The 144,179-nt window shown below is 38.5% G+C and overlaps 1 long non-coding RNA gene across 1 annotated transcript; it reads left to right on the forward strand.

Annotated features, from left to right (window-relative positions):
* The first annotated feature begins 881 nt into the window (after positions 1 to 881).
* Positions 882 to 60,866, forward strand: LOC112966837. The gene is made up of 3 exons (XR_003253759.1): positions 882 to 995; positions 1,505 to 1,703; positions 60,812 to 60,866. It is a non-coding gene; the product is annotated as an uncharacterized LOC112966837 (long non-coding RNA).
* Positions 60,867 to 144,179: the final 83,313 nt, after the last annotated feature.

Genomic DNA, 144,179 nt, shown 5'->3' on the forward strand with positions numbered 1-144,179 from the left:
ATTTAAGCGCTCATAGAGGAGGTGCTGCAGCGACGCCCGCCCCCGCTGCCCGCGCCCTCGGCAGCCATTTTGCGTTTGGGCTCGTGCCGCATCCAGGCAGCGAGGAAAATCATCGCCATTTTAACACCCATCAGACACTGGGTGGAAGCCCCCAGACCACCTTCACACGAAAATGGCTCCCAGCCATTAAAAAGATTAGCAGTGGCTCAGAGTTGCTTATTTTGGGACGAAAACCAACCTCCTCTCCTCTCGAGGTCCTTTTCGAGGCTACTGAAACCACTCCCGCTCCTGTGGCCCCTTCGCTCCCCCGAACTCTCTCCCCCCCCTTTTCCTTTACGCTGTCCCCGCTCTCTCCTGGGTTTTCCTGCCGGCCCCCCGGCCCAGGCTCTTCCTGCGCTGCACTTCCCTTCCCCTGCACTTCCCTCTTGCGTTGTTTTGTCTGGGCGGTTTTGTTGGCAGAGGCTGAGCTTACCCGAGCGGCGCGGCGGGGAGCGGGCGCCTTTGAAGCCGGGCTGCGCTCGCTGCTCGGCTGCTCCCCTGCGAGGGCGGGAGGCGGCGTGGCGGATCTCTCTCACAGCCAGCCTTTCCACGGAGATAAAGAGCGAGGAGCTTACCAAGCACAACAGCAGGGGAAAAAATAACTGAAAACACTCTTATCTTGGTTAAAAACAAAACAAAAAAGCATGCCATAATGAAGAGATGAAGTTTAAAATGCCCGACCGGTCCTGAAGTAAGACAAAGCAGCAGGAATCGTGGGGTTTGGTCTATGTGACCCTGCGCCACGGAGCGCCCGGGCTGTCGCTGGGAAGGGCCGCTGCGGGCGGGCAGTTCCCGCGCTTCCCCGCCGAGCGGCGCGAGCCGCCTCGCCCGGCGGAGGGAGCCGCGCAGCCGTTGGCGCTGGCGCGGGCCCCAGCCCGTAACCGGCGTTTGAAGCTCTTGGAGGAGTTAAAACAACCGCTTAGAAAGCGTGAAATGCCGCTATGGCGTCAATGAATGTAAGCTTAATGGGTGTTAAGCCTGAAACTTAAAGGTGATAATTTACATGCAGTAACTAGGCTTGTAGGTAGTCATTTTTTTTGGGGGGGGGTGGGTGGGTGGGAAGTATTTAAATACTTATATTTCCTACTGATTCTTTTACTTGAAGCATCAAACCATCCACCTTCAAATAGATAGTGCCTTTAAAGCGTGGTGAGGAAGGAGAGATTAAAGGATGGGTGTGCCCTTACCAAAAAAGCAAAACCTGATTTCCTTGCTGCGGGCCCTGGCTCCAGCCCAGCTTCAGGTGTTCAGGTTCCTCAGGTGGCAGTAATGTGAGTGTCCCCTCCCTCCCCCTTAAAATCTCCAGCTCCTCTTGGTGATTTCTTTATATTCTCAGTAAAAAACAACATATGGGAAGCTTCTGGGCAATATGAAAGCAACTAAAAAATATTCCAGGCAATAGCTCACTGCAGGTCTTGGATTGTTTATTAAATGATTTTTATTGAAATCTTGATTTTGTGTTTAGCTGAAGCAGCACCAACTTTGCAGCTGGCTGCATGAGGACTTGGCTGAGGACCTTGCCTGACAGAACCTCCCAGCGTGCTGCACTGAAAGTGTACCTCAGCCCCAGAGGTCTGCAGCAAAGGCTGCCCGGAGTGAGGAGAGAGCTTGGAGAGAGCAAAGAAGCGTATTCCTGACCTTCAGGGTGCTGAGCGTAGAAAATGGTATGTTCTTAAGGTAGTAAGGGGGAGAAAGTCTGCAGGGCTGAGGCCTAGACCTGGAAAGTTGGGTGAAGCAGGGCAGCCTCTTTTGGGTGTTGTATCAAAGAAGAAAGAGGACCTTGGGTCTAGTTTGACTTTTCTTGTCACACAGCATGGTGGACTGTGGTGTTTGTAGAGGAACATGTAGACCTACAATAGTCGCTGTGTGTGTTTGTGTAAGTATGTGTTGCTGTAAGATGGCTCCCTTGTCGAAGTATGTTGGGAGAGCATGATGTTATGCACCCTCAAAGTCTGAGCTAACAAGGTCTTGGTAGATGGATTTTAATTTAGTCACAAAGTCCATTGTGGAAGTGCACAAATTGTCACACAGATCGTACACAAAGTGCTTATTTCAGTCTTGCATTTACTGTAATCCTCTAAATGTATTTGAGTTATTGTCTGTTACCCGTCTCTGTGTGGCCTTCTGAAACAGGTTATTAAGAAAACAAGCCCGGAGCAGGCCAGCATCCTGCCAACTTGACACATTGGTAATTATAATATGAATCAGTGCATAGGAAAGGAGAAGCTCCAGTTTTCTCACACAGATTACTAAGCAGCCTTCGGGCCACCATCTCCAGTGATCTCCTATGTATTTGTATAGGCAATTTATTGATAAAATAATCAGGGTTTTGGTCTTTCTTCCTGAAGAAGTTTCTTTGTGATTTGCTCAATTCATCAAAGCATTCATCTGCAGAGATGGAAGGGACTGCAAGCAATCAAATACGGTCAGGTACACTGAAGAAAGTGTAAGAATTCCTAGAGATAAAGCTTTTCATCCTGTTTCACTGGGTCCTTCCACAGAATGAGATTAGTATGACTCTGAACCACACTTGTTTTCAGAGCAAAGTGGAACAAACAACAAACAGTTTTTTTTTKKTTTTTTTTTTTGCTGTGTTTAAGGCATTTTAATCTATGCCACTTGCAGCCTTAGCATTGTGTGTGGCCTCTACTCTCTTACTGTTATGGGAAATCAACCTAATAAAACTTCTTCCCTTCTAAATGAATGTCATTGTTTTAATACAGTGAGTCAGAAAAGAAACAATATTAACCACAAAATAATGGCAATCTAACCACCAGCATGAGTTCTACCCCCCACCCCCATTCATCAATCAGCTGCAATGCCATTGAGCGTGTTTCCTCATTGTAATCATAATCTGGCAATGTTTAATGAAACTGAAAGTGGAGGAGTTCCCACAAATCAGAAATAGGATTTTCATTGATATAGTTGCAAGCATGAGACCTTGTTTTCCAAGCCAGAGAACTGGAGAGAAAAAAAAAATTGTTACTTATGAGTATTGCTTACATATGTTGAGCAGCTTAATGTCTGCCTGGGTTTTTTAGATAGTATAATCTTGGCTTTAACATGTTCAGAGTTTGATAACTTAATGAATGAAACTGATGGCATTCTGTAAACCCCTTGTATGGAGGCAGAAACAAATATTTCTGCTTTCTTCTGCCCCAAGTTAACTTTTTGCTGTACTGGCTTTGTTCTATGACTTCCAGCCTCTTTGGCATGTGATGTTTGGCTTAACCTTATCAAGTTATCTGTTATCTGAAATTATCTTCTAGAGTTCAGGCTAGAAAACTGCTTTGCTGTATGGATAAATAATTTGTTGGCCTGGGAATATTCTATTTAAATTGAGAATCCTTAAAGTTTAATAGTACTCTGCTGTTAGCCCTACTAACAGCCTKTTATCGACCTGCTAGCTGTGGAATTTTGGACCAAGGTGCAGGTAATAGAGAACTAAGGTGAGCCTTACAATTAAAATAGAATATTGGTCTAGGAGAGATGGGCACAAACACAATTAGTATGTTTATATGAAGTTCATAGATGGATTTCCCACATTGCCAGAATGATATTTAGAGTTTCAGTCATGCTCATGCAGGTTGTATGTTATTGCCCTGTGTACCAAAAAATAAAAATAAAAAATAAAAAAATCTGGCCTGTATGACTAGTTGCTGTTAAGGTACATCCTTTCTGTCACTGATGAGAAGAGAATGTAAACACCATCAGTCCTTTGCCTTTAATTCCTCCTTCTGAATGGCTATGTACATGTTTGCATTTGAGTTAACTGAGGGCAGCCTGTAGAATGATTTAGGAAGGAGACTTGAACTTGTTTCTTCCTTGATCCTAACAATCTTTAAAACTCTGCCGCAGTACCCTGTGAATTTATTAGTGTTCACAAAGGTAAACCTTGTAAAAATAAATGAGATGAAAAGCAAAAGAGGACCAGAAGAACAGGCTGCCCTTCTTATTTCCATTTGTAATTTCATGTGTTTCTGGGTTGTGGTTGTGGTGTGTGTTTTTGTTTTTTGGKTTTTTTTTTAATTTAGCTTTCTCACAGAAGGTATATGTCAAGTGCAGACACAGCTCCTCTGTCTGTACTTTAACCTGGTCATCTGTGAGCCTGAAAGCTGTGTAACTGTGTAATCACAGGGCAGCCAAAGCTAGTGTACTGTATTTGTTGTGGCTTACTGGTTTCAGCAGTGCTAACATGGCTAGCTGGCTTCTGGACCTGATCTGTCTTGCATCCTGCCAGCCCTAGATACTCTCATTTATCTGCCCCCAGGCATGTAGATGTACCCAGAGCTGTTATGATTGCAGATATATTACTACAGTTCCGTTTGTGGTTGCTGTGTGAATTTCAAAAGAGTGCTTTTATATGTAAAGTGTTGGGGAAGCTGAAATTACACTGTTTACTTGTCTTCTCTGGAAGAGGATGATAAATTCAGAAGACTTCTCTTCTTGCTTTTTTTTAGGGGTGTGTGGCTTCCTCCCTCCCTTAAAAACAGGTCAGGCATCATTCTAAAGATTCCCATTACTCCTTGTTAAATGTTTTGTCACAAGATTCTGCTGGCTGGTCTCTAAAATGCACCCTGGCTTAGTCTTTGTTATAATATGACAATTAATTAGCAATGGGACTATGAATGGAAAACAACTTAAAGCAGACTGCAAGACTGTGATACTCATTTAATATACATCCTATGCTGGGATAAATTTGTTCCTGGTGAAAGATGGTGGAAATTCCATCAAAGTTGTTAAGAGTTCAGCGCACTTACGCTAGTTCTGCATCTGACCCTCTCAGTGGTCACAGCTTTATGTATTGCTGCTAGCTCTGGGTCAGACCTTGAACTCTTGCTGTCAATGGAAGAGTTACCATCAGCTTCCATGGGAGTGGTATTAGAATTGTAGTGAAAAATGAGTGAACGAAGCACTACTTAATTTTTTCCTGTGCTGCTGCTTGCATGCTGGCTCAGTCATTGCTCCCAGCGTGAAAGGGAAATCCTGCAAAGTTGATCACGCCTGTGAGTTTCAGAATGACAATATAAGATGTTTTAAAAAAACAAACTTCAGCCCCACCCTGCCAGGCTACAGTTGGATGTTTATTTAACCAAACCAGAAAGTCTGCTTCAGCAGAAAATGAACTATTTTGTTCACTCATTGTTGAGAATCCAGAATAGTGCAAAATGAGTGAATGAAAGCTGTGTGTTTCTTTTACTCCATGAAATGGAATTCATGTCAGAGTTATAGAAGTATTTTGAAGTAAGAATTGCCAAAATTTATGGTATGGAACACGCACTCAAAATAATGTGATTCTTTCTCTGAAAATATTAGTACCTAAAAATAGTCCATAGCAAACCAGGGCTCTGCTGACTCAGTTAACTTGCACAAAATCATAACCAGAAGAAAGGGGAAATCAGTGTGTGGGGGGGTTGGTGCAAGGAGGCAGCTGGGCAGCTGAAAGTTTTGGGGGATCAAAACAGAGCTGCTTGGTCAGAATAGACCCTTATATGGGTAAGCTTCTCATATAATCCACACAACTATAACCTACTTTGCTGCAGAATTACAGGTTTTTTTTAAGTAGACAAATTCTTTCATTTTTGCACATGAAACCATGGTTTCTAATAACGTCTGGGCAATTAATGTTGTGATGTGTTGTTCCTTCCATGTACCTTGAAAAAATAAAAAAGGTGAGTCCAGAGTGCTTGCAGCTCATGTTTTATAGGAGATTGAATGTTTAGCCTAATGGCAGTTTTAGAGGTGGAGAAGTTGAAGGCTTTCCTGTTGGTCATGGGCATCTACACCCTCTTTCTGTGCTAGATAGAATGTTTTCTCTTGAGTCTTCACATGTGTGACTGATGGGACTATTCAGTTATATTTAATACAGTAAAAACCAGTAGAAGTCTCAGTATACTAGATGAATTAAGCTAATCAATATGGATAATATTTTGATGAGTGAGTACTAGTGTGGTGAAAATATCATCTTTTATACCTGGCTGGATAGACTCTACTGAGCCTGATTTTTCACAAGGTATGTTTCCATGCTTTTCTGCAGATGTAACTAGGCATGTCTGTACTAAAGCATCCAGAATCGATGGTTACCCTTATGGTGGTCGTGTGGATTGTAGCACTTCTCAGATGAGCATATTTTCCATAATCCATTTTATTTTTCTTAATCTCACAAAGAATGTGCTAGAGTCTGGATAAAACTACGATATTGGAGAAGATAAACCACTTCTTGAGTCTGTTGAACTTTTGCTCATTCTAAGATGTAGGTAATTTCTAGAACTTGATTATGTCTTTTTTGTTGTTGTTGTTTGTTTCTTGCAGCCTGCCTCTGCATTTCTTGATTCTGCCAGGAATGGAAAGAGAAATGGCAAAAGCTGATGAGAAATGAGGGTTCCCACGGTGTTGTAGCTTGACTAGAAATATGGAATGCTGGGTGTTCTATTAGGCACCAGTCAACATAAGTTACAAACTTACATTTTGTGAAACTTTCAGTATCTCAAAATCTTAGTGTTACATAAAATCACAGGCCTGGAAAGACCAAAGAAAGTCGTCTAATCTACTGCTATACTTTCAATCATAATGAACTATACAAGGTCATCCTGGAGAAATGTTTGACTTGTTTGTGATGACCTCTGTTGGTAAGGACTTAAAAATTCTCCACGCAGTCCATCGTAGTACTTTGCTATCCTTACCACTAAAATGCCTAAAATTCTCTTTTTGCAATTTAAGCCCATTACTACTTATTCCATTTATTCTGCCTGCAGAAGTTAGTCTTCCATTTCAAAACCGTCAGGCTGGCCACCTTGTTCTTCTGTTCTTCAGACTAACCAGTCCCAGTTCATGTAATCTTTTCTCAAAGAAAAATTTTTCTAGGCCTCTGGTGACTTTTTACTTTTTTCTTCTGGATTCTATTTAATTGTGTAGTTCCTTCCATGTTCACCACCTGCCTGCCACTCACCCATATGCTTCTTCTAGGCTGTTCTGTTTGTAATTTTCCATTAAAAAGTGCTTTGTTTTTATGGTAGAAGAGAGCTGCCAGAAAGGGAGGCTGATAGCGTTGTTTTTGGGGGGGAAAATAAAAAGGAGCGCATTACTACCCTGGAGTAAGGGGAATGATCCTACCCCAAAAGTTCATTTTCCTCTGGGCCTAAAGCAGTTCTGGCTAAGTGAGAATAGTATATACAGTATTTAATTTGGACTTATTTTGAAACTGACTGGCCAATTTACACACCCAGCCAAAAAGAACACTTAATTATTGAGTCCAACCTGCAATCTTTCTCTTAGTTGGGGCATTGTTTTGGGTCTTCCTCCCATGCTCTTCCATTATGAAACCTGCAGAGAACTTAATACCTCTGGAATGTCTACCTTTTTTTCATATTTTATTGAAATAGAACACAGGATCAAAAGATTGGGAGCAGTGGTAAAGGGTGTCAAGCTACAGGTAGCCTGGCAACATCCACCTAGGAATACTGATGCTTCTAGACTTTTTCTCTGAGAACAGCATGAGTCAGCAGAATACCTGCAATAGTAATTGTAAAAGTATCCTGCTCAACATGTGTTGACTCTGAATCTTAATGATTGCCTTTGAAGTGATTGCCTGATTAGTTCACTTACAAATTAGGATCACTTACAAAGGTATATAGGTGCTCTACTCATAACACCTCAAATTTGTGCTGTGATAGCCATGGCTATCATGAGCAGTGCCACAGACATAGGAGAAAGACTAAGTTTAATAAGCAGATTAGAATGACCATACAAAGCCAGACCAGAGGTCCAGCTAGTCCAGTATTCTCTGTGTGACGGGTCAACAACTGGTGTCTAGGAAACCATGTTAAGAGCAGAAGTATTTAAGGATACTTTCCTGTATACCTTTCCAGCCTCTAGCTATATATGTGAGAAAAAACAGTGATATCTTTGTCTTTAAACAGTCTTCCAGACTTGTTACAAAGTAATAAAAGTTTAGACATTATTGCAAACTTAAGGGTACTTTCTAGTCAGGTTTACAGAATAAGGAAATTCCCTGTTAATGACACAAGATGGCCATCTAGCGGCTGCTCCCTTGATTCTTGTTCAAAGAAAGCAACACAAAAAGCAATCTTTGTTTTGGATTATTTGACTTTCATGAATGGGTACTAGCTAAGCTAACTGTTTGACATGGGAGTTTTAAACTGTTCCTGCCCCTAATTTGGATAATCGATAATTATTAATGCCATAGACAAGGAATTCTGTAGTGCTGTAACTTGGTCCCCTGTGGTATTTTGGTAAAGAGATCAGTATGATACAATATCAGATGTATGCACTAAATGGATTTAAAATAGCTGACAAGTCCTAAAATGTAGTTGTTTATAGGGGGAGCTTTCAGGTCTCTGTATTTAGACTAACAATATTTATTTATTTTTTGTTATGACCTGGCAGAAAACCTATGGTTATTGCTGATAAAACTTCAGTTATGCCAAAATGGAGAGAATAGGTAGATAATGAATTAGATACACAATGAATAGTGAACACAGGGTTCACTTAGTAACCTGAGTAAGAAAATCAGATTATAAGGCTGTAAAGGATTATTATAGTTGTCTGGTGTAAGTCTGTGAAGGCCTCTAGATCACTCTGTGTCATCCGGTATGCAGTGCAGACAGATAAATATTCCACTTCCTTTCTCTAAGACTATACCAAGGACAGGTCTACACCTTCATGTAAAAGGAGATCTGCGCTCATCTCCACATGTCCTGAATTATCTGGTCAGCRCGGTGGCTATGGCAGCTTCTCTAGCTAGTAAGTTATCTACACRTTTCCATGAACGTCATACTAAGGTGTAACAGCATCACCTTTTGACATCTGCCATAATTATGTTGCAGCATGTATGTATATATAGTGTGTGTATATATATAAAAAAAATCAACTGCCTGCCTCTACTGATGATATTTCTCAGTATTGCTATGGGCCACTGTCTTTCTTGAAAACAAGTAATGTATCTTACTGTTTCCCCACTGGGAATAGTCAGAGATAGTGGTCATTTTGAAAAAGGCAATTTGTAGTGAAATTGTTTGAAATTAAATTGGTCAACTCATCTGCAGGGGAAAAAACAACCTATGTAGAAGATTGACTCTGTATAAACATTAATAGTAAAAAGTTGCTTTTAAATATTACTCACATATACAATTTCAATTGGGTTTAATTATAGAAGGATTATTCTGCTTTTATTAAAATCACTTATGGCAAAAATAGACATTGAATTTCATAAGAGATTAACTTCAGTTAACTAACTCCAAATTAGTAAGTATGTAGGAGGCTGATTAAGTGAAAAACCCCTCATTGGTAACCTAAATACAGAGTAGCAGTCTTTTACATTGGTGCACAGCCTATGCATAGAAAAAGATGTTAAAGGTTAAAAAAAAAAGAAAAAGACATTAAAGATATCAAATTTTAATCAGTTTTGGGGAGAGAAGAAAGTAGTCGATGCAGATATACAACAGTACAAAATCCTATACATAGTATCCTTCTTTCCCTGTTCCACATTTAAGGAAGGTAGACATGTAACAATAGGAAACAAAAACGGTATGCTAAAATGCTAGTCTACAAATTTCATACAGACTAGCAATCATGTAGGTTATTGTGTGATTCAGACCCTATCTGAATGTCAGGTAGAAAGCATGACTCTGTGTCAGTGTTAGTCTGCACTAAGTCAGAGTAGGCTGATGGCTCATAGACCTGGGAGAATTCCTTTCAGCTCTCTGCTTCTGCAGCATCTCCTGCTCCATCCTCCATGAACAGAGAAGGGACTGGAGATATTGCCTTCTGTGCCTGTGCAGAACTTCATGCCTAGAAGTTGCTGCTCCTGCTTTCATATGGACCAAAAAAAAAGGGGCAGGGGAAGATATCCCAAAACTAGTATCTGGCCCATGCTACTAGAAGTTGTGGACAATCCTAAAATGGTTATTTATAGTCAACACCTCACAAATATAAGACTTTCCTGTCCTACATCCCCTGTGAGGAGAGGCAATACTGTTTTCTCTGTGTTACTGAGCTGAGACCCTCTGTCTGTATGCACTGTTTACTCATTTAAAACCTATATACATAACAGGGCTTGATGTGTATAACTTCTGTTCCCTGTGTGCAGAGCAGTTGAAACACAGAAATTTGCATGTGCACAAATAGAGGACAATAGAGTTCATAGCATGAAATTAAAAGGGGGAAGTTTAAGCTGAACAGCAGGAAAAATACCTTGCCAGTGAAGTGTATTCTGTAGTGAGCCCAACCTCCCAAGGGGAATGGTGAAAGCTTCATCCCCTGGAGTATTTAAAGCTAATGTAAAAACTGAAGAGGAACTGTTTTGCCTTGGCAATGAAATAGAACAGATGACTTAGTAGGTGTCATCCATTTCTAACACCTATGATTTTGTCTAAAAAACTTTAAGTCCCTAGAATATCCTGGACAGGGCTTGTGTTAACTGAAACTGTATATGCCACTAAAAAATCCACATGCCTCTGGGGTTTATTTAATTTTCCTCTTGGAACAGCAATAACTGTTAAAGTACAGGGCATACACTGGACCTAAGTAACTGGCTGGAATTAATGATGCTCAGCTGTATGTTGAGCTATCAGGTTTTGTCAGTTGACTGTGAATCGCAAGGGTATGCCCTCAGCCTCAGTCACTATCACTTGGAAGAAAATTCTCCTTCCTTCCCTTCCTGGATGCAGGCAGCCTGTAAGTAGCACATGTTCACTTTGGTCCAAAATTGTCAAGTCGTAGGTTGGATCCCTGTTGTGATTTTATTGTATAATTTGATTGGCCCTTGTATCCTTGGCTATTGCTTAAAAATGTACTGCTATAATAAATGGTCTTGTCAAGTATGTCGCAGCATTGTCCTAATGGAATAAATCTCTACTAAGACCCCAAATTTTTGCTTTGGATTATGTTGTAGGATTTGTAAGCAAAGTGATGTTGTATAGTGTAGTAGAAGTAACACAATTGTACATTTCAAGTAGGTTCTTCTTCTGATACATAATGTATTATCTAACTTGTGCATATTTTTTAGGCTGATGTTCCATTTGTGTGGAATTTATCTGTGTCTGTATGTAGTGTTCTTGGTAGAGAAGTCAATCTGTGTATCATATAGTCTGCGGCATCTAAAGGTTCAGTAGAAGGGTTTTGCTGTTCTAAAACAGTTGTTAACCTGAAATGTTTAATTTTTCTAGTGTTAATTTTGCTGGCTAGACTTTAAAAGCTTTACATTGGTAGTTGACCTTGCAGTGAAACTGACATAATTACTCATAACTACAGAATTAATTTAAAAAATATATATGCATGTTGGTTTTTATGCATTTTTATACTGCTATCATGTATTATGCAATTACATAATAAAGGCTACCTTGAAATAATGTTAAGATTGTAAAGCCAAACACTCAAATTCAGAAAGCCTAGAATACCCCTTGCACCACAGAGGGCCCCTGGCTTTTGAGAAGTGGCTCCTGGAAGATTCCACCCAGATGTTGTAGCTCTATCTGTAGGCTGGTGTTTTCATGGTTCAGTTGTTTGTTTTGGTGTGCCATGAAGTGCTGGAATGTGCTCAGTGCGATGGACTCCTCAGATAATTCAGCTCCCAAAGTCCATTAACTCTTTACCAAGCTGGCTTTGGTTAAGGTTCTTGGAAGATTTGGCTAGACTTTGGTGGTGACAAAGCATGACAGAAGCATAGCTCTTAACTGGACCTACTTTAAAGGTAGACATGGTAGAACATCCTAGTGAAAGTGGTAAATTTGCAGTTCTGAGAAATGGATAATTTTGGTTAGATCTTTTTCCAAAAAAAGTTAGCATGAGGCAGACAGCCTCATGTTAACTGAAGGCAAAATGCTTAAAGTTTGGCAACTGAGAAACAGTTGAAGAGTTTACAATGAAAAGGCAATTGCAAAGCAATGTTGGTTGTATAATATATGGCTATTTTTTACTTATGAGTTACAAATCGGGGATCTCATCCTCTCCATATTGTAACAGAAAGTTTCAGTCATATAGAACAGGATGGAACTTTATAGCAATGTAGCTAGCTGTTGGTTTTTTTTTTTTTAAATAATTGTATGTTAAAAAAAAAAAAAAGAAAAAAAAGTTAGGGCAAACTTTCTAAAATACATGAAGGAGATGTATTCCTAACTGCTCTTTGCAGCTTTGAAAACTTCCTGTGTGATACAGAAATCCCTTTCAGTAAGCCCAGAAGGCAAAAATGGATTGTAATCCAAAACACAGCTCAAACATGCRCCTATAAGCCTGTAAAAAGTAAGAATGTCCTGCCTGCAAGCTGGTACGAGAGATAAATGGGAATAGAAGCACTTCTAAGCAGCAGCTTTGGCAGTGTGTTTAAATTGCTCTTTCAGAAATGCTTTTAACAGTACATGATAAGTGTGTGTTTGAGAGGAATGTGTCTGGGTTAGGAACTGATTAAAAATTAATTTACARTAACAGCATGAAAGGTGGAAGGACAGGCTGTTGTTTTATTTTAAATAGCTTTACCATCTTGTATTTCTATATTAAAGTTTTGTTATGAAAGTGAAACCTGTAGGACACAATTCAGTCAGAACCTTCATGGGGATAAAATGTTTCGTTGAAGAAAGCACTTTTTAAATAGAATTTCTTTTATAGATGTAAGACTGGCAGGATCAAAGTATCACATAATAAAGCAATAAAATTAGACAACTGTGTTAGTTTGAATACAATACTATTTTCCAGCAGTGAGGAAAAGAACACAAAGGGTGGGACTAGGTGAAGCCAAGCCCCAAAAAAGTGTACTGGCATGATGACCAGTGCAGTACTTTTGATTATGATCATATACACTCTCAAAATACTGAAGGTCTGCTACTACACAGTGACTAGCCAAATTAATGTAAAATGCATATAGCGTGAAGCACAAAGAGCAGTGCTGCAGGTATTCTTTATAAACCTAAAGGTCACCTTCAGAAAAGCATCAGGGTTCTTCGAAGTTTTTCTAGTCTGAATCAGCTTGTACTAGGCAAAGAGCTGAAGGCAGAACAGGTAAAAGAATCAGTGTTTTTTTTTTTTTTTTTTAATAGTCTGCATGCTAATTAGTGGATTGTTTCTGTTAGCTTTAATTATGCTTGTTCCTGTGCGCTGGCTAGATTTTTGAGGTTAGGATGAAAGTCCAACAGATATCAGGTCTAGAGGTGGGTTTAAAAAAAAAAAGACTCAGAAGTAGCATTGCAAGAAATCAGTCTTGTCACTACCCTGTCACCAATAAGTAATTGCAGAACTGCTGGAAAAGCATATGCTTACTCAGGTGCTTGAATCCCCATATGACCCCCACCCCCAAAAAATGCTAAAGCGACTGATAGAAGTCAACAAAATAAAAGCAAATACTTAAGCAAATATAACATCTTCTGGTAACACTGATTGTGAGGTGGAATGATTTCAGAAGAATAGAACAATATGGTAGTAGGGCTGGGCATAGATAATGTTTTTGACAAGTACTTTTTTTCCCTCACTGTCTTAGGGATAGCTGGGATAGCATAGGCCCATCTTCCTCTGATTTTGATTAATAGCAACAGTTTCTTTCTGAATGTAGATTTGCTAAGTCCTCTTTCTTCCCATGGTCTCACTTCATCTTTAAATCCACTAGTCATTTTTAATGGTCCTCTAACATGTATGCACAAGCGTTTGTGAACAAGCTGGTTGGGCTCAGACAAACACAGTGTCTGCATAAAGTGTGTGGGGGGTTGTTTGTTTTTAAATTCTAGTGAATAATAATCAGATTTTTTGGTATCTTAATTTTTTTTCTTTTTAATTTCTGGTGTCTTAGGAATTCATCCACTTGGATCAATACTTTCTTTTCACAGACATGGACATAGTCTGTGTAAAATTCCTGTAACTTGGGACATAGCAATCCATATTTTACCAGATTCATTTCTAACAGTACAATTCTGCTCTCATTTAGTAAGTTTTGTAATAGTATAATTCCACTGACTTTCATGGAGGTACTTATTTACTGTGGTTTAAGTGGATTAGGTTGGGTCCACATGAAATATTGAAATAATCAGTATTTATATAGCAGGGTGAAACTGATACTGGACAAACTAAGCAAAGTTTATGTTGACTAGATATATAAATCAAAATCCACCATTCATGTAACTGCTGAATCAATGATGAAGTTGGTGTACTGAATTTGTAAAGGAAAGACACCATTTCTGTTTTGCATGCATAAAACCGTGCTGACAATGCTGTATCTTTACTATGCTTTGCCAACAGAGGGCAGATAAATACACCTTTTTCAGCTTCTGTAATATTTGCCAAGGAAAGTTCCACTGTAAAAACATAAGCAGCAAGTTTTATATATTGCAACAATAAATTATGAATCTATAAAAAGAAGAAATAAAATCAAAACAAAGCAAGCTTTTCATGTAAAAGGAAAGCCAAACAGAAGCCAAAACTTGCAATATCAGCTTTTTACTTGATGCTTTAATATCATCCTTCAGTACCTTTCTCTCTTGATGTATTAATCCATGATATCTGCTGTTTTCTTTCCAGGTTTTTCTTTTTGGTTAATTTTGTAATGTTCTAGCATTATATAAATGGTAGATAAAGAGAAATTATGTCTACTGTCAGTGTTCTCTGTTGTGCAAGGTCTACTGTTTATTTTTCCTTAGCAGCAGTTTCTGGTTATCCATAAGATTCTTGCCAGACTTCTTCCAGCTGGTACTGCAGCACTCATCATATGGCCCAGACACTGTATTCTGCCCACTCGAACACCCATTCTTTTGTGAAGCAAAATCTGAGAAGTCTCTGGGTATGAGAATTTCAGTTTGGCTAGTTATACATAATTTATCTGATCTGTCCTTTCAAGGTCTCGCCAGACTGGTCGTGTAATAAGCCCTGTCATCTTCCAGTCTACAGATCTGTGGTCTCAGGAAGAGTGGGAGGACACCACTCTTGCCATGTAATTCATTTCTTTCCTGCAGAAAACTGATTTCTCCAACTGGCAAAATCCCTTCTTCAGGATCAAATTGGAGAAGTAAAATCTGTAGCTACTGATGTTTTAGAAGCCTGCAGTAGAAATTGCCACATGGAGAAATTTCAGACTTGCCAGTACGATTTAAGAGTTCTTTTAAGCCCAGTGATACCTGATGCTTATGTCTCAGTCAGTTTTATTGTCTCTTGCATGCAGACCATTTTCATTTTGCTGTCATCTAGTGGGAAGACCATGCAAGCTTTAATTTGGCTTTAGCTTTGAGGGGGAAAAAAAAATTTTGAAGAAGCATTTGTCTGAACACATTTGCCCATTTCTCATGCTCAGGTGTGGCATGAATGCATACAATGTGAGCATTAGGAAATTTGCAAGGCTGTTGCAGTTTGCTTCATATGTCCTGAAATATGACACAAGTCTTATTGTTTATCAGAGCCATGATAGTACAGCAATGCCCATATGGTTATTTTCTGTGTTCGAAGTAGATCTGAATTCTCTGTTAGTATTTAGCTAATAATAATATCACAGTAAGAAGGAAGATATTTGACATACAGCCCTTTAAATGCCTAGGTACAGTATAGTTGTATTTGCATTACATTTCACATCTCCCAGGTAGTGTGCAGGGACTCCAGATCAGATTATATTTTATCACATGGGAATAATTCTCTGACTTTCTGTCAAGTAAAAGCATGTCACATCAAGTAATAGCTGTTGTTATAATATTGATAAATGAGAAATTTCTAAATCCAACTGGACTTTGCCATGTTTGCCTGCATGGTGATGTCAGTTTATAACATCATAATAAGCTTCAGTGACAGACGTCTCTGTCTAGGTGCAGRACAAAGAACTACAGTCTTGAAGTCAATGAAGAACTACAGATACAGCAGCATATCCATGGCTACTGAGATAATCAGAGGCTTTGACAACAAATTGATTATCTTACTGATCAAATATTTTGTCCAGACTGATGGGCRCTCTGAAAGTTATGAATTTCCCCTCTTGGAAAAAAAAAAAAAAAGGCATATCTAATCAAACTTCTTTTGTCTTTATAAAAAGTATTTATACAACATAGAGAAGGAAATACAAAAGGCCTGGGCTGGATTTTCCACAGCTAGTGGTCACACAGGATTGCTTTTGAGGAGGAGCATAGGCTGTAAATCACTGTGTGATTCTAATCTATTATTAGGTCAGAAATAGTGTCACCATGGGCTTCTCACCTGCCTTCTTTTGTTGAGCTCCATTATGTAGCTTCAGTCTGAATAGTCAATGAAGTACTGAATCTGGAAAATGGCAGGGTTTTTTTCTCTTTTCCATTTGCCCTGTTGTTCTGTTTCATGTAATTATACTCATAATGCAAAAACAATTACAGTGTAAATTACTAGGCCTTTACTGACAATTTTGTCTTTTCACATGCTATTCTTTTCCTAATGACTTATTCCCTCCTGCATTGCATTTCAGATTGTTCCTGGAGCTAGCCATTAATGCAGGGTCCAAACCCTCAAATGAAGGCTGAAATAGAGGATGCATGCTGGAACTGGCATAGGAGGAGGTCATTTGACTTGCTATATTCCTAGGCTGCTGTCCAAGGAGAAATTAAGCACTAAATATAAGAAGAGTACTCCCACCTGAATCAGTCCTCCAGCAGTTTTACTTTCCTTTCCTCATGGCTCTGTTTAGTGTCGCATCCGGTTTCATGGCTTAAGATAGCTGAAAATTGAATACTTGCATGTTTTCAATTTTTGAGGCATTCTGACTGTTTCTGTGAAGATAAAAGAAGAGTAAAATCTCTTCTGTAGTAGAAGCAGATTGCTTTGGTAGAAGTGAAGAGTATTTTTATAGGGTGATTGAACGGTTAGACATTAACTCTTAGATGTATTCCAGTTGCCTGTGTGACAGAGACAGGCTGTTTGCAAGCCACAGGGCTTTTTTTTTCTTTGCTTAGGACAAATGGGGCCATTTGGATCATTTTGTCTGGCTTCCAGCAGGGGAGTGGTGATTTCTTTGCTAAATGGGATGGTGTTTTGAACTATTTGGAACAGATGGAGAGAAAATTAGATGTTGCGATAAGAATGGAGAGTTTCAATGCAGATGGATTAACAGGTCAGCTTTATACTCTAGGCTGCTTTTTTCCCCACCTATGGCCAGCATGCAGTTAAACTTCTGCATAATCTATTCAAGTCATACTCATTTGTTTGACAAAGCAAATGGTTAAAAGATCTCACTCTTCTCTGAACTAATACATCTTCAGAATTATCTTCCTCTCTGTTGTAACCAAGAAATATTGCTCTGAAAGTGGAGGAGGAAGATATTTAAGGAATTATGGAAAAAATAGATGTTCCTGTAAAATATATATATATATATATATATATATATATATATTTAATCCGAAGCAAATGAGACCATCTAAAACACTTCCAATTGCCTTGTACATCTGGGACTTATTAACTGTCAGCTGTAAATCTGGCTTCCCCTGGTTGCCATTAAGGGAACACACGTAGATGGATTGTTAGAAAGTTTGGTCGCTATTACACATTCTGTATAATGATTTGCTGGTACCATTATTCTAGAGTCATAAAGACCATAAAGTAAAGGAAAAGTCATAAACACGTTACTTTCTTCTCAGTTAGTGGTGTTCTTTGGCAGCTGCTATGCCCTTAGGGTATCTTCTTTTATGGTACTTACCTTAATTCCCTAGTTTGGCTCTTAAAATATTAGCCCCAGCTAAGTGGTGGGAACTGAAGACAATTGGCTGACTTTTTAAGTTGCTTCTTCAAAACTGAATATAGACTTCTGGACAAATTTCCTGTAGCCTTACAAGATCTCAATTGCTACTTTGTTTTTTGGGGCCAAGAATATATATATTTATTTTTTTCAGCAGTTTCTCCCCATATCTAGGGCTTTTCAAATTGATCCACAACAATTAGTRAATATTTGAAAGTGTTTGTAGAAATTGTAGATTTGGTTGCTTGGCAAAATTTCAGGGGCTTTTTAAATGCTTTTTAGAATTTCTCAATCTGGATGCCTGGAAAAAGACAAACAATAATATCCTTGCATATCAGCTTACACAGTAGCACAAAGTTTTATTGTTTCTATTACAACAAATAGCATTTTCATTTCCCAGTTCCTCATTTTCTGTGAGGTACAATGGTCTATACAACAGATGAGTGGGAAGATGGCAAACCTTCTGGATTTGAAGACGTGTAGGTGCCTGTAAAAGTTCGTATTTCTCAGACTTTGGCTATGCTACTGCTGTAGTAACAAACAGACTGCAGTGCAGCATGGAGGTGCCTGAATGAGCTTCAAGTTAGGTATCTGAGGTACTGGCAGCAGTCTAAACAGTGCATAAGCAGTTATCCATGAGCTTGTTTGCCCTGTTGTCAAGTGCCTTAGGTGTGTTGATTTATTTTGTTCAAATGCTTCCCAGTGAATTGTGAAGAAGCTATAGTACAGAATGGAGTTTGTCTTAAACAACTGTCTGGTTGTCTCCTTTCCCATCAGCATTCAACAGGCTCAAATATCACACTAAAAGAAATGACTTTGGATTAGGAACAAATTTCACGTATTTCTCATTTCTTCTCATGCTTTTGATTCTGCATTTTTTGAGAAACCTTTATACAGCCTGTTCCTCAGCTGTTCCTGAATCTCCACTGAACATGTCTTTTGCAGTTTCACTTCACCAAACTTTCACTTCACTGCATTAACAATTACTTCTTTAATGGTCAATTTCCAGGTTGTCTTACCCTTTCAGTGACTTCTCTGCTACCCTTGATCCTCAATATTTCTTCCTCATCTTTCAAGGCTCAACGTTTTTGGTTATCCTTTGAACCTGTCTTTCAGCATCTTCTCCGTCTGTGTCTGCTCTGAATACCAAAGCTGTGATAGCAGCTTGTGTAGAATTCCTCGCTGTCCTTTACACTTGTTGGCATGGGGATAGGTGGCATACTACTGTGTGGTGATAGTGTGGGCTTTTTGTCCTTCAAATGCCTCCTCTAAATCTAGTTCATGGAGCTGCTAGAGTAGTAGCCTTTTGTGGGCTCCCTCGTGCCAGACTCCTCCTGTTTCGAGGGGAACAGACTTGCCTTCTTTGTTAGCAACAGCAGCAGTCAGTGGTCATGGCTACATTTACTTCCATTTCTTTTTTATCCTCCATTGAGGACAAATGCCCTTCTCACCCACCTGTTGTCACAGCTTTTTGAAAAATCCTTCTCCACTGCCTGCCAGGGCCATAATACTAACAGTTGGCAGCAGGAGAGAATCTTGTTTTGTGTTTTCTGTTGTTATTTTAAGTTCCAAAGGGAAGGAATTGTCTAAGGTGATGCTGAACAGGCTGTTATTCTTACTCAGTTGTTAGTACTGTGTCCTATGGACACACATCTGTGAGTGCCTGTGTTTTATGGAGAGAAGTCTCTCTCTTCACCTATTTTACTTTAGCAGTTGGTTGTATTTACTGAAGCCCTTCCAAATTGTAAATTAAATCAACAAAACAGCTTTCCTTCAATGTCTTTTAAACAAGCACTCTCTTTTATTAAAACTTGATTACTTTACTGCCATAAGTCATTGGAGGGCCAAACTGAACCAACAGCATAATGCTATTGAAGGCTTTTCATGGAAGAAGCACTGTTAAAATTCCAGCAGAGGGTGTGTTTGACTCCAGTATAGATGCTATTTTCTGAAGTGCAAATTTGCCAAATGTACTCTTCATTATGTTCTGGACTTTGCGCCTCATAATGGCAGATTGCCATCAGCAAATGGACTGGAATGAACAAAGCGAAAACCATTGGTATTCCAGAAGTAGTGATGGTTTGGGGTTGAAATACTCCTTGTTCTTGAGGGAGCCCCAAAATCATGCTAGCATCTAACTGAAATTCAGGTCAGGTATTTAGAGCCTGAATGTGAAATGAAGACACAACAGGAAGGTGAAAGATAGGAATTTTGGTGTTAATCAAAGTCTCTCCTACATGAAGCTGGCTGCACAATTGTTTAGGAAGAAAAATAGTCTTACGGTCTGCTGTAATAGACTTATCTTCTTTATATTTGAAAAATTTTGCCCAACCGTAGTTGAACTGCAGGGAAATGAGAAGGGAAACTTCCTCCAAAACCTCCATCCAACACTATTGTGCTGTTTTTCTGCCCAAAGGGCTCAGGAGGAGTATGTGGTCACAGCCTGGGCATGGGGAAGGCAGGTGAGGTAGAAGTGTGACACAAACAAACATAAGGTGCAGTGAGTAAAGCACCAGCCTGTGAGATTGGAGTTTGCTTCTCATCTCTGCCTCTGACCTAATTTTCAGAGAAGATTCCTATTTGCATGTAATATTAATATGCTAAGAGAAAATAATGAAACATAACTAGATAATTGAATGTAGCCAGCAATTTATTAAGTGTGGTTGGAATATCTGTAAAATAGCAATTATGCTGGTCTTTAACATATGTATTTTTAAACAGCTGGAGACTGTTGCTGATAGAGCAACAGGAGTAGTGCTGAACCATAGGAGTAGTGTTTTCCTGTTTGCTTTGTTTTTTGTTTTGGAGGTGTTTTTTGAGATCCCTTGGTTATGTAATTAAATAAGCAACAGATATCTGTATTACTCAGAGAGCAGAATTACTGGGAACAAACAGCGTTTACCCATGCTGGGGATGCTAGTGGTTGTTTGCAGTCTTGAGGACCGCTGCAGATCCGTTCTTAGCACTAGAATTATTTCCGTTGACTTCAGTACYGCTCAAATTCCAGGAGCAAACCACCAATGTTACAGACCTTATGTACTATTCTCTAATTGCTCTGGCAGGCCACAGGGATGGACACTTGGAGGTATTCCATAGCCATCTGATTGCCCTAAATACTGAGCTATTAGACATGGTRATAAAATGCCACTTTCTTCTATGTTTTTGTGGAGATTGACCTGTTAGGCACGCTCCATGAAGCCCTACTGTTCAAGCTAGCATTGATTTAAGTGGAGGAAAGTGTTGTTTGTGAATAGCAATGTGTTTGACCAGCTCCCCCCCACTATGTGACTGTGTGAAATGATAGCTGGGCTCAGTATTTGGACTTTAAGGTTAAGTTAGAAATAAGTCTGCCCATTGTGTTTCAAAATGCTGATGTATTGAAGATGAAGACCAATTATTCACATCATTTGTCTCTCTCTGACCCAAGAATGAAAAATCTAATTGTTTTTAGCTACAAGAGAAGAAACAAATGTTCTTTAGTAGAATTAACTTCAAATGATGTCAACCAGATGATGTCTTTTGCTGTCATGTCAGCAAATTTCAGGGAGATATTCTAAGACGGAGGAGGATTGATGGAAAAGGAATTGTCAGGGGAAATGTAGCTGGAGTTTAAAGAACAGGGTATGGAAGTAAGCATATTACACTTTATTTGCCTTTTGTTCAGAGACTTACAAAAAAAATCAAAGCAATTTTCCTGGCTGAAACCTAGAACTGTAAACCTTATGAATACAGAATATGCAGATAATCCAAGCACATTTACAGTCATGGTTTGTACAAGCAGATAGCCTATTTCTGTGAGCCTCTTGAGGAAATTTGCAAGTGCTGGGGTAGGATTTGACCTTGTCCATATATCATACCAAAACAAGGAAAGTTGTAATTAGGAGTTGCAGACTCGAGAAGGAAAGGTCAGATAATTCACTAAAAACACTATTTAATGTACAGTTCTTTGAGCACAAATGCTGATGTATGAGAAGTACCATTGATTAAATCTGGTGTGTCAAATCCCTGCTAATACCATAACATTTAATGGAGTACAGCAGAAAATCATAAGCAAGAACCACCCTAGGAAGAACAGTGATTCTTTAATGCAAGCAATAAAATGGTAGACTGTATTTTTCCTAATCAAAATTACTACAAACTAGAGAAAACACGAGTTATTGTTTTATATGAAAGTAATTCAGTGTTTCTTAAAACAAAAAAACCCTCACTTCTTGCTTATGACCAGTGCATGACACTGAAACATGCAGCAGGCCAGTGTGAATGGAAATAGGGCAAACACTACTACCCTACCCAGCCCTAAGACTTGGCTAGTGGATCTTGTTTCAGTTTTCCTCTGCTACAAATAGTGTTAATAAGTAATAGTATGATATAAACGCCTGCTTCAGTACCCACTAACACATTTGACATAGTATTTACTACTTACTAAATTAATAATGAACCAGTCAGATCTGGACTGACAGTTTAGGATTTGAGCCAAAGTCTATTAAAGTCTCAGTATCACTCTGCTCAGAGGGACAGGAAAGGGCACAGAGAAGTCTGTAGCCCACTCATTCAGTCTGGTTGTGCTTGAATGGTGCATAGGCCTGTGGAGCCTCTGTGCTATGACACAGATTAAAGCAAGTTTTAGCTGCAACCTAAGCCTGATAGAGAGTGTTTGAGCTGTACATCCTCGGTGTATGCTCTATGGTATATTCAGTCTTGTGCTTACCACTAAATTTGAGACAAAAGCTATGCTTGAAATGTAAGGCTGCCCCTCAGGGGCCTCCACTGTATCGCCAGTGCTAAAGGAGATGTTGCAACTTTCCTCAGTGTGGGTTTTGTGGCGTTTGCCTAAACGTGACCCAGATCAAAAGCACATTTTTTATAAGGAACAGTATCTATTACCTCTTCTGCATTAGCCCCATGCAGAGGTCGGCCATCAGTCTGCAGGTAGTTCAGAGTCAACTTAAGCATCCGTTCCCCCAAGCACTTGCCCAGGAAAAGAGCTGTGGTTTCATTATGATAGGGTTCTCAATTAGCCTCTGTCTTGCAGTGATTTTTACTCCTCTAATATTGCTCCCAAACTCTGCAAAAAAATTGTTGGATGAATTTTGAAACTCTTCCATCTTGCCTTATTATAGTATTAGTATTATTTTGTAATTGAAACATATTAACTTTGTTATTCTTTTGCAGTATGTGGCAGGTGGGTTTTGCAGTGTGGGGGCTTCCTGTACTCAGAGCTCATCATGGCTTAGCAGATCTTGTCATTTGGTGCACAGCTCATCATTCAGATAGCAAGGTCTTCTATATAACAAACTCTTTTCTTGGTTGCATGAGTCTTTTGGGATAGAATTGCATCAACAGTGTGAATAGGTGATGGAGGTCTTATGTCCATTGTAAAGGCCTACAAAGTGTGCAGTGATACAGATATGCAGACCACTGACTCTTTAGAAATAAGGATGAAGAATACTCAACAAAATCCTGAAATTTCCAGTAGCTAGGTAAACCACTGCTTTTCCTTTTGCGTGATGGATTATTCTGTCTCTGATCATACTGCAGAGTGAATCTGAGTTATTCCTAGGAATTAGAATCACTTTGGATTTGGTGCTGGCCGAGTAAAGAACAAAAGGCTCATATATAGTTTTAAGTGCTATTTTACTGTCTGGAGCTTAGGAGGAAAGCTTTTTTTCTCCCTGCCTTGGCTTTAAGTTTTGATGAGAATAGAAAGACACATGGCACAGAGTCTTCACCAAGCACTTCTAGAGGTACTGTTTGGGACGGAGGTAAACTTAAGGGGTTCTGAAAGCAAGCTGAACTTTAAGTAAAATTGAATTTTAAGCTTCTCGCCATGAAATTGCCTCTTGTCAAAAATCTAATTTGTTCTGCTTAGATTCCAGCATAGCAATACTTTCTACAAGGAGGAAAAGGTCATGAAGACAAATGAACCAAAGCTGCTGTTCTCTTCCACACTGCCAGCCCTCTTTTTTTAAGACATTGGCAGCAGCCAATTCACAATTCACAAATAAGTGAAGGAATGCCCAGGTTATAAGGGCACCTCTTTAAAAGGTAAAGGGTGTATGTAGTTCATTTTATAGGACTGAAATAGTTCATTGAAATGGAACTTGAGTCTCTTAAAGTTTGAACTTCTCCAGATTTGGGATTTGTAGGAAAACTTAAAACCAGATAAATTACATGTTGTTCATGTTTCTTGCATGGCTATGTCTACTAGCATATCTTTTCCTCGTTACTTTTCTTCACCAGGTCTGTTATATTAGTCTGTAGATATAAGCCTAAGGGGCAAAGGCTCTGATTTACATCCATGGCCCTAAAACTTGCRTTGTGTCATTTAACTCTGCTGTTTGGGTTGGTTGGGTTGGTTTGTTTTTTAGCTTTTGCATTATGTCCTGATTTCTGCATTGTTGTATGTGAGTGCAGACAGACATGGAAGACCCTGTGTAGAGTTCTACCTTCTATCTTGCATTCTAGAAAGTCGCACAAAGATCTCTGATCTTGGTGCAAGTGCAAATTAAGTGTTCCCTCTTCTTAGGGAATGGAGTGGCGATATGACCACAACTCCATTCTGCAGCTTGTTTCAGTTAGTAATTTAAGGCTAGGCAGCACACACCAAGCATCTTAAACCCCCCTACCTCCCAAACATTGCAACCACATTTTTCAGCATCTTAGGCTCTCTTGATGTTACACAGCATTTGACAGCCAAATGTTGTGTAACACTGCTGCAAGTTATTCTAATTTCTACAACAGATATGGCTGTTTAAGTCACAGTACAGTTTTGCATCGTTGAACCTATTTGTAGCAGAGGCAGAACATTTCTTGCTCTATTGTTGTTAAATGGGACCCTACTTTGCAGGAAATGCTCTAGAAGATGCAGGATCAGTCTTTGCTGGCTATTTGTCCTTGTAAAGAAACRCTGTTGAACATATTCATAAACTCCAGAAGTGAGAATTTGAGTATAAAGATGTCTTGAACATAAGCTGAAAAGTTGATTCTAGCATGGGTTTGGAGAAATACCTATTGTTGTCTCAATACTTCTAATTTTGACATTGACAAAAAAGTTATGGTAATTATCCGATTTTAACTTTAAAAGCAAATTATAGTGGAACAGGGAAGTAATGGCTTTATTCATGCACTAGCAATTATCTTCTGTTTACCACTGCTCAGAATATACTTGAGTCGTTTGTTACATCTGTCTTCCAACTGTGTTAAAACTAGGACAACATTGCACTGAATTTTGCATGCAGACAATKTGGTTGCTTTGTGCTAAGTCAAGATATGAGTACAGTCAAGCTAAAATACAAGTGGTTAATAATATGTGTGAAATTAAAGAAGACTAATTTCAGTCAGAAAGGTACTGGTAATAAAAACTGTATTAAAAATGGCAATACAGAATGAAAAATGTGTTCACCCAATGCTGTAAGTATGTGGAAAACAAACTGATTTGAGCATCCAAACAAAATTAACTTTCTTCCATTTGTGACACATATTACTTTTGGACATAACATATGATATGGCTAAATAAAAATCTGCCTTCAGTTGTAAGTCAAAAGCACTAGAGAAAGAAAACTGTTGGAAATGTTTATAATTTTTAGGTTTACTACTGGTTTCCTAATTGGGAATTAAATCTTTTCAATGAAGTCAAATGATGAAATCATCATTTGAAAATCATGTATGAATTAGATCATAATTGATCTTAAATTACAAGCACTTGTTTATAAAATGTTCTAAAACTGATGAGCTGTGAAAGTGTCTGCACACTCTGTCATTTCCAAAACACTGAAGTAAACTGTTACTCCAAGTTAATTGCTCCAAACTCTATAGATTTAAGATGCTGAGTGCTGCTAATGTTCTTACTGATTGGGCTACTACCTCCTAATGTTCAAAAAGCTTGTTTGCTGTGGAGGTAAAGAGGTAGAAAACAGGAAGAAAATTAATTAAAAAATGCACTTGAAAAGCCAGACTACATTAGACTCCAATCAAATCAAATTATGCAAGGGATTAAAGTTAGGCTTTTTGTGCTAAGAGAGGTTTGGTCTAGGTTTTGAGTTTTCCTCCTTTCTTTCTTTGCTGTGGTAATTCACTGTTTAGTCTCTCAGAACGGTTCCAGCAGTGGGGTTCTGCAAACACATAGGACTGCTAATAAGGAGGTGACCTTTATTCTTTGACCGCAGTCAGATAGCTTGGATTGCTGTTACAAGTGTGTGTTTTGCTAGAACCGTGTATTGAATAGTGGCCATGTTACATTTGCTGTCTTTTTCCTTTTTTCTTAAACCATTTGAAAATAAACTCTGCTGTCAACTAAGCCAAGCAATTGCAAGGAAAAAGATAGTAATGGATATATTGCTGGGATAGAAGGTAGTATAAACAACCTGAGTCATCTAAACATGAGACGTGTGTTTCTTAGAGATATCTGCCAGTAAGAACTTTCTCTGAGTTCTATTGCTTTTCTGGTTGGTGCAAAGCAATTTCCTTCTGCAGAGACTTAATTGATTCAGGAAGAGATTGATTCTCCTTGGGTTGAGGTGACTTGCAGGTTTTTTCTATTCATACATGAGCATGGTCTTAGCTGCATTCTGGATGTCTTCTAGGTACAGAAAATCACTGCTYGCTTAGGACCTTCTTTATCTCCTCTAAGAGAAGTTTGGAGTACTGGTTACTTTGTCAGGTTACATGTGAAGTGAAACATCCTTTCCCACCTGTTGTGGAGATAACAGCTGGACTATATTTTGTTCTAATTCCCTGGCTTGTGGTTCTTTCATTAACAATTTCAATGAAGATTGATTTGGATTACTAAGGTGTTTGTCCTTCCTCTTTTTTCCCCTCAACCCATCCATCTTTGTTGTGAAAGGCCTGAGTTCTGTTGGCATGATCTAGTTGAGTCAAGCCTGTAACCCTCTTAACCTTGTAAGGTTTTGTTGTATAAATTTATTTATAATTTGTATGGATGTTTCTCCTGGCCTAGTGCGTTGAACATAACAATTTCACTGCCTTTTACAGCTGAATATGCATATGAAGAAAAGTTGCAGAATTAAGCCATTTGATCCTTGGTTTATCAACTGTTATTGGTATATCTGGAATCTCCTAGAGGGCAATYTGGAACATATCTTTGCCTAATTACATCACTACTCCATGTGTTGTACAACAACAAATCTAATGGAAATGTCACTGGTTAGAAAGAGCCATTTTTTTCCACTTAATTCAAACAGAACTATGTTGTTCTTTGAGCAAAATTCTTTCTTGCAAATACTGAAAAAAAGGTATCTTCAATATTAGCATAGCTACTAAATTGGCATGGATGAAAGGTTTTAGGCAGATTGAGAGGTACAGGCAACTTCACTTGCCCCACTTTCGCAAAAGATTAATTTCCTGATTTTCTTTAATGATCTCATGATGAATGGGAGATATCAGATTAAGACTTCTTCCTTAATGTGTATATTTCTTCAGGATGAATGATGTGCTTCTTGAGACAGTGAGATTCAATGAGGCAGCATCCCACTGATTTCAGGCAACCTTCTGTCAGGCCCTGAGTGTACTAATAGGCCTTAATGGTCCTGACCAGTCTCACCTGGGGCCTCCACCCACGCCTCTGCCAATGGCCCAGGAGCCCTGTTTMAGCTCAGCCCAGGGCCTTCAGTCCCTGCCTGAGCTATGTTGTAGGAGCACTGGTCTCCAGCTCAGCTACAGCCGTGTCTGTGCCTGGCCGCAGACTGCACTGATCTGGACCCAGACTTCTTGGCTTGGGTTTGGGTCTGTCTTGTCACTCTGGACCTGCTCAGCAATCACTGAACTGTGTCTGGCCCTCTCACCAGACCTGATCCTAATCCTGGCCTGCAGATTGACTTCCCAACTTGTTCTCAGACCTGCCTCATCACCATGAACTTGCCTGAAGATCTGGACTCTTGGCTGAAGCTGGCTATCATCTCCAGACCTGACTGGTTTGCCTTCCTTGGGTACTGTGGGATGGGCCCTGGTTGGTGAGGCATCTGCCCTGCTGTCCAGCACTCAGCTCCCTGGCCCTTAGGGAGCAGCTGGCCCTTGCTGCTCCCTGACACCTTCACTGGCTTCTGATTTGTGAGAAACTGCTGGGGGTTTTTTTTGTTTTTTTTAAGATGCACCTTTATGTCTGTAGACCTAGTATCCCCTATTATTTAGCTAGTTCATATGTACATAAAAACACATTTACTGGAAATCAAGACCTCAGGAAAATAATTCTTAATTTCTTCTTAATTTAGGAGCACAAGTAGGCAGTATAGCATGCACAAATTGCAAGAGACAACTACTGGATTTCAGTGAGAATTAAAGAAAATTCCCTGGCATACCTGCATTATAAAACAGTAAAAGTTCTAGCAGTGGAAAAGTTCTACAATTCCAAGTGTTTTGAAGCTTATGCCATTCTGGCAGCTATGTTAGATTTTTCATATTGGAGCAAAAAATTTCCTCTGCACAGGAAAATCTAGCCTCTGTTTCTGATTTGATTTTTCAGAAAATTTTAACCTGTGACACTGTCTAGCTGAAAACAATAAGGTATCCAAATATAAACTGAATCGCTAGAGGCTGAAATATGTCTTTATCCCTCTAGTCTCCATGGTTTAATCCCTAGAGAAACATGAGAAAAAAAATACTACAACACAACTTCATAATTGTATTGCAAACTGAATTTAAGGCAACTTTACCTGAGCAAAACATTCACAACAAATATGATTTAGCTATAAAATCAGATGTTTGAGTGCTGGGCTTTAATTTGATTTGGTATTAAGATGCTGAATGATGTATTAATTCAGTCAGTAAAGACATTAATTGTGACTGAAGAGTGAGAGTAGTGTGTGTGTGTGTATATATATACACACACACATATATATGTATGTATATATGCACATTTTTTAATAAGTGCATGTTTATTCATGTGATAACCTGCCAGATTTCAGAGTAGTACTGGACAGGACTGGAACTAGAAAACCAACTGGAACTGGAATGGTGGCTATGAGAACATATGCTCCAGAAAATGCCAATGGTGTTTGAGGAACAATGAAAAAGTTTGTGWTTTATTTTTGTAACTTCTGCTAGCCTGGTGAGGTTTAGTGATCCTAGACTTGAGGCTAAGATCAAAGGGAACCTTTAAAATGCTGGCATAGGGTGGAGAAGGACTGAGCAAATTGCCAGGGGCTGCCCCATGAGTGTCTTTGAGGGCTTGCTGGAATGCAAAGAGAAATGAGAATGACTTCAAGTGAAGCAAGCAACCTGTCTTTGCCCATGACTGAGGTGGAGATAACTGGACTGAATAGAACTTAGTAGTACTTCCAAGAAAAGTCTGAAGTTCAGGAAAGGATTAGTGTGCAGAATATGAATAAATATACAGGAGCAAGTGCAAGTATACTTTGGGTTCAAGGCTTGATTGAATGGACTACTAAAGCATCTCTGCATATCAGGATAATTCCCCCTGTGAMAGGTTTTTCTGTGATCAGTCTTGTTCGATTATAATATTGCTTCTCTATTTGCAGTGAAAATTTGCATGTGTTCAACGTCCTTTCTATTTTGTCACTGTTAATTGCTTCATGGCTCTGACTTTTGTCCAGAGAAGCATTTCTCTCCCAGCAGAGAGGAAACTCATCATCCATGAAAAGGTTGTGGAGCTCTTTTCCTGGATCTTTTTTTAGAATAGATTAGACAGGCATTTGTCAGGAAAGATGTATGTATAGTTGATGATTTCTTGAGGTCCCTTTCCAACCCTGTGTTTCTAGATACATTTGTAGTTAGAGCTATGCATAGATGTTTTTTAATGAAACTTTAAATTAAAATCCTTGTTTTGTTGGCTCTAATTTGATAAATCATTTCAGCCAGAACTGCCCTCCTCATTCACTAAGCACACTGAAATGTCATTTATGAGTGCAGCTCTATACCTGGCCCATGCACAAGGAAAGAGAAGTGTAGACTTTCAAAGCTGCTGAAACTTGAGAGCCTGTTTCACACTGAATTTTTCTGGGTTGTGCAGGTATATGAATAGACAGGGCTAGCCAGAAAACCCTACTACAGTCCTAATGTTTGTTATCAAATGTAGGGCTTTCTTCGTATTGATTTCTTGGTATTTTTAACTGGCATCCTATGGTTTCTTATCCTTCTGATCTTTTGTGTGTTACATGATTTCCCCTATACGTAACAGAAGCTAGCTGCAAGGAACTGTATTTCCATGTGTTGGAATCTTATAAATTCCTATGATTTCTCCTTTGTCATCTCATGAGCACTAGCTCTGTCTTTCTGATTGACTCACTGGCTCTRTCTCTGGCATGACTGAAACAGTGCAAAACAAGACTGGTTGAGACAAATACAGAGATTTGTAGATGTGTATTTGAAATTCCACTTACAGTTAGTTATTGCTTTGCAAGGCAATTGCAGCACTAAACAACMATTTTTGCAGCAGCCCTGTCAGTTGTCCTGCCACAATAATAACAGGAGGTTGGGAGAGGGGAGGGAGCATGTTTTCCAGCTCTCCCCCTCATTGCAGCTGACTTGCTGAGTCGGCTTCGGCCAGTGAGGTCCTGCTGAGCCACTTCACTGCCTTCTTGCTTCTCAGATCCAAGAACTCTGCCTCGCTGAGCTGTCTGGCCCCAAGACTTCGGGGCTATCATCAATCTAGTTTCTCCCTTCCTACCTTCCCCCTGCAGATCCCTGTGCAATTTTTGAAGCACTAGAAGGCAGAGCATTGTGTCGGTTCAATACAGGGTCTACAAGAGATGCAAAAGGAACAGATGATTATTCTTTTAAATTTCCATCAGTTTTTTTTTTTTTAAGTAATTTTTTAACTACCATCTTCATGGACTTTTCCCAGGGTTGAGGTATTCTAGAGACTTTTTGTTTTTCACCTTTCTTCTCTTGACACTTAGATTTGAAGTTAAATTTACCCTTTGTGTCTTTGTATGGTGTTTGAATAATATGCAGTGTGTGCTGTTCAGGGGAGTCTGGCAGTGAGATGGGTAGCTGGGCTTTGAGGGACTTGTGAAGAGGGAGGCAAGGATGTGAAAGACTCAGTATTTTGCGTTAACAGGATTAATAATAGTATATTATTGATTTTTGTGCCCAGGAAGCTGGAAGGATATTTGTTTAGATGTCAAAAAGGAGTACAAAAAGATACAGAATGAAGTAATTCACCAGAATAGTTCCCATAAGGTACAGAAAAGCATAGCTGTCTATTCTAGAATAAATGACAGGGCAATTCTGCCTTCTAATGTTACTGCCAATATAAAACACTAAATTCCATTTTACATCTTCTGCAAATGCTGTAAAATGGAGTTTTGCAATAAATGTTTTGAACATGAGGCGTTAACAGTGTTCTCAGCCTCCTGCCACACTGATACCTCTCCACTTTTGTGAATTCTCATGTGAATGCAAATCAGTGTTGTATAATGTCCTCCCAATGGAATCTCTCCTACCTGTTAGTATGCTGTGCCACCTGGAATGCCTTGTTAAAATACTATGAAATACACTTGTTAAAATGCTGGGATGAAATGCAGTGGCCTGTGCTCCCTACTGTGGAAGGGTGCAGTTCTATGAAATGTCCCCCACAACATGCAGTGGAACCTGTAGTCTCAACAAAACATGCTCAGCAAAATGCTAGGTTTCACAGAATGCTTCTGGCTCTTGTTTTCAGTAGAGAATGGGAGTAGAAGTTAATATATTTATTTTTCTGTCAGTTTTGGAGTCTTTATGTYCTCAATGACCTATGTACTACGCAGCTCAACTTGGACAGGATTCTATCTGTCTCCCCGAAATATTGACAAGTAGCCTCATCACTGCCAGAAGACTGTTTTGATTTGCTCTTGGCTGTCTTGCAAGTGTCCTTTAGTTCTTTGATCTCCAGGGCCTCCTGTCCGTGACTTTTGCCACCATCCCTTTAGTAGTAGCTTGGTATGTGCTCTTGTACTAATACTTTTCTGAAAGGCTGCTTTTTAACCCCACAGGGTTAGGAAGTCCATATTTCAGCCTGACTCCAGTTGAATACAGTGTTGCAGTGTCATCATGATGTCTGTGGGTATGAGCAATTGCAAATGGATTTATCCTGCCTGTGTCAATGTGACTATGAAGAAGCAGCCAGCATAGAGGTAAACTCTGAAATTAGTTGTAAGAGGATGTAGAGTACTATGTAGTGGCAGATGTGGGTTTATACCACCGTAAGTGATCATCTGTAGTAATCTTATAAGCAGCGAACTTAAACTCTCTAAGGGGAGTTTGGAAGACAGAATATTGTGGCAGTGAATCTGCCTGATTATGTTATTCAGACATAGTTCTTTTCAGTGCAAGTAAATTGAGACTTGGGCAAGCAGAACCTTCCTTTGACTTCAATAAATTCTTTGTATCACAACTAAGGCTGTGATGCCAGAAAATGGCCCTTGTTTTTATGTGTTTCTACAGTCAGGTGCAGCATGTAGAAAGCGTTATGCAATTCTTAGAACAGATATGCTTGTCTTTTTRATGTGGCTTGCATGTATACTGGTGTCATTGAAGTAGTCTCAAGAGGAATCGCATTGGTGCTTGCGTATGTTGTGAAGGAAGAAAGGCATACAGGTTTCTTTTGTTCTTTCTCAGTGAGGATATTGTGTTTATTTGGATCACTTACAAGGAGAAGGAGGCATTTTTTTAGGAAGATGTTGCTTGTGAAATGGTTAAAAATCTGTTCTGTGGAACCTTTATATAGGAGACTGATTTCCGTGGAGAAAAAACTCCCTCCTATAGCAAGTTCTCCTTTTTTTAACTGACAAAACTAGCAGTGCCTCACACCATTTCAGACAAGAACCAATGACAAGTAGCTTATCCATTTTTTTATTGCAGGGTCAGTGGGTAGTCTCTCTCAGCTGTGTGTTGGCTGTTTCCAAGACCATAATAATACCCTAAGCCAGAGGATTTGTGCTGCTTTGATGGCTATTGACTTCTTAGCTGTTCGTTTTCATCAACAGAGATTTTGTCACTGCGATAGCTTTGTGAAATGTATTTCATGTTTCCAGCACCCATTACATATTGTTCTCAATGTTCATTCAGCAATTCCTGTTGACATTGCTAGAAAAGTCACTTCTGTGACCCTAAAGCTAAATTTTTCTCGCAGTGCTAAGCTATACTATTTAATTAAAGGATACAGGAAACTGAACGAGACAGAACAATGGAGAATAGAATTCCAAAACCTTGACCACTTTGGGAACCCTTACTGAACCTCTTAGGGCCTTTTCATAAACACTGACTAGGTCAGACAGCAATGGGAAGCAAAGAGTGTGGCTGTATTCTCAGTTACTGATGTCAAGAGGTCTCTAGATGGGTTATGTCACCTAACAATCTTTCTCCAGATGTGAAAGTATATGTCATCTATTCATTACAGCAGCAACAATTGCCTCTTGAGAACAGCACTGAAATAATAATATCTCTTTTTGATTATGCTGTGAGTAATGAAAAACAGGTTTTCAGCATGAGGGTTATTACTAATAGAAAATAAAGCTATTCAAATTATTTGTTATAGATATTTATTAGGAAACCATTTTTAGTTAATATATCATTTGCCATCCTTTTGTAACACACCGGTTGCTGCTGAATAGATTCAGCAGATAACTTTTGGTCTGCTGTTGGCCCAGGAACTATCCAGCTTGACTGTTAGCTGACCAATCATGCTTAATAAAAATATCTAAGGAGTATAGGATTGAACTTCTAAATGTGGTTATTTCTTCTAGGTGCCTCAGTATTTGAAACTTCTGCTTTTCAAGTGTTGATGGAGTTTGATTTTTCAAAAAAAACCATGCTACCTGGCTAGTTCTGATAAGTAAATACCAGCCTTTTTTTTTTTTTTTGTATGAAATTTAGTGAAGGTTTATTGTTTAGCAAATTTTTTTTTTTGAATTTTGCAAATTTTTTTTGCAATGCTGTGATTGAAGCTATGGGTGGATATATGTGGCATCATTTCCTCTGATTTGATGGAATCTGAGGAACAAAGAAATCTTCCATCTTATGTCAAATCTCAGACTTGGTTCACATTATGCTAGAAATACACTTGAACATTTGAAGGCTCTTTAAAATTCACTGAGTATTCCTGTTTTTATAAATGGTATGATCCAGCATTTGTCTGCCATGTTTTAATATACAGAATGAAAATTCAGAATATATTAAACTTTAGATATGCATTTAGATGTTCATGTTTTGTTTTTTAACTTCTTTTCAATGAATGCTACACTATCTCATGATTTCTGAGAGGGGCAAATTCTATGAAAAAGGTGGTTCTTAGAGCTGTTTATTCCTATGTAATTTTGTAGCTTGATATGCTAGCAGGTCAAATTGCTTTGCAAATCACATGTGGCCTGTGAGCTGTAACCTGGGGAATCCTGATCTAGATGATCTCTGATAGTTGTTCGTCTAAGCTGCTCTTAAACTCCAATGTAAAGGGATTCTGTCACCTTCGTAAATTGTAAATTAAACCTTCGTAAATCCAGTCTTCCAATGCTTCTCTGTTCCTGAGAGATGGAACACTTTTTTTTTTTCCTCCTAAAATGGATTTCATAATCTTTTTTGCAGTAATCCAAGCCACTTGTTACCTGTTTAATACTAGCTAATTCCAGAACAAGTTGTCACCAGTCTGCTCAGTAGACTCTAGCAGTCGCAGCTTTCTTCAACTGCGGGGGTGTGCGCACAGATAAATGGTTCCAGCTGTGCTGAGAAAGGCTGTACTGGCCACGTCCTTAGCTTTGAACACAGGTACTTCTTTGGGCTGGGACTAGGGAGGCAGCTGTCATTCCTGWAGGCTCCTCTGGTACATCAGAACCTTGAGATGGCAAAAGAAGGTTTAAAGATTTTAAGGCAAATTTTAAAGGACATAAATTTTAGAGGGGAAATCCTTAGCGGAATTGCTTAACTTACAGCTAAGGCAGGTTGTAGAAAAGTTGGCTGGCCCTATGGTTCATTTCTTGCCCAAGAACCTAACAGGTAGCTGTTTCCTACAACAGCTAGATGTGGGAAGTAATTTGAGGGTGGTAGATACCTCCAGCATGTTGGCTTTTAAAAGCAATCTATCACATCCTTTGAGTATCACAGGCAGGCACAGCAGAAAAAAAAAARCTCATTTGTGGTTTAAACAGAAAAATTGTTTGAGTACTGTGTGTGTAACTCTGAGAAAATGGCTGCATATTAAAACATATAAACCCAGTAAGTGAGAAAATTGATTCTAAGATTATCTTTAAAATGGATCCCTATTTGTTCAGTTACAGAGGTGCTAACTGAAGATGAATATGCTTTATCAGACCATCATTCTTTTAGTGTGCTCTTTTAAGTAGCTAAGTTACTGTTTCTTCAGTTATGGCATGCTGGCAGATATTTCATCTTTAACATCTTTAACAGTTGCAGGTCTTGGGGACCCATAGCTCCTCATTCCAGTAAGAATTTAACCTACGGAATTCTTAAAATTCTTTTACCTGTGCTTCAGTTTGGACTCCAGTTTGATTTTCACCACCTCCCAGATCAAAGCCTCAGAACCAGCAGGTTAGATCTGACAATGGGTAGATTTCACACCCCCTGCCCCCCCCGGTGAAATCTGAAGTGGATTATAAAAGTGATTCCTGAATAATGACACCTTTGTTTTTTGCAGTACTTTAGGCATACAAGTTGGTAAACACATAGGGTGATTAAAATTGGTAGGCGTAAATATATTTCCTACAGTATCTGTAATCTTTAATACTGTGACCAGTAGTTTTAGAAAAAGGTTCCCCATCTTTTAATGAACACTCTGATTTCTGCTTTGAAAAGCCTTCATTATGTTTTATTCTGCTTTCCTAAGACCTTTAGAAGCTTTGTTTGTCATAGAGCATTAATAACACGTTTTAATAACGTGTGTTCAAATAARCAGTCTATACAAGCAATTGCTAAAATAGTTTACCATTTTTCAGGAAAAAAAGGTGTTTAGAAACAAAAMCTATTAATACAGTCTGCAGTTCTGTTCAGTTAAAGTGCATATTTCCACAACTTTCCATTGCTGTGAAAGTGGGCAGTTTAACTGTACTGTTAAGCCTTTATGCATTAATAATGGGACAAAGATGAACCATGCAAGATTGTTAGTATTGACTGTTAGTAAGAACACTATTTAGCTACACAGCTGAATTCAAAGTTCTCATTTTTTTTTTTTTTTTCTGAGTAGGTGGCAAATTGGAGTTTACAGACTCAGCTCTGCGGAATATAGGCTGTTTATTTCTACTTGCCCCTTGAGGATCCTGGTACCTTTTTATGAAGCAGGCCTGACTTTGTAGCTTTTATTCTTTATTAACCATAACAACAGGGCATTTAGAAAACTCTGCCTGCCTGAGGATGGCTCAAAAGACCTCTAGAAAGAATCTTTGTCCTTCTCCATGCCTTGGGGGTTATAGATGAATTTTATAATAGCTAATTACATATCTGTAGAACTCTGTATGCTTAATTCCTACTAAATTTCACAGAACTTGCCTGTTTGTGTCTGAGCTGTATTTAGATCTCCAGCCAGGGAAAATCAGTGTACTTCTGTTGAGGTCAGTGAAGCTGTATAGATTTCTGCCAAGGAAAAATTAAATTTAGGGAGCCTAATCTTTTCAGTGGCTTTAGTATTAAGAACCAACCAAACAAAAACCTACTAGATGTTAATTCTTGTAATCAGTTAGCAATCTGAATTTTTTTCTTTGGCCAGAACTTGGTCTCTGACATGCTATTCAGAAGTTTCAGAATTTTTCTCACTTAAGCTGCTGCCTTCCTGGATTTGTGTGACGGATGCAATCCTTCCAGAAGAGAAAAAGGAGGAAGCTTCCCTTCTGAGCCTCTCCTTGCTGTGCCTTGTGCAGCTTGGTGAGTTAGTGACATGTCTTCGTCCAAAGGGGTGGACTCTGCTGCCATGCCCAGCATTGGAAATCAGGGCATAATACTTGTGTTGAATATTGTGAAGCAGCAAGTTGTATGTTCCCATATTGTTTTAATACCATGAGACTTCAGTTTAACAGATAGGAAACATCCCTTTGGCAACTGCTGATATGAAAAATATAATGCAGTATATGTGTTTTCATTTAATTTAGGGTTGCTGTACACCTGAATCTTCCTGGATGTATCTGCTTTTTCTACCTTGGTAGATTTTAAAGATGGCATAGCTTTGATTAAGGCTTTTAGATGTCTGGGGCCCTACCAGTTTGGGTGCTTCCAGCACATCTTCACAGAGGTAATGTTGGGATTTTTCAAATAGGCAGCAGTCCTCAAGCGCTACTGCAGTTGATGTGGTGTGCAGGAGGCCAGATGCATCCCTTAAGTGCTAGATTTGCTGTAAATGCACCTTAGGTCTGATATGTCCAGGGCAGAATGCCTTTCAGACAGATATCTGGGAGCAGGAGTCTACTACAGTAGCAAAAGGCAGAGGAGTCATCATCATGAGACTGAGCAAGTCTCCGTAGACCACTGGCAAGTACTCTGCAGTTTGGAAACTCTGATACCTTCTTGCAGTTCCAAGTATGTGAGTTGCTAACCCAAAGAATTATCTTTTCTTGGCCTCTTGGCATTCCTAATCCATATTTGTTAGAAATGTATCCTTTAAATAATGTTTGTTTTTCAGTATTTCTGGTGATCATCTTTGTGCTTTCCTAATTATATGGAACATATATTTGCTGTAATCATGTTCTAAAAGTACAAGTCATGTTTTCAAGTGAGCAGTCCTAGAAATGGGACTGAAAAAGTAGAAGTGACTTTTTTAGAGTCACTTCTTGAACAGCTTTTAGTGTCTGATCAAATGCAGTTTGTTCTTGTTCTGTATGACTGTAAACTTTTTAATTARTATGGTCTAATGTCCTAAAACTGTTCCTTAAATTTTGATGTCCTTGGTATTTCTAATATGACTGAAACCTCTCTGTTAAAGGACCATTACAATCCTTTGCTACAGCTTTTTATTATGGGAATGGATCTCTCTTTCAGGAGGATATTAACAGGACTATCTATGGAATCAAAGTATTAATTTTCCTGATTTAGATCCTCTTTCTTACATAGAGTCTAGTCTCTACTTTTCCATCACACGTCTTTAAACTATTAATTGATTACATTGACCTTTTGCTGGGCAGATGGCTAAATAGACTACAGAAATCATAAACCCTTCTGTATTGCTACATGGTCTTTTCATTATATTTATAAAGCTATCAGATGATATAGTGCTTTTTTCAGAACAGTCCACATTCAGCCATTTCAGCAGAGCACAGTAATCATTCCCATTAAATATATCTTAAAGTACTACTGATCTCAGCAGAAAAAACCCTCCTGTGTGTTAGCCACTCCTGCTTGGTAGCATCCTTACAGATGCTTTTGCCACTGATCTGCTAGTTATTTTCATGTGACAGGGGAAGATGGTTTTCCTCGTAATTAAGGGTAGTGACTGATTGTCAGTCCTTGTTCATGTGTAGTGAACTGATGTGTTCAGTGTTCATTATGTGTTCAGCTTCTCAAGTATCTGTTTCACATTCCTCCAAATCAATATTGACACTGATCTCTCTTGCTTTCCTTGAAGGCTTGTTCACCTTGCACCTGCTTTACAAGTTTCTTATTTACCATATGTTAGCCTACTGATTCTTTTTCTTCCTCCTGATCTTATTTGGTTCAGAAACTGAGATTATTTAAAGTATTTCACAATTTTAGGATGCTTCTTAAGTTTTTTCTTTTTTCCTGCAAACCATGGTGAAAGGTAGCAAAACCAGTCAGATTTTCTGCCYTTTCATGAAATAATGTTAGGAAAGGCAGCATTCGTGTTCCTTTCACTGAGACACTGTACCATAAGAACTAAGCCTTAGACAGGACTAGTCCTATGGATCACAGAGATACATGTTTAATAGAGGAGTTTGGAAGTCTAGGCTCACAGTTGATTACTGTGAGGACACAGCTGACAGTGGAGTAGGTCTAACCTTTAATTTCTGCAGTGAAATTGTTCCCTTTATAATGGATTTTTGTAAAAATCAGTTGGGAGATAAAATTTCATTGTTGTAAAGGACATTTCCAATTAAAATTTTGTTTTAGAATCTGAACAAAACTGAAGCCTCAGCATTTTCAAAGGAGTGAATTTCTGAAATCATTTTGTTTTGGAATGGTAATGATGTAAGATCAGGTTATAGATTCCAGGTGCTGTTTCAGTTCTCACTCAGTTGTAGAAGACTGAGGCTGTTATTCTGTACATGTTACATGTGTGTTTAACCTCCAGCTTTGTGGCTTTTCTGGATTGGGAAGCTTTTTTGAACTGGAGTATAAAGTCAAAAGGATTCAAAGACATGTGGAAGGCATGAAATCCTGCAGGCTGTGCTCGGGTGAGTGCTAGAGCTCTGCTGGGCTGCCCTGGGCTAGAAGGTGGTGTGGGGAGCCTGGTCTTAGCTGTAACACACAGAGGGGGATGGTATGGTAGAAGGACCCTACCCAGTGTCCAGCAGCCATGAAGGAAGACCATTTTTCAGACCCTATCTGGAGATAAGGGCTGTTCATGCCTATGACAAAAAAGCCCAGTGCCTGCCAGAATACATGTTCAGCATAATGACCTTGACCAAGCCCATACTCTGCTTGATCAAGTATCTTGGAGGCTTGTAGGCCTGCAGGAGAAGAGATTTCCATATGCCACTCTAGACTTCCCATCTGCATGATCCCTGAACTCATGTATAGTGTCCAGGCATCCTGAGAACCCACTGTGGGCATCAGAGGCTGACTGGGGAAGGCCAGCACTTCAGGGAGCTCAAACTGCATTTGCTAAAAATAGATATGTTGCACTGATGGCCATATAGGGCTTGTGATGCCTTGTGTTTTGAAATTTATGCTTCAACAAGTGCAGTCAAAGGGTGTGAATGATATCTCCCTATGAGACCATTGTATGGAGAGAGGAGTTTGATGTCCATTTCCTTGTCATGATTTGGGTTCTGGAGTCAATACCCTTGGCATTTGGAGGAGGCTGGGAGCCACTGGATCATGGGATTCCTGTTCCACTCGGTTCTTCCTTGGTGTTATTTTTCTTTTGCCATTTTGGATAGTATTGTGTCTAACTCCTTCAGAGGCTTGTTCATATAGGCATGCAGATAAACCGTCTGTTCAACATCTAATTTCCTGACTAAACATTATTAATTGTAACTTCTGTAACTAGGCCAGGTTCCAGGATGTGGTGCAGCAGGGATGCCACTGTCTCATGATGCTCTGTTAACAATCTGTATGAAACTGGCTTAACCCAGCAATCTCAACAATACCAAAGCTTGGGAGCTAAAGAAAATAGGGTCTCCTAGACTCATCAAGGAGTTTCAAAGGCCATTTAATGTCCTTTTATATCTTCTTTTGGCTTTCATAGTTGAAATATATGCTTAAATCTGTACAGGGTTTGTATCCCTCTGTGCTTTTTTATGTTAAAATACATCTGTGTAGGTTTACAATATTTTTCAACAAGAAATGCCTTTTGTCTCTTATATTTAAAAAGTGGTGCTTTGAAATTGGTACAGTTTATGTTAAAGTCCAAGGTCAAGTGAATATAACTATAAAATCAGATTATACAAACCTTGTCCAACACTGGCTAAAGATGATGAGACATAACCAGTGATACAGTAAGCGATGGGTTTTGTAATGGCGATGAACAAAAATCTGCTTTTTGCAATAAGCTGGTACCTTTTTCAGAAAATGTCATCCTTGTCCACTATCAAGTTGAACTGGATTTGAAAGGAAGCCATTAGGTTTGTGTTTCTGACTTCCTATATGGCTTCTTTAGGTATAGAGGAAATGAACAGCACAGGTGATGATAATGTTTGTAAGAGTTATCTACTGTGAACACGTATGTATTGCATTGGGATTTGAAAAATCTGTACCACAGTAGCTGTGACTGTCCTTTTTGTGGAGCAAAAATGAAAAGGGAAAAAATGAAAATCCTGTGGAGATAATCGAAGCTGAAACATTTCTTATACTCTTGAGAAGAGCTGCAGAAAGCAAATTGTATGAAAAGAACAAAGGGAGAAATGTCATGTGTCAACCCTCCCTGTTTTCTTCTTGGCTGCATGCCCGGTCTGTAAGCTTGTATTAAGCTTTGTCATAGCAACGATATCAGTAAAGCATTTCCCAAACTGGAGTGTCCCTCTTGCTGCAGGGTTGGGGGGAGAGGTCTTGAAARGTCTGTAGTCTTATACTTAACTAAACATGAGCCTGTGGGATAAGTGGATTACTGGAAAAGTGTGAAAAAACAACAACAAAACCCTAAGACAAACACCCCTTGTTTTGAACAAGGAAATAAACACAACTCTGCAATTTTTATTTATTTATTTATAGTTTGAAAAACTTGGGAAATGAGTAAGTTTGGAACTCTCCTGTATTCACCACTGAACAGGACTGCAGCAAAGCATTCTGGAGAGCAAGGGTTTGAGGATCACAAGAGTGTTGCAAATTCATTAAGAGTACAGCTGGCACCAAAGGACTTAAAGCTATTTAGACATATGTTTTTTCYGTGAAAATGGCATTGCATAATCTTAAGGCTAGATTCTTGCTTTGAATCACTCTATGAAACCTGGTAAGTCAGACTTCAAAGAGGCCAGAATATAGCTCACTGTGTGCAAGTGAATTCACTTTGAGGCTGTGATCCTGTAGTACGGTTTCCTTGTAATGTCAATTGGCGTGTCAGTTAATTAAGAGGGAAAAAAACATTAGAAAGCAATGATTACCACATCAGATTTCCCAGTCACAGTTTCAGTTTRTGCCCCATTACAATAAATGGAGACATAGTTATAGGTATATATCTGGCTGGAACTGTGTGCTCTGCCCTCTGAAACGTCCACTTCTAACTTCTCCTATAATTATGTGAAAATGCTGTGTCATGGTTTACTCTTGCTGCCAGTGCCTTACTGTCTACCAATGCCAGCTGATAAGAGAGAATCTGGGACCTGCCAGAGCTGTGCCTCTTAGAGGGAAAACTAATGATAGGAGTCAGATAGTTTTTGGTGCACAAATCAAATCTATGAATTGCCAGAGATTGCTAACACCTGGRAGTACAGCACTGTTCTGAGTAGAGCTGATAGCTCAACATACCATTGAACTTCCACAGACAAATAGAGTGAATTGCCCTGTGAAGATGGCTCTCCAGCCAATCTAAAATTGTACTTTGATAGTTTATTTCAGGGCATTTCTGAGAGATGTAGTTCTTCCTTCCTTGCTTGATCTCCTTTTCCCATTTCTTCCCTCATCAGTTGGGTCAGTATAATTACTCAAGGAAGTCTGTAGTGAATTGGGTCAGTATAATTACTCAGGGAAGTCTGTAGTGAATTGGGTCAGGCAATTAAATGAGATTAAAAAATGGCCTCTCCCCCATGGGTCATTTCCTTACATGGTTTGCAATACAGTCACATGCACAGTTGTACCTACATAACTGAGGGGGCAGGATAAGTGATAAGATGTAAGAGATTGGTTACGCTGGTGCTGCCACTAGTGAAAAATGCTCCTCAAGCTATTCCTCACAGAGGAATAAGTTTACCATGGATGAATGTGGCTCTTGAAGGAGAGTACAGGAAGACAAGTTGTGGATGGAAAGGACAGGATTTTCAGGGGGAGGGGAAGAACAGAAAATATATTCAGTATTTGCAGTGGAATATGAATGCACAGTTTAAGCAAGTATATATTGACATAAAATAGCAATTTTATATTAATTTTGAAATACATATCCTTGGTGAGAGGAAATTGATTTCCTCCCCTCCCCCCCCCAAACCTTTCAGATATATACTTAGAAGTCTTCTTGCACTACCGTGACTTGGAAATTACTATCCTACACATTTAGAACACATAAAGCAGGATACAACTGAGTACAAGTACATTGTTGTTGCACCTGGGTAATGTAATTTCATTGAATGCTCAGTCAGACAGATTATTAGCAAACAAGAATTGATGTTGGGAAAAATATCAATTCTAGTTTGCTAGAGTTATTCTTTTATAGAATAGCAAATTGTTCTGTTAGCACTAACTATTTTAGGGAGAGAGCGCTTTTCTCATAGATCTTTTTCATCTAGTTCAGTTGCCAAAGAGAATAGCTGGATTCTTTTACAGCATTAATTTAGAAGAATGCCTCTGGATAGGCTGTAGTCCAGGACACCAGAAAACAGTCACAGAATGGTTGTGGTTCTCCATTCCCTGTCATCCCCTCAATTGTGCTGTATGACCACTCATACAACTTGGTAGTAAACTAGAACAGAGGATCTGTTCTGAATAATCCAAGGATTATTGTATGCTTGAGACAATACATAGGCACTGCACAGGCTGGATCAGGCAGCAATGCCTGCTTTCAGTTTATTCTATTTGAATTAAGCAAGGTTCTTGTCATCTCATGAATCAGAGCCCTAGTATGGCTGCCTGGTAGCAGCAGTAAGATCTAAAGTATGACCATGTGTTATATTACACACTAAGCATCCTGTTTCTGTCAAACTACAACCTTCTGGTGTTATTTAAACCCTTGGTTTCTGACGGGGAAAGAGAAGATGTGCAAGGGCCTTTAAGTTTTCTACCATTTTGCATCAAGGCTGTGTGTCGTGCTTGACCTTTCTTGTAACCACAACCCTCTACTCGTTGCACCACAGTAGATGTGTTCCTGGTTGTGTATTCTAGGAGCAAGGTCTACCTGACATGGGTGATAGCTTCTTTGGTGTGGCTTGTTTCATGGATGACCTCAGTCTATTTTTGGTTAACACTACTGTGGAAAAAGTTCATTTGCCTTTATAGTTTGTGATAGGAGACACAAAGCTAAACAAATTATCTGTTAAAAAAAAATAAAAAATCCATCTTCCCTGTAAATTAAGCTTAAAAACAGTTTTTAAATTTCTCTCCTTGCATTTGCAAGCCATGCTTATTTATTTATTTATGTTTAGGATTAACATTAACACTCATTTTCTTGCCCCTGGACTTGGAATGCTGTGGTTTTGTGTTGCTCAGTGTTTCCATTTCTGACATAAAACTAGATATTTCCTAGTTGTTTCTGACTAGCGATTCCTAGAAGTCACATTCAACTTTACAGAAACTCAGCTCCACTGAAATTAACTGAGATATTTGTTTAGATTTTTATTATCACTTAATCTTGTTATTTAACAAAGTCTAGTGCTGTGCTGGACACAATAAAATATGGGCTGTTCCAAAAGAGAAGGTGGGAACATTCAGTGTGATGTTGGACTCTTTCTTGTGTAACATTTAGAAGGTAATATTCCTTTTAATGTACTTATTTATCTAGAGGGCATGTCTATGGTAAGAGCTCTGAATATGGGCATGGGAAATATGGGTCTCATTCTGAGCTCCGTCTTGTGCTTGCTACATGCCCGAAGGTAATAATGCATTTATGCCTTTTGAGTCTCAGTGTTCTCAGCTGTAAAATGAGCATAATGATATCTTCCCACTTGTTAGCACTTTGTGATCTACTGGTAAACACTTGTTTCAAAGCTAAGCATACTGGCATTACTCATTAAATTAAGAATATAATCAACCATAAAGCTATTTGGTTTTATACTATCTTTCTGAGAACCCTTGGGTGACTAGCATTATTTTGAGTTAGAGCGAACACCTACTGGCATTATCAAAACTTCTTCAAAATACTTTTCTGGTGGAACTTTATCTTGATCCTCTAAAATTGCTGTTGATCTCATCTCATCTTTTGAATGAAATCTGCCAGCTAGGGGAGTCTTTGTGACAGATATGCAATCAAGGAATAGAATGGCTGTATCTGCACTGCAGGGTGGGTGTGATTTCCTCTGTCCCTTCCCATTTTGGTCCCTGGAAATTGCATCCCAAATTCTGTCAGTCAGTGTCACATCTACCAGCCAACCCTCCTTTCCTTTGGAACCAAACTGAAGCATCTGAGCCAAAAGATGATGGGGCACAAAGGATGTACCTCAGAGCCTCCTCAGTTTGTAATATAGGTGCAGCTTATCATATGAGTCCACTCAAATTATAGTTATTTATTCTTTATTCTTTTAAGCTCATTGGTTCACAAACATCTTCGTCACCCTATTTGCTATTTGTGTTGAGGCAGCTTCCAGAAGTGCTAATGGGAATCAGGGCCTCATAAGTTCAGCAAATAGACTTCAAAGCTGCTGTAGATAGCTGATAGTTCAGAGCCTGACCATTCCAGAGAACAAGAGGTAGCAGCTGCAAATGAGAGCTCAAACCTCTTCAAACTTTCAGTAGTATAATAAAATTGCTTTTTACCTCTATGCTTATATTTGCATAAAAGGCATAGTACCACAGGAGAGGAATAAGAACAACACTTCACTTTATGCTTACAGCTTTTTTCTTTTCTGATGTTTAAAATTTGATACTCATATTGTTCATTTTGTTGCAAGTCTGAGCTAATTCTCTTCAGGAGATCCAAGGACATGTATTCACTGCAATGGAGCATAACACAAGCAATGGAGCCACAACTGAATGAGACAGTAGTGAAAGCAGTTAGCCTGGGTTGATGGCAGAGCCTAGCTTGGATGTAGTAGAGTAGTAATAAGGCTTCGTGATGCTTCACTGCGCAATATAGATAATCCAACTAACATTTCTGCTAGTTAGATATCTCTGCATTGTCCTTTCCTTTGAGGTGTAGGCCTCCACAGAAAAGCAGGACAGTAAGTCTGAGATGTTACTTTAGTTGTGCATATTTCAGTCTATGATGCAGATAGTTCTGGCTAGAAGCACTGTAAAATTTGATGTTTTGGTGCTGCTCCTTGCCTGGGGAAAAACCTCTTTATCTGTCATTTCAACATATAAACTTTTATTGATATTTTAGAATTAGAGGAAAAAATAAGCAGTTGAGATCTTAAGAGTTACTTCAGAGCTGAATAAAGGATATGGAGAAGGCTGGCTGGTGAGTAGAAACAATATCTTGCTTAGATTAGAGCATTCCGCTTTAGAGATTTTCTGTGTGTGGTAGGGATTTTTGTTTTGTTTTGTTTTTAACTTTTACATTATCAAGAAAAGGTGTTTTGAATATGGGTGCCAAAAGTTAGCCAGTTAAGTCCATGCTAGGGCATCTAATTAAACAGCTTATTTTTCMAAAAAACTACTGAGGCCAACAAGAGCAGTTGGTTCTCAGCACTTCAGAAATTCAGGCTGTTTATTTCAACTCCTCAGTGCAGATGGAGATGTCTAGCTTTACAGTCTACATTTGAAAATATCAATTTTGCACATTAAAGATACTTTTTTTTTTTTAATACCCTTTTGCTGGGTATTTGTATATTAGGCCACACTTGCAGAGTATGGTCCCGCAAAACCTCTAATGAGCCCCTGTGCATGAAGAGACTCTGTCGCTGAAGAATCTTCAAAAAGCTCTTTGCTATTTCTTGGTGGCACTGGTTCCGACAAGGTGGGTTTGTGGCCCAGGCAGCACTTGGTAATGACAACCCTTGGTTGCTCTGGCCACTCTGGAGCTCTATGGAGCTGAGGGTTTAAGCTGGTGTGTATGTGCATGTGGAGTTGGTCCCAGGCCTGTGAACTGCAAAGGTGGTATAAAGATATGTAAGTCAAATAAAAGCAGCAAAACAAGGTCTTATGTCTAGGGTCTATGCTTATTTTTCCCCATGCTATCAGCTATGTTCATTACTTAACTTACTGTTTTTGACAGCCCTACTTCTGTTAGATCCAGCCTTACTGTGTGAGCTGAACACTGAGGTCAGGTTATAGGAGAGAGTAAATGCTTCTGTAGTGGGATATGAGCATCAGATTTAACTCTGAGGTCAAGGATATGGTAATCTACTTCTGACTTCACAAGTCCTGATTCTGTAGTGTGTAAGTGTGTTGAATAGTCCCATATTCAATGAGTACTTGGGAGTGCTCTGGTGGGGTCACTTGTATGATAATGTATCAGTCAGCGCAACAGAGTACGAGCACTGAGTTTGCTGAAACTGTTGTCTGAAGCTGGAAATTTGGAGAGCAGCAAGAGTCTCAGAAAAGAATTAAAAGAAGCAGATTTCAGGGGGCTGTAATGAGTGATGAGGGGAAGGAAGTGAAAAGATGGGGTTTGTGAAAAGAAGGCTCAGGAGACTGCCAACAGACAGAAAATGTTTAGAATATGAGGGCTGATAGCATGTGACTTGTTCACAAGAATATAAAAAGAGGAAGAAGTTGCAATCGATTTCAAGACAATGCAGAAAGAAACAAGGTTGGAAATTGGCTCCTAATGTAATAGCATTGCTGCTTATAACCAGCTCCTGCTGTTAAATCCTATCCGGTTCCACATTTACAAATTGTATTGACATTCTTTGTAAGTGGTGTGCACTCTGAATTCGTGGTGATATGAAATCTGTGCACCATTAACACTATGTCTCAGGACAAATGAAAGTGTTGAAAGACTGTTTTTAAGATTATTATGCTACTTGGAAGTGATTCATTTGCCTTGTGGATCTTTGTGTCTGTGTTACTATTGGTCTTTACAGTTGTGTTTTCAGATATTCAATGTGTTGCCATGATAATGTCCAATTATAAATAAAGTTGCTTGCATGAATTTGTTAAGACCTAAGTGACTGATATTAATGATAGTGAACTACATATATATAAACATGTTGACTCATCCTGTAGTACAGAGTATGTTTTAAATATCCCTATAGTGAAGAAAATACAACAGATTACTTCAGTGTAAAATATCAGTAGTCACTTATAACACTTGTCATCCATAGCAGTCTGTATCATTTCTGGCAACAATGTAGTTGTTRCTCAGGACTGTTTCTTTTACAGCAGCTTTTAGAGATGCAGTTAGTGATGTAGTGAATTGTAGTTATTTCACTCTGTGTTCCTCAGTTAGAAGCAGTGTCTTTTCTCCAAATGCATTGATAAAGCAATGAGAGTCAGTATATCAGATCTATTATTTAGATGATCTTGTCTGCCAGAGAAGAAAAAATGTCATCAGATGCTGTGGAAAATGTTCTGTGATTCTACCTTTGGTGCTGATGCATTTCCTGATTACCAGTTAACATCACTTCTGTGATGACCCCAGTTTTGGCTCGGAAGAGTGCTTGCTATCTCTGTATTGCTGCAGTCTTTATTTATATGTAGAGAGCCCAGTGATTCAGGTATGCTGATGTAGGGAGGGTACAAAAATTATAATCCTGTTGTATATTGCTGCTGATGAGGAAAGGTCTGTACTGCATCAGAACTTGAAATAACATTTTTAAGAATAACCAAGGGGAAAAAGAGCTTGTCATGTGGACACTTTTAAACATAGGATATCCTGAAGACAAGGTTATGAGGGTTTTTTTTTTTTTGAGTATTTCCTTGGTACCTTGATAACCCCTTGAGAGTCAAAGATGCTCTCCACCATTTAGGTCACGCATAAAGGGTCACAGACTTGGCATTTCCCTCTTGCTGGTGTTTTTAAGGATAAAAGAATTAACTAACTGTATATGGAAACATTACAGTGAGAATACTGGAGCTTGCAAATGTCTGTCTGGAATATTTTGGCTGGGTCCAGTAGGTATCAGGTGAGACAGAACTTCAAGTTTTATTGTTTTGTTTTGTTATGTTTTTTCTTTTAGTGGAACTTGTGCTGCTGATACATGGTTATGTTAGAAAAATTTGTATCATAACATACTTCTGTAAAGTATTTTGCTGATRTTTTGGCCAGAGCCTGTACCTTATGGTCCTTTCTGGAGCTTCTGTATACTGTTGACACATCCATTTTCATGGCGAGTAGAAGGCTGAGATACTACAGATAATGGAAAAACCTCAATAGTGTGGAACATGAGATGCAAAAAATGAGGACTGAGATGTAAAGACACTTAACTGCTTGGGAGTGCTGATGCTACACAAACTTGTGGCGGCACTGTGCTTGCCAGCACTCCAGGAGGACAGTTAATTTAGGAGTGGTACTAACCTAATTGGCTGTGTGTTTACAGTGCTGTGTCTGAAAAAATAAATACAATGTTTCCTCCTTTTTATACAAGGTCTGCCACCACCTTTTCCATGCCATCTCCTGGTTGTAGAGCTGCTGCCTCCTTTTCCCTGTTGCAGCTGTGGGATAACTGCCACTATCACTTCCTCCCAAACTGTTTGGCCTTTGTTCTTGGCCTCTTATGTTAAATCTAGCATAGCTGTCTAAGCTAATAAATTGAGCTGACTCCGCTGTCTTTGCACTGTATTCCCCAGTCGTACTAGCATGGGGATGCAATACAAAATACCCAAGCTGGCCCTACAGAAGCTAGTCTGGCAGAGCTAATTAATTGAGGGTCCATGCAGCATGAAGGACACAGTGCATGGATGCACTGTACTGTGCRATGGCTTTGCTTTGTCCACACGCTAAAATCTGTGGTTCTGGGAATCCACCCACAAGTAATTGAGAATTGACTATATGTATTTTGAAATACCCTGAAATACTTCATCTTCCCTCTGTTGAAAATTCCTTATCGTTAATAACATCAGTAACAATTTTTTCATAGCCCAAGTGTTTTTGTAATCTGACTTTGCATATGGACACTCACTGATGTCAATGAAATCCCCTTAGGGGAAAGGCTCACATATATAGATCAGTTTGCAAGAATAAGAAGACTCTGTGGACATGGTTCTTCTATCACTTACTTCTGGCTCTGTCATATTTACTACTGCTTCATGTGCATGTAGAGTCAGACCATGAATACACTCTTATTTTTATGTATATTATATGATAGAATCTAAAGATCAGCCTCTGCTCGAATGAAAAATATCCACCAAAATTTAGAACATAATAATGTGGAGACTGGCCTAACAGCTCAATTCTAGTTTTAACAAAAAGAAGTAATTTTGTTTTAACATAAACATATGTATTTTGCAATTCTCAAATCTGCTCTAAAGAATCGGTTAAACTGATGGACCATGATTAGGAAAGTCATGGGGGGCTACTGGTGGAAGGTTTTATGCATCTTCCTCTGAAACAACTGCTGTGAGCTGGTGTGAAGGGAGGTTCCGTTAGCCTTCTGGATTATCTCTGAAGTGGCTTGAAGTTTATATAGCCAACATCTGTGTAAGCATCCAAGGAGGAATCATCAATATTTTTTAAACCTTTGATGAAAAAACACATTATCTAAATTTCAAAGTAAAAATCAATTTGTAAAGTTCCCCTGTGCATCCATCATTCCAAAACTGTCTTTGAAGAATTTTATGTCATCTTAGTCAGTCCTGGCTGCTATCCGAAATGTAGTTTTCATAGGTAGTTCAATCTAGTGTGGCAAATCTTCTCTTTTCCTTTTTTTTTTTTTTTCTTGCAACAAACCAAAGAAAATTGTGACAAAAACTTCCCTGCACCTAATGTTTATGGTCCTCTACAGCTTGCATAACCGCCTTAATATAAGTCCGTTGCAAAGTGCAAGGAAGACATGGTAGGTTCCAGGGCTGCCTGCAGAGGCAGATCACCTCATAAATGCTTGTCATCATCATACAGAATGTGTTTTAATAAGCCTTCTGGTTTGCACAAAGAAACCTAGCAATGGTGAATTGCAGTTCATTGCTTGGCAGCAAAGGTGGCCCCTTGCTTCTGTTCATTCTATATTATATGCTTAAATAGGCTGCATTCCTTTCATGTTCTTGATAACTGTTTTCTGCCTTCTGAATAATAATAGGACTGCTGCTTGGCTGATAATGTCAGGAGGAGTATTACAGTTTGTTTAGGAAAAGGACAAGAAAAGAGCTAAGGAGTAGAAGGGGGAACAAACCACTAATATGCTAATTTATCCTGAAAAGCTGTGTCAGAAAAATTCATCTTTATTTATATTGTCTGTTGGTTTATTATACCTTGCAGCTTTCAGGAAAATATATTAATTTTCTCTTAGTTCTGCTCCCTCCTTTCATCTCCTAAAAGACAGGAAAATCAGGTTTGATCTGGAATTTGCATGTGCCAGGTTTTGGGCCTGGATAGCTTCCTAACTGCCATCTCTCAAGGGTTTGCTGTTAATTCCTATGAACGGGTCAGTATGGACCCGTTCATAGGAGTGTCAATAGCACACGTTACCTGGGCCAGAACGTGGTATTTTGCATTGATCGTTCAGCTTCTACTCTGTAGCTACGTGCTGTCATTTTGTACATGCTGCATATTCCCTCAAGCTAATAAAGCAGCTGTTTGTTATGCATGACCTGCTCTGTAGCGTGACTGACTGGTAACTGCAGCATTTTAAACCTAGCATGGTATTATGAGACCTGTTGCCAGGTCCTTGCTTATATTTTAGGAATATTTCTTGCCACTGAAACTTCAGAGGGATGGAAAGTTATTTTATAGGGTCATTGTGAACTTGTGTGACGTAAAGTGCTAGGATCCATCACAGCTAAAGCATAACTACCAAACTTGTGGGTGGGGAGATGTGTGTTGACACCAAAACCACAAAGAAAACACATCCTGCCTGGTACTGTGTCATTCTGTTTGTGTTGCATATAAAATCACTTCAGCTTTATGCTTTGGATCTAGCTTGAGGGTGGCTTAATTCTATTTTTAGTATAGCTACCTTAATACAAGGCAGGTAAAATGCTGTTTGGGGGAATATAGGATGATTTTTCATGGTTCATGACCAAAGAGTATGATTACTTAGGAATTTTCAATGGGAACTCAATCCATTTGGTGCATTCTGAAGGAATAAGCCTCTTCAAAGTCATCCTTACAAATCTTTTTAAAGACCATACTTGGCAGATACTATTTAGTAGTGTTCATTACAAGATCCAAAGACTGTTGAAACCACAGTGATGTTATACCTTAAGTCAAAATAGTTTAGGCTCTTCCTACTGAAGAGACCATCTCTTTTCCTGTGGCATACTATCTCAGCTGAGATCCTCAGGGTCTGGGTTCGCTTAAATATACAAGAAAGGAAGCGTCTGGCAATATATACAGTGTAGTGAAATATGTCCTACTCTTCTTGTCCAAAGTAGCCACAGTCTGTTGAAACTCAGGGCACGTTGGTTTAGAAGGGCATGTGAAGTAAAATGTGGTAGTTATTTGTGTAGCTGAGGGGAAAAAAAAGCTGAAGAAAACTGTTTCATTGTGGGAAATGTGTCAAATGCGGTTTTATTTCTTGCTGTCTAAGCCATTTCTTGTGTATACAAGTATTTTAGGAAATGTTTATGATACGTGTTTCCGTGGAATGATGGAACTACTAACTCCAACTTCACTGAGGATGAAGTGCTATCTTTTAGGGAATGATTGCCTGGGCAGGCATGCTGAAGACAGCATAATGTCTGCTTAGTAATGTCTTTCGCCATCTTTATTGTTTCAGCTTATGCAAAAAAAATCAGTAAAATGAGAAAAAGCAGGCTAAAATGCGAAAAGGTAGACTGAATACAATGTGAAAAGCTTACACTGATTCTCCATGGTCAGTGGTGAGAGGTTCTGAGTAGATTTTTAGGTGTATATGGCTGAGGAAAAGGACGTGAATCTCTTTTACCTGAAAGAGCTATCATGATAGTTGAAGCAATGAAAGCTATCATGATTCACCAGTCATTTTATGATCACTGTGTGCTGCTCTTATAGTAATCCTACATCAGCCCAAATGATCCTCATCTCCGTGATCAGAAAAAGGGGATTTTTTTCTAGGGCCAAACAATATATCAAAACAACTTCCCAAACAATCAAGTGGAGTAGGGAATACAGCACAAGGGTATTGTGGCACTGAGAGATATATGGGAAAAACAGCAATATGCTGGAGCAAGGAGATAAACAGAGGTGACTCCTATGTGATTTCTGTATCCTAACTTCTTTCTAGTCCTTACTGACTATTTTCTAATGTAGAAGGACTTGAAAGGCAGACTTGAAAAATGGCACCTTGTTGCTAGATAATAGTTTAGTCACTGATAAAGGTGCTAATAGGTGAGTGAAGAGTAGAAGATTACACATGTATATGTATAGGAAGAGTCTGCTTGTAGCAAAAGCTACATGCAGCCCAAAGGCTGAATTAGGTAGGATGAAACTTTGATCTATCTATGCAACTATCCTTTACTTGTTACCTTGGCATGTGAGTGTATTTTGCACATTCTAAAGGCAGAGGCATTAAGGGTATATATAATTTAATATCCTCATAATAAATAATACTCTCATCATCCTGTTAGGGACATTCTGGAAAACCTGTCAGTACTGCAGTAAGAATAGGAAGCGGAGCAGTGGTAGAGGATTTGTGAGCATGGGAAATTGTTACAGAGGCAGGCATAATTTATCTTCAGTTACTGTGCTTGAATCCGAATGTCAGACTTGACCCACTTGTTCTGGATGGCATGTATTTGAGTAAGGCAACTAATAATACACACAATAAAATATTTCAATCCTGTATTCCCTGTAAATACAGATAATTGTATAAAAAGTTAGTGTCAGAGGCTGAGACTCAGAAGCAGCTTTGGATGCTTTGGTTTCTGGGTGTCCAATATCACATGCTTGAAATCTTGTTTATTTTCAGGAGTGCTAGTGCAGAGATGTGCCTCTTTTCTTTGTTGTGATGAGTGATGGATTTTGAAACTCTAGCCAATATTCATCACATTTTGCTGCAAGAACTTACTTCATGTTAAAAATGGTATTCCACTTCCATACTATTTTTCATTACAAGCTTTTTGGATTCTAAAAGTTGCAGAGCACAGTAATTATGTAGTATTTTGAAGAGTCTTTTTTCTCAGCATATGGAACAATAGTCCCCTCAACTTCCTTGCAGGGGCTACAAAATGAATTAATGAATCTACTTGAAAAATACTTTTGTAGAAAGTGTTTGATAGTGAAGGAAAAAATGTCATTTTTCCTTAGACAAGAATAACTGATTTTATTTTATTTTTTTCTCTCCTGTGAGAAGAGGAGTAATTCATTTTGGTCAGTTATGAGGTGGCAGATGTTGTGCAAATGTAGAACAAAGACATGAGCCTTGTCCCAAAGACTTCATAATCTATGTAAAAACTCAGAGCACAACAGCTGCCTGCTCATTGTTCAGGTTTTAGATGGTACCGTAGCAAAAGACAGTTTGAGGCTATTTGAAAGAGCATAAAGAGTTGTATTGCTGGATCATTGTTTACTGAGTCACACTGGACAAACTTTATTAACAATTCAAAGAAGAATTTAAATACAGGTTTAACATTAGGTTTAACATTCTGTTCCCTCGAGGGGGGGGGAAATTATTTCTCTTATCTCTTTGGTGGTTTGGGGGAGAGCTTTATGGAATGACCTTCAAAATTAACCCATCAGTCTCCCAATTCTAAGGATTATTTACATAGCATTGGAATATACTTCTAATATAATTGTGTAATTTGTAATTCTTACCTGCAGCTGTTTAGAGAGTTTATCTTTCTGGACTGTGGAGCCATATCTTGCTATGATCTGACATGCAAAGTTTACATTTCTGAATCAATATTTGGCATTAAAGAATATTACATGATATTTAGATCATTAGTTATCACAGCCAAAAGTTATACTTGATTATTTATTCTTACATGCTATGTTGTGTTCTTCTGAGTTTCTTTTGTTTTTTGTTGTTGTTGTTTTGTTTTGTTCCTCAGCAATCATAAAGATTAAAGTCTTAATTTAAGCATCTGAGTGCCCAGCTTCTCATGTAATCAGGCAATTTCAGGAGGGGAGACCTCCTTTCTAAAAAAAAAAAAAAAAAAAAAAGAGGAAAAAAAAGGGGGGGGGAAGTCTTGTCAACTCACACATCATTTGATATGACTGACAAATTGTATTTGCAATAAATTAGAACTATTTAGCAGTCTGTTGTCTTTTGATGCCAAAATTCTATGACTCGTTCTAGGAGACTTCATCCTCGCAGTCTGTCCTGTCATACTTTTTCTTTTCTCTTGCCATCAGACCTCCTTTCTGCTCCTTGCTATTTTGCACTTCAGTTTCCTTGTAAATGCTATCTATACCCTGTAATTTTACTGAGCTATTAGTTATTACAGCATTTATTTTCACTTATACATATAACTAGAAAATTGTCTATCCCTTATACTAATGTTTGTGATGCATCTTTGCATCATGAGGGAGACTAAACTCATTGCAACTTAAAAATGTCAATCTAACTCTGAGGTAGTAGGAGAATATTTCCCTTTTTGTCTTGCATATCTTGCTTTTTATATGTTTATTCTATATATTAGTATGGAAACCCAAAGCGAAAAGGTTCTCATAGTATTGAAAAGCATTACCAGAGTTGTGTAACTGATTTGAAAAGTATATGTTTACATATTATTAAAGTCTTCCTCATTTTTGCACATCGCATAATGAGTGTCACTTTTCAACACAGTTAAAGCTGCCTATTGCAGGATACTCAGGATTAGAAGTCCCCAAACTGTGAACTGTTGGAAGTTGAGAGAGTGTTCAGGGGATGTACTGCTGTGTGCTTATTCCATTTTTATATTTTTCTGGATCTGTATTGTTGGCCATTGTAGAAAGATATGGTTAAACAAATTTTTGTTCTGATCCAATGAGGCTATTTTTACGTTCTTAATCAGAGTGTGTTGAGAGGAGCAGAGATGCGTTTTACAGCTCTGAGAATACCTACATGAAATTTTACTGCACTATTTTCATTTCAGAGTATTAGTTACCCTCTCATTTTACTGAGAGTGAACTTTTTTGTAAATCTAATGGCAAATAAGTAAATATGTTAAATGAGTAAAAACAAAGGAAATGGAGAGCAAAGATGATCTGGGGTTTAAAGCCTTGCTCTGAAGCTCAAGGGATCTGGGGTTAGGGGTGAGCCCTGCAGTAGGCACTGTATACTTGGAGAGTCCTAATTATTCTGTGCTTCAGTTTCTGATGTGTAAAATCTGCATAATGATCCCTTTCTCACTTTCTTTGTTTGTTGAAAGTTTCTCAGATAACCAGCTTGTTTTATTAACTGCTATTTCAAGTGGAGCCTGGAAGCTTTGGTTTAATATAAGCAATTATAATGATAGCAAAGTACTTCAACAATTGTTTAGGACATGGAGCATAATCTATGCAAAGCAAAGGACATTGTTTTCTGTCCCATCTTTAACTTAAACTTCAGGTAATTTGGCAAATATTAAACCAGGTGCTGCAATTGTAATGCAAAGAAAAACTCTTTTCCTATGAGAATCTATGTATTCAGGTCAAATCCTGAATTACTGTGTCCCTAATCCTGTCAAGTCATCGGGAATTTTGTCTGAATAAGGACTTCAGCCTTAAGTACAAGGAGACATTTCCCAAGAAAAAGGATTACTGGGGTAAGCAAAGATTGCAGGACCAGAACTATTAATTGTAACCGCCAGGTAAAGGTAGCTGCAGGCTTTGCAGTTGAAATGGAGTAATAGCTTAAATTCTGTGTTTCTGCTCTTTTGTCACTGATTCTAAACCTTAATGTAAGGTTTACATTACATTACCTCAGTGTAAGCTTTTGGTGGTGTATATTTGACACATACTCACAGTCACTGCAATACTCTATTCCTTTGGCAAGACCACAAATGCTCAGAGACAGCAAGCAGTAAAGAATGAGTTGACTGCTTTTAACAATTCTAGCAGCTGTAAGACAGAAAAGCTGGCAAACCATTTTAAGCACTCGTTTACACACATTTTTAGCCCATGTAGGAGAGGTTTCTGTATCCCCTCTCTCTCTTTACCTGTGTACGTTTATATCTACACATACAATAATGAATTCCAGCTCAACCTAGTGCCAGCATTTTAAATGTATCAATTCTGCACACAATCAGATATAGCAGTATCTGACATGATACTAAATTATTTTTAGTGAGAGTAACAGCTGAAGCAGATTGCTGCCATGCTGTGACTACTGAGAGGTTGAGAGTTGTTTTTGTTTTTGTTTMCCCCTCCACCTAGTCAGTACTTTAAGAGAATGCCAGGGTCTGCACCAGCCACTTAGCCATAAAATAAGTTAGAAATCATATAGTGTCATTTAGTTTAGGTTTTTTTCTTCCTCTTTTCTCCAGAGTTTCATTAAATGTTCATGTCACCTTTATTCTGGGCAGGTGTATCTTACAGCAGTAACAGCCAATGACATCTGTATTCCAGTCAGTACCTACAATACACTTGGCTGCCCTGGTATAGCAGGGGATACTGCAGAGGAATCACCGGGGCAGCGGGGTATAGGAAAACCTGGCTTGGGACACAGAAGGAGAAAAAACTGCAGACTATTAGGGATTTTGATTCTGAGGTATTGTGAAGGAGAGCAGTGAACAGGCAGGGTCTTGAGAGAGCTGGGCTTCTGATATGTAAAATAAATAAGAGCAAGCAACTGGGAGAGTGGATCAGAGGACCTCAGCCACAAATAAACAAGACTTTCCTTCAGTTGCCCCAGTTACCCCTCCACCACAGCAGTGTTACTTAAGGAAGTGGGATTTTGTTCCAAGGATGGGAGGAGGAGGGCATAACGGGAGGACAAAGATGGCTTATTAACATGGTAGAAGCTGTCAAGCTTCATAGGTTTAAATATCTGCTCCCAGTTCTGCTTAACCTTTTACACATATGCATTTATGATACAGTCATACACTGCATCAAAACAATGGCTTTGTGCATCTCATGTTATATTCATGCATAAGCATAATATCTTCTAGAATAATTGTTTTCTCTTGGAAACAAATCATTCATTGTATCTTTATACTTGTTGTTATTCAAATTGAGCATAATGCTACAGTTTCATCGCAGGATATAAACCTCTAACCCTGAAAGACTGAGGGATGTATTGTCTGCTTGAGATGCACGTATAACCCCCATTATCATTGATAGCAGTACGCCATGCATCAAAGGTGCAGGAGAATAATTCCTGGAAATGCTAGATTATGTTTACGTGACCCACAGCATGCCTGATTTATTTGTCAAAATGGAATAAATCAGAAGCTGTATTTATCTGAAGAGGGGCAAAACCCCCCAAACTTTATCTTGAAGCCAACATATTAATTTAATAGGGAAGCAAGAACCAGGGAGCTGAAAGAATTCAGCTGACAAAATTTGATTTACCAACTTTGTCCTCTACAGTTTGTTTAAACTGCCACTGTTCCACTGGTCTTTAGTATCGTGTTTGTCGTCCTTTGGTTTATTAGGCCAGCAAGCGTCTCTGCTTTCCAAATCTCTGAAAATCTCTGCCATTGTTTGGTTTATGTTTCTAAGATACTCACTGGAATTAAAGTTAGATCTTTAACTGTATTCCACTGGTGTGGACTAAAACTTCACTGTTGGCAAAGGATTTTGTACCTCTCAGTGGGAAGAGCTTCAGTGCAGTGATAGGTGTCAGTTCTCAATGTTTTCCAAATGGAAAATGGCCCAGTCGTTGTGAAAACAGTACCCCTTGCCATTCTTAGGCAGCCAAGGCAGCAAAAGCAGTAAGCTTTTTTTGCAGTGCTGACAATTTCCTGAACTATTTTATGCTAATGAAAACTCCAGAATTTTATTTATTTATTTATTTATTTATTTATTAAGAGATCTGAGTTTTAAAAGGTATTTAGGCATTGAAAATGCGGATAGGTACATAGGAGAACTTTCTACAGGACTGATTTCTTTCTTTCACTGGGCCTTCTGTACCTAAATACCTTTTACAAATTTGTATACAGGTACTTTTATGTTTCTTTAAGGGTCTGTATGCCTATACAAATAGGGTTCAAAATGCACAGTTAGCTCTGTTCTGTTTCCATTTTTAAGAATGAAAGCGTAGGAAGCCTAGTGGAGCGCGTACTCAGGGAGAGCTTTAGGACTCTGTGGTTGTCTCACCACAGAGCCCTAGAGCCCAACTGAAAGCTCCTTGAGGTCAATGGAAAGAATCTCTTTAACACTCTTTATTTAGCTCATGAGTTCTTTAGGACTGTAGCTGTCTCTTAATCTTGTGTTTGTACAGGTCCAAGTACAGTGAGTCTATTCTCCATTGGTCTCTGGGCACTGTCACAGCAATATATCATGTTAACTTCAAGGTATATTTATCAATTTTTACAAGCACATTCATTTTTTATCTTCTGTCATTTCAGTGGTGTTTCTGTTGCTTAGCTGTACTTTTTTTTGCGTACTAGCAGTTTGGAGGGATAGGTGGCAAGAGAGGCACAGCTTTCCATTTCCAGTTACTCCGACCGCTGATTAGGTTCTAGAGAACATTTTTGGGGTCACAAAGTCAAGGTTTGGGAAATCCATGAAACAGTGGTGCCTCCTTTTATTAGACACTGGAATAAAAGTGGAGTTTGTAATGTATCTGCTGCCTTCTAGTGGAATGGCTGTCTAGAGCTAAGAAATAGATCCACTTTGCAGGGATCTTCTGGAATCAGATGTAGTTCAGTTTCCCAATTTATGCAACATCTAGAGCAATGGGTAATTGGTCATGCCTTCTGGACACTGCCATAAGACATGTATTATTCTAAAGAAGTATTAGCTTTGTTGGAAGCAATGTGCTGCAACAGAAAAAGCTTGGCATTGAGAAAATCCCTTGTTTTGCAGCTACTCTGCTCTATACCAGGAGCAAAACACTTCACCTCATGCTGCTTCAATTTCTCTGTCATAGTAAGGATGAATGCGGCTTTCCTTTCCATACTGACAGTGGGGAAGGAGTACTGGAACTAAGTGCTATTGAATGATTAGTGGAGACTCCTGAACTTCCTTGTGTTTCATTGAGTGCTCTGCACAATGGTGAATGCTGGTCAGGGTATTCAAAGCAGTGAAACAAATTGGCAACAGGGGAAAGCCAGGTTTTGCACCCATGCCGCTGTGGGCTTTGGCAGTATGCAGAAGTGTAGGTAGTTGTCAGTTGGTTACTGCTATGCAGTAAGATGGGGAGAGAAAGAAGAAAAGCCAAGAAAGGGAAAAATATAATGCATGGCCTCCAACAGTTCAATTTATGTAGGCTCACAGACAGCTCTGGAAGCCAGTGCTTCATGGCTGGGCTCTGAATAAATAAATAAATGTTCAGTTTATTCCTGGGCTATTTACTAAAATAACAGCACATCAAGTAGCTGGTCTGATTTGACACACACTGCTCTGGCAGAGGTTTTGACATGTTGCCAGATCATAATGTCCCTTTCATTGGCTCAGCTTCATCCTGAAAACGTGGCAAGGCTGTCAAGTAAATAAATAAGCGCACATACGTGCACCATCCAAATCTCTTTGAAGTACTGAGGCCTTGACCTTGTTTATAAACTGGCAAGACTCCTCTTTGCATCCACTGGTGTCTGGATGAATTTTTGTCTGTCAGATCTTATCCATCTCATTCAGGCTGTTGTGAGCAGCCACAGCATTGCCAAACATCCTTGTGCTGAGTCAGACGTGACTAAGCAGCTAATGCAAAAGGCTTACGCTTCACCGCTGCAGTGACTTTACAGTGCTCATCATCTACTTGTAATCTGATTCTGAAACAATCCTTTATAATAATGCATAATCAGAACTTTTCTATAATACCTTCAAAAAAAGATGCTTAAAGTACTGTTAAACCTTAACACATGCATCCAAACATCATCCTGTCCAGGAGGGGAGAAAAGGGGAGAGCTCCCCTCAGAGTTCCTCAAATCTCCTAAGATGGCTGGAGTTTCATGACCCTTGGAGTTTTAGTAGTGTTTTGTGGACACAAGGCAAGAGGGTGAAACAACCTAGACAGAATGCCACGCTGAAGTAGATATATTGCTTTTAGGATGTGGACTGTCTTTACCTGGACTAATTTGCTTTCCTCCTTGAGGGAGTATTTCTATGCTGCCTGGTAGGCAGTTTTCTATTTGGTGTGTTGATCTTAAATTTAAAGATATCCTTCTCTTTGACTTGTCATCCTTAATCATAGGTTGTGCCATCACGTGTGACTTCTGTAAATCAGTTTAAGCTCAGAGCATGAGCTTGTTACACTGTGTTCTCTAAACTGGACAATAATAATCCTCAGATTCCCTAAATACTCAGTCATACTAAAATTAAAGTTAAAATTTGCTTCCTGTCTCAGAAAATGGAACTTGTGTTAAACTACCCTTTGTTATTTTTGTCTCTTCTTTTATGCTTATGAGCACTTATTCGCAACTAAAATAAGGTTAGAATTACCAGATTCTGCCTTCTATTACCTCCAGCTGGTTCCCGTAGGTAATGAGGTCAAAGCTTTTATATCAACAGTGAGTGGTAAAATGTATGGAAAAAAGTTTTACTTTTGGAACAGCTGCAAGATAAAATGTTGGTGGATCGGGTAAATAAAAGCATGCACAAAAAACAGTGCAATTCCCATTGTTTTCTGTTTTCACATGAAATTCCCCAAATTTCAGCAGGTGGCGGTGAGCAACAGTCTGAAGTTGGAATGCTACAAAGTGAAGAATAATTTCCAGCACTGAAACTGAAAGGATACTGGATTCATTTAGAAACTAAATGGCACAGATGTGGCAGATAAATGAAGGCATCTAAACAAATGAAACACATTTTTCACAGACTGGTAGCTTTTAAGTCAGCCTTAGAAGGTGACATCTTCTTGATCTCCACATTGGGCAGGCATTACAGCTTTATGCTGTGATACAGTGCGATGCAGGCAAGGGTGGTTAGCTTTACAGTATAGAAAACAATTCACTCTGTTAGATTAATAGAAATGCAGAATGTGTTTTTGAATAGCTCATTTTACATCTAAGTCTTTTTTCATGGAAGGCATAATGAATTGAAGTGGGACAGGCAATTTATTTGATTACAGCTGTCAACTAGTGAGCACTGCTGCACCTGATTTGTTTTGGTGCCTCTCGCAGGTTGCTGTCGAGGTGCTAGTCATTACACTTCATTTTGTGAACTACCCAGGTGGTGAAAACAAATAAAGGAAAAGGTTACAGGGTAGAATGGGAGCAGAGCTTCCTTTTCTGTAGGTGTGAGGAGAGCACTGGAAGAAAAAGCAAAGTTATACACCAGCCAAACCCTTGTGCACTGAGGTAAAGATTGAGCCTTTGTTTCAATACAGGATGTTAGTGGTTAAATTAAGRTCTAAATGCATCTGCTGTCCTCCTGGTATAGTTTACTTTCCTTTGAAGAGAGGAAGTAAAATACTTTCTGAAATAAGCAACACAGAAACCTGCAAACATAGTTTATTAACAAGCCATGTGTAAAATCCATCCCTTCACTTACTTACCATCTCAAATCTAAAATCAAAATCTTGGCACTAATTCCTGTGACTGCAGAGGTTCCTATTTTCTGTTTCTACTGTTCTCTATTTAGGGCATCTTGTCTCCTGTTGAAGTGAAAGGGACTTTGAGGTGTGTCGTTAGCTTTTAAGGATCCACAGAAACCCCTCATGTCTTAAATTGAAAACAGTTCTGTGAAATGATACAAACTGTCCCAGAGATTTAGAGAGCTGAGGGAGAAGGTCACTTCTGCTGACTGGTGCTTCAGAAAAGGGATGTGGGATTTTTACAGCTGATTTCCTTTCCACATTTTGTTGGGCAAAAGCAGTTTCCCATTTGTATGGAGCTTTCCTGAAGGTCCCACCAGCATGTGCTTCAGTGTGAATATGCTAATTAGCTCATCCCACAAAATGAACTCACACCTGACCCTAGGTAGAGTTCAAGTGTGTTTGAACCACACTTGGAAGAAGGAAGAGCAGCTTAAGGCAGAGCTAACTACAGACTTAAAAATGAAGGTATGTGTTTCTTTTTCTTCCTGTCAAATTTAGGCGAGGGGGAAACAGTGAACCAGATGAAAAAGACATTTGGTGTCTGCTATATGTCAAACTCTGAAGCAAAAGCTACTACTACATAATGATGCTGTTGGGGGAAAAGAGTGATGCCAGGAAATGGTATCAACAGAAGTTGGCAACTGGAGCTGGGGCTTTTTTGAAATCAGGATATGGTATGACTGGACTAAATGAACATTGTCTAAAGGTTCCTGGAGTAAAGGGGGTATAATATTTACTTTGTTCCTTAAACCTTATTCTTTGTTTTGTTTTTTTTGTGAGCAAATATGTTAGTCTGGAGTATGTGTTCTTGAAGTGATTTGTTATAGCTCCTGGTCTCCTGTGTATCACTGGAAAAGTTCTACATCCTGTGGTGGAGATCAGAACCAAACATTTCATCAGAAGAGATTTTGTAATTATAAGTGTAGTCCATCACCTAAAGAAGGGAGATTTGAGATGATTTGAGGTGATTTTTGTGAATTAAATGTAAGTTGTTTAGACTGGGAAAAAGAGAGGGTAATTGAAGTAAGTCCTTTTATTTTGGCATGTTTGAAGCATTTTCAATATTCAAGTTTTATTCTTATTTTTCATTTATGTATGCAAAAAAGATGGAAGGTGCAATGGGTAAATCACTCTTAAAAAGAAACAAAACCTTTGTGGCTTGATTTGAACAAAATCTTTCAGACTGAACCAGTTCAATTTTTTATGGCTTTTTATACTTGGTCAAAAACTGAGAAGTTTTATTTTAGTTCAATTTAAGATAGTGTGCTTTGGATCTGTTACTTGGCCATTATGAAAGGGAATAAACATAAAATAGAAGAAATACCTAACCAAACAGCCTAACTTACTACATAAGAGTGCATTTGTTTTAATCTTGTTAATTGATTTACTTGTTATTGAGAAATATATCATTATTGTGCAGAGTATTAAATGATACAGATAGCATATTTTTTGGCTTCCTAAACAGATACAGTTGTGAAGTAGATAATGCCTCATGTTACAAGGAAGGGCAATCCTGATGGTTCTGACCACAAATCGAGCAGTAGGTTTAGTTCTGAACTTTTAACCAAGGTGCCCTATGAGGGTATCAGAAAGAATTTAAAGCTGCTAAGAGTACCAGAAGTCCCTACTTGCAGTCCTTTTATAGATGTACACACCTTTCTTACCATGGTTGATTGCCAGGGCTTTGGAGAAAAATAACCCCCTCCTTTTTTCACTCTTCTTTCCAGTGGAATTATACACTGGGAGCAGTGGGAACCCCTCCTTTCTCCCGCAGGTAGCCAGCAGAATCACTGCATGTGGAGTAAGTTAAGTAGAAATAGAGTGCAAGCAAATGGTCAGATGGTGTCTGTACAGTCCTCCTCCCCAGACCCACCTGGTATCACAATGCTCTGGATATCCAAGGCATCATGCCACAGATAAATCCATGGGTGGTGCTAAGAGAAGACTCTCTSTCTCTCTTTAGTGGCCAAAACTGGTACCTCAGAGGAGCATGAGAACAGGGCAGGCATGAATGGTACTTCSCCAAGTACTCTCCCAACCTTCAAGCATTTGCATGACTTGCATCCCCCCCAGGAAGGGAGCAGAAAGTTGCGTCTTCCTCAGCATGAGCCTCTCCTCTTCCAGTTGTGCTTTATTTTTGCTTGGCACCAACTGAGGATAATTCCCAGTCAGAGATGGCAGATGCAGTGCAGCAGTGGGATAAGACTTGCATATTATTTCTCTCCTTGAGGCTTCCTGTGGTCCAGCCTTTGTTTAGCCAGCAGACATAAATGGTAAGTGTCCAAGTTCTCAGACCTACTGATTTATCTAGTATTGAGGAATATATAAATACTTTGCAGAGTATTTAAAAGCACACAAAATGAGTTTGGCACTGTAAGTTGATATGACCTGATTTCATATTACAGGATGGGAAAATGACAGTGCCCTAGCTCAGTTAGCTCCAGATGCTGCTGTTTCTGTTGTCAGAGAGGTGGCTGCCCCAGCAACAGCTCATGCTGTCAGTAATTCATCCTCCTGAGTGATGGATTGAAAGGTGCGCTCTGCATTTTCACATGTCAAAATAAACCAAATCAGTTTCACTCTTTGAATACAGCAGCCAGTCTGAATGTAAAGAGAAAAGTGAACTATGAGAGGTGATTTATGCTACTAGAGTCATCACGGTGGAGTAGGAGTTGGTATTCTCTTCATAAACTGGAATACTGTAAAAAGGACAATGAGGAAACCTATTTACACAGACCCAAGTTCTTCTGTCATTTTTACCCATGTGGTTCTGACAGGGCACCAGTGAGATGAGTGGATCACTGTGTGTGCACTAATTCAGCACTGAATGGGATGTGGACCTTATTACATAGAAAGGGACACTGGTTTATGTGAACTTCAAACGTGTAGAGAGTCTAGGTTTGAAAATTTTCAAGGGATTCAAATCTTTTGATGCTGTTGGGGAGGGGGCAGGCTTTATCACCAAGTTGTTGTAGATTAATTAAAAAAAAAAAAAAGAAAAAGAAAAAAGGAAAACTAACATCATATTGGTAGATGTGCTGTCCTCTGTATCAAATAAAGTATTTGATTTCTTCAGTCATACACAAGAGTTGTTCCCACTGCAGTAAGCTGTTATTTTTCCCTGGAATTTAGTTGAAGTGCCACGCAATTTCTTTGCCTTTGACCAGCCATTATGAGATTATAMGGTGGTATTCTGGGCTTCTGAGAAAATTGAAGAGTGTATCCTTTATTGAACCTGGTTGATCAGTGGGGTGTGTGTGTGTTTTTTAATTACATGTTTTACATTCTAAAAGAAAACAGAATCAAAACTTCCTATAACTCCTAGTGAAGAAGGGCTTAAAAATGTTTTGGATGGCTCCACAGCTTTCTTCTTGAGAAACATTAAAAACAATGAGTGTCCTTAAGATCTAAAGAAAGTAGTTCATTATACAGAAGCTAAGTGAGGGCCTGACACTGTTGAAACTGTTACTTTTCATTTTATTCTAAAATTAAATTAATCAAAATCAACATCTTTTTTAAGCTGTTTTGATTTTTAGCTAAAATGTCAGTCATCTTTCTGTCACTCTAGTTTCAGTTAAATATTACAGTAGGCAGTAAATGGAAACCTGAACATCTCTCTATAGGAGAGAAGATAAGCTTTTTCCCATTTATTCCTCCTTTCCTGAGTGCAACCCTTGGCTTTACGTCTCCTGCCTGAAACTCTGCCATTTGGTCATTCTTGGACCAGGACCTGCCTGCAGCCCCTTCAGTGTGAGCTATGACTACTTCAGCAAATCAGACACAGATGTGGTAGCAGTTGATCAAAATGTCTCGAAGTGAATGTGTTCAAAGCATAACACTATTCTTCTATTTATCCAAGGTTTAAAACAAACAAACAACCCCCCCCCCCAAAAAAAAAAAAAACAGGACCAAGGGTGTGTTTGAAGAGCGTTATTCTTCATACAGATTAACCTCTTTCTCTTGGTAGAGTTGGGTCTAGTTCATTTCATATCTCTGGCTTGACAAGAGCTTAAACTGACTTGACTGTTCTTTGCAGTAAGTTTCTTGTCTTTTGAGTGTTTCTAGCATGTTAGCTTTGCACTGACAAGCCCTGGAAGCCTCTCTTAGCTTCCCCAAACCTCCTCCATTTCCCAGGACCTTGAGATTTTTTCACTCTGATTCCTGGCTTAGCCTTAGAAAAAGTAGCTCATTTTGGTCTGGTTGGAGCCTGCTCCTGTTAGCTTATCTGCTGTGAAGTTGTGTGCCTGGAACTGATTTGTTCGTGTCATTGCTTACTGTTTCTATTGAGGTAACCCCTGCTGAGCCTCTTTGACTGAACTCCATGAATCCATGTGATAGCAATACGAAACTGAGGAGACAGGATCCCCCGCAATATTCAAAAAATATACATATGTTTTTCCAGTTCATCATACAGTATAAAGGCATTTGAAAAGAAAAGGATGAAGAAAAGTGAAGACTGAATTGCAGCAGTGTAGATAAGTAAGCTCCCAGTCATTAAAAACCTAAATTTTCAGCATATTCCAGTGCATTTGTGAGAACAAGAAATCTTACTTTTGCAACTTCATAATTTAGTACTTGAAAAGCATAGAGGATTTAAATAACATTGGACAAAATATTTTTTGTCCAAGATAACAGAAACTATATGTTTTGGTGAATATAATCTTGAAACTATTTGCAAATTGAGATCAATTACATGAGTAATTTTAGATATACTGTTCAAGGAGGGAGCCGTAGAACTGCTGGAGCTGCTGTCTCATGTCTAACTATACTCCTGTGAGCAGGCTATTCATCCAGAGAGGGGGAGACCAGATTCTGTCAGTTTTGAGGGGTTTTAAACTGTTTCTTCTTACTCTGGAAGCCCTGAGCACCAGATTGTACTTGGAGGTGCTCAGTCTCTTTCCTTGCACCTTTTCCAGTATTTGAGAAATAGAGCAAGAGGGAAGGAATGACCCTGGAGCCTTCCAGTGAAGGTGCTCATTTAAGAGATGAGATACTTGGATTCCAGTCAGCGGCAAATTACTTAATCATCCAGTAATGATATCAAAAAGTTGAGAGGGTGGGCTCTCAGCTTGTAATGCTGGACAGCTTGACTTGCTTCCTGAGGAGGTCTGTGCTTGGTGTGCAAACTGGCTTAGCTCAATGAAAGGGACTGAATCTGGGGGTCCCATATCCCGGGTGGGGGTGCTCGCCCCTTTGGTTAGAGGTAGAACTCTGATCCCACCATCTGTCCTGTCCCCATTTATCCTTTCCTTGAAAATGTCTGAAAGAAAAGGTTCGTTTTGTAATGAAAGATATGATTTATGTGACCAAAATAAATTTTTCCTATTTTCTGTCTCACTGAGAAAACATAAAAATATTAAATTTGATGTGATCCATCTTATGTTCTTACTGAGCTGGAGCCTGGGCCTTTCTTGTTCAAGGTTGTTATGAAATCAAAGTAGAAGTGTTTTTGAACTGGTAAAGAAAATCTTTTGTCTATCTAAATTGCTGTTTCACAATTATACATACAATCCTTTGTTTATTGGTGTGTATATAGTCCTTGGTTTAAAAATTAATAAGTGAAACACTTCTGGTCACATGTAACATTAGCTGCTGATTAGAGAAGGAGTTGTGTGATTTACTTCATTTCTCTCGAGGAAGGTGTGAATCCAGTGTGTAAGTGCTAGTGTTTTTGTGACGCCTGCTGCAGCACTTGGAGTCTCTGATGCACAGCTGAATTAAATGTTCAGAGCGGCTAAAATTCTAAATATTTTAAAACTAAAACCAAAGAGATCAGTTCACTACTTAGGCAGTCTTGTTCTAAATACTTTCTGAATGGCCTGATAAGAGTCCGATCTGGCTCTTGGCTCACTTATGCTCTGTGTGAGGAAGTCTGTAGCACGTCTGTAGCAAGGTATGCTATGCTATCATCTAACTAGAAAAGTAGTTCTCTGGTGGGTTTAGTGGGTAAGAAGATGGTGTGAAGAAGTGTTAAAAATCAGAAAAGGAAGATGAGAATCTCATTAGATTTTCTGTCACTCTTTTAATCTGTCTACTACTGTCTGAAAAAGAACAGGTTGATTGCAGATGCACATGTTTTTATAATTAATATTGCAGTGTGATGTGAGGAACTGAGTTGAGCACAGTGGGATGGATGCCAGTGAGGGCTGGCGTTTTTGGCCTGCTGACATCTTCTTGTAAGCAGCCCTTTCAAGAGCTCATTTATTGCACCACTACTTCTAAAAGTGATTGTCAACTAGGAGATTACATCAGGGTGTTTACAGCAACAAGGTGAGTTAGGATATTTCAGCCTTCTCTCGTTTTTGAGCAGTGGCTCACAGCATACAGTGCTGTCCAGTATCAGATTGATGGCTGCTCTGTAGCCGCTCCCTGTGACCTGTGAACTGCTGCGGGCCCCTGGATGGTTGGAGGCTTGTGTGGGTGCCATAACTGACAGTAGTAACTCTCTGGGGTTTGTTTATGTATTTGCAGATGAGCTGTGTGTATACTGGCTTTAGAAATAATTTTATATCTCATGTTTTGGATTGCCCAGCTGCTTTTTGCTGGAGGCTTTTTTTCTGTAGTTAGTTATAGGATTGTAATTGCCAATTAAGTGATAAGCCACAAAGAGCTTGTATTCCTGAACTACTGGTGCGTGCGTTCAGTGTGGTGTGCAGCATGGGTGGCAGAGGATGTGACGCAGGACATTCATCCTGACATGGCTGGTGGCTTTTATGACCTCAATTTTGCATTATATTGTGCATTAAAAAAAAAAAAGAAGAAGAAAACATTGAAGATATGAAATAGAGGTTGGATTTCTTTGTGGACAGCACAATTAAAAATGGGTATAGAAACGGGCATTGAAAAAAGAATGAAAACTATTTCAAAATGCTCCTTCTTCCCCCTGCTGTCACAGTCTTTCCTTCCTTACAGTTCAGTTGTAGCATGGGTCGGCTTGGGGTCAATTCTGTTTATAATCCTCATTTAAGGTGGAGATGCTGTATAGTTCTTAAGTTAGCTTGCAGTGGTGAGAAGTGAAAGTAGTAGAGAAATTGACTTTAAATCATTCTCTATGCTCTTTGAAGCCCTATTGCAACAGCTCAGCTGCTGTGCTTCAGAATGAACCAGGAGTGACAAAGTGGTGTCCCACCTCAAAAGTAAAATTTAACCAAGCTGAGCTGTTAATTTTGTATTTGTTTCTTCTCATAGGCTGCAGAGCAATTTAACTGGAATGCTGCACTGGGGGAAGGTGGCATTTCTTAATTGTTTGTAGTATGACTTGGAAAAATAGCTTTCCTGTCCTTTACACCTTTTAGATTTGAAAATGTATATTATTCTGCATGTTGATCATAAAGAGATGTTTTAGCTTGGCGGGAAGTGATCAGGAAAAATTTAGTCCTGAGAAGTTTGTTTGATATAAACGACTAGCATTTTATATAACTTAGACACACACACGTGTATAAACATATACCCATATGTGTGTGTATATATATATACATATGTCATGTGTGTGTTTTATATATAAATGTATGAATGTGTATAATGAGAAAGAGAGAGGGAGAAACTACTCTATCATCCAGACCAGTGAGACTTTTTTTTCTGCAATAAAGGGAAATAGCCATGCAACTTTTGCTGGGTTGGAATGCTTCAGTTGTTTTCACTTCATTACTGAGCAAAATCAATTCTAACAGAGTTAAGTCCTAATGAGAATATAGCCATTGTAATGTGATAATAAAGTTGCATCCAGATTTAACAGTCAGYCCTCTAAGGCAGGGTACCAGACCAAACACCATTTCCATTTTGTGCAGGCTAAAGAAATATACTTGAAGCCAAGAATTTATTGTTAGTCTAATTAAAGTCTTTACAGTCTAATCAAAGAATTATTATTAGTCCAGTTACAAAGATACTAACACTTAATGTCTGGATTATCTAGTTATTAGAGCTCAGTCTCGATGATATTGTTTGAACTGAGATGTACAAACTTTTTAGTGTCTACCCTCATCTCTGGTGTTACCCTTTACTTCCTATGCTGCTTTGGCTCCTAAGTTTCATGAGCTAATTTTCCTTGAGAGGAAGAGGGTATTTTTGCAATGAGCTGTCAGGATCCTGAGCCTGTTGCTGGGAGAAGTATGATGTTGACAGTTCCTTCCTCCTCAGTCTTGGCTCTTCTTGAGGTCACTTTTGTGTGTTTGCTAACACAGTCTGCTCACCTGCTCTTTCTTCATTGTTTTGTAATTTGACATTATATCCAAGTTTTATTATTTATGGTGTATTTTACATATGCTGGATACCTGTTCTTTGTTATCCCTAAAACCAGTTTTACTTAACTCCCAAAGATGCATTCACATAGTGATGGGTAATCACTCTTGTGATTTGTTTTGCTAGCCCTGCAGTCTCTGATATCATCCTGTGCTTGCCTTTCCRAAGCCTCTGTTAGAATCTTCTGCTTGTACTTTTGGGAGCCACTGTTATAATCCCCTGTTTTTCTTGGACATCCTTCAAGTTGTGGTTAACTAATGTTTTGTGAATACAACCTAGTCATAGGATCCAGTTCTAGGGTTGCTAAGAGTTCACTTTACAATAACGGTGATCCACTAGAAGACAAACATATGCATATATATACACACACACAGCCACAGTGCTCTGGTAACTGTTTGCTACCAATATCTTCCAGTTATGGCAGTATCACTGGTGTGTTATAAAAATGACAACAACAGTAAGTGACGATACAAATTCAGTGACAGTGGGTAGGCAATAGAATTAATATTTTAATAGCATGATTTTATGCTGACTAATAAAGATATAAAAGAATAAAATTCTTATCTAAGTATGTGGATCTTTAGAGTTTTGATGATGGTGATTTGGATCATTTCACCATGTCAGCCTTCTTTTAATAGGCCTTATTAAGAAAAAGAAGATAAAAACCATTTTATTTTAGCAGTAAATAATTTTAACTCTGCTTCTTGGTTCTGGTCAGAAACAAGGCTAGTAAAATTTACTCTATCTAACATCAACCTGATGCCAGTATGTTTCAGCATGAAATCAAGAATTTTCAAGATTGACATGAAACATGGGAGGAAAAAGAGGTCCTGCAGTAACAACAGTCTATTGAAAAGGCCATTCATCTGAATTTTGGAGGGTATCCAGGAATAAATCCATAATTTAAATGAGGCTCAATAGGAACTTTAAGATCTTCTGCAGCTCTTTGCAACAGCAGAATGCATCTCATCCCAGAGGGTATGCTTCTCCATGGAAGTTTCATCAACATGAATATATTATTGCAAAAAAATCCTTCAGTTTCCATGAAACAATGTTCACTGGAAGAATGTTTTGCTACAAGATTCTGGTCTGGTCTAGAATATTGTTTTTCTCTGGCACTGAATTGAATTCCCATTAAAAGCAATAAAAAGGCATCCACAAGCTTCAGAGAAAGTTTGAACAAGCCTTTGAATAAATCAAGAAAATAGATTTTAAAGGACATAAGCATATACCTTTTTTAGCTGGGCCACAAAGCTTTATAGGCTCTTGGGTCTCTGTTAGGTGATACTGTTCCACAAGCAGGCAGATAAATGCTTTCTGTGTTAGAATAGATAAGTCTAAGTGTAGAAAGCTCAGCACAGTTTCTGTACTGTGGAACACTGAAGTGGTATAGCTCATATTAGAATGAGAATTCCTTATGGCCGGTTATAAAACATGCTTTTTTAAATCAATAATTCTGCTAGAATGGAGAGAGCAAGGCATTTTAAATGCCTAGAGGAACCCCATTTGGAAAACAATTTTGATGGAACTTATCATGAAAAATTAGTTTTTTTAAAAGCCTGTGTTTAAAAAAAATAAAAAAAACCCAATATGTCCTGTTCCATTGGTGTCTGAATTATCATAGCGTGTTGAAATTAATGGTGTCCACTGCAGTCTCACTGATTTTGGCAGGACAAGGGATTTCTCATTCTCCAGAAGAACAATCATATCAGCATCTGTTAACTGAACTGTGCTGGCTAGGAATATGCATTGACTCATATTTTTTATTTTCCACAATCTGTGCCGTTCTCTAGGKTTTTTTTGCTTTAACAAGAAAAGATAAATGAAGTCTCCTGTGTTTTACTTGGCTCATGGAGTCCTTGATTTCTTAAAAACATTAGTAAGAAAAGAGAAGATGATCCCATCTGATCAACTGAGTCTCTCCATGGTCCTACTGGCTTTGGATCAAAATTTTTTGAAGTCAGAGGAAAAATTCAAAGGCCTTTATGTTGAATTTAATGGAAATATAGGCCTTTTTTCTGAAAATACTGCCAAAATATCTTCTCTCTTACATTTTGCACTTTGTTTCATTGCCCTAACCCATCTCCACACAGAAAGCACAATTCTGCAGTGAGAATAAAAAAGAAATCACAATTTCTGTGACATCTTCTTAAAATTCCTCTTATTTTTTTTTGCCTACTTTCCTTTTGTCTTGAACTTTTGTTTAGGAATGATCAATCATGTATATTCTATTTGTGAATACCAAATGCTTCCTGAGCAAATGTTGTGCATTTTGGCATGTAGATTGTAAGGTGTTCAGGGCAAGGAATTTAGGACTGGAACCCCATCATCTTTTGTCTTGGTATATTTATATGTATGCTAAGTGAGTCTGAAAGAATTATGAAATGTTACCATTCAGATCAGGTGGTACTGTTCTCCCGCTTTCATCGCTGGACATTACAACAGAAAGGGCCAGATCCCATGATTGTGAAGTGTAATGGCAAAGCTGTAGCTCTATCTAAATAATAAGTTGAAGGCTACAGCAGAGTACCAGCATGGGATAATATCTAAATTGCTTGAATTTCACTTAGAGCATGCCAATGGGAAATGAATGCAAAGGCTACAAACAATTGCATGTTTTGCCTTTCTGTATTCTCCATTCCAATGATCCTGTCTTGTTTCAGTCACTTTGCATGGGGCAATCCTATACGCCCAAAGATGTATCGGATACTGCAATCAACTTTAACTTTGGGGCATTTTTTTTTTCCTTCATCGGAAGAGGACATTAATTTTGTTATGGATTTCTGTTACATGTATATTCTTTGAGTAATCCTTTTAATGTCTTCTATTTCTAAGAAGATACAAGCAAGAACATTTGTAGCAGTGTCAGATCAAGTACGGCATACTTGTCTGTTTTAGTTCAGCAGAGCAACATTATCCATCCCAGCTCTGGCACATGCCATTAGTATTATGAGCAATAAGAGTGTGTTGCATTTTTTTTTTTTCTCCTTTCTTTCTTTCTACTGTAGGATACCATGGTATGGTGGGAGTAATAGATTTCAAAGAGAAAAGGAAACATGATCGCCTGCTCTATCTTCCTGCATGACACAGGCCAGAGTATTTGAAAGCTAATGATGTCCTGTATGGAGAAAAAAAACAGGGGTACCAGTCCAGACCCTGGGATTGCTCAGTTGATGCACTAGGGCACTTGCAGTGAGTTCACATCCCTTGATAAATTTTTCATGCTGTGTTGCATATTCTGCACTGCTCTCTTCTTGAGCTAGTGGCTCAGTGCCATCTTCAGGCACATGAAGAGTAATTTTATTTTATATACTCAAAACATTAATAATAGTATCTACAGGATGAAATAGATGCTTGTTTGGTTTGTCATTGTCAGCTTTTCTGTTTCAAGTTTCATTTTACCTCTAATCTGATTGTGGACATTTTTCTGCTAGTGATAATCTAATGACATGGAAGAAGGTGAATAGGTGTCTGCTGTTGGCAGTCACGCAAATGCCTTGGGAAAGGAAAATGCTGATGACAAATCTGTTAAAAAGATTTGCTAAAATACTCAAGCTTTTGGGAGTTTTTGCTAGTAAGAAATACTTAAGGATGTTACAAAAGAATTGCTGGTTTTTAAAGCTGTAAAAAAAACCCAAACACCTCCCCAACCCAGCAAATCTGTTTTGGAGTAAATTATTTCTGTATCATGTACCTTATCATCAGATTTCATAGAGGACCTATACTGGTGAGAAGTCAGATGCTCAATCAGTGTAGATTAGCATAACATCATTGACTTTAAATGGAGAATGTTCATTTTATACCCTCTCCATAGGAAATGCTATGTCTCTACTTGGGGTAGCTACAGAGAACAAGATGCATATGTATGGGATTAAGGGTATGAATATGTATCAACACTGAAGAATTATTCAGTGACGTCCTGTCTTGCTGTGAGCATCATACCAGTTACACCAAAAACTTGCATAGAGCGATGTTGATGCTAGTGGAGATCTGGCATGGGCAGAGAAGGCCACCTGAGGGAATCTTGTAGGAATGGGGTAAAGTTTGCACTTAGTCCAATCTACCTCAACAGGAATTTTGTTGCAGACTTCAAATKAATTAAGACCATGTCTTGGAATTGCGACAAATGTGTTGTTTAAAAGTGGTTGCAGTTTTCAAGTGGTGTTCAATATTGTCAAGCAGGCAGCATTTATCAGGCAGGTGTTTTCTTTTATGAACTAACTGGAAAAGGCATCTCATTTGCTATAGAACATGCTTCTAAAGGGATGCACTGCAGCAGAGGAGCAGATGGGCAGCATGTAGCGGGTCTGCAGTGCTGTGAAATGAGTGATGTGTGCCAGTGGAACAGAAAAGGGGAGAGGGAAASAGTGAGAAACGTGGTAAGCCTTGCCTACATTTGAATGAGAAGCCTTTGGTTTCAAACCACGTTTATCTCCCGAATAACATTGTTTGTAATTCAGGACCTTTATAGGAGTTTTTTTCTAAAACAGGAATGTGAAGGAGTTAAAGCATTATCTACAGCTGCCACAAAACAGCAAAAAGGCACTATAGCATTGTCATGGATTGTGAGTAAAGTTATTGTACGTTTAYAGAATAGTGAGGAATTCTTTTGCTGAAAATATCTCATTACCCAAAAAGAAAACTGCTTGAAATGGTCTTTTTTGATAAGAATTATTTGCTGATGGGAATTTAGATTTTTTATTTCTTAGTTCAGTTTTGAAATAAACAATATTCTTTAACATAATTTAGTTTGGAAATCTTGTTAATGAGGGGAAAAAAACAAAAWATTGTTTGAAATGACCAAATTAAATATTTCATTTGATCCTTAAAATATATGCTTTGATTTGTTAGTTTATACATAAAAGTTACTTTTTATTTCACTTTTGAATGAAAAGTGTTTCACATCTCAAATTCTTACAAGATTGGGAAAAAACTTCCTGCCCATCCGTATCAATCTGATTAAGTCTGAAAAGCAGAATAATGCAATTATTTGATAAATAAGCATGAATTTAGCAATACATTTATCCTAGTTATCCTAACAATCATGACCTATACTGTTTTAAAAAACAAACAAACCTTCAACCTTCTGACTGAGTTACTCTAAAAGTACTTAAAATCTAATTTGGAGACCAGTACCACTCTGAAAACTAAGTAGAGCAGGCTTCAAAATGGCAGTTGTTAGGAGGATAGTGTGCAGGTGTCTGAGAAATCCTACACAGATTCTGGGAACAKGTTTTATTGGCTATTTAACAGCAGAAAAGCACTGTATTGTCAATCAGAGTTAAGCTCATAGCCAAACTGGTGGCCTGCAAAACTTGTGCCTTACCGACAGTAATAATAGCAAACAGTATCTTGTCAGTTGAACCAGAGTTAAATGTCTTTTCATGGCCATTGCTATCAGCTGCAATACTAGGAATGGCAGTATTTTATCTTACGGATTTGAAGATCAAGATGTCCAGCCTCTCGTTTTTCTGTTTATTGTGGATGAGGCTTGGATTAGCTTCCTGCTAAATTTGTTTTATTCGAGCTTTTTTTTTTTTTTTTTTTTTTTTTTTTTTTTTTTTTTTTTAATCCTGCTAAACTTCTGGAGTCACTTTTTCTGTCTGAGTCGCAGGATGTTGTAATTTATTTCTATTAATCAATGTTACACCTATATATGTGGGGTCTGAACAATAGAAAGGGATAATGAGGCATGATGTTTACGTTGATGCATTTTGTACGAATGCTCATCTTTGGAAGAAATGAACTGAAACTTCTCTCAGGGAGTACCTATTAATGCATTTCACTGAATATGCTTTTTCTGTTTTACCTCCCTTAGAAGAAAGCTTTTTTCCTTTGGTCAATTGAGTATGGCACAAGGGTAATAACAAGTCTAATGGATGCTGTAAACCATCACTTTTTAATGCATAATGTAATTGAGTCAGAATATAGTGTCTATACTGATGGAGTCCCTGGTGCTTTAATAACTGAAATTATGATTAGAAAGATCCAGATAGTGCTGACTTCTAATACATTAAGCCCACATTATACAATTTTCTTTCTACAGCACATTCACTTTTACTTTTGAATTATGCAGTGTCATTTTAAACAGTTTAATATGACACTGGAATTGAATTCAAAGCTTCAAGAGGGCTTTATCATTTTTGAGGAAATATATACAGACTAAATTTTTAGTGGTGCTGTATGACTAATATTTCCTCTAAACCGCTCTCATATCAAATTCCCCATTTAGGCTTGCATTCTTTGGCAGGAAGTTGATTGGAAAGGGAACACTTCTGTTCCTAGCCAACCGTTACTGACCAGAATGTAGAGCAGAAAGTGGCTAATGGGTTGTGCACGGAGCATGAGGGAGAGCGGCTTCTGTAGGCTCGCAGATAAATGTGCTCTGTGCTCTTCCCTTTCTTTGAAGTACAAAATTTGAAGACTCTTTCTAACAGAAGTTGATTGGAGAAGTTGCTCTTAAAAGYATGGAAGGCACCATAACTAATATAACCAGTGGGCTGTACATGAAATATGCTGTTCACACTTACAGCGAAAATTCATGTATTACTATTAGATGCCAAGATGCTGTATATATACTCCAAAAATAGAAATCTTTAAAATATGTTAATTTTGTCTCAGGTGGTTGAAATATTCATTTGCCAAATGGGTAGGGTTATATTAACTTTATATTATCCTTATTTATGTTAACAAATCCTGATATGTAATGGTTGAGCAGAAGTAGTTACATGAGATAGAGGCCCTTTTGCTAAAACATGGTTCTCCTTTGCTGATACAGCCAAGGTATAGAATGCTTGCGGGAATCAATCAATAACATGGGACCAGATAATTTAGTTTGGTATCCAAAACCCCATTCATCTTATCATGGTTACATGATTTTTTTTTTTTTTTATGAAAAACTGGAAAATTTTAGTTGAGGGGAAGATGAGAGCAGTGTATGAAGTAAAAATAAGGAGGGATCAATGACAAAAATCATCTTGGGCCACTCTTGATCATTGTTCAGATACAGTTTCTTTTGAGGAGTCAGTGTCTACGCTCAAGTATAAAAGCTGTCTTGTAGGTGGCTGTGGCATAACCTAGCCAGGATGCCYGGGGAGAAAATGTGCATCTTGGAGCATATGTTGTGCAGTGCCAGCCTTTCATGGCATGCCATCCAACCAGACACCTCCTAAGCACCTCTATGTCTCTTGTATGTCACTACAGTCAGGTGACCAGTGCTTGGCAGCCAGGACAGCCTGGGCTTACTAGTTCAGGCTGCCTACAAGGCAGAGAGAGGCCAAGAAACTCGCTAGGCATCAGACTTCTCTTGGGTCTAGACAGCTCAGGTAAGAGTGGATATAACCAAGAAGGTGTCTGTGTAACAACTTCTGGCTGGGTCATGCACAGAAACCTTAGCTAGAAATACTTTGATATTATAAAGCTGGTTGCAGATGCCAGAGAGTTGGTATTTCTGATTTTTGTAATAGATTTTCAATACTCTCAGCGTAAGGAAAAAAAGCAGAAACTAATGGCAAAATATGTGATGAATGAATTCCAGCAATCAAATCTGTCCTGAAACTCCTGGCTTGGGCTGTGTCACTTGGGCTGCTTCTATACCGAGGGGGTTTTCTTAACATTTTATATGCTGGGTGCTTAATTTCATCACTCTTTTCCCTGGGGGCTGGAAAGTGATACTAGGGAATAGTTGAATATATGCAGAGCTTCCTCTGGCTTGGGCAGAAGGTTTCACTGTTTAGATGGCAGCTATGCTTGTGATACACACAGAGTGTCAATACTATTTGTATGTGTTATTGAATCCTGTTTGGATTTAGAAAATCTAAAGGCAATTTCTGTCCTGGGATCTACTCTCCTATCTCTCAGACTCATGCCAGTGCTTGGAAGAGATTTTCCTGTATCCATGAGGTGTCCATCAGTTTGGTTTATATGTATGAGGTTATCACATTCTGCTCCACATTTCTTCACTATGGCTGCAAATAGGTGTTCTCATTTTTTTTTTTTTTTTAAAGGGGAAACAAAAGAAATGGATAATCAGTGTGGCTTGAAAAGAAGTTTAATTTTATGAGTGACTTCTTCAAGGGTTGCTTGTTAAAAGGTCACACCTCAAAAGGCAGTAGCCAGAACAGCAGAGCTGTGTTGATTAAACTAATCTATAACTTGCATTTAGTCATAGATTAGTTTAGACATAAATGCATGCAGGAGGACAGAATATGATGTCTGGGAAGAGCCTAGTGAAAAACATGCCGGGTCATTGTCTTCTCTCTCAGTTCAGAGCCTTCAAATAACAATTATATAATTAAAATAATTTTCTGCTCTTTGAGTAGAAGATATGCCTCTTTCTATTAATGTGGTCAGTGAAGCTGCAGTGAGATGAAAATGAAATATGTGCTCAACTGCCTGCCTTTCAGYGCAAAAGAATATGTATGTTTTCTTCATGATTTTGTGCTAGAGGAGCTATCAATTCTGTAGAGCCACTGTGGCTAGTTGCAAACAGCGTATGAAATGAGTGAAGAAAACACCCCTTTGCAGCACAGTGAGATAGATGGATTGTGCCTCACAACTGCTACATTTCCTTTGTTGTCTGCTGTGAAACATAATTATCAGGAAATCAAAAATAGCTTGCATGGATTTTCTTGGACTTTATCACCTCTGTAATTTTTGATCTCACAACAGTACTAAAATACCACAGCCCAGACAGATCTCTAAAATGGGCCCGAACAAAGGCCTTGCCTTAGAGGGTTATAGAAATCCAGTGGAAACTGAATTTTGCGTTTCAGACCCATCCTGGCACAGAATCCAGCTAGCTGTGGGAGTAAAGACTTGCTCATCTGAGCAAGGGTTGCAGATTCAAACCAATGGTTCCTTTAAGCAGAGCCAGGGATGGCAAAACTGATATCTTCAGATAACAGCCTTGCCTAGTACAGCCAGCATGTAGATGTGTACTTCTGCCAAAGAGGAGAAATATGGGAGCGTTCCGAAAAAAAGTATTCCTGAGAAGAGCCATGTTTTATTGAATTCAACAACCCACCTGCTTTGCTAACTCATGGCAGTTTGGTTGTTTGCTGGTCCTGTGGTTGCAAGAAGTTGGATATTGGTAGAAGAGTTTGGAGCTGCCTGGTAGGTGTTGTGCTCCAAAAGGATCTGAGTCCAGAGGCAGGGAACCGTGTGTAGCCTTTGAGAGAGGGAGCAGGTCTGTGGGAGTCTTCATGCATCAGTGCACAGAAATTAAACTGAATTCCAATGCGAAGTGGCACATAACTGTTGTAATGACATTAAGTGTACTCTCTCAGGGGCAACAGATTTTAACTGTGTAGCATTACATATTCTTTAAAAATTGAGCATGATGGAGAGAGGCTGAAACTTGTACTTTTTGATCTTAGAATATCTAGCATTGATTCAAATAACTATTTTCATTGTTTTAGTAGATAGAACCAAGCTTGAATGAAAGCAACCAAAGAAAATATATGAACATTTGAGATGACTAAGAATGCAAAAGAAAATGGTAAAGGAAAATGTTATGAAGTATAGCTGATTGTATTATAGTTCTTCRTATCCTAGCATTATCTGTTTCCTTCAGAACTGGTAGACATGTCCAATTAACACACTCTCCTTGTAAACTCAGAACAGTTTGATTATTCTGTGGATCAAGTAAGTCCTTTCTGAAAATCTTAAAAAGTCCTAAGGATCTCTGTATTGATAACAAAAGCAAGAAGCTTTGCTGAGCCCAAAATTTGCCAGAAATTGAGGCTGACAGAAACTGTCCTTTAACTAAATTGTCTTGAGAAYGTGGAGGTCATATTTCTTTTCAGAGACACAGGTGAAGCAGCGGAGTTTCTTCTTTTCTAAAAGAATGATACAGATTATGTTTCTAGCCTGATTTGTGTATTCTGAATTTATATCATCAGCTAGCTGAGATCAGTAGGCAGCCCACAATTTTCATAATGAAGCAAAAAGGGGCAGTATTAGGTAGAAGCTGGAAATCTTTGAGCAGCTCCAATATTTTGATATAGATCCAGAAATTTGTGATCTAACCCTAGAATATTAACTGTACTAGATGTCAGAGAAATAATCCATGAAGAAAGTATTTAAAAAAAAAAAACCAAACCCTCTACTTCAATAGAGCAGTGTTTTATGGATGAGAGCCTTTCTTTCCATATTAACTGGTCTGAATGACATAGGCTGGAGGAGACATTTGACCCATGCCAAAAACAGTCAGCCAAATAGCTTGGAGAACGTTCTGATAAATTGTTCTTGTTGGCAATAGTTTTGTAACTTCAAATGAGTCTTAACTGAATGACAATCTTAATTCTTCAAGTACTAGCTGGAAATAAAGGTTTTAACTACATTGCACATTCAGTACACAAAAACCTAGGACATCAGTAATGATGCATGTGTGTACAAATTGATTCAAATCATTGCTTAGTACATCTGGGATCATAAATCCCTCTCCATTGACTCCAGCACCAGCATCACACAGCACAGATGTTACTGTCTTTGTTTTGATTTTTACAGRTTTGTTATACATTATGGACTGTCTTGGGAGTTTTTTTATTATACACAGCACTTATCCCAAATGATTTCCTTTGTAAAATCTTGTCCTTTTTTGTTTCTCAGCAGCTTTTGTTCTCTTGCAGTAATGAATTTCCCTGATGTCATCAGTGTAATTTTTATCTACAAGGAAATGCATATACCCTTGGTGAGATTGCTTGTGGTGCTTTCTAGGCCTCTAACAAGTCTTAAATTGTTAATTAAACACAGATGGAAATTAAAGATAGACAAATGTTACTTCAGATTCATGAAAGAAAAGCAACTTCATGCTCGTGCTGCAGTCCATGTCTAGGTGAAAATTAAGGGATAAATTAACACCCTACTGTCCAGCCTGCTCCTAATAGGTTGCTGTAATTAGAAGCTTATTGTTTTTTCCTAATACCTGAGATGTGATGATTGGACTTGTGGAGTCAGGAGAGAATTTGGGAGGAAAGGAGAGGGGCACCAAGGAGAAACCCTAYGTGGCAGACAAAACATACCACCCTTCTGCAACAGGAGTAACAAGCTAGCTGGTGAAGGCYAGAAAGTTTTATCCAGTTCCAAGGTGGAGGATGGAGCAATATGAAGGTATTGCGGTCCGCCCCAACTGCAAAGGGTTGCATACCAAAAAATTTGCTGATTGCAGACTAAGTGTTGACCCATAGTGCCTCTAGCCTCATTATCCCTGATTACCATATTAAAAAACATGCCCTTTGCTGCATAACGATATGTAAATAAGGGGGCATACCCCACAACAACCACGCAACTGGCAATCTAGCCAACGAAGTGTGACTGCCGCACTTCCACATCCCACCTTCAGTGACTATAAAAGAGAGGACAGCCCGCTAAAGTTTCTGGAAGGGAAGAAAACTGAACCCCCAACCTGTTCACTGGAGATTGCTGACGAGCGAGCGAGCCTCCTTCTTCCTTCCCCCAAACAGGGACGCCTCTTTGGTAAGATTGGCGCCTCTGACAACATCAGATGATTTATTATTGAAAGTGCCGAATTGTTAGTTTGAGCTCAAAGAAAGAAAATTTGTTGCAGCAAGTGCATTTATCAACGGCAATTCCGAACCTGTTGTATCTGTTGCTTTAATAAAATCTACAGCTTTGTGAAACAGGCTCAGGGAAGGTCCTTGAACTGTCCCTTGAAGGGGTTCTGGCAGGCAAAGGTAAATTACCAAGGTAAGGAAGGACCTTTCTTCCCTCCCTTCACCGCGACAGGACTGTGATAACTTGTATCTTCAGTCATTTCTGTTGGTGCTGGGCCTCTCCCAAGAAACAAGTACATAAACCAGGTCACAAGAGGATGTTTGTGGTGATGGTAGAAGTGACTTGGGTCATTATCAGCACTAATCTGAGAACCAAATTCTACTAACATGTTATACATAAAAATAGTAAGAAGTGGCGAAATCCATGTATTTTGCTTTTAATCAAAGACAACGGGGAAGAAAACATTATTATATAAGACACTTTCAAGTACAGAAATAGAAAGTTTGAAAGAAGGCAGGTGGTATGTGCTGTTTGTTTCCATGTGTCAGGCTGTTCTGCCTTGATGGGCCTCTGGTCAGCAGTGCTATCTCCGAGTCTGATGCAGAGCCAGTGGTAGTTAATGAGAATGACTTCTATCGTTTCTAGCTCCCTTTGGATGAGGGTCTTTGAATGGGTTAGGAACCAATTTACTTACATGTCCAATCTTAAATAGAAATGACAAAATAGGTATACTGAATTTATTGGGGAAAGTTCAAGCCCCATAAACATACTGGGGAAGAGGAYGGGGAAGGTTGTTTGAATTAGCTTGTATTTCCTGTTGTGATAACTTTTCCTTCACGAGAGAAATTAAAATTAAAGACAATTTAACACAGAGCCATTTGTGCAAAATAAAAGGAGTTAGAGACAAAAATAAAGAGTATGCAAAGGATGGGGGAAATTGTTCTGAAGAGAGGTTGAAAGGAGGACTCATAAGGCCTTTTGGGCTGGCGTGAGGGAGAGCCACCATGCAAAGAAAGGTGCTTGCTTTCTAGCAAAGTGGTGATGTGGTGAGAGTGCTGACGTGAACAGAGGCTCCAGCACAGTTCACTGGCTGAACGCACTTCTGGGGGCGCGGGAGTTTGAAAGGGTCTCTTTCGTTAGACCAGCAAACAGCATCGTTACAACAAAGTATGCGTGATTCATGCCAGGGGCTTCTCCGAGGCTGTGGAACCCTTTCTCTGGCCTTGCCATCCCAGAGGAAGGCCAGATTCTGTGTACCCAGAGCACTTACCAATTACATTTTTTTCATTAAAAGAAGCTATTTTCTTTTCTTTTCTTTTCTCCCCAATTTCTACAGAGCCTTTTTTCTTCCCTCTGCAAATGTTTCCTGGGCTATTTTGTCTAAATAGCCGTTGTTCTTTTTATGTCTCCGGAGAGGTGTGGGGTAGAGTCTAGCCCAGCCAGCAATGCTGTGAAGATTTGCTTGACAGTAGAACCTGTTAAGCTTTGCTACAGGAGAGAGTTTTGCTGATATGATTTGGCAAGGTACCATCCCAGGGTGCTGGGTGGGAGAACAAGGGAAAGAGCTGTAAATCTCTACAAGTTTCCCCATGCCTTTTTTCTGAGAGAGAGAACATGAGAGTAGTTTGCAGGGAGCTAACCCATTGCCTCTTTGCTGTTTGGGTGGGAGGTTCTTTTTCTAGCTTCTAACAGAGATCTCGGGGTGCATCTGTCTTCTCAGATATTACCCTGAGTAATGAGTTCTCTGTATCTCTTTGTTTCATATAAGTTGTCTGAGTTAGAACAGTGAGAGAATGAAACGTAGTTAAAAATATATACACTAAATTATATGGCGTTATAGTTACTCTGAAATGGCACAATGTTGTGCCTGTCCACACAGATACTGCCTGTATTTGTTTGTTTTAAATATTTTCAGTGACATTTAATTGACATAAAAAGCTTAGGCGAGCGTAGCCAGAGTACTTTATTGAATTTTATGGTGGATTTCGTGATTCCTAGAGATTGCCCAACTGTCTAGGACTGTGTTCCTGCAGAGCTTGACACAGGAGAGTGGTGCAGTTTGTATATTGTTCACTGACTGCAATAATTGTATAAAGTCAGTATATGTCCTTAATCATGAGGGGAAAAATAGAGTGAGTAAAAAACAGTGTGTGAGATGCACATTTTCTGTTCTTCTCTGTTGAGCTCCTTGGGGCACACTGTGTTAGCACTGTGTTTGTTTCGCTCTAGGGTCACAAGAAGCAGTGCGTGATGAGTGCACAGTTCTGTTCTGTGCAGCAAGCTGAGAAGCGAGGTTTCCTTAAAAGTTCTGTTCAGCCAGATTGGGAATTCTTTTAATTTCTATTGCACTGCATTGGCAGCAAATGTACGCGTGTAAGTTAACAAAAAGTACAGAAAGTTTGTCTTTTTTGGTGCTAGTCTTGAGAAGCTTACTACTCAGATCTTTTTTTTTTTTTTAACCATGTTGAAGTTGAATAGCAATGTCTGTCATTGCTATTAACAATGCTGAGATTTTGGTTCTTATTAATGATGAGTTATCTGATAATAGCATTACTCAGATGGCAGAATAAAAATAATAAAAAAAGGAAAAAATATGCAGAGAAATATGAAAATCAACTGTCAATCATTTCAAATCATAAACCATCTCAGGAGATGGTAAGTATGTAGAATGGGCTATAAATGCTACGTATGATTAARTTCATTAGGTGATCTTAAACAGTTGACTTGTATTCTTCTTACTGTCCCTTAATTATGTTAATAAACAAAGAAATACCTCAATTTATGTAAGTTATATCCTTCAACCTGTTTTGCTTTTGAGTAGCACCTTTGAAGTTGGCAGGGTACTCACATGTGTAGCGTTAAGCAATATTTTGGTGGATTGTGGTGGGGGATTTCAAACTTGATCTCTAGCAATGACTATTCTGCACACAGAACTATTAAATCATAGGCATTGCTGGCTGTTCATCTCTATACGCTCTTTTGTTTGAATAATTAAGTTTCTTATTCATGACTCATCCAGAAAACTCTGTAACAGCTGACTTTCCTAGGGACAACTAATAACAGAGTTTATAATATTTCTGAGCCTTTCCAAATACAGTACTTTTGTGTACACAGGCATGTATATATGCATAAACATGTCTGTGTGTGTATATATATATTTATATATGTATGTATATTTCCATCCATGAAGAGAGTTTAAGTCTTCATGCATATGAATTTATTGGACTCATAGAAGTGAGCAGTTATTTGCACTTATACAGGGCATGATTATATCCTCATGTATGGTTACAGTTCCAGAATAATTACTCTGTTGGAGCCCTGAGTTTCAGTACATCTGTTTTTTCATCTTGAGATTTTTCTTGAGTTATGATAATTAGATGGTAGCATGGTGTTTAGTGATAACTTAAACATGGCAAGTCAATATGAGCCTGTAGCCAAGATTGATGGGTGCCTTAAATTTAGCTCCGAAGTTAGGCACTTCTCTCTGAAAATCTTGGCTTAAGGTTATAAACTGTAGTGGCAATCAGCCAGCTGACACTGATTCATCATATGCTGAGAGCTTGTCTCCATTCCACCTGAGCTGCAGCCAGATTCATTTTTCACAGGATCCCTTTTCTGCTTTCCCATTTATTTGGCCTGTGTTCTGGGCCTGCATGATCTTGTCTAGTGTGATGTTTGGTTATGGAATTCAATTCCCATTTGTATGGAAACTGCAGAAGATCTGTGCATTTCTGACTATAAAATAAAGCTTATTTGTTTGGCTTGACTTATTAATATTCAGTTGCATTTATTTTTAAAGTGACTTTGTTCAGTGCCTGGAATACTTTCACAAAGGCTGCTTTATAATGTAAATTTGATTTGATTGAACGTTCTGTAAGCAGCCAGATGTATTTGGCACTGATCTTGAAGTCACGCATCCTGAAGTTAAACCACAGTTGACATAAAAGAAAAAGTGCTAGGGCTGTGTGTGTGATTGTTCAGAAGTTCTTCCGTGTTCTTTCCTATGAAAACTAGATTGACATACAATTCTCTACTGTATTCATTGTCAGTGTATTAGCAAGGAAGTCACATCCCTTAATTCAATGTTTTAATTAAGAAAGACAGACTGTGGTATTCTCTACAAGTTCTGTATTGTCTCAGACTTGAACAACTAATTTCATTTCACTACCTTATCATAAAGCTTTGCCAATATCAAGTAGAAGTGAATGCAGAGTGGAGAGTCCATGCCAGTAAATTTCTGGGTAAAGTGGTCAGATGGACTACATGCATGAAGGAAGTGGGCAGCTTTTTCTATTTCTTGTAGTAGACTTTAATATGGAACTTCTGCCTTTCACCTCTGTATTTACATTTTTCTGACTAAACTACATTTTTTGAAAGTCTACTTTCTCTACCATGCAAGCTAATTAAGATGAGTTTAAAAATTAGAAGTAATGAATAATAAAAAACTGCAAAGGAAGTAGCTAATTTCATTCTCATAGGCTCTGCAAGGTCATCAGTCTGAGCTGGAGCAGTCCTAGTGATGTTTATGCTGCATCATGTGTGATTGGCTCGTAGGGTATCAGCAGTAACTTCGCGAGGAGAGCAACAGTGCACCAGTAAGAAATGACAGTCCTGCATGCAAAATAGTAGTTGCAGTAATACTGGTGGTACTGGAAAGCTGTCAAGTATACAAGTGCAATGTATATCCATATTCAAACGCTGTGGGAGTATGGAAAAAATAAAAGAATAAGGTATTTTACTGTGCAATGCAGGGCATGAGCTACAGGGAAAAACTAAATCCTGCTGGGATGATTCTGCTACAGTTCTGTTGTATGATACTAGGACAAGCAAATGGAGAGAAGGAGCAATAACACCGTATGTGGCAAGTTATTTTAACACTACCAAGCAATAAACTTCCTCTTAGGGAATGATATTTAAGCTCTTTATTAGAGAGAGAAGGAATTAAGGATGTAGGAGAGATGTTGTTGTTATTATATTCTACAGATAATTGAGACTTAAAGGCATAGAAATGAGAAATGTTTGGTGTAACACTAACATATTCAGAGCTTCAGGATACTGGAGTCCCAGAGGAGTTTTAATGAGCAAGAAAATACTGGGCAGCAAATATCAGCAACATGCCACATCAGCTTGCTTTTAATGTGTCATCCAATCCATTTATTAAGAAGCTAATTTTTTTATTCTTTTTCTCAAGAGGTAAGGCCTACAGCAAGAAATATTTAAATGTAACATTTTGTATTGACTATGTTATTTGGTCCCTAGTGGTTTATTTGTCAAAATTCAATTATGTAGAAGAATACCTGAGAATCTGAAAATAAACCAGAATTAAGGTATAAGAATTGTTTTCTTTAGAAAAGAGAGAGGCAGAAGTGGCAAGCACTGCATCCAGAGAGGCTCGGAGGTGAAAAGCAAAATACTAAAAATAGAAAAGAGGGAGGTCACCAATCATGAATACCTAGCTTCAAGAAAAGGCGAGATAATAGATTTTATAGACGAAGCCTGAAACTTCCTGCTAGTGCCTGAATCATTTTTAAATCAGCTGATTAGTTCCTGCAGTGTCTCTCTGCTCAGTTTCTTTCTACTGCACATCACTGCAGGTTTGGGTCACTTCTGTCTCTTCTTTCCCCTGCCTTTTTCCCTACCCTTTGGTATGAAAGAGGACCAAGAAGTAGCATGGGAAAGATTTTTCATTTTTCCCAAAGCCTATTTTTCTCCCAGGCATGGCACTCTCGATTATTTCCTTTTTGTAACAACATCCAGATAAAGTTCCTGAGGATCTTAATGTTTGTTTTTAGGAACAGTTGACTCATGGAGGTTTTTGTGCTTTTACTGTAGTAGCAACCTGCAAATACAGTGGAAGAAAGTGAGTTGTGTGTTTTTTTTGTAAGACTATTTGTCAGATGGAAGCTTCCCTTCTCAGTAAGCTGGATAGCTGAATACATTGCATCTAATAGAACTGAATTATTTGGGGACAGTAAATGTTGTCAGTGATGCTCAGAAAATGGAATTTAGGAATAAAGTTTCATGAAGGCCTGTGTTCATATTTTAACTCCTACTGAAATCAGTGGAAATTGATTGTACTTGTGATACATCTGTAAAAATATATTTCTATAGATCCATTCAAATGTGAGCAGTTTGGAAAAAAGAAAATCACAAAGTAAAGAATATCTAGTTTTGATTTGTGTGACATAAACACATTGTGGTGTTGGATCAAGTGATGGTCATGCCTCTTGTGCTAACTGGGTTATCTCTCTGAGGGGACAGGGCAGAGTCCAATCAAGGTTCTCCTTCCTTCTTATGTAGGAATGGACAAATTCCTAAGGATACATCTTGAGAGAGACAAGAAAAATCCCATATTCCAGAAAAAGGCAAATGGAATTGACTTCTCATGCGTCTTTTCTAAAAAAGCAAAAACAACCCCCCAGAACCACACAAAGGCAAATCCACAGAGCAGAATAATTTTCCCGATTCCTTTCTTTAGGTTGTTGGGACAGCCTAATTTTGGGGACTGTCCCACCCAGGGGACACTTACCCCTCATGCAGTCATGCTCAGGCAGCCAGCACCTGAGCTGCCCCTGTAATGCCACTGCAGTCTGCTCCCCTACGAGAGCCGAGAACTCAGGCTAGCTGCAGTGGGCTCGTTTCTTATTTTTGGAGTGCGCTGCCTTGTATGTGCAGTTTATGGCTATTATTAATAAAWCATATAAATAATTGATTTCACATAAGGAAAAAGACTCTGAAACAAAGATACTCAAGGAGATGAAACCTGAAAGCAGTACTGGGTTAGAGCAGAAAAGAAATAAGTTGTCTTACAGTAGGATAATGACATCAAAAGAGGCAGTGCACTTTCAGAGCTCAAGCCAAACTAATGCAAATTGGTGTGGTCCTATTGGTTTCACTGTTTCTCATCTTTTACTGCACTGACAGGAAAACTAAGGTGTTTCCTAGTGATAAAATAGCTGAGCACAGTTAAAAATGGTAGCTGTTCCTGTAGCAAACTAGCTGTTACTCGTACTAAAGCTCATGAAATCAGAGGGGAAAAAGCCTTGGGAAAGTAGTATTTTATGAACTTTGTGCGGGAGAGAAAAAAGTTCAACACTGAGTCCCCAAAGTAAAGCTAGGGGGACAGTCATTTGGGGTCCTTGGAAATAGCACTCATGCAGCGGGCTGTTAAGCCATTTCTCTTTCTTGAACATCTAGATTTCAAGAACAAATGCAAGTCCAAAGCTATATGCTACTGTGTTCATAACACCGATAGCCCTGGGAAAACTGCATCCAGAGTTGTACTTGCTCATTATTTTCAGTAACACATTCATGTCAAAATGCTATTGCTTATCCACAGGAAAATACTTAGCTGTCCTGGTAAATGACAAGCTGTAGCCATGCTTCCTTTCTTGGCATTGGTGAGCACCACTRTGCTGAAATTCCTCCAGGACAAATTACAAAATTATACTGTGTGGCTATGGCTCTGGACAATAATGTACTATGGGTATGGTGCAATCAGGCTGCATCCACAGAATTTGCATACTTAAGGTTTTACTCTTGTACCTTGTGAACTATGCACATAGTTTCTAAAATAAACACTGAATATATTGTTTCTGTTTCTAAACGTATTAGGGAGATTAGAACCCAGTGGTAAGATGCTCAGTTCAAAAAAGGAAGGTGTTTAAGATACTGGTTTGAAAAGAATGCCTTTTCTTTGTTGTCGTCCCCCCCCCCCTTTTTTTCTGCAGTTTTTCTGCTGCAGAGAATTTCTCTTAGGAGAGTCAGAATCTTGGCTTACAGATTTGCAGCTCTCGTATTGGTTATTTTCTTCATTCCTAGTGAAGTTAGGCATGTGCTCTGTCTGGCTGGTGCAGTAAATCTTCCACTTGATGAGAACAGAGATGAGTGAGAGTGAGGTTCTGCATTCAGATTTGCTGAAGTTGAGTGAGGTCAGATTTTTGGATAGTCTTTGGCTCTGTTGTTCATTTGCATTCTTACTGTTAGAAATAGTTGATCTGTTCAGAATAGTTATGTTATCAATTTAAATATTTTTTGATTGTGTAAAAATGGCTGTTGATTTCTACAGATCTCTGTTATTTAAAAGTACTTGTCAGATAACCCAGCTGATACGTTTCAGTGCTTAGGTTGCTTGGGAGCTGCTCATTTTGAATTTTCATGGTGTGTGACTAGTCACCTAGCTCTCACATTATTGCTGTGGTTTCATTTTTTAGCAGCAGGCTTTTAAACAGCAGGTAAATAACTGGAGGGAGGTTTATAACATATTCACAGAACCCATTTTCATGTGATCCTCGGATCTTTTTGGGTACAATCTATGAAAGTTGTTAGGCTCAGATATTTCCATGAATAAATCCAGGGTTAGTTACAGGAGCAATGAGTAACAGAGAGCAAATGAGCAGACTTTTTTTAATCTATATTTCAAAAATGTTGGTAACTTGCTTGAGGAGTTGCTTTRCTTAGTTGAATGGTGAGATGGAGCATATAAAAATGCTTAGCACGTGTGACTTAGTCCTATATTTGGATATTCCTTATAAACTTATATATAACATTTGCAACTGAGAGATCAGTCAGCAGATTACTGCATCATGAGCTGTTTTACAGCTATTTCTGTACAAAACATTAGTAGGGACATGGAGGAGAAGTGATTCAAACTGTATTTTAAACATGATGCAGACAAAGCTAATCAGGAAAGGGAGGCATCTCATGGTGCTGATTGAGTTTTGGTCCTGAGCTTGTTCATCCTAGAGGAGAGAAAATGCTAAAAATTTCTGGGACTTACTGGATTGGTCACAGTTTCCAAGTGTCCAGATTGTAGTACTTTTGTTGGTCTGAATCCCCCCCCCCTTTTTTTTTTGTGTGGGATGAAAGCTCTGCTGAAACTAAATGTGCTATAACACGAGTTTGTCTCCCTAAAAAGTGGTTGACATAAGAAAGGGTTGTCAACTCAAACTCTTGGTTGAGTTTTTCAGACTCATTTCAAGTTCTTGAACTTTTTTCCTAAGTGGCTGAGGGACCTGATTTATGCCACTAACTACTGCCTGCTTTCCTTATTGCATCAGCTAAATTCGCCAGGGATAATTCAAACAATTGGCTTGTAAAATGGGAATCAGAGAAAGTTATTCTTACAGGAGCCCATAACTGCTGAAATCACTGGACTACGCTGAAGTCTTTCTGTGTAGATCGTGTGGGCTGATGAGGAGTTCTCRAAATGGGTCCCAAAGTACTTGGTGTCAGTTCACTTGTGTGTTACTGAGTCGCTCGGGAAATGGAAGAGAGCTCACTTTCTCGGAATTAATCCAGTTTGTGAGATGCCCTGATACCGCTATGGTAATAAACACACTAAAATAGCATGTAACTTGCAGCAAAAGCTCTGACCTACAAGTGCCCGTGTAACTTTACTGTTTTACTTGAAAATGCATATTTTGGCATGTATATTTTTACTGTCAGCCTTCCTTTACAAGTGAGCTTTTTGTTTAAAAAAAAAAAAAAAAGAGAGAGAGAGGAAAGGGCATTCAATTAACTGTTGTGAATATGGGGTAGCTATGCAGATGACACTAACTGTAATAGTGATATATTCCTATATATATATATWTTTTTTTGTAGTATGATATTTGTACTCATGTGACAGCATGGCTCACTAAAACAGTTCATTAGAGACCATACTTTTAGTTGATGTATCAGCATAGATCTGTGAACTTCTGTAGGTCTCACTAGTTTATACCAGCTGAGGATCTGCCCTACAGATGTTTGGAGTGTGGGTTAATGGGTGTTAGGTTTTTTTTTGTCTACTTCCCTTTAAACTTATAGCATTATAAAATGCCTGATAGAGAAATATAATAAAATAATCTATAAAATTGCACCTGCACCTTTTTTTTTGTTTTCCTTGTTATTCAGTTCTTTGTATTTTTGATTTCTTTATTACATCCCCATCTCTTATTCTTTCATACTTTATTCTCTCTTGTCTTTATTTTCTTTTCTCTTCATTTCCTCTTCTTGTCTTGTTTCTTCCTTACCTTCGAAAAGTAGCGTCTCACCTCCCCTCAGTCCTCCTCTTCCTGAGCAGGTCCCCCTCATTTCTCTCCTGTTCAGTTGCTTTGTTTTCTCTGCATCCGAAGACCTGTAACCAGGGGCCTTGTAGGCCTTCGTGCCTGCCCCTGCTTGAGCTCTTCTATGCCTACTAGCAGTGATCTGTTGAAATGATGATGAAAAGTCACCTTTAGATGTTAACACCGTTCTCTGCCCATGGTAGGAAATTCAACTGTTTCTCCTCTGTAGTCTTAGTTGTATTTAGACACAGTTATAAGCTGTGCTTGTCTATATATACATCTGTATTGTCTTATTCACATCAGAATTTTGTTATGTATTATTTGTAAAATCTCTTATATAAATTGCTATATACTTACATAGAAATGCTGAAGCCACCACATAATATGAAAAGTAGGAAACCTGTCTATCTCTTGTAAGTTTTCTTTCTGATGAGTTGGACCATAATCTAATAAGAAGAGAGCAAAACTCAATAGAGAGTTGCTAATATGCTGTAAATATTACCAACAGGATATGAAAGTCTTAGATCATGAAAGTGAAATGATAAACTAAGTCTATAAAGTCTCCTTCTCAGAATGTAAAAGTTTTAGAAGGCAAGGTATTCTGTCATTTGTTTTCATTAAATTTGCCATGGTGATGCCTAATGTTAAAATATTAGGGCTCTCTTAGAGTGAAGGTGGTTCCTTTCTTCCTAATGTGTTGCTCAGACTCTGCTTGCTTCYGAACCCTGATGAAAGGCTGTCTTAGAAAACCTATTGGTAAATAAAGCCCACCCTGTTAAAAAGCAAGTCACCAACCAAATGGGAAAAAAATCCCTCTCCCTTTGGCTACACCACGTGCCCAGTAGAAGCCCTGATGTGGGTTTTATACTGTAGCTGCATTCTTCCATCCTTTTCAGATTAAGTGGGCTGTACTCAAGTGAGATCAGCTAATGAGATGGGCTCAATACTTATAGATAATAGATACAGATTAATTTCTGTTTGGCTCAAACCAGTTAGTTCCTGTGCTGTTACAGCAAATTGCCCAAGGACTCTGTGCATTTCTAAACTGAAGGTGGTTTCTTGTCATACAATTCTGTCCTGAGATTTAGAGTATTTGTCTAAATTATTGCCTACAGCTACAGAAGTAGACTGTGTGCTAGAAATATTCACCACCTTCATTACCCAGTTCTAGAGTATCTAACTGTGTTTTCTAAAGTTATAGTGCCCAAGCTTTTCTTGTCAGGTCCCAACTTAGTTTCTGCCATACCTGGGAGACCTGCATGTTGTGCCTCTCTTTCTAGCTGTCCACATAACCTAACAGGACTTACTGTTCATCTGTGGGGTATGTGGTACTTCCTGGGCAAGCTGAGTCTATTGCACATGTACATCCTGACTGTAGTCTAGAACATCATATCCTCAGGCTGATTTGTTAAAAATTTAATAGCCTACTTTAGAACTGCAGCAGGTAAAATGCCATTGTTTGAGCTTGGAAAACAATGCTTGTGGTTAATTCCTCATTTTATTTATATATAATGTATGTGTGTGATATTAATATATTTAAATGCATAAGTAATATATAGAATCAATATATTTATTTCAGTGGGGTTCCCAGTAATTTTTAAAGATAAAATGTATTCCCTTATGATTCTTACATGATTTTTAATTGTAAAATAGTCTTAATCCAGGGAGCTCTACACAATGCTAATTATCCAGTCTAAGCATATTTTCTTATGACTGTGATACTACAAGGTAATAACTTACCAGTTCCATGAGAATGAAGTCATATCACCACCATAGTGGGTGTTGCACCAAGACTGCAAACCAGAAAAGAAAAATGCAAGCACTTTTCATACTTTGCAGTACTGCTTTTCCATAGTCTCTGTCCAGTTCCATGCTGTGGTTCCAGTGTGAAAACTGTTAATGCTAATTGAAAACAACTTTCAAAGTACGTTCCATTACTCCCCAGTACTACTTTTTTTTTTTTAAAAAAAAACCTTTTTACAGTGATCTGCCCAAAGGAGGAATTGGATTGGTAGTAAAAATGTAAATCAGGCCAAATTTATTCTTGGTTGGCAAGCCAGTACTATAGTCATAGCACAGCCTCAGAAAATAGAAATGGAGGAGACTTGTAGGTAGACAGTTACGTTCTGCTTGAGTTGCACGGGAATACAGTCCATTCATCTCTTGCTTTCTCAAATTAAGATAAACTTAGCAATTGTTTCACTTTACACTTAGAACATCAGCCGGAGAATGAGGCCACTCTCCACTATGTCTTCAATACTTTGTTGCTTTAAACTGTTTAATAAGTTGGGGTCCTGTTGTCACTAAACTAATAGGTGGCAAGGAAATAGGTCCCTGTAGTGTTTGAAATCTAAAAATAGATGTTGGAAGTCATGTTGCTACAGGGATTTGATATAAAGGAAAGTCAAAATATTTTCATGGTTAATGTTAGTATGGTTGAGTAAATCAAAATAAAAAATGTTGATTTTCTTGCACATAAAGCTGCAGTATGTCCTTATTGCCAAATGTAAAATGCTGACCCTGAAGATCAGTTACTTTGTCATTGTACCATATTGGTCCCCATCTCCTGCCCTTGTTCAGCTTGCTTGGCTGTGGCTACACACAGATTCTACTCTTAAAAATATCTATCTATCTGTCTCTCTCAAGAGCAGTTTTGGATCTCTTCCTACATATTTATGAACAGAATAGTGTGGGCTGATGAGAACCAGCTTTCCTCTGAGGCATGTATTTCTGAATTGTGATGTTTCTTGGGGCTTTGCCTGTAATGGCATAGTCTGTGCTTCTCTTGCAGCGCAGCCTGTTGTGCCTGCGCTGGAGGAAGAAGGATGTGAGACCTCCCTGTCTCCTGAGCAGCCAGTTTGAATGGGGACTTGACAAAGGTGCTTTACTGGGGCCCCAGGCTAAGGCAAGGAATTTAAACAGGGATCCCTAGTCGAAGTTTGCTAACAGTATAAGTTGTCTGATGTTGCAGAAGGAAAGGGTCCCTTCAAGGCAGCACCCTCTCCTTCTGTTACCTTTTGGTGAGCAGGTAAGTGAAGAGAGGGCTGATAAAGATGAGGAGTTGAGAAGCTCTGACTCCCTTGACCTACTTACTTGCAGGAGTGTCTGGCCAGCTGCTCCAAGGAATGTGAGCAGTAATGATCCCTCTCCCAAAAGCAACACAAAAGTCTGGGGACTTGTAATTTTTTCTGGTCTGCTTCACAGTTTATACGCATCAGATTTATGGGAGCAGTATCTCCCATAGTCTGGTGCTACCTCTACTTCTCTTCATGAAGACTTCCCTCTTCCTAACTTTCTGGAAATATAAAGACCAAAATCCAACTCCTGCTCACCGAACTCAGTCACATCACTTTCAATGACACAACTAGGAATAAGGCAAGGAGATAGCTGAAAAAAAACGTGTGTTGGCCAAAGCAAGTGCTGAGATGAGYGACAAGTCAATTGTCAAAGCACAAGGAAGTCAGGGAGGAACTGGTAACAAGCAGGAAATTGTGTGGTCGAAGAGATAGCGAGAAAGTGGCATGGGACTGAAAACACAACCCCCTCTGGGAGGGATTCTGCCAATACATCTTGTGTTTCTGCCTGACAYAGTTTAAGGATTGATTAAAGCTGTCACCTGAGCAGAAGTGTGTATATACAAAAAAAAAAAGTCATGTAGTTGTGACAAAAAGAGCATAAATAAAAGAGACAAAACATAAGAGCTACCAATCAAGCATTTTGTTTGAATCACTACAGGAGCACTGTTTTTTTACATACAAGTCCTTTGAAAATTGCTTGCCTAGCTTTAGTGGTTTTCATCTCTTCATATAAATTACTCTTTCAGACTGTGACTGAATCCTGCTTTGTTGAGCAGCAATCATTGGAAATGGGAATCCAAGCTGGTAGCTAAGTCTGAGAAATTCAGGTCATACCTATATGATGTTTTGGCTAAGACAGTTTCTATTTCAAGCAGCAGAGAGAAACTCATCRGAAGACACCATCACAGTTTAACGCCTGTGATTTTGAGAAAAGTTGCAGCTTCTTTCTATTGCTCTGTGGGGTGCTATGACATTGTTCTGTAAGCTACTTGTTTTAGAAAATGTGGCTAGCCATAAAACACAAATATATGGGCATAAATCAGAAAACAGATTATAGTGTGGTCTGGGATAAGAAATCATTGAATGCCAGTATAGGATGAATGAAACTTGTAAAGAGTTGAAGGGAGCCTCCCTTTTTCTTGGCATGAAAATGTGACTTGACTCACTCCATTCTTCTGTTCCCTACAATTGACTTCCAACTTTCCATCCCCTCGGGTGAGTCCTGCTGCATTTTTAATTTCAGAAGTGAGCATTCCTGAAGACCAGATCTTTCAAACTTCAAAGAGGAACTAAATGATAGTGCAAGAAACGAAGTACTGGTCTGCAAGCAGGTATCTTAGGGACAGAAAACAAATTGTGCAATATAAACAATCACTTTTCAACTTATGTGCCAGGAGTCTTCTGGTTGTGTATAATGTAGGCATGATTTAAAGGTATTTACTGATGAGCTGAGGAAAAGAGAGGTGGAAGTGGCAACATTTATAACAATTAATACAGAATTTTCTATTGATTAAGACTTGCAGAAATCTGAGTTGCCAAAGAAACCTAAAAGGATAATATGACAGTTTAAAATAATTTTGAAAATGCAGAGTAATGCCCAGTGTGTATGAAGATTTAGATCAGTCTTCTTAAAACCAGAAATATGGAAAGATGACTACATTCGGATTCCTTATTTATCAGCATTTTGATTTTGCAAAGAATTGCAGAGCTATTGATCCCCATTGCTGAATTCTAGATTAGTGGGAAAGGATGCAAAGTCAACTTTTTGGTCTCCAAGTATAGGAATGAGCTGCCTCAGAAGGTAATTACCCAGGAACAAGCAGGATCTTATTACCTTCTTTGTCCTGCAATAAGGGAAAGTATTACCCCAAAGTCCCTGTATATGTCTGACATTCAAGGCCAGTGGACTGTTTATGGGTTTTGAACACTGGATGAGACTTTTTCACACAGCGGAACTAGACATATGAATATCAGTACTATGCTAGTGATCAAATTATGTAACTGGGCAATTTTTTTCAAGGGTAGCCTTCAGCATGGAACAGCTAATTCTGTTTTCAAGGCTTCCTTTTTGCTGCTTGAAAATGTAAAGGTGTAGGGTTGCTGTGCTCAAAAGTCTCTGTTGATTTCAGTGAGAATTTTGCTCAGATAAAGACTACAGATGTATCATGTTACTTGATTATTTTCTCAAGGCTTTCTTTTTAAATAGAAAGCACAGAAGTATTTTAATTTCCTATGGTTTCCTCTGTTTTATTCGTCCTGATTCTTAGTTGTACATGTTTTATAAATGCCATTGTCCACTGCAGATAGTGTACTGAGAAAATATYAGTGGTGACTTAATATGGCAAAAAATGGAATATTTGACTGTGAAAAATTCCTACTCACTGTACTTAATGTGAAACATAACTTTCTTYCTTTTCTTTAATGATCTGAGCTGTGTGTCAATGAAGCACTTAACAGTGCTCTGATACAAAGGGTTGATAGAGAAGATGAGCACAATCCCAGCAAAATTGTATAAAACCCAATTAACTCAATGCAATTTTGTGTTTTTTTGTTGTAGCAGAAATTTTTATTATGCCCCTGCATAGATCCAAAAAGCTGCAGAAAATAGTTTTGGAACAGATGATTTTAGTGTCAAGTAAATGTCACAGAGAAAAATATTAGACTGGCTTAGAAGCTGTAATTGCTCTGCCATTCCCAGGACTGGCACAGCCAGAGCATACTGGTTCTCCTCAGTTTTATGCTGGCCAAATTTGGGCATTTTGTAGAACTGCAAAAGTGGTAAGYAATAAACATGATAGTCCTCCTACAAATCCTGAGAGAATTCCCAGTATTTAACTCAAAACTGCTCAGCAAACAGGAAGCAAAATCCCTTCTCTTACTAAATTAATTACACTTTTTCGCATCAAGGGGAATTCCAGTCAAAAAAAAAACAACAGGACTTTCTTGCAGAATAACGAATGGGTATAAATGATACAATCATTAATATACTTATGGAGGAAATTGGACGAAGGTTTCCAACAATCGGGAAAATTAGGTCCCGGAACAGCCCTGCAGTCAGTGACAGAGGCAGAATCCTCCTTGGCTGTGAGGTAACTTCTCTGCATGTGGCTGTGAGGAGACCTTTAAGTTTCCTTAATGGATGAAAAAATAAGCCATCAGGGACCAATTTCTGCTATGCATTGCCTTTCATAAAGAAAGGTTCATCTCCACACATGGCCATAACGAAGTAAGCGTCTGGGGTGGGAGCAAGCTGTAGCAAGAGACAGAACTTGATATTCCATTCAGTCCTTTTCCAGGCCACATGGGAAGATAGTTTGGGGGCAGGGCAAAACAAGTGTGCAAAGACACAATAATGATTAGGATTGCTTATACTGTTGCTTCTGTGAAAATCAAGTAAAATTCTGCAGCCTTATGGCTGCTGTAATTATGCAACATTTCTGCAACTACCCTATGCCATGTTAGGAGAACCTGATGAGGTTGCCTTGGGCTTCATGAAATCGGTATCAGGGAATGAGCAYTGGGCAATGGACCACTGAACATATCTGACACTCAGCAAGCAGCTATTGCTTATCTTATTGACAGGTATTCTTTTTAGGGGGGAACACAGGGGAAGCAAATGAAAGCCTTTAGTGCAGATGAAAAAGGTGAGTTTTGAAGGCTCAGCAGTTTTGCGCCAGGAGTCTTAGGTAGTATTATTCTATTAGATTTTATTATTTAATAGAGATTCCTCTGCTTGTGAGGTTGAGTGTTATAAAAGGGGACTTCAAGGACAGTCACTGTATAATGAAGTAGGCTCTTGAGTATACGCAAATGGGTCAGTGAGTGTTCCAGATGTTGGGTCTTATTACCTTTTACTTGCATTAGCTTTAAATTAGTGCAGTTCTGCTGTCATCTTTGGCATTGCCCTGATTTCTGTCAGTGTGAATATTGGAGCTGGGCCTGATGATGTGCAATTTCACATGCAAAATGAAATGCAAAATGGAATGCTAATTACTTATCAAACTGAAAAGCCTTTACTCACATTTAGGAGTGAGTTCCTTTTTTGTTTTGTTTCTCTCACAACTTCTAGAATAAATCTGCAGTGTCATGGCTGGGCTGTTGTTGCTAAAGACTGTAAAAATAACTTAGTTCCAGATCATTGTTCACAAACAATAGGTTGCAGAAGAAATTTCCAAAATGCAGATTTGTAGATCAATGGTTATGTGTTCTGAAATGTAGTTGATGAGGAAAGGTACAGAAAAAAAAAAAAGATGATATTGTCTTCCTCTATGTCATAAATTAATTGCTTTTTCTCATTCAATGCATTTTGCATTTTTGCTATGCTCAGGCACGTTTCATAAAAATGTAGTGATAAATTTGCCATTTTATAGTCATTTACTTGTTTTTCACAACTTACACAAGATTTTAATGCAAGGATGGTTGAATGGTTCATAAAAATAATAAATTTATTTCCACTGAAGAGAGCAGGAGAAATCCAGGGACCTACTGTGCATGAGCTGTTTTTATGTGTATGGACAAGTTCAACATGCTTTGCACTTGCTGAATATGGCCATACCACCACGTGATGGTATTTGCTGCACTACTGGTCTGCTCACATGCAGCAAATATGGCATGGATGCATTGGACTCCTGTGCAAAGCCTACAGAGCTGTTTTTTTCATATGCAGTTAGTGTGAGACATCTGGGACACAGTGCGTGTGTCAGATGAGTTTGGCACATGTATACAGTTTGTGGGAAGGTGCTGCTCATGCTCAGCGACCTTGAAACCCRGTTCTGTTATAGGTGGCAGAATGGGAGGAGATACATGTGCTCATTTTCCTGGGGTGATTAGTTGTGTTAAATGTTTCTTGTTCTCTGATCAGATGCGAATAATAGTTGTAGCAGGGCCTGATCAATAAAAGGCTTCGATGCTTTAAGTATGCTCCAACAAGGGGAAAGGCAGCTGGGTAATGGCAGTAATACGCATCTGGTCATGAGAGACAGCACCAACTGCACAACCGCTCCTCTGCCCTTTGCCTCCTTGGCTCTGCTATTAGTGTAAAGCAAAACCAGAAGTGGTGTGAAATCATTAGACATTCATTGCAGTTCTTTAGATCTGCATGCAATCTTTATTTAAAGGAGTTGTTTTAATGTCTGCAGTAATGTCTGCAATTCTGTATGAGGATTGATGACAATCTAAAGTTTGGTTTGGTTAAAGAAATCTCATTAGAAAGATTGTTTTACTGTGGAATTTTTTCAGGGAATTTTTCAAACCCAGCTGCTGTTGAAATCAATAGAAGTTTTACTATCAACTTTTATGGGATTGGAAAACAAACATGAATGCTTTTGAAAAACCTCAGCCATAATGTTCCTGTTAAATATATTTTAATCCTCTGTCTTTCTGTGTATTTTGAGATTTTGTGCTTGATGAATTATTGATTAAAAGCTTAATTCAATTATCTATAACCACTGAGGGAAAATATACTGGCATTACTTTAGGCAATTCAGTGAGTGTATCTGCCCATTGCTTATTGGCAGTCACAGCCACAAACAGGAAGTTATGCTTTATTAATAAAAAAAAATTACAGATTAACCCTGAAAATACAGGGCTATTATGTAAATCAGTGGTACTCTGTCACACTGAATACTGTATGGAGGTGTCTATCCCACCTCAGAGGAGAGATTGTAGAATCTGTGAGGGTTTAGAGTTACAGTTCAGTGCTTAGGTTAGAGATGTTAACAAAGACGAAAAGACAGTGTAGTTTTACCTGGGACAGAAAAAGTCATCTGAGTATTTCTGTTTATTACATCTCATAAAATACAAGAGCAAAAGAATGCCAAATGACATTTTAATGCAACAAACAGAAACCTGATGGAAATACTTTCTGCAACACATTTAACTTGTGTGATAATAAAGAAGTGAAGAGGCTCAAAGAGGTGTAGATATTCTTAAGACTGACACACCTGTGATTTGATGGGATAGAAGTATATGGGCCCTGAATTTTAGCTAAGAATAAATTTAGCTTCCAATACATGGGCATTAAATTGAAGTTTCAGCTAATCATTCATGATGATGAGGTACGTGATTCCTTGCAGTATGGTGTCAAGAGCAATGAAATGGGTTGTTCAGCCGTTCCTGGAAAAAGGAGGAATGTCATGCTCATTATAGCTTCTTGCACTCCTATTTGGATTTACCCTGATTACTCCTGTCAGCTCTCTTACTGTGTGGCGTGTGCTTTTTCAGGTGTAATGTTTGGTCTTTGTTATGATCTTTCACCACACTGAAAAGCTTTTTTTTTTCTTTTCTTCTTTTTTTTTTTCTTCCCAGTAGCTGTTTGAGCCTTTGTCCCTTTCAGTGCAGCTTCCTACAGGTCTCAGGTTTATTTTCTCCCGTATTTTTCTCCTGCCTTTCCCATATTCTTAATTTTACTCTTGTTTTTTTTGATGGTTCATTTTCGTTTCTATTCTTGTGCTATGAGTAATTCATACGTAGACAGATTTTATTTTTCTGTTATGCAGATTTCTTACCTCAGCTTTGTAAGGTAGTAGAAAAAGTAGGACCTGTTTTTTTCCCCTGCCATTAAATCCCACTGATGTTTTTTACAGCACTGTGGTGGTCTCGGGTTGCTCTGTCAGATCATTTGTGGCTCTGTTACACAGGAATACTTCTAATAATCATAAGTGCCCCTGTGTCTTATGGGTTTTAAAACATATTCATTCAAAATTATTTGGATTCTCTAAATAGTAGTTTAATCAGTTACTTTGGTTTCTTCTGGAAAGTCAGTGTCATTAGCAGTTACATTAAACCAGTACTACATTAATCTTTCAAGCAATGCCTTAATCACCTCATATTTTTGAATTCAGTCTCTCATGTCCTACTTCTATGTCTGAACTATTCACAGAGCGCCTCGGTAATATACTTTGAGTGCAGTGTGAGCAACACTGTATTTGGGCTGCAGATACTCCTGGAATTCAGTTCTGGATGTTCATTTTCCATTCTTATTATTAAATCTCTATCTTCTCCATTAGCTACTGTGGCCAAGTAGATATTGGGACTGCTCTTCCTTAGACTTAGTGTCTGACAGAAGGTAGTGGGGGATTTTCATAGAGGTTATATAATTCTAAATTTTGCTTCCCCTGCTGGCTCAGCTTATGCAGTCTCTTGAGTCAAGTCAAGTATTCTTCAGAAAATGCAGTTTTATTAATATTGAACCTGTTCACAGGATTGGCTAGAAAAGTCTACATAGATATTTCAAACTTGTTTCATTTTGATATTGTTGAAAATTTTATTTTTCCATCTTGATCCCTTTTGGTTAGGATTTTGTTCTAAAATATTTGGTGTCGATGTACTACTCATAACACATATCGTACACACAGTTAGTATCACAGGTATAGTGTATATATATGAAGTCTGCATGTATGCTTCCTTTATTAAAGTACGCCTCTTAGTCCAGCCATCATATAATTGGAGAAATATCTACTATAGATGCTATTTCCATGCAGAATTCAGCTTACATTTAACAATGTCTTGGGGGGAAAAGAGCATTATCATTACCTATTCAGCTGATCCCTATTGCAGTTTCAGTTAATATTATTTTTATCAAGCAAATAAAGATCAAGTTTGCTATCAATGGTATAGATTACTGGATATTCAAAAGTACTGTGTAGTTAGATTCTTCCAATTTTTCCTTTCAATTTCTTTTTAGAGTGTTTGATTTTAAAACAGTAGGATAAGCATGCCTTCTGTCTGTGGCGACGCCTGCTCAAGTCCTGGTCCAACTGAAGACGGTGAGTTGAGTCACCATAATGAGTAGTGTGGGCAGAATTTCATTCTTCTTTTTCAGCACTGAGTCAGTCTATAGTGGATCAAGACCCAGTGTTTATGCTTTCTATGCATAAGTTAACTGAGCTTTTGCTTCTAAAGGAGACTTTCTGTTTTGCAGCATATATTACACCAAACTCAAAACCCTGCATTCTTCTTATAGGTCCCCCAAAATCTCCTGAATCTTCTTGCTTAATAGAGTTGTTTTTAATCATCAGACAAGAAGAATAAAAGCAATCAGGTATACGACACACAGATCGGATTTTTAAGGTTGGTTAGGTGCCTAGTGATGTAAAAAAGCATCATAATGGACTTTTCAAAAACATTTTTACACCAAGGGTGTTATCTACCAAGATGCATCTGAAAATCCTTTTTGGCCCTTGTTTTCATCTTTAGACATGTAAGCACCTTTGAAAATACATGAAAATACAAAATGACTCTCAAGCGAAGCAGTGATTAAATTTAAACATACCAGTGCTCCACTTCTATACCTATGCCTTGAATGTTTTTTCTGGTCCAAAAATCTGTGCTGGCATTTCATTATTTGCTATTCAGTGCTCATCGTTTGTTATTCTTTTGTTTAAAATGTTTCAGTCATCCAACCAGAGTGCCAGAAACACTGCTATATAATTAGGTTGGTCAAATCATTCCAGAAATAACAAAGTAGTATGGTACTGAGGTGAAGATTTTGCAAGCACCCCCAGGACTGAAATTTGTTGATATAAAATATTTAGCAAATACTTGCAGATAATGAATGTTTGAATAAAATTATGGTCAATTCATGGAGAACTTGTGATAAGAAGAGAAAGGGCTAAATTCACGAGAATATTATTCACAACAAATAATTCAGCCACTTATAGTTGGCACAGAACTGACAGTTAAAACCTCAATTTGCTTTATATTGCACAAATTTCACATTCCACCGTTCATTTATCAAGAGTGAATGTTTTAATTAGTTTTCTAGAACTCAGTTACATAAGCTTAAAAAAAAGTTTGTCTACAAAGCAGTTGTTTTGCTTTGAAGTTGGTTCTGTGTTTTCATATGTGTGAAAATATGTCTTAATTAGTCCTACTGAGGTGAAAAATAGGTATTTACACAAGTCTGCAGAATGAAGCTCCAAATGTGTTAAAGAGTAAATGCTAGAAATTTTGGAATTTGTGTGTCTTGGTAAGCTTAGTTTGCCCTTTGATGTTTTCTGTTTTATTCAATAGAAACATTTTGGTGTCTCACTTTTTTATAGGCACAAGAGGTTACACTTGGATTGCTGTTCACAAAAATGTATATAACTTTGAGTTCATGACTGGTTTGATAACAGGTAGAGAAGCTGGTGTTTTATAATGAACACAATGTATTTTGTGTAATTTGTCCTCTTTTTCAACTTATGAATTGTCCATGAGCAGGTTAGTTTATTTGCATTTCTAATTATTTTCTAAATAGTTCTTGTTCTGTAGAGARCAGAGGATTTGGTGTTTCCAGGTTCCTAATTAATTTTGAGCAGATATATAATATATTTGATACCAATAGCATTTAGGGAGCGGTAGTTTGTTTCATAAAAGCAGGATTCTGGTGCAAATTCTTTCATGGCACATTCAAAATGAACTCTCCAGAAATATGTTGTTGTAGAAATTTATAATTAGTTTTTAATATCCCTCCTGCCCTTTTTTCCTATCTACTTGCAGAAAATGCTCACAAGAGAAATATGGACATAGTGAGAATTCAGGGCTTTGTGTGAATTTTTTTGGTGTAAACTTCAGGTTAGGTTGTCAGCCTTTGACTAACTTCGGATAAAAAGATGCAAGAGTTTGTGTTAAGTGCAGCACTGGCTTGTCAGCAAAAGGTTGAACTGCTTTCTGTAAGACACATTAAATAAGATTTTTAATGAAAATATGGAGAAAATAAGCTCATTGTCTCATGAAGAATATAAGCCAGAGGCAGCTTTAAAAAAATATATATATTTTTTGCTGTAATTAGTTTAAGCATAAATGCTACATAAAGCCTTGCGGTCTGTGCGCTGTGTGACAGACTGTACAGTTGGAGTTGGAGAAAGAGCGGTTTAGCAACTGACTATTAACTATGGCTTCTTCCATGTAATATCACATTTTAATTAGACTGAGGGCATGACTATACAGCAAAATGAGGGCATAATTACCACATGTAGGTAACCAAACCAGAGCTAGCTTTTAATCTAGCCAGAATAACAACAAAAAYGCGGAAGCATAGTATGGACTACTGGGTAGACTAGCAGATAGGACGTACATGAGGTCCTAACAGACTTGTTGCTTCTCCCGGCAGGTTGTCTTACAGTGCCACATTCACTTCATTTGCCTTCAGTCACCTGAAAGACGGGTGTCTAGCCAAGGCTAACTGTCCAGGCTCTTCCCGTAGTCAATGCCGAGAGACGTGCTTTAGAGTGCCTCAGTTGCCTCCTGAATAAAAGTAAGAGACTGAGACTGTTGGGATAAGCTGCCTTTTGCAGACTGGTGCCTCTGTTCAAGGGTCCCAGGGAGAGCCTGGGGAGCTTTGTTCRACCAGCTGCCGTATTTTGAGGTGGCTGAAGTCAAGTGAGTTGATTTTGCATCCACACTGTGTTCCTGACTGTTGCTGCATGAGGRAAGTTGGCAACCCAGCCATAAGTTGTATCTCCATTTTTCCAGATGCACACACGCTTTGTCTCCAATAATATGATTAGTGCTTTCACTAGGATAAGTGCTTAATGACTTTTAATAATAGAATATCTGAGGGAAATTGTACTGAAGAAGTGACCATCATTTGCTGTACTTATATCATCAGGAATTTTGCTACTGATGTTGACTTGGATATACCAGGATCCAATGTTATAGTCATTCCTACTGATGGCAGGATAGGGTAAAACACCAAAGTATGCCCAGGTAGGGAGATCTGTGGGGGGAAGAGACAGATTTCTGCAGTGTTTGTGTCAGGCCTGTAGGACTGGATCTTCACGTAACATATGAAGTGTTGGAAGAGGCCTCAGTTCTGAGGCTGCAACAACAGTAGTAGCAAGGAACACTGTAATTATGTTAAAACAGAAGGGGCTTGTATCCGTTAGTCCCACAAAGTGGTAGGAGGCTTGTTGGGCAAGCTCCCAGACTTGGAAGTTGCTATTTTTGCTGCCTCCCCCACAGCCCCCCTGGTTGCTTACAGCTGCATCTTGTGGATCTTTTGGAACTGGGGAACACTTGGGACAACGGGAAGATTGAGCAACTAACTGGCATATACAGAATACAGGTGAGGAAACGCTGATTTAAGACCCAGACTTTGGCCTAGCTCGTTGCAGTGTGTTGTTAGGTCTGTTTCTCTTGCATAGCCAGGCAAAAGTGGGAAACTGAACAGAAGCTGAGTGGCCTCAACTTTGAGGGCTAAAGGAAAGCGTCCAGCTAGACTTGCTCCTTCCTTCTCGCGTCGTTTCAGGAGCGATGAGTCACTTGCTCAGATAAACCAATACAGAGCATAGGGTTATATAGGGTAAGAAACGATTATTTTCTTCAGAAGGCTTGTTCTGATGTCTCTTCTATAATCTGCTCTGTGAGCTTTTCAGATCTTTGAACCTCTAGTTCTGATTTTTTTTCTAATTGCATAGCAAGAAAATATATGTTGTTTTAGCCAAATGTCTAAAATACAGTGCCTTTCAGAAACAATTTCAACTGAACTCACTGAACACTAAAAACCTGCCTCAGCTGCCTGTGAAAAGAGTCCCAGCTGATGTTCTCTAAGATTAGGTCTGATCTGAAAGGCAGTAATAGCAGCAGGAAACTTTCTATTTACTTCAGCAGGTTTTGGATTAAGCCTTTTGTATGCAGACATTTTAATGAAGGATGTACGTTTTCCCGTCCCTTGTATGCACCAGCAGGTAGTGGATAATTGGGCTGTACAACACACTGGAATTCATAAATATTCTCTTTGGGCTAAATTACTTGTTACACATTATTAAAGTTTTATCCAAACTTAAGAATTCCCGTGAGATGTTTCAGAAGAAGGCACCAAAGCAATGCATGCTTGATAACACAAATTTTAATTTCTCCAGATACACAATATATAATCAATAAAAAAATTCCAGTTTATGAAGCTTTCATTTTGGAAAAGATAGGGATTATTGGATATACCAGAATGATTTCCAGACATTAATTTCAAGAAATGTAAAGTCTCTACTGGGAGAAAAGAACTGTCTTGAGGGTTTGGAAAGATGAACAAGGAGTGATATTTTAGACTGCTCATTGCTTCCAGCATCCTCAGATGGAGTGAAGTACACTTCTTGATCCTAAAGGAAGATAATTACTAATTCTCTATAGTCCCAAAGTGGCAATCTCCTTATTATAATGCTAGATCATATACCAGTTTGTCCCTTATCTAATGAGACTGGCTAATTATTAAAATACTCCCTTTTTCTCCAGCTGCTGTTTTCCTTGGTAAACAAATTGCTAAGTTCAGTTGGCTTCCATTTGCACTTCATTGCTTCTTGACAGCAAGCRCTCTGCAAAGATGAGGTGCCTCGGGGTGTTTATAATCTCCAAGGAAAGGCGAAACAAATGTAGGCATCATTTCTCTAATTTTTTTTTAATATTGGGCTTCCTCAAAGCATAGCTTTTAAAGCTTGAGTGCAAAACTGTTCGCCCTCCCCCCTGCCCCAGTCTGCTATTAACCTTGCATATGGCCCCTTCTGCACTGGGTTACGGCTCCGCTTCTGCCCCAGCGACAACTGCCTTCTCCCAAGCGCAGGAGGATTGAAAGGTCAAGCAGAGGGCGGTAAGCATGGTGGGCTAGTCCTGCACACTCTTTCATTGAGAAATGGCTCAACCTGAGTTAAAAAGTGAACAAACTGTGCTGAAACATGCCCTCATCAAATAGTTTTTCTTTCATTCCTACTGCAAAGCCAAAGGAGTGGGGGGAGGGAGGGGGGAGATGGCTAGAGAGCATAAACCTGTAGAGGAGTCCATGGGCCCTGCCACACTGCCCGTCTTCCTCTAAGCATTTATGTTGTGCGCCTTTTCAGTTGCGTTTCTGCTACAAAACAGCAATCTGTTACAAGCCTTTCAGCTCATCTTCTTTACATGTAAGGTCAGAGGTAGATAATTAGTAGCTAATGGGCATCAAGGAAATGTTCTCTAAAAGGTTTTCAGACTCTCAGGCAAGAAATAGCTATGTGCTAATGGTTGTCAGAGCAATTATCTTACCTTCCAAAGGATTTTTGGAAAGGTTCTTTCAAAACAAGAAAAGCCTGCATAGTTTTAAGAACTGTTGAATTATTACATACGGTTTTACTCCACGCTGCATTTTTGTGATCACTTGCCATGTGGCAGATTTTACAAAGGAAGAGGAAGTAGCTTAAGCAAGCCATGATGCTGCAGTTCCATGTTTTTCTGGTTGTGTGCAGGCCGTGTGCAAATGAGTAGGAATAATGGAAGCAATTTACAGGGCATAACATACTGTGCCCTGTGGAAGCAACTGCAGCAAGCAGGGTCTGCACAGGAATTTTGTGAATTTTAGCATCTGTAAGATGGAAAGGATGACAACAGGTCATCCTCCATCTTGGAAAATACTCTATCCTGCTGGGCAGTCAGGGTTGGGAACTTGTTCTGGTTATTATATTCTGTTCTGTTCTATAGCACAGTAGTTTTGTTGGTGAGTTACAGTATTTTGTTTCAAGAAATGTATACCATGGTAAGAATAGCTTAGAAATAATTAGCTTGCTTAGTGAATTTTCTCATCTTTAATKAAATACTGATTTAGAAACTCTAGAGAAGTATGTTTGTCTGCATTATTTAAAAATGTGATTTTTTTTTGGAAAAAAAAGGATTTTCTTTGGCAAAAATTTGAAGTTGTGATTGATAATATATGAGATATCCTACTCCTATAATAATACTGATGCTGAAATTAGTAGACTCAGATCATACCAGCACTACTTAGAAATTCATACCGGCGTTCTGTCCGTGTTCCCTCTCTGCATCCTGCCTTCGTGCTTGGAGTCTCTACCTGCCTTCTGATCAGAAGCCAAGACCTCCCTCCCATACTGACTAGGGGGTACACATATACACATGAGTGTATATATACATGCATATACATATATATACACACACACACACATGCATATGTGGATATTGCATATGTGGATATGTGGATATTCACACACACATTTTATATATATCTATATAAATATATATATGAAAATATAAATATGTATATATATGAAGAAAACTTTTGCTTTTGATAAAGTATTTGGGTTATTACCTAGGCTCAGTGGGCGTATAACTAACTTTTTGGAGCTAAAGGTAAGGGATTTAATTTCTGATATTGGCTGTTAGCAGCTGTTTTATGACAAAGCACAGATGCAACTCTAGATAAATCATTTCATTGCTTCACTTGGGTTTTCTGTGCAATCATTTGCCTTTTTTTGGAAAAAAAAGAAGAGATGCAAGAAAGGCATGCTTTTAAAAACCTGTCTTTCTTAGTAAGAATGGATTGATACCATAATAACATAGCATGGATACTCCAGTATTGCAGATTACTGATGTGGAAGGAGAGAGAAGGAAAATGTCCTCAAATTTAACCCCTCAATATTGATGATTATTACCAAAAAAAAAAAAAAAAAAGTGAAAACACTGGTTACACGTTACAAGTATAATGCATGTTGTTCAAGCATAAAACAGTGGTCTTTATCCAGGAGCCAAACTGGCTGACGTCAATCTGTGAATATCTGTAGGTACGTGGCTATGCCTATTATTGTAGTCTCTCTGTCATACCAGCCAGAAAAGACCTTTTCCCAGGTTACTGTGGGAATAGTTTTTTTTCCATTGAACTCATGAATGCTATAGACTATTAGCAATCTATAAGATTTTAAAAAGGAAAATAAAAAGCACRTATCTTCATTCTCATGTTTTCTTTATTTAGAGATACTTTTTGGCATCTGTCTGCACCTTTTTTCTGCCATTCGACTTCCATCTTTGTATTACTGCTAGATTTAAAAACAAAACAAAAACCCCTAACACTGTATTATTATGTTTTAAACCCAACCTTTTTGCAATGTCTGAAATCTCTTTTTGGTATCAATCTGATTTATGTGTGAGCTGACTGTAMGAATCTCATTAAGTCAAATATATCCAGGTTTTGCAATTGTCTTTCATTTTGTATTGGAAAGAAAAGTAAAAAAAATCTTTGTGCCAAGGGCATGAAAGAGAGAAGGATGCTGACCACAAGCTGATCACTAGCATGAAGGGCAGGGCCTGCAACGGGCTGCCAGCTCTCCGCTCTGGCCTGACACCCTGCGGAGAAGGGAGTCACCTTCTCTCGCACCTCAGGCGGTGCCCTGGTATAGCTCGAGGGGCTTCTCGGCTGCCCTGTCCTTGACTTGGGCTCTGCTTTTCTGACCAYACGATCCACCCCAAATCTGAGAAAACTTTGCACTGAAATAAATATGCATTTATAAAAGGTTCTGCCCAATCTGCTTAAAGTGGTAGAGAAAAGGCACATTGACCCAAACAGGTCAAATGTATGTATCAGTCCAGTTTTAAAACTTTGTTCTCAGCACCAAAAGGTAGAAGATAAATTAGTGCTGACAGGAGAAACGCACTGTGCTTTTACCTTTCTTAGGTTACCTGAGCCACGCAATGGAAGACTTGGGTTCTCCAGTTACACTACTGTTTAATTATTCAAGAGGCAGAAAGAAAATTGAAAACAAACATCTCTTTGGGGCCTATTAAACAGAGCGAGAGGGCAGGGAATACTGGGAGCTAATGAGATTGCTGTAGTGTCGCGAAGGTGAAGAAGCAGAGAATAGCTGTGATGGGAGCTGGCCACGTGAGAGCAGCAGTTCTGGGATATTTCAAGGCTGTAGCAGGCTCTCAGGGGCAAGACTTGAGAAGCTAATGGAAACAATCATTCATTAATATTTTATTTAAAATATTTATGAAATTCATGTGTTTCTAAATATTTCCAGACTAGTTCTATGAGGTCAGATTATAATGAAGGGGAAGAATTAAGGAGAAATAACATATCTGAAAGATGTGACAAAGTTTGTTAATCATATTCAATCCAGACTGGCCACTTTGAGCAATATAAAGTGAACAGGCTCTGGCTAGAGCTTGCCTGTTTCTGTGAATACAGGAAATTTCTGCAGGTTCTGTGTCTAAATGATCCCACAGCTGGCAGGGGAAGATGATGTGTGCTGTGAAAGAGAAGTGCCTCAGTGCTGAGAGGTTCCTGTGTAACCCAGCACAGCTGTGACATGTGCTTCCACTGAGATTAGTCTCTGAGAAGCCTCTGCAGGAAGATTAATGCTAATTGTCAGAGGTAAAAATGATCAAAATCAGCCACAGCAAACTGARTTGCTGGATTGCTCTGTTGCATTTTGTAAGTCATCGGCATTCTGGATCACAGTAGCTTAATATTTAGGAATGAACGCTTTAACATTTCATTAGACGTATGTGGTAGAGGCAAGAGGTGTGAACTTTTTTCCCCTCCTGCTTGTCTGTGCTGTTTTTGAGCAAGCTGTCATAATAACGGCACGGTACATGCTCAGCCTTGTGTTAACAGCTTTCTGGAGTTGATATACTATTCCCTTTGGGCAGCCTGTGTGCCAGCATGTGGCATATGCACAAATGAGGGAACTGAGAAAGGGAAGGTGGATACTTCTGTGGTTGGCAAATATCTTGGAAAAGATAAGACATCAGACTATTTCATATGACTTAGTGATAGCTAGAGATTTTTCCATTTTTTTTCCTGAAAAGTAGAGATTGAAGAGTACAGATCAGACCTCAAGTACGATTCTGTCTTTTAAAGAATAGTATGAAAAACATAGACAAGTGCCACTGGCTTTGTTTTGGGATTCTTTTACCCCAAGGGAGCTTAGTCCAGGTTTGGAAAAGACCTCTACAAAGTAAAGACTGATACTCTGACAATATTATCTGAGTGTCTAATAGTGTAAAGCATGGTTGTCTAAACTGTAGTGCAGTACACCTGAGAGTAATGTTGACCTATAAACATGCTTAACTCTCTGCAGCTTCCCTGGAAGCTATAGCTGCTGGTGAATTTACTTACTTGCACAATACCCTAATTAGGTAGTTTGGTATAATCTTTTCCTTATACAGATATGCAGACTGAAGTATAGGTTAGTTGTAGCTTTACCTCAAAGTTTGCAGGAAAAGAACTCGGATTTAATTCTGCTTTCTAGCTTTTGGGAATAGAACAACCTTCATCCAATAACCTGCRCTTTCCACCATATTCATTATTATGCCCTGGTTATTGTTCATTTTATTTTAAGGTAGGTCACTGAAGACATTGTTCCTAGCATAGGTTTGCAGTGTATGTGTCTGCTACAGATGGATGCTCTGTACCTCTGACAACAGAGCAGGCATCTTTCATTTCACACACTCTAGAAACTGCAGACTTGTAAGTTCCCTTTAGCCAAAGTTTTGGATTTCTAGATATAATAGTCATAGTTCTACTGGTTTCCTATTGTCTAAAATACTTGGTCTTTTTCCACATAAGTATCAAAAATTTGAAAAAAGGGTTCAGTTTTGGTGCAAAGCATTTCTTCTCCTTCTGATTTAGGCTCTTGACAGCTCAAAGCTCAGTATGCAAAGCACCTGTGACCATGCTCCAAGACAGTCAGTAAACACAGCTTATCAAAGGCATTCATATTTCTCATGTTTATTTATATCAGTGGGAGTTATGAACCTTTACATATCTTCAAGGCTCTGACCTTCCAATTTATTTCAGAATGTGCCAAAATATTATTTTCTTCACAAACAGACTTCTAAAAGCAGAAGAAATGTACTTTTTTCCTTGCTTTATTTGGATCTGAGGAATTTATCAATTCCAGAACAGCAATTTTTAAACAGTAGGCATTAAAAAAAAAAAGTTTTGACCATCATCAGGTAGCAACAGCTTATTTCTACAAGAGCCATAGGTGACTGTTGTGGTCCACGGGAGTAGCGGGAAAGAATCATACGCAGTCACAGAATGCAGATTCAGTTCCAACTTTATTCAGCAATGTGCCCATCTTATATATGTTTGTGCAGTCGTGGCATGCAGGCACGCGGCGCCTTGGCCACTATGATTGGTTAGCTGCTATGAAGCACGCGGCGTTTGCCTTAATATGATTGGTTTACAGTTTCTGTTCACGCGCCTAAAGTGAATACACGATCGGTGCAAAGTTGCTGTTCACGTGGAGGGGCTTATCAGCCCCCTCCTTTACTTATTTATCACTACTTATCTTCCCCTTCTGTAATGGTCTAGGAATGCTCAAGGACAATTCACATAGCCACAGGGATCCTCACAGATTATTGTTGTGAAGCACTGCAAGGGCCCCAACAGGTGACAAGCATTATCTGTTGTTTATGTGTTCCAGTGAGATGTAAACTTCAGTGATTTCACTGTTTCAGTCTTGATTTATACTGGTACTAGTGAGGTCAGAGTCAGGATCACTGGATTTCACGCTGCAATGTAACTCATAGATTTACTGTAGTACAGAATTAACTTTAAAAGTTCAGGATATAGTGGCACAGAGTAGATTRGAGATAAAGATATGGTTTGGCAGTTTGTAAAACTATATGGCGACAATACTTACTGTCTGTTCCACTATCTTGTAAGAAAAGGCAATAATGCATATATGTAGGTGGTATAATTGCAGTTGCTATAGGAACCTGCCTTTAGTTAGTAAGTTCCCTGAGTTCTGTGGATTAAAATTTCAATCTCAGCAATGCATTAATATAATATTTTGCATAACATCTCCTTAAATTAAATCCCTCAAGATGTCGTTGATAAGACCGCCAAAGATAGTATTCATAAAATCATCTCCTCTGATATAATCCTTATTAACATGTAGTGTGTACAAAAACCAAAAAATTCCACTGAGTYTTTTACTTTAATGTGTCTAGATTTTTTAAATATTTTTGGTTTTTATATATATTTGTTTTTTACAATGGGTGTTTAATTCTAGAAAAGTCCTGGATAGGAGTCAATTACCTGACGTAGTGCTTTTTGCAAAGTAGCTTAAGCTATTTTTACTTTTTAAGCTTTCAGACAAAATGGAAATATTTTTGGCAAAATGATTCTAATCAACTAAGAAATATGTTTTAAAAATAATTCAGAGGAAACATTTCCAGTGCTGGTACCTGAAAAGAAAGATACCTTTTTAAAAGCTTTTGGCTTTTGGAATTTCCCAGTGTAATATTTAAAGTTCATATTTTTAAGAGAGTTTYGATTTTTAGGTTCTGCTTACCCACAATTTGGGCCAAATTTTTGGAAATAAATCTGTACTTCCCTGGATACTTCTTAACGATTATCAAATGAAAAATAAAAGTGTCTGCATACAGTAGTTCCCATCACCATTCTTCTGGACAGTTATTTAAAACAAGCCCTTTTGAAGGTTCACTTGTGGTTTCTGTTCTTTTCCACAAATCCAGTCCTTAGAGGCTTGCCCTGCTGCATGGCGGGGTGTGAGTCTGTGCTATTGGCCCAGATACGTTGTGCGGAGAAATACGGCTTTTAGCTGGGCGAGACCTCCACCCAGGAAGAACTGAGGATTTCCTTAGCTGTGGTTTGGCTCTGTATTAATAAGGGGTGGCAGCTGGTCCTGTCATATTCTGTGTTACTGCATTAACAAGGTGACCTTCACAAAAGCATTCCTAATGTATTATTTCAGAGAGAAACTGTGTAAATATAACCCATGAAAAGTAATTCTGTGCATGCTCCCTCTCTGGTATTTTGCATCATGGGAGGCTACGCGTGCACAAAGTGACAGAGTGGTGCCGATCAAAAGGAGTAAGTTATGTAGGGCTTAAGCATCCCGCTTCCTCTGGTTGCCACACTGCGGTATCTTCCCCAGAGTGACTACATTATTTTTTCATTGTTGTTGTAAAAGGAAGTTAAAAATATCAGGAGATGATAATCAGGAAAAAAAAAAGTAGAGAAATTAAAGTAAAACAGCATATAGGAGAAAATGTGATCCTGTGAGGGGGAAGGGAGAGTGCGATGACAACTGTGGTTTCCTGGCTAGCGCAACGTGTGACACGTCCCGCTATGTGCCAGCCGCCCCCTGAGTTTAGCTCGGGCCTTTGGTGCAAAGGAAACGGGGGAGCACTGCTAAGCTTGTTCCCTTCCTTCCTATTGAAAAAACTTTGGTAAAGATAGGCAGTAGTCCATGCTTTACCACTAAATGTGGTTTCAAAATAAGCAAGGGTTTCGCGATACCTACTGCTATTAAGTTCAACAAACTGTCAAAATGATGTCAATAATTTTTGTCCTCTGACAAATGTAAAGGATTTAATTTGCCAGGAGGAAGTGCATACAGGCAGTCGTATCCAGTAGTAGCAGCGGCAACATAGCCTTTCCTCAACAAAGTCAGACTTCTCATCAAGCTCTGTGACCTTCTCAAAACCCAATGATATCATAAATTATATTTATTTTAATGGCAGTAATGCCTGTCTAAAAATATTCTGCATCTGTACTAAGCAGCAATATATAGSACAGACACAGTAACAAGTACATGGGGATATATGGTATGTGTTAAAATCCAGCAGACTTAGGGTGAAGTGTGCCTTATAGTACAAATACTTCCATTTTAGTGTGATCATCTGAGGAATAAGATACTGCTGATTTTGCAAAAGTGAATCAGAATTTGGTCCAAAATACATGATCATAAGTCTGAAGCTTCAGTTTTCAGATTGCTGATGTACACTAGTTTCAGGACTCAACCTGCCACTTTGTTTGTGCTTGGAATTTTGTATTTTCATTTAGGATTTTGCAGCTGAGGTATGACAAACGGTGCTCTGCATATTTTACAGCAAGTGGTGTTCTGACCCTGCAAAGGTTGTGTTTTGAAAAGATCAACATTTGTGGGTAGAAATAATTGGGCTTGGCAGGACACATGGTTTTATGAACTAAAACTTTTTTCTGTAGAGCATGATTAAAAGTACTGCAAAATGCCTAATTTTACTAGTGGACCTGGTGAAGTTAGTGGACTGTTTTGTGAAATAAAATAAAAAATGCCCCCATGAATTAAGAAAGAATAATCCTGAGTGATAGGTCTGATACTGCACAAACACATCCCGTTCAGAGGCTTACGCCTGCCAGCTTCCTTGAGGCTGTATTGGGTCCTGCCAGAAATGGGGAGGCATGAAGATCCTAGTTCCGTCTTCATAACTTCTACCTAATCCTTACTTCAGGGATTCAGTCAGGTAAAATCCCTAGAAGCTGTGTTCTATTCATTGCTCAGTCATTCGCATTGTGCTTGTGGAGCCAGGAGAAACTGGAAGCACAGACTTTCAGTCGTACAAAGGATTTTCAAGAGAAATCTTAATTTCTGCTGTGCTATGAAACACTACAGAAGTGGTCCAAACTTGATAGCATAAATGTTTGTGGCAATCTCTGTAGAGGTGCTTTTCCACCCAGCGGTGTTTCTGAAACATTTCTCCTAGGCTTATTGCAGTGTCTCTTCAGGGATCTGGAATGGACCCTGGGCCACTGCCCGTAGCCACAAACACTAGGCAAGGTTTTCTTAAAGAAATTGGTGCAGCTGAAACTGTTGAAGTGATTCATTTTCACTGTGATCTGGCATGTTTTAAATTAACTGTATTCTGTAGATGAAAGTAAGAAAGCATTCGCTATATAGCCTTTCATCATGCCATCGTTCATAAATATTCATGTACAGGACTGGGCTACTAAGTAACATATATTTGATGYATTAAAAACCAGAGGCTAAAAACTTCCTGAACAGGGCAGCTGAAGCTGCACACTGCTAAGAAGAATCCCTCTCCAAAACCAGGCAGCAGAATAGCTGCCTGCTGTTTCATCCTCAGAGTATGCTGTGTTGCAGCAGCCTTTGGCAGGTGGAATTTCCCTGGTATTACTGACGAGCTGGAGTGGAGAGTAGCTCTGAAGCTGCTCTAATTTACATCAGCGAATAAGTTTGTTCAGCATGTCCCTGTAGTGCTTTTTTTAGTGGGTTAAAATAATCCACTTTGACCTCAGGGCAAAACCTTTTAAACAGCACAATAATTTGAATCTTTCAGGCTTGGTCATAATGAATCTGTCTCAAACTGTAACATTCTCTCCTTACTTTATAAAAATAAAATCGGAAGTCACCCTCAAACATTACACTTTCACTTCCAATTGTCAAAATAAAATATTGCAAGTCTGTTGTGTCAATGGCATGTATAGAAGAAATGGAAAATAAATATCTTGTGGTGGTCATCCTCATTGTAAGATACAGCTGGGGCCAACTAAGTTTCCTGTTTTACAGTTCAGATGCTCTGTGTGTGTGCATTTGTAAGCATCAGTGAACAGACGAAATTATCGCCTGAATTGTTTTGCTTTGCTGTCTAAATGATCAATTCATTTCTGTATTTTCTATCTTTCTCAATATCTTGAAGTGAAGACTACTTTGACTTCTTAATAAACCGGGAAATTTGGATGTACAACTTGAAATGTGGGGAAGATTTTTGAATGAACTCTGTCTATCAAGATTTTTTTAAGGTGTCTCACGTTGGGCACCCACAAATGGAGATGGATGAAGTCATTAATCACTTTCTAACCTAATCATGGACTGACATGTCTTACATTTTGATATATTCTCTTTGTAATGAAGTACAACTTCAGCTGTGTATGTCTGCCTGAGCAGCTGAGACTTTCAGATACCCTGGGATAAGGGTAAAAGTTTTATGAACAGAGAAGAGCTGGCCAAGTCATGTTTATAGTTCTGTTAATTTTGGATGAGTCTGCACCTATAGCATATAGCATATGGATTGCCGGCTGATTCAAGAGGGCTGTTCCAGCAAGATGGGGGCAGAAAGGAACAAAAGCCAACAGACAGCAAATAACATGGTTGCAATCCGAATTTAAAACCATGTTTTAATATTACAGCTACAGACATCTTGGAGGATTTTTATACTAAGCAGTTTCCATTTTTGCCAGCACCAGAGTTTCTGCTTATTATGCTTTAAAATTAAGTCTAATCTCTGCATCATCCTGAAGGGTGCTGAATGTCACAGTAAAACACATTTACACGTGTTTCTGCTGAAATTGTGTGAAAGTGTTTTGTCAGCTGCTTTAATTTGCTTGTAGACAAGTATTTTTATCAACATTAGAGTGCTTTTATTCATGTCAAGTTACACCTGCCTCTTCATCCAGTCCCATGCCTGCAATATTCATGGGTAATTAGCTACCCAGCAAATGATTATAGTCTCAGGTGTATGCAGGGTCTCCACTGAAAATTTTGCTGTTGAATTGAATGAAGCCAGGATTTAAATACTAAAGGCCARGATGTGGTCTTCTTGCTCACTGCTGATTTGTCCTTTCCTGTACTTGCAGTGCCCCAGAGAGCAGTACGTCGTGCAAGAGAGTATAGTTACTAAAAGCGTGAATGGAGAAATTTCTAGTCCTATTTAAGGCCGTTGCCTCCACTTGTACAGGGCATCAACAGAAAGAAAAGAAGTGCGGATCTTGCAAAATGTTGACTGTTTAAGAGGTGAGAATTGCTCTCATCTCCCCTTGCTTATTTCTTGAATGAGAAATAGGAGTGACCAGTATCTGCAAGGAAGCATTCGGTATAGTGGAAACAATAATTCATAGAATATTATGTCTAGAAATGAATCCATTTTTCTTTGATGTACCATGGCAAAGCATGACAGGTCATCTCCTTTTATAGTCTGTATATTACATTTAAAAAATAAAACTCATTAGTATTATCTGATTAGGTATACAAATTGCAGTGTAAAGGACCCTAACTAAAGAATTTTGGGAGCAAACTGCAGAGGATTTTAAATCATCACATTTTAATGTCATAGTGCTACATTGGCATTGAGAAGTATTGATTATGGTCAAATTTTGCTGGTGTTAAATGGAGTTGCGAGCAGTCACACGTGGACAGGTTCTTGACAACTTGTGGGAGCAACTACTTATGTTGGTTGTTACACAGGGAGGGGTCTAAACAGACAACCAGGCCTTGCCTATGTTTCAAAACCTGTGATTTCTTTTAGTGTGTTTGTGAACATGGTGTTGTCTACTCAGCGGAATGCAGATTTAGAAGTTTTTAATTGTGAATTCTTTTTATAACTTCTTAGCTGAGACCTGCCTTTGTAAAGTTCATGTAGCAATCTGCTCCTTTACTTTCACCATTCATGCAGTAAGGATGAACTTAAACATACTCTGTAGACTGCAAGAGAAACTGTATTTCTCTCTCATACTTTCCTCATTTCAGATTGAAAAATATTCAAAAAGAAAGGAGATGGACTACAGCATTGTGCACTCTCACTAGTTAGGTGCTAGTTCTTATTCTGCCTKCCAGGGAGTATGAAATAGTGGCACAGCTGACAACTTCAAGGCATCTCATCCTGGATCCAGCTTCTGCCACCTGCCTTGCACTAGCTGGTCTGCACACAGGTCTGGTGCAGCCTTTCTGCTCTGCCGTCAGGCTTGAAAGGTCATTTCCTAGCAAGGGAAAAACATCACCATCTTTAAAAAAGGCAATCTTTCTCTGTTAAAGAGAAGTCTGTGTCCTTGGAGATAAATAAGCTGAACACAGTGCCAGCATAGTAATAACTTGCAAAATATTTTCCTAAGAGAACAAACAGATCTCTGAGAGTCTGGAATTTACCCGTGTTGCTTCTGCAGCTCTGTTCTGAAGTTCTTACAGCAGTTTTTCACCTTTAGGTTCCTATTAAGGTTTCAGCTGGAAAGACTTGCTCCTCTTTCTTGCATCTTGAAAATTTTTTGGGTGTGCAGTACATCCTGGCAGGTGCTTCAGTTTATTTGTGGTATGGTTTCATCTATGATTTATTTAGAAGCTATTTAATGTCCCATGGTCAATATTACAAGTTAGGGATGTCTTTCCATAGTCTGAAACAATTGCTTAATAATCCTTCCAGGATGAAAAGCAAGCACGTTTTCTGGACGATTGTTTGACCCTATACATACATTACATTCAGTATGACTTTCCTCAGCTATCATATCAAATATCTTTTGATTAAACAGTTCATCAAAAATAAATGAATTATGATCTTGGTAGTAGTACTGGCTCTTATTCTTGAATTGAATTCAGACTAAAGCTGTCAGATCATGTAGTGCTATATATTCAAAAGCAATGAAAATAAATCCATAAATGTCAAGTGTGTGTGTGTTTGTTGGAACAAGTTGCCATAACGTTAATGCAGCTTTATTTATTTCTAACATAAACAAAGTGGTACTTCATTATGAAGATGCACAGAGTATAGACTAATATATCTGGATGAATGATATGTAACTATAGAAAATCAAGCATCTCTAGTTCAAAAGAATCTGAAGTTTAAATAAATCCGATAGATTGGCCCCATGTCTCCATAATTTATTGATTGAAGAAGCAGGTAAAGTAGATGAAAAGACCTAATGAAATGCTACTGTTGTGTACAAGATTTTTCTTTCCATGTTGCCTGAATTCAAAAGAACAGGGCTGGGTATGTTTTAGGAATATTCACTAAAATCCTTTTTCATCTTCTCTAAATGATAAACTTTGTTACTGTCTTTGACAAAATATTATAGTAAATATAATCAGCATACAAGTGGTAAACATTATTCTGAAAGCAATGACAGAGGTGCTTCCTGAAAAAATTTCAGATTTGTGGTATTTATACCCTCAAAGTGAAAACATCCATCCAGTTAAGCTCATATCATTTGAGACTCACAGAAAGAATTTACAAGTCTAACAAAAGGGTGGAAATGGAAATTATTCTGTTTCCATTTTACAGGTGAACAGTGGTGGCAGAGGGAACAAAATCCTCAAGAGAATTATAAAAGCTAGTTGCAAACAATGTGAGGTAGGTTTAAAAAATGTACCTATACAAACCTTATGTCATGCAAATAATCAGAAGCAGATGCTAAACTAAACTTTGATAAGGGCCAGTTCTCAGCATTAGTTAACAAAAAATAGAGGAGATCTATATTAAAACCCAAGAGGGATATTTGTTATACTTGCATAACATCTGCAAGCATAATTTTCTTGCTGTGTTTTAACAGTCAAGAATGTTCTTTGTAATCCTCATACATAATCTAGAATCATCACTTTTTCACCAGTAGAATATCGGTGGGGGCAGCATGACACAAATGTGGTCCAACAGCGTGAGAAATTGCACAAAGAGGCAGGCTTACAGCTGTGACCCCAGTGTTGCACAGGCTTGTGTGTGTATTTAACTGTTTGAACTCTGGAATCTGCTAATCGCAATAAATGTTTTCCTTTGAGAATAGGTTAAGTATGTATAAAGTCTGTGCAGAGTCACGGCTACTTAGCCCCAGTGCAGGGCCAGACGGAACACCATGTCACTTCTCCCAGCAACTGGTTCAGATGAGCACAGGTTCTCATGGAGGTGACCCCAGCCGCTTGAAAATATAATGGAAACAATTATTTGGTTGCAGCTGCTGTAATGCAGCAGACGGAGGCAGGCCCTCTTGGGTATCGTCTCCGTGCGACTCACCCTTCCCAGGCGGTGTCTGTCTCAGCAGTCAACATGACACCATTGCTGTGGGAACATTAAGGTGAGATGAGTCAGAATCCAATTCTGTCTTGGTTTAACTGGGATATCTGCTTTGTGCATAACTACAGTACCTGAAATAAAGTAATACAACCACCAGTTTAACCTGTTTTAATTCAACTGAATATTATAAAATAACTAAAAATGGGAACCATTGCTTTAGGCATGAAGGTTTGTTATGCAGTCACAAGGTTTCAGCATGTTGCTAATTAAATGCCTTCTCAACTGTTTAGCTGTGTAATATACTATACTAAGTTGCTAATTTTAATTAAAGATCCTTTATTCTTGTTTTTTGACACCCCCCCTTCACAAGATTAGTCAGTTTATTGTCTAATACTTCTTTGCRCTTTCAAAAAAAGAGAAATATTCAAGTCATGGTATTATAGTTGGCAGTATGCATCTAATCTGCTCCCAAAATGGATTTTTTCCCCCATATAAATTCAGAAAGATAAGTAATTGAAAACCTTTTGTAACAAAAATCCCATCAGTTTTGAACCGATAGCCCAAGCACAAACTTTCAGCCTGATTTGATTTTAAATTGCCTGATGGTAAATGTACAAAATTGGGGGTGAAATTTTTAAAAGCTCGCAGAGCGTATCTGTTGCTCTTCTCCAAGTAGTGCTGAAAAACAGTTTTTTTCACCCTGTATCTTTACCTATATCTGTAAAATATTGCTCTTGGTGTTGCTGCAAARCGAAGACAATTATTCTGTATAGCAGCACAGGGCTAGGATTCATAGCTGATTCACTCAGTTACTGTTTTCAACAATATTCTTACTGGGATATTGCTTTTTGTACGCTTAAGAAGAATGAATAAGATTGGATTGTATGCAAGATGAACCATAAAGAAAAAAATTCATAGTTATTGACTTTAAAAAACATAAATTGTCAATTTAACACTTGATGATGCTTGAATGTCCTGATCATTTTTTTTTTAGTATCAGGAAAAAAAAAGGCGACTGAAAACAGTAGCACAGTCAACATGAAATCTACTACACAACATATAAATTGCCTTTTACAGGTTTCAAAACACAGCTGTGGTTCTAATTTTAGGAAAAAATAATCACATTTGTTCTATGCACTACACAGTCAGTAAAATATTTCTTATTCTGCCTATTTTCTTAAACCCATCCACATAGGAAAGAAAGTGCAAACAAAGCTGTATCAGCATTGAATCTTCTTATGGGTTGAAGTCCTGAACTTGCGGAATTCAGTGGGATTTTTACTGATGTCTCTAGTGAGCTAGGGTTTTGTGCCTGATATATTTTTATTTTTTATTAATTCTTACATTTCACAGTACATGAGGACTGACCACATATATTAAATATATTCAACTGATAGAAGAATAGACATTGGGGTGAAAAGTAGTTTGAGGCAGAGTCAACTTTCTTATACTACTCTTTGCAGACTTTTTTCTGACTTCTTCATAAAAAAGCTTCATAGATGGAGGTGCCATGTATGTCTTTGGCATACTGTTCTTGTACTTTATTACCTTTTTAGTGAGAATATTTTACATAACATCTAACCTAAATCTTCTTTTGCAATTTAAGCCTGTTACTTCTTGTCCTACCCACAGTGAATATGGAATACAGTTCATTCCTGTTCTTTTCACAGCAGTCTTGTGCAGTCACCTGTCATCATGAGATCCCTTAATCTTCTCTTCCATACAGTACAGGAACCTAACACTTCCAATCAGAGGTCATATTTTCTAGAGTTTGGATGACTTGATAATCTACTTTGGACTTTGGACTTTGTCTAATTGACTGTCATCTTTCATGAATATGATGCTCTTGAATCAGCTACAGTATTAGCTACAGCACAACCGATGTGATAAATTTCCAGAGTTCATAAGGTTTGTTTCATGTATTCATGTCCAACACCTCTATTTGTACATGATATTTCACTTTCAGGTGGAGGAGGATAACCCTATATTCTTTTTTTGCAGAACGGCTGTCATCCGTATCCTGTATTTTCACAGTGGACTGAAAATAGCACTTTGCACTTGTCCTTATTTGACAATATTGAATTTGTTTTCAGACTATTTCCTTGCTTTTCCAAGGGTTTTTTTTTACTATAATGCTATCTACTAAAGTACTGCTAATCCATCTAATTTTGTATCTTCTGCAAATTCAATAAGTATACTTCCCATCATCTCAGCCAAGTCATTAGTGGAAAATACTGACTAGTACTGGCCAAAAGCAGGCCTCTGAGGAATCTCACTTGAGACTTCCTTCCAGTTTGACAGAGAACTACTGATAACTAATTTTCAAGTTCTTTTAATCCAGCAGTTGTGTACTCATTTTACAGTAGTCCATGTTGTCTTAGCTTGCTTATGAGGATATTGTGAAACTGTTAAATGTCTAACTGAAATCAAGATACATCACCTCTAATGCCTTTTTCCCATAYCTAAAAGGCCTGTTACCCTGCCACACAAGGAAATTAGGTTGGTTTGATGTTATTCTGGATAGAGCTATGCTGGCTACCTACYACTGTTATTTTTTAGGGGCTTATAAATCATTTATTTTAATGATTTGTTCCATTGTTTGGTAGGGAAAAGAAACTAAACTTTGTAGTATAAAATTGCAGACTTTGTTTAATTTCCTGGGCTTCACGTTTTCAATGTCTAAATATAAAATGAGGTTAGAGTGTCTTTCAGAATCACAGAATAGTTGGGGTTGGAAGGGATCTCTGGAGATCACCTGGTCCAACCCCCTTTTCAAGCAGGGTCAGCTAGAGCAGGTTGCCCAGGACCATGTCCAGTCAGGTTTTGAATATCTCCAAGGAGAGAGACTCTCCAGTGTGTCTGGGCAACCTTTTCTGATGTTCAGCCACCCTCACAGTTTTCTTATATTCAGACAGAATTTTCTGTGTTTCGGTCTTTTCCCGTTGCATCTTGTCTGGTGCTGTCACACCCTCCCATCAGCCATTTATAAACATTGATAAGATCCCCTTGAGCCTTCTCTTCTCCAGGCTGAACAGTCCCAGCTCTCTCAGCCTCTCCTTGAATGAGAGATGCTCCAGTCCCTTAATCATCTTTGCAGCCCTTTGCTGGACTCGCTGCAGTGTATACTTATCTTTCTTGTACTGGGGAGTCCAGAACTGGACACACCACTCCAGATGTCATCTCACCAGTGCTGAGCAGAGGGGAAGGATCACCTCCCTTGACCTGCTGGCAATGCTCTGCCTAATATAGCCCTGTTGGCCTTCTTTGCCGCATGGGCACATTGCTGGACCATGTTCAACTTGTTGWCCATCAGGACCCCTAGGTCCTACTCTGCAAAGTTGCTTTCCAGCTGGTTGGCCCCCAGCCTGTACATGGGTTACTTCTCCCCAGGTGCAGGATTTTGCACTTCTCTGTGTTGGACTTCATGACTTCAGCCTGTTGAGGTCCTTCTGAATAGCAGTGCAATCATCTGGTGTATCAGCCACTCCTCCCACTTTTGTATTGGCTGTGAACTTGCTGAAGGTGCATTTGGTCCAGTCATCTAGGTTGTTAATGAAGCTGTTAAATAGTATTAGCCCTAATATCAACCCCAGGGAGACACCACTAGTGACTGGCCTCCAGCTGGACTTCATGCTGCTGTTCACAATCCACTGAGCCCAGCAAATCAGCTGGTTTTCAGTCCACCTCACTGTCTGCTTACCTAGCCTGTACTTCATCAGCCTGTTTATGAGTATATTTTAAGAGACGGTGTCAAAAGCCTTACTGAAGTCAAGGTAAACAACAGCCGCTGCTCTCCCTTCATCCACTGAGCCAGTTGCCTCTTCATAGAAGGTTTTATTGTTGGTTAAACATGATTTCCCCTTCGTAAATCCATGCTGACTACTCCTAGTCACCTTTCTGTCCTTCACATGTCTGGAAATAGTATCCACAATTAGTTGCTCCATTAGTTTCCCAGGAATTGAGGTGAGGCTGACCAACCTACAGTTCCCCAGATCCTCCTTGCCCTTCTTGAAGATTTGGGTGACAGTTGTTTTCTTCCAGTCCTCTGGAACTTCCTCTGATCACCTTGACCTTTCAGAGATAGTCAAGAGTGGCTTTGCAAAGACAGTGGCCAGCTCCCTCAGCACTCGTGGGTGCAGCCCATGGACTTGTGTACATCCAATTTGTTTAAGTGTTCCCTAACCTGATCCTCCTCCCACAAGGGTCTTTGTTGCTCCAGACTTCCTCTCTGGTCTTATTCCTGAAGGCCAGATGTATCTGTTATAATGTCATCAGAAGAGAATCTTACWCTTTCTAAAAGTATCCCAACCTTTTGGGGGATCTCTGGGATCTACAGTGCTATAAACAACAGTAAAAACTGAGTAAGTCTTGAGTTTGTGGTTTGGCCGAAATAACAGTTGRCATAGTATTGAGAAGATAACACTGATTCCAACTGAATTATTCTTTTTAACAATACAGAATATCTGCCAAACAAATGGAAACCACTCACTGTGGAGGAAAACTTCCTTTTAATTTTTAAATACAGCTGGCTAAATAGTAAGGCTGCTGGCAGGGAGCTGTCTAGTGCTTGCCCGGAGACTCTGTCAAGGGAATGGTAAATTAGCTAGTGACTGAGTTGTGCTATCCAGCAAGGGTAGTGATTCCCTATAATAACACCACATGTTCAATACCTAAAATATTGGAGGAAAAAATGGTATAGTTCTTCAAATAACAAAGATATCTAACTACTGCATTTGCCAGTTCAGGGATTGTTACTTCTGACATCTAAAGGGGCTATAGACAGGAATTAAGTAAATTGCCGATCCCTTCAAGAGCTACAGTACAAATGCCCAGTGCCTAACAAACCAGAAATGAAAACAGAATAGAAGCAGCATTTCACAATGAGGACRGGAGATAGAGCTGAGACATCCAAAGGGCCAGCTCTTCCTTAGAAACGTGCTGTTCCTCAGTCTTCAGAGGCATGGAGTCACTGTGTGCCCAAAGTGGTGCTGAGAGCAGGGGAAGGCAGTGTAGGAGAGGTTCTTGGCAGTTCTCAGTAGGTGGCAGAGAATAAGTCAAGCAATTGCCAGATAGTTCCTGTGCATATATTAATTAGTAGGAATAATACAAATTTTATCAGTTAAATGATACTGCTTATGTCTTCTCTTTTGCAAAACATCACAGTTAACTTTTCCTGTTATGTTTTGATAATTATACTGTTTTAATGAGCAACAACACATCTAAAGTGTGCTGAGTTGAATGYGAACAGGTCTCACCATCACATTTTCTTGGTGCTTTACATAATTCTATAATTCCTTTCAAGAACGTTAACCACAAAACATGGACATAGCATGACCTAATGTATGTACGTGCCCTGAATCTTGTACTGATACAGACTGGAGATCATTTAAGCTGACTTATCTCTAGGCAGGTAACTGCAACACCAAAGTTAGGATTAGAGCTCCCTAAAGTTGCTATTCTGAGAGATTGGACAGACTGATATTTATGTACAGTTTAGAATAACGAGATATCCAAATCAATCACTTTGATTAGGTGCTTAAGGAGGTGGAATGGATCTGGGCACTACTGACTAAGATCATTTTACTTTGATGAGGTTATGTCATTGCATTTGAATTTGGCAATGTTTGGTGGTTCTATCTCTTTGGGTTAATTTGTGTGTGTGGAATCTAGGGTCAGAAATATTTTTATGTTATGATTATGCTTGACCTAATGATGGAAAGTCAGATAATAGTGTCTTCCATATGCAGGAAGATTTTTCAGCAATAAAGAGCAAAGTCAGTGACCAAGGAATATGTCTTTTCAATGAGCTTTTTGTAGACTGTATTCGATACAAAGAGTGCTATACCAACATATGTTTTCAGCACAATGCACAGTTTGCTAATATTAACAAGAGCAGGAACTACACGTGCGATTCACTTCAAACACTGCAAAGATGTCTCTGGCGGTTTCCAGATATTGCAACTTTAATTCACTTAAAACTTGTCTACAAGCAATTGTCAGTGGAGACTGTCTTCAATAGATATATAAAAATATTAAATATAACAAAATTTTACCTGAAATCATTTGTATCAACTTTGTTTATGGGAGATCAGTAATAGGACAGACTTTAATTGCACTTTGCACATCAGCACTAATATTCTGCATATGAACGCATCAAATTTTTGAGTTTATATTTGCTCCAGAAAAAATGTTTTATTTATGTCACTGAGCCCAGAAACAGCATATACTGCAAAATCAATTATGTCCCTGTCTTTGATTGACCTTGAGATTTACTGCTCTAATTTTTCCTAACTCATCATTGACCTAAGATTTTCAAGACTCACGATAGTGAACGGAATTGGAGAGAAGCACAACAGTGCTCATCTGCATCCTGAGAGAGCCTATGCTTGTACGCCTGTGGTGTAATCAGCGGGATTGCTCTTACAAGCCCAGAAGCAATTTGGCCTCCTAAAACTGAATACTTGTGTGATGAACAAAGAACATGAAAAATGATATATGTTATGCCAGTATATGTGGTAAATAAGCAGTTTTCAGAAGCAGAATAGTTTTATGGGTAATACGCTAGAGAGAAGATGTCTTTGTAATACCTCGTTAAAGATTCTCCTTTACTTTTTCCTTAAGGCAACATGTCTGGAACAACTCTCACCATGCTTGGATCTAACATTTCATTCAGCTATGCAAACTGAAAGGAAATGAATAAGCATTGACTAAGAATGAGATGGGTATTTTGTGTTATCATATCAGGCAAGTAGGAGAGAATGAATGTTGCTAAAATAATTATTGTTGGTATGTGTGCATATTTATTAGAGACACAAATCTGAAAAATTGAGAAAGCTCTAACTAGAGGTTTCTGTTGTTTGATAACAGTGGCTGCAGATGCCTCACACCCTTTAAAATGCTCTTTACATTCTTACTGCTAATGGATTTTTTCCTATGGGAAAGCCAAAGAGCTATCTAAAACAATGAAACCATAAGTCTGTTTTGAGTTTCTTCAAAAACTATGTTGTTCTTATAAAATACCTTAACACTTCTCCCAGGCTCAGATGCTTCCTTGTATTCATCCCATTGATATTCTTGAAGACTTGTAGGCTACTTTCACATGGTTAAATTAAGAGGACTGGAATCCTTCATAGTTATTCTGTAAAGACTGAACTGTTGTATAATTGGTGAACTAGATGAATACCTGAGGGTGGTCTTTTCATCTTCTGAGGGATGAAAGGATTGCTATAGAAATCTGAATGTTTCTGCCTTAAATTGAAAATATTATAATAAAACTTAAATAGTGGGCCAATTTTTGCACTCAGGAGAACTCAAAAAGTCATACTGCATTCAGTAGGCAGTATTTTTTTATTAAATTTTTCATTTTTGGAGCCAAATATTTAACAACATTGTAAAACAGTTTTAAAGGTTTTTTGTGTATTTGATACATACTGTGAATTAAGCAAAGATTCAGAACCTCTGGTGAAGTAAAGTGATGCTATAGCTCTAGGGAACTATGCTAATTCTGACCAGTTGAACATCTGATATAATGTATTCCATGGAGTTCATCCCCTATCACCGAAAATCAGTTGTACCATTGGATGTGATTATTCCAGAAGTCAGATTAGAAAATTTCAATGACCAAAAGTCTTGTTTGGGGTATTCCTTGAGGTTTAGTTCCTGGTGGAGAGAAGTGCAAATTATTCTTCCACTGCTGAGGAAGTTGATACCTCCTAGACAAGCTTTAGGATAAATTCCAGATTTGTAACTAAGTGTATAGTAACATCCAGAATTTATCACAAAATCTCTGCTCTTACTCTTGAGTTTGGCCATGGGAGGACACTTTAAGTGGTTGTTATTAACCACAAGTGCCTGTTGGATGGAAATGTATCTGGGAATGCAATAGTCAAATGAGCTACTCTCTTGGTTGCTTTGGCCAAAAACCATGCTTGGAGATTGGGCCTGATGGTGCCATTTGAACTCTCTTGTAGGTGCTTTGTGGGATTTAAAGGAACCCTTCCTCCAGTTACGTATGAAAGTTAGGTGCCAATGTGTTTTTGAAAATATTACTGTAGCTTCTCTCTGTGCAGACACTTTGTTACCTCATGTCACTTAACATGACTTATGTTAATAGTAAATAAGAGCCTGAGAGCATTCAAAGTAGTTCCCAAACTTTTATGATGTTGCTTCTCAGTGTCACTCAAAAGTATTTGAATATGGTACTTCTTTTGTTTTCAGATATTCTCTAGTATGTCTATTGTAAGAATATTAATGGTATTGCTTTGTGTCCTCTTAGATTTGAATAATTAGAAAAGTAGAATGCGTATCTTTCTAAAGATATGTGCAGGGACAGAGGTGCCTTTCCAAAGGTACCAAAGCAGTGCTTTCTATATAGCTATTTACTATGGATCTGATCCCTTGGCAAGGTAACTATGCTAGCTTACATTAAGGAGGCAGTTTGGTAGTGTTTCTGTGTATCTGACAATTGTTTTATGAGGTTATACGTAGCTCTGATTTTTTCTTTTTTTTAAAAAAAAACAAACAAGCACACTGTATTTCAGCTCCAGAAATAAAGCCTGCTAACCTGAGATAAACCTCTGATTCCTGTGCAGACAGAGTAAGGGATTTAAGGGATTTTGCGTGGAATACTTTTCTCCAGGCATCTTCATAGCTTTCAGCCGATGTATCCATTAACCACTCTCATAATACTTGAACGTATCTGAACACAAAGTTTATGGCCAAATAGAAAAACCCATGGCCTGCTACTGTTGCATGATGAAAAGACATGCTTGTCTTGAAATTATGCTTCAACTAAKAAGCAGAAACTGTAGCCATGCCATCAGAATCTACAAGGAAAAAAAAGGAGGGGGGGAAAGGAGGAATTTGGGCTTTAGGATTTCCATGCCCCCGTTTGTTTTATTTATTAGTGGCTTAGAGCAAAATCTGGAAGCAAGATAAATCTGCCAGGCAGTTCTAGTTGTAGGAAATACAGATGATATGCTGGGCTAATGACATCCATTTGTTAGTGGCYGTATGTGGAGCATGTATGTACAGCGCTCCAGAAAGGAGAAAGCAGAAGTCACCAAGGACTTGCTTTGATGCAGCCATATGCAGGAGGATCTCTCATTAAGTATCTAGCTTTTGAGTCTGTCAACAGACTGTAAGTTTTATTCCTGAGGACTTTGAATTTACAAAACATTTTAGATGCCTGTAAAATAGACAACAGATATCAGTCAAGATAATCTATCCAAATACTGTTTCAATTTCTACCTTTTCTTATAGATTTTGGTGGGGAGGGAATAGAATTGAAACTTTTGATCGTTAATTTTGCTTTTTTATTATCTTTCAAACATGAATCATATGATTATTGAACTTCTGTAATGATTAATTCATTGTGCTGTGTTTGGAAAACCTGGACGTTAATTTTGGTCTATATCTTAAGCATATCTGTAAACAAAAAACTTACATTTTCATTTTACATTTGAGATGTCATCATTTAGTAAGTGATTTTGAAATACAAATCTATGAAATGTGAAAGGTAAATTACTAACAAGAATGAAGTCTCGTCTCCTTTCTGTATTAGTTAATCAGAGCATCAGATGTTCAGTAATTTATTTTATTATAAAACTAACAGTGGTTTGTTTTTCCCACAGTCTAGTGAGGGAAGTGTTTCCATTGGCTTATTATGCAATATAATTTTAATAATCCCCTTCTATTGAAAGAAAACTTTCTATAGGAGATGTATAATTACAATAAACCATATCTATTTCCACAGGTCTGTTTCTGTAGATGACAGACGATCTGTGCAGCATATCCAGAATGTTAATAAGTGTACAGCTGCTACGCAACCATGATATGAAATGTAAATATAATTTACATTCCAGGAAAACATGCAAGTATTTTGGAAGTTTGCCACATACTTATTTTTAAGCCAAGCTTGATGACGTACTGAGTTTCTCAGGGACTTTCAGCATATTCCTACTATTTAATGAGGCATAACAAAATCTTTCACCATCTACAAAAAGTTCCTTTATCATGTAGACTCAAAAAGATGTGCACAGAGTCTGATAGACCTACTCTAGTGACTGTAAATCAATGGTTAGCTGTAGGGAAGTAGAGCAAGAACAGTCTTTCAGAGTCTTTATTGATCTACTGAAATATGAGTGAACAGATAATGGTACAAAGCTCTGTATTGCYCACTGTTTTCACAGGAAAAGAGGGACAAGAGTCAGTGTCTCTGGGAGGAGGTATGGCACATGTATGTGAATGGCTGTTCTTCAGCATTGTTTTCCTTAATTTATCTGATCCAGTTTGCTCTTTGTAGTCACCAAGGTCTACAAATAAAGTGGAGTTAGAAGAAGAGAAGGCAGTATTCATTTTTGCTCTATCCTCGTATTCCTTTCTTCTCTACAATGACAAGGGAATTCCAGGTTGTAATGTTTAGCATACATGTATGCTTACTCTGCCAATATGTAGGAAAACCTACTTTGGAGGTGTTAACCATGATTAGGAAAACAAGAGGACTCAGAGTAGACTGGAGGTCATTAAGGAAGAGTGAACGGAGTGTATAGCTCTGTCTGATGTCCTAAGTTTGCTGTATGAGAACGTGATGGTAAATCATTCTTCATTCCGTAGCTAAGGGAAAGGCAGATATTCACCCTCTGCATCTTTGTATAGTGAGAAATGAAATTTAAACTGCCTAAGTCTCCATCACATACTCTAATGCGCAGAAGTCTAGGAAAGACAGTATGCAGTTGCAAGAAAGCAAATTAGCGGTGACACTCTAGAGCACAGGAAAATCCAGTTAATTAGAAATGGATTTTGTGAGACAAAACACTGACTGAGTCTGAATTTATTCGGATTTTGTTTGACACACAACACTGTAACTAATAGATTAAAAGGAATCAAAGTAAATACTGCTAAATATTTTCTTCCTCTTTGCGATTGGATCAATAAAATCATTTTATTGTCTGTCACCAGATACTTCATAGCTAAATAATACTTCTGTTCAATAATATTTAGTATTTCATGAAGGGAAAAGGAAAGAATACAGCTTGTCTCTCTTATATAGATGTTGTAAATTTACCTTTTATTTTTTTCCAGATAAAAAATGACTGTGATAGCCTCTGACTTTTCAAAATAATTTTTATGCAATCTTCTAAAGAAAGCCCAGTACTTTAAGTGCATACAGCTATTGTCTCTTCTAGTTCAAAGAAGAATTAAAGAAAGCAACAAGGAGAAAGGATAGATACAGTAGGAAGCCTTTTTTTCCGACTATTCTTAATACATTATTTTTTCTTCATACTGTGACAGTTTAAATTTATGTACATTGGTACTGTCAATGCAATATGTATCCGTCATAAATGCTGTATAAAGCACAGAACAGAAAAATGTTACAGCTTCAGGAGGGAAGGATTATGAACATTCATCTGAGCCTGACTATTGATGAAATGAGATCTAGATTTGTTCCAGTCAGTTAAAAATAGTAACAATAACAGTTTAACTATTATTTTGATAAAGTAGTTTCAGATAACCAGACACCATGCAAAATAAACTAACTATTTTAATGGAATGCAGAAAGTAATCACATTTGATGATTTTACACTGAACTGAAATGAATGAATGAACCTTAATATTAGTAAACCTTCACTGGACTTCTTGTTTTATGAATATAGTTAACATTACATAGTTARCATTAGTTAACATTTAATCTATTTGTCTTACCTGTCCCAATGATCAATGCTATTCAAGGTATGGAACTTCAGATTCTTGTGTTTCTGTCTACAGTATGGTACCTCCTGAAGCTATCAGGCATATTTCCTTGCTTCTCAAATAGTCGAAAAAGGCTTGTGTGAATGCTAAGGAATATTTACCCAGCAACAGTCATAAGAGTCTGAATTATTTCCTGCCAGAAATTAGAATAGGTAGAGGGGTGGAGACCATTGCTTTAGTCCAGAAAAAGGTGGAGGCGTTAAATTTTGGTAGCCCTTTTTAATTGTAATAGATCTCCCGGGGACGCTGTGTTCAGGTAGTGATTCCCCACCTTATTGAATCCTATGCTGTGTCACATTTGGCTGTTGTGGTATGACAAGAAAAAAACTTTCCCCGAGCCAACATATGGTTCTTTCAGGACTAAATGAAAAGTGTTCTTGGCACTGTTTGGCAACATGTACGATGTACAATAATCAGAAGGTATCAATTCCCTGCAGTTTTCCTATTGAGAACAGTTTAACTTTTGTCCTATTCTGAAATAGGCCTGGCTGTATGACTGCGAAGTACAGCTGCCATCAGACTTAGCAAAGGCAAGTTCTGTTCTTTGCTGTATCCTGCTCTCTGTTGTTTTTCTTTGAAATAGCCTCTATACAATTTACTGTATCTTATCACCTAATCATCTAGTTACTTATCAGGTGCTTCACCCAACACCAATGTATTATTTAATAATGATCTGCAGTACTAATTTCTATCAGAGCTGAATTTTTCTTTGACTCTTACATGGGAAATGAGCCCAAATAAGAAACGGAGTCCATATTGTTAGGTTAGGTACAGCTTTAGAATGGTTAAGAAAAGAATACTGTTAGGTTCATTAGAAAATATATGGCCTCACTCAGTGAATTAAATGTTTTTTAGTGGCTTTATGAATTTGGAAACTGTTGCAGGAAATGGGCTACGAGCAGGTCCATATAGAACAGTAAAAGGCTACTCAAGGTCAGGAAGGAGAGAGCCGTTCTTGAAATYACGTGCACCCGCACATTTCTGATTCATTTCTCCTTTAGTATTTTAGAGACTAATGCTATATCTCCTGCAGAGTTTTAGCTCCATCAGCACAGAATATAGTATTGAACTATGTTTTCTAGGCTAAACAAATAGTGTAGGTGTAAATTGAGGCCTGAGGCATTTATATTGCTGAATAACCTGATTTGTTGCTGTACATGGTGTTCCTGTGTGGTATGATGCATTCCCTTTCATTGTAGTGTTCTGTCTTGTGTAATCTGAATTCCATAAAAGCAAATTTTACTATTTCTGTCTTCTTAATCCTGTCTTAAAACCAAACAATTTAAAAATCCCCCAAACATTAATTGAAAATACTTGTTGCTAAAAAATGTGAAGAAACTAAGAAAGCTTGTCTGAACCTAAATGTAGCCATATAAAAAAMCAGAACATTTGAAATTGCTATAACATGTAGGAAGATGCTGTTAAAACTAGCTATCAAAATGAAACTGCAAAGGTACATTAAAATATAAAATATGAAATGTTTAACTGTGAGAAAGTCAACATAGAAAATGCCTTAAAGAAATTCCTCAAAAAGCTGAAGAGTTACACTAGAAATGTTATATGTACATCCACCCAGCTTTATTCATGCAGAAAAAATTAGACTGCCTCTTCAGCCACCATCACTCCGTTATTGGAAGCAAAATGCTCTTTCAGTGTTTATACAGAACTGAATATTTGCTAAGCCCACCGAGGTCAGCAAATATCCCTAGAGAAAAGACAGAATAGGACCAAAGAGGACCAAAATAACATTTTCTTTCCAGAACACCAGGACTCTTCAATGCGTAATGCATGCAGTCAGCAGCAAAAGTTCTGAAGCCCATATCAGTCTGGAAGAGAACTAAGTCAGAAACTATTGCTCTAGGTGAGGTATCCTTAAATTAACTTTCTCAGAGAATAGCACTGAACATAATCAGCATTCTGATGGGCAATGAAAGTATATCAAATATCTCAGTATCTCAGAAAAACAACTTTAATATTTGATGATGTATATAAATTTGATGACATCTGAATACTGAGTCTGCCCTTCTCTGATTTTGAGAGGTAAAGAAGATTGGTTCCTTCTGAGATATTAGCTTTTTCTTTGTTCTGCAGCCCATAGGGAATATTTTCCTGGTTCAGGATCTASCCTGAGTGAGTGAGTGCAGGTCTGGCTGGGTAAAGACAGAGAAGTATGCTGGGACCAGGCCCGTTCTTTCCTTCTGCCTTTGTGGGATACAATGAAATACTAATTAAGGTTGAAGTATCGGAGTAGTATGTTTAGACTCAGAAATAGGAGTCCTGGGAAGAGAATTTTAAGGCACCCAACTATACCTTTCAAGGACTTAACTTTCTCTTAGCGTGAGCTATTACCAAGTTTGATTGATGAGGAGCAGAGACAGATGGTGAGATATCTGAGTCTCATCCCTGAAGCTGCATACCAGTGATGTGAATGGGTAAGAACCTGCTGGAAGAAAGTGCTAGGAAAGGTGACATAAGAATGGGTGCCCACAGTTTGTTTTTGGTAGTGCAGAAATGCACTATTCCACTTGCCTCGATAGAAGAATCTTTGTGGAGACTTAAGCCAGTGCCTTTTGCAGCTGGAAAGACTGCTAACTACCACTGATCAGCTTATATCTACCAGTTCCTGGACTGCGAAATTCCCAATATGCTGGTTGTGTCACATACAATTTCTGCCAGCCAATGCAATTGTCACATGGATGACATAATTTATAAAGTTATGGACTGTCTTTCATTCATAGTGGCATAGCAAATCTCTCTAACTTATTTACATAAAGTGAAATGTGCTAGCTTTGCGGTAGTAGTTCTGAAGCAACAACATCCTCATTTAATGATACCAGTCTGTATTACAGTTTTAATATTAATATTTCAGTTATTTTGAAATTGAAAATATTTGATCATATTATTCTACAATTTCTACAAGTGCAAAATATATTTGGGATGAAATAGTCTTCTCATATTTGACGTAGATTTGTTTTGAAGCTATTGAAGTATTTTACATCTTATGTCTGCTTTCTCCTCCTTTCAGAAAGTGTTTTAGAAGAAATGTTATCTCTCTCTGTTGGGTAAGTTCGTACAACATAACACAAACTCTTTTCATAATCYTTCTATACATTTATTGACATCTTTCATTTTCCACCAATACTGAGAGTATTTTAGGGCAATTCTGATATAATCCTCCTCTTGTATTCCTGACCATTGTGTTACTTGCATTACAAGTTACACAAAGAAAAGTGCTCATCTCCGGGAATTCTTCTCATGGTTTGATCTTGCTAAAGTTCTTGAAAATACTTAAGTGATTTAAAGTAGCCTCTTTGATATCCTCTGGACTTAGGAAGGTTAAAACTAATTTTTTAAGAATCAGCAAGTTATTTTGCTAAAGCATGTGCCGAGAATGATAGCTGGTAGTTCTTTCACAAACATAATCCCTTATAGCATTCTTTCTTTCTATATATGCACAGAGCTGTGATGACTGAATAAGAATGGGATTTAATGSGATTTAGTAGTACTCTCAGTATTAAGGCTGAGCTTAATAGGCAAGTTCTAGTGGGAATTTTCTTTCCAAAAGATATTTTTATTAGTATTAAGCATTTTAAAATGTACAAAATAGAGATCCAGCTTTCAAGTAGAGAAAATAGGTCTTGTAAAAGTATTATTGCATTTAAAYGTAGGCCTTTATAAAAGTTGCATACTAAACTCATAAAGATAAAATGTGAACTTATCCTCCTAAGGCTTTGAAGTATCTGTCCTCTCTCTTGTTATTGACTGTATTTTATACAGTCTTTGAATTTATGCTTGATAGTCTCAGGAAAGCGGAATGCAATTATCCATGACTAGTCAATTGTAAAGAACGATGAAGTAACTGTCAACTATTGGGCATTTGTCTTCATAGAGTCTGGACCTCCGATATCTTATGTCTAATTATTATCAGTGATCCYGAGGATGTCCTCTACTTCCATGAGTGGCAGCTTTGATACAGCTGCCTCACCCTGGTGTGACAAAGCAGATATAATCTTAGCTATAAAACTGACTAATTGGATTAGGTTTATACCATCTCAGGATGCCTTTGAAGCTGGCCCACCATCTTTTCCTAAAAAAACCTTAATGGTTGTGAACAACACAACTGACACTGGTTTAGCAAGTTTTGCTTCTGTAATGGATTATTAGCCTGAGAATACCTTTTTAGTACCTCTGGAAATTGTAGCTGAATGCTAGGATAGCATCTCAGACAGTATGGTTTTAAGTGATGCTAATGGATGGAATTCAGTAATTATTTTTGTGTTAAGGACAAATGGTTAAAAATTAACTGAATGTTGATATCTTATATGTATTATCAAAAGACAGCCTATAGACTAACCATCTCTTAAGAATCTATATTATTTGCTTTTGCATAACACAAAGTCGTGCTTTATGTGGATTCAGTTTTTAAAAATCGGAATGGAAAGAGCTGATAAATGCTTCAGATCTTAATATAGCATAGAATTATGCAGTGAAAGAGTTTTAGGCTATAATGAAAATGCATTATCTAATATGACCTTTCCTGTTTCACAGACCCTTGCACTTCTCCAGAGGTGACTCTAGTATGGGCTCTGTGTTGAGTCCCATAGCTTGGGATTGACTGAGGCAAAACTGAAGTTCACACGTATGTTGACATCACTGGGCCAGAAGTCTCTTCAGTCAGTTCTTTTACAACTTTACTGATTCTAAAATGTTCTGTCTTTAGAAGTTGTTCCTTAACATCCCCTTTTAAATTAATGCACAGTATTGTATACCTAAGAGTGAAAATGGAAAATAGACTATTTACTAAACTGATATCTAATTATTTTGTCTAATTACTTGGAATGCTAAGGCCCCTTATCAGTAACGCAGTGAAGCACCTTGTAAAAGGGGCTTGGAAACTATATAGGAGTGGGCCTAGTACTGTTAATTAATAATAATTCAGCTGATAATGTTGATAGGTGGATTCAGACAAGGCCATATTCAAGCATGACAGTGGAGCCAATTTGTATGTCAATATATGTAAATGTATACTAATTTAAATGGGTTATTTGGCAAGCCAGAGGAATCCCTGTTTGGCAGCAGATGAGCAAGGTATCCCAAAAGAATACAAATTAGAATAAAATATTAGAAAAACCTGATTAACTTTATTTAGGCCTTCTGTTGTCTGCTCATTTATCAGAATTTCTGCAGTAAATCTCTCCTGTCTCCCCCAATGTTTACCACATTTAAAGATCCTGTTAATGAGGTTGTGCCACCAAGTGGACTAGCTAGGCAGTGGCATGAAACTTTGGCAAGCAGGGTTTATCCTTTCAGACAGAAGGTGCTTGCACTTAGTAAGGCTGTTTTCTTATAAAGCTTATTACACTGCGCAGTTTGCTTGACTGTATTAAAGATGATCCTTTGATTATTCCAGTGAGCAAGGGAGGAGCATTGTGATTCCTCAGGAACATCTGCCGAGAGCTTTACAGCTTCCATAGGATGGCTATATTCCCATTCCAATCTCACAGGGGTACTTGCAGGGCAGYGGGGTCTGTGGCTGTCCCATTACCTGTGGCAGGCTGCAGTCCCTGCACAGCATGACAAACTCTGTTCAGGGAAGAAGAAATATCTCAAGTTCTGGGAGTCGGACTAGCAAGGGGGTAGTTTTCTTATGTTCTGTATTCTTGGATTTTTTTTCTCCTTCTGGTTGGTATTGCTTCATTGAGTGTAAAAGCAATTGCCCAGAGCTGCCATATCCTCTCCAGGCATGGGCTTAAATACCGTGTAGAATTGAGGTACAACCATGTATCTGTATTTACATCTATATCTATATTATCTATAAAATCAATTCTGTGCTTTTTCTCTTTGCAACCTAGGAAGAAAAACATAAATGTGAAATTTATTTAGCTCTTTCATCCAGATTTGTTTGATGCACTGTATATACCAATTTCTAATTTGCATCTTCAATATAAGATCATGTTACACTGGATGGTGTAAAGTATTTCCATTTCCATATCTATTTCCTAACTCTGTTTTAATATTATGAAAAAGCAGCATTCTGTGCTCATAGTTATGTGATATTCTGGGTGTTTTTTTGTTAGTCAGTCTAATGACATAATAAATATCCATTTTCATATGATACATAAATATCCAATTTCATAATTATCTAGGCATATGTCCCACATACTGTCATTCAGTAAATACTAATAAAATCAACTGAATTAGTATTTACTCTAGTATATTTTATTGAATATCTATAACAGAATGCTGTTAAGTTAGTGTATTGTGAAACACTGTCCATTGGGATAATTTCATTTATTTTAATATGTTATATTTTATGGTGTTTATTGTCTTTCAGTTTGGGGGCTGTGCTGTATATGATGCCATTTGTCTGTTATGTGTAGTCATATTTCCATACTGTTAAAATAACGGCATATTAACATTTGACATAGGACTGCAATTTAGTCTGTCAGAGTGAAATTCATTCCTTGGCGTAGGGCCAGGATGAGGCCTGTGAATCTCCCAAGTGCTACTTCAGTTCTCAAATTAGTGTAAAAGCATACAAAAATTGTCCCGTTTTCCTCCCTTATTTAGCCTGGTGAACAGAACCACTTTTGTGTATGTTTTGCTGATGAGGTCTGTATTCTGAAGTGAAGGCAGCTAGTCCAGAGATGTAATATCCCAAAATGCGCTTAGGTACCCAACTCTCCTTAATTTTGAGTCACAAGACTCAAGTAATTCAAGAAAGGCAATGACTCCAGTTACATTACATATGTACCTTATTTATCTACCTTTCTCAGCTGTTTATGGGGCATCTTTTCTTCTTTGGGAAATAGATAATTTATTTGACAGAGTCACCTGAATATCATGTCTAATTTTCAGTCAACATGAAAAGAAAGCCCTCTCTCATCATGTATCTTTGGTTGCTGCCATATTACTATGACTTGATACTTCTGTGGAAAAAAAAGATGATTAAATCATTAAAATTAAATCATTACACAGTTACAGTACGCACTAGAAAAAACTCCCATCTGGAAAGGAATTCTTCAAGAATTATCTCCCTTGTTGCTTTCAAATAAGCTTACAGTTCTGCTAAATGCTTTGTGAGGAATAGACTTGCTGGACTCCAAACTGAACCAAAAAGGACCAACTTTAACATCTCTACAATCGTCAAAACAAATCCATGCATTATACAAACCTACCGGCATATCTCCACAATACTGTAACACTTCTTTCTTCTGCAACTCCCTTGCTCCCCAAATTACCAAATCCCATATCTGCACTTTCAGGAACAACATTCAGATCAACCAAATGCCACTGCAAAAATGACGCTGGTGAAACTAAACAGCCACTATGCACCACAATGAAATTATAGACAATCTGTGAAGGGCAGATGCATGCAGTTATAACTGAGAGAATATCTTCCCAAACAACCACTCCTTCACTCGCCTCTTACTTCTTTTCCTCAGGTAGGACCTACACAACATTTCAAAAGACAAACCTGTGAACTGAAATTACAGCTCTGCTAGACAACAAAAATAGTGGATGCAACAGAGACACTGTTTTCATGGCACAATAATAATCTCTAACATATCYCATCAAGCTTCAGTCCCTCCTTAGTGAACTCCATCCTCCACCGCAGCTTCCTTTAAGTTTTTGTATTGTCCCTTCCCTAATGCCGTTGCTGCACTCCACTTGTATCAGTTCTCAGATGTTACCAGTTTAAGCTCAGGCTGATTGTTCTCAGTTTGTACTTAATGCTGAAAATTGCTTCTTCTATTTCAAACATGAAGAAGGGCTTGTGTACCTTCTATTGTTAATCTAATAAAAGATATTACCTCTTCCTACAGGACTCCACTTGCAAATCTGTCAAGTTCATTGTATTCATGTAAGAAATATCTCTTCCATTTGTTCCATTAAAAAGGATTTACAAAGGTTGCATACYGTTAGTATTTGACCACCCAAAAAAATTCTCTTAAATTTATTGTGGAGAATGAGGAACTTGTATGCATGTGGAGTTTTGAAATATAGATTCCATGTACTTTCTGCTGTGATTTTATCCTGTGAGAACTCCCAGAGTTAGAACAAGGAGCCAGACTGGAAGGGCAAAGCAAAGCCAAGGGTATGTGTTCTGAAGGAAAAAAGGAAAACTGAATCTAACTAAGCAAAGAACACATTATTTTTCAATCTAGGATTCTGGAAAACCTGAGTTAAAAGATAGTGCCCTTGAAGGGTGAGTGAGTGATGACAATCTGGACAAGAATCAGTGTGGTGGAGCTTGCAAGAAAGACTAAGGGCAAGGTAAAAGGAAAATACATATAAGAACTGTTCACTTAGTATGCTTTGTACTTCAGTGAATGAATAAACAATACATAATATTTTTTTCTAAAGAGGCAAAACCARCTGTGTCTGAATCATTGAAACTGTTTAAGGATTGAACTGGTCTCCTGAGTGAGAGGAGGTACAACAGCAGGTGATTCCAGATTCCAGTGTATGCTGCAGGCAGCCATAAGGTGAGGGAATTCAAGAAGGTTTAAAAGAGATTTATTGGAGAGCTCATTTTCTGATTGTGGCATGTGAACTGAGGAGCTTGAAACCACTATTCATAAGCAAACATTAAAAAGCTTTTTGTGACTAGTTAACTGTAGTTCCCCCTGGTTGGTAAGGCATTTGACAGGGAGAAGAGAGATAGAAACATAGAAGCAACAGTGTTATAGGATACTTCTGTGTCTGGGAAAATTCTCAGGACTGCAGGTCTTTCCTATAAATGTTCAACATTTAATGTCTTGACCTCTCAGTGGGTTTGTGTTTCTGTTGGGGGTCAATAAGAATTAAATTCTCTTCTTCTCACCTTTCTTTTACTTGCCTTTTGCAGTCTTGGCAAAGATGTGTAATAGAGCAAGTGAAGCTTTCAGAACTCTTAAGGGCTGTGCATAGAAATATTGTTTCCTCAGGTTCTGAGTTATTGTGAGCTGAAGTCCAAAAGGTTTATCAGTGGTGACTACAGCCCTTGGAGCTGTTCGGAGACCAAGAGAAGGCTGGACATAACTTGATACTTACACCTTGCTTACTTATACATTTTTGCTACTGGCATGTTTTTGTTACTCTTAATCTGATTCAGTTAGAATCATTATAATTTAAAAGCATCAATTATCTTGTTTGTATCAAGCAATCTAATATAAGCTGGTTGAATCCTGACTGCTAAGCCATTTTGTGTAATTTGAGAAAGAGAAGCCTTCATTTTGAGGTTTCAGATTGGGGCATAGGCTTTAGGTCTGATTCTCACCCACATTAAATCCTCTTTGAACCACTCCTTGGGTTGCAAAGGTGTTTTTTTAGCAAACCCACTGTTCTTTCCCCAAACAGATGTGCTGCAGTGTGGGTCAGTGCTGAGCTCTCTAAGGGCTGTGTAGTAGGTTAAAACCCTTCCCTTTTACTGCCCTGCARTGGGAAGGTCTCGGGTTGGGTCAGATGCCCTGCACTGTGGCTACTCTTTGCTTTCTAGGACCAAGGGAAGCTAGTAAAGTCCAGCAGCGTTGGAGCTGCTGTAATTCAATCTGGAGGCAAGATAGACCTTTGCAGGTATGCAAAATATGGGCAGCATAAAAGTAGTCACGTACAGCACCCTTTGGATCCCTTCTCCATGAAGGGAACCAAAAGAACTCTGAACAGCAGTGATATTTTTCTTCATAAATCATTTAGAGGCAGTTACCAATGACAGGCATGTGGCATTATAAATTAACCAGCTATGTCTGCAGTATAGGCCATTGAGACCTAAACTGTTGCATGAAAAATAATACCTTGCCAGTGTGAGAAGGCTGCTTTACTAGGCTGGAAGCAAAATAGAAAAAGTCACTGAAAATCAGTGTAAGAATGCAAGAACAGAACCTGGGCATAGATRTGTGGTTCTGCAGGATTGCTAATAGATAATACGCTGACATGAGATTTTGGGAAAACATTAGCTCCTGGTGAGCCAAAGAAACCCTGTATGGCTTAAGCTGAACTGTTCTCTCTCCAATTGCTCAGTCTGAAGAATGAGGACTGTAAAAGTTCCCTTTCTTCCTTGATGGATTGTGGAACTTCATTAATTAGTATCTGTAAATTACCTTGCAGTCCTGAGGTGGTGGCCCTTGCAGTAAAGTCAGGTGGTGTGTGTTCTTTCTACCGAGTGAGTTACTGTTAAAGAATTGTAGGAATGAGTTAAAGCAGTTCTCTTTTTTTCCTCCAAAAAAGCACTTGTCTCTTAAAGTGCTACACTGACAGTGATGGTTCTGAGTAACCATTAATCTCTAATGTCCTTCAAGGTGACAGGAAGACCAGTTTACCCAGATAAGGGAAGCTTGAATAAATGGCTTGTCTGCATGGTGTGACACAGAGTTGGAGCTTAACTCAAAAGGCATAAGCACCTTTGACAAGATGCATACTCAATTACTGCGTTGCCTGATTTCCTGGGGATAGGAGTGTTCCTGTACACCTTGAGGAAGGGATCCAGAAAGGAGAAATGAATGTTTAACCTGCCCTGGTGAAAGATGATTCTAATCTAATTTCTCACCATTGGTGATATGAAACAAAACATTTCTTTAAAAATAAATAAATAAAAGGGAAGAAAGCTTTCCTGAATCTGTTTAAAATCATTTCTGTAGACCAGCCCATGATATATAATCAGTATGGCTTGCAGGCAGTTTTATGGACACACTAGAACTAAATTTTACATAACTGAGAAAATAAATTTAGGCCTTCTCCAGATGAAGCCTGCTGTGCTATAAATCTCCTGTGCAGTTTTAGTTCTSTCTAAACAACCCTGCATTAAAATTCACTCTGTGAGATGAGCTGGGTTTGAGCAGGTTAAGTGAAGATCAAGAAGATTAGAATAAAACAAAAAACAGATGAAGGAAAACTCCAAAGAAAAGTAATCTGGAGTGCTTTGCACATATGAGTAATTTGTGCAAGGGAAATGAAAAGTGTGACTTCTCGAAGTTTAACAAGTGGAAGGAATATCGCAACTCAGTAATACAATATGGTACATTTATTTCAAATTAGTTTAACTTTGCATATAGGCATTTTACTCTCCAATTGTTTTCCATACCCTCATTTTTCCAACTAACTTAATGTATACACAGTGTGTATGGCAGTTGATTTCTGTTTACATAAAAATCCCTTTTTCTCATTCTCACAGAAATTCAGGAACAGTGAGAATCAAGGCTGTCAGCTCTTTGGTAYAGAGGAGTTCTTGTCTGTATACACTCAGATCCCATTGCCTTGGATTTTTAGAGTGGAAGTGAATGGCTACAGATTGACAGTGCCTGTTTCRGCAGAGCAGGGCTGGACTCAGGCCTATGCGCCTGCAGAAGAGAGCAGCATCCACTGACTACCAACATGTAGGTGCTCCGTTCTTCTCAGCTGCAGACAGTTGCCCAGTGGCCTTTTCTGGATCCTTGTCTCTTTTTCCCTTCTCCACCCTTTCATGCTCTAGCTGGGGTAGTGGCACGTTCTGGAAAGCTAAACTAAGCTATTCCCTCCACAGGAGCAGGAAGGGAGTAGAGAATGCTGTGCGCTACTCCTTACAGAAGTCTGAAATGAGGGCTTCTTTGATGCTTCAGTGTCTCRCATTAACAGTAAATTTTTC

Source organism: Apteryx rowi, unplaced genomic scaffold (assembly GCF_003343035.1).
Source record: "Apteryx rowi isolate R43461 unplaced genomic scaffold, aptRow1 scaffold_258, whole genome shotgun sequence".
NCBI classification, from domain to species: Eukaryota; Metazoa; Chordata; class Aves; order Apterygiformes; family Apterygidae; genus Apteryx; species Apteryx rowi.